The 110,873-nt window shown below is 34.5% G+C and overlaps 21 protein-coding genes and 3 non-coding genes across 48 annotated transcripts; 12 read left to right on the top strand and 12 right to left on the bottom strand.

The window, feature by feature from the left end:
• Nucleotides 1-985: 985 nt before the first annotated feature.
• LOC8269812 (calreticulin) lies at nt 986-4,165 on the top strand. Its single transcript, NM_001323723.1, is given in 15 exon segments — nt 986-1,079; nt 1,680-1,787; nt 1,889-2,081; nt 2,173-2,431; nt 2,516-2,572; nt 2,677-2,724; nt 2,814-2,900; nt 2,987-3,044; nt 3,140-3,207; nt 3,286-3,381; nt 3,464-3,511; nt 3,626-3,655; nt 3,733-3,828; nt 3,923-3,932; nt 3,935-4,165. Coding segments are annotated over 14 exon segments (1,246 nt in total). The 5' UTR covers nt 986-991; the 3' UTR covers nt 3,935-4,165.
• A 2,255-nt stretch (nt 4,166-6,420) lies between these two features.
• Nucleotides 6,421-11,102, bottom strand: LOC8269811 (histidine kinase CKI1). Its single transcript, XM_002512454.4, has 8 exons — nt 10,635-11,102; nt 10,430-10,530; nt 10,108-10,329; nt 9,364-10,023; nt 8,857-9,232; nt 8,191-8,756; nt 6,920-8,062; nt 6,421-6,809 (listed from the first exon to the last, which is right to left on the bottom strand). Exons 1-8 carry the CDS (start codon nt 10,660-10,662, stop codon nt 6,600-6,602), a joined length of 3,306 nt encoding a protein of 1,101 aa, XP_002512500.3. The 5' UTR covers nt 10,663-11,102; the 3' UTR covers nt 6,421-6,599.
• Nucleotides 11,103-11,789: 687 nt separating this feature from the next.
• On the bottom strand, nt 11,790-13,405 carry LOC8269810 (universal stress protein A-like protein). 2 transcript variants are annotated; one of them, XM_015714901.3, is made up of 4 exons: nt 13,072-13,405; nt 12,852-12,943; nt 12,635-12,753; nt 11,790-12,100 (listed from the first exon to the last, which is right to left on the bottom strand). In XM_015714901.3, exons 1-4 carry the CDS (start codon nt 13,256-13,258, stop codon nt 12,004-12,006), a joined length of 495 nt encoding a protein of 164 aa, XP_015570387.1. In that variant the 5' UTR covers nt 13,259-13,405; the 3' UTR covers nt 11,790-12,003. The 2 variants fall into 2 exon arrangements, with proteins under 2 accessions (XP_015570387.1, XP_002512499.1); XM_002512453.4 differs by having other exon boundaries at nt 12,852-12,970; nt 13,072-13,393.
• Nucleotides 13,406-16,703: 3,298 nt separating this feature from the next.
• LOC8269809 (GTP-binding protein SAR1B) lies at nt 16,704-18,512 on the top strand. The gene is made up of 3 exons (XM_002512452.4): nt 16,704-16,951; nt 17,257-17,388; nt 18,034-18,512. Exons 1-3 carry the CDS (start codon nt 16,823-16,825, stop codon nt 18,352-18,354), a joined length of 582 nt encoding a protein of 193 aa, XP_002512498.1. The 5' UTR covers nt 16,704-16,822; the 3' UTR covers nt 18,355-18,512.
• LOC112533770 lies at nt 17,621-17,737 on the top strand. The gene has a single exon (XR_003078133.1). It is a non-coding gene; the product is annotated as a small nucleolar RNA snoR83 (small nucleolar RNA).
• Nucleotides 18,513-18,665: 153 nt separating the features above from the next.
• Nucleotides 18,666-20,350, top strand: LOC125371309. Of its 2 annotated transcripts, XM_048379981.1 has the most exons (4): nt 18,666-19,429; nt 19,527-19,588; nt 19,696-19,921; nt 20,014-20,350. In XM_048379981.1, the coding sequence occupies exons 2-4, from the start codon at nt 19,553-19,555 to the stop codon at nt 20,130-20,132; spliced, it is 381 nt and encodes a 126-aa protein (XP_048235938.1). In that variant the 5' UTR covers nt 18,666-19,429; nt 19,527-19,552; the 3' UTR covers nt 20,133-20,350. The 2 variants fall into 2 exon arrangements, with proteins under 2 accessions (XP_048235938.1, XP_048235939.1); XM_048379982.1 differs by having other exon boundaries at nt 18,666-19,588.
• LOC8269808 (pentatricopeptide repeat-containing protein At1g09190) lies at nt 20,085-22,498 on the bottom strand. Its single transcript, XM_048379980.1, has one exon. It carries the CDS (start codon nt 22,359-22,361, stop codon nt 20,907-20,909), a length of 1,455 nt encoding a protein of 484 aa, XP_048235937.1. The 5' UTR covers nt 22,362-22,498; the 3' UTR covers nt 20,085-20,906.
• Nucleotides 22,499-24,743: 2,245 nt separating this feature from the next.
• On the bottom strand, nt 24,744-28,318 carry LOC8280235 (zinc finger matrin-type protein 2). The gene is made up of 10 exons (XM_002512450.4): nt 28,096-28,318; nt 27,936-28,016; nt 27,815-27,842; nt 27,624-27,706; nt 26,831-26,863; nt 26,106-26,184; nt 25,971-26,023; nt 25,440-25,500; nt 25,235-25,317; nt 24,744-25,023 (listed from the first exon to the last, which is right to left on the bottom strand). Exons 1-10 carry the CDS (start codon nt 28,108-28,110, stop codon nt 24,931-24,933), a joined length of 609 nt encoding a protein of 202 aa, XP_002512496.1. The 5' UTR covers nt 28,111-28,318; the 3' UTR covers nt 24,744-24,930.
• Nucleotides 28,319-28,335: 17 nt separating this feature from the next.
• Nucleotides 28,336-28,407, top strand: TRNAP-CGG. Its single transcript has one exon. It is a non-coding gene; the product is annotated as a tRNA-Pro (tRNA).
• Nucleotides 28,408-28,472: 65 nt separating this feature from the next.
• On the top strand, nt 28,473-33,725 carry LOC8269806 (probable protein disulfide-isomerase A6). The gene is made up of 11 exons (XM_002512449.4): nt 28,473-28,735; nt 29,421-29,505; nt 29,769-29,866; nt 30,024-30,079; nt 30,702-30,819; nt 31,416-31,443; nt 31,542-31,633; nt 31,768-31,924; nt 32,027-32,151; nt 32,516-32,615; nt 33,303-33,725. The coding sequence occupies exons 1-11, from the start codon at nt 28,572-28,574 to the stop codon at nt 33,366-33,368; spliced, it is 1,089 nt and encodes a 362-aa protein (XP_002512495.1). The 5' UTR covers nt 28,473-28,571; the 3' UTR covers nt 33,369-33,725.
• A 4,094-nt stretch (nt 33,726-37,819) lies between these two features.
• Nucleotides 37,820-39,697, bottom strand: LOC8269804. The gene has a single exon (XM_015715054.3). It carries the CDS (start codon nt 39,408-39,410, stop codon nt 38,106-38,108), a length of 1,305 nt encoding a protein of 434 aa, XP_015570540.3. The 5' UTR covers nt 39,411-39,697; the 3' UTR covers nt 37,820-38,105.
• Nucleotides 39,698-42,620: 2,923 nt separating this feature from the next.
• On the bottom strand, nt 42,621-48,276 carry LOC8269803. 10 transcript variants are annotated; one of them, XM_048379974.1, is made up of 8 exons: nt 47,637-48,276; nt 47,430-47,511; nt 47,208-47,304; nt 46,815-46,925; nt 46,640-46,722; nt 44,797-46,539; nt 43,810-43,942; nt 42,621-43,428 (listed from the first exon to the last, which is right to left on the bottom strand). In XM_048379974.1, the coding sequence occupies exons 3-8, from the start codon at nt 47,218-47,220 to the stop codon at nt 42,782-42,784; spliced, it is 2,730 nt and encodes a 909-aa protein (XP_048235931.1). In that variant the 5' UTR covers nt 47,221-47,304; nt 47,430-47,511; nt 47,637-48,276; the 3' UTR covers nt 42,621-42,781. The 10 variants fall into 10 exon arrangements, with proteins under 10 accessions (XP_048235931.1, XP_015570537.1, XP_015570538.1 ...); XM_015715051.3 differs by having other exon boundaries at nt 47,212-47,304; nt 47,430-48,276; XM_015715052.3 differs by having other exon boundaries at nt 46,640-46,698; nt 47,430-48,275.
• A 2,170-nt stretch (nt 48,277-50,446) lies between these two features.
• On the bottom strand, nt 50,447-56,730 carry LOC8269802 (ATP-dependent DNA helicase Q-like 1). Of its 3 annotated transcripts, none has more exons than XM_015729172.3 (12): nt 56,594-56,730; nt 55,212-55,336; nt 54,743-55,128; nt 54,174-54,434; nt 53,310-53,473; nt 52,985-53,081; nt 52,861-52,904; nt 52,151-52,265; nt 51,705-52,058; nt 51,187-51,411; nt 51,026-51,062; nt 50,447-50,927 (listed from the first exon to the last, which is right to left on the bottom strand). In XM_015729172.3, exons 1-12 carry the CDS (start codon nt 56,596-56,598, stop codon nt 50,845-50,847), a joined length of 1,896 nt encoding a protein of 631 aa, XP_015584658.2. In that variant the 5' UTR covers nt 56,599-56,730; the 3' UTR covers nt 50,447-50,844. The 3 variants fall into 3 exon arrangements, with proteins under 3 accessions (XP_015584658.2, XP_015584660.2, XP_015584659.2); XM_015729174.3 differs by having other exon boundaries at nt 50,447-50,819; XM_015729173.3 differs by having other exon boundaries at nt 50,447-51,062.
• Nucleotides 56,731-56,982: 252 nt separating this feature from the next.
• On the bottom strand, nt 56,983-63,771 carry LOC8269800 (exonuclease mut-7). 5 transcript variants are annotated; one of them, XR_007214463.1, is made up of 12 exons: nt 63,620-63,771; nt 62,850-63,016; nt 61,967-62,648; nt 61,734-61,851; nt 60,515-60,602; nt 59,519-59,700; nt 59,238-59,370; nt 58,754-58,890; nt 58,520-58,594; nt 58,137-58,256; nt 57,879-58,002; nt 56,983-57,292 (listed from the first exon to the last, which is right to left on the bottom strand). XR_007214463.1 is itself a non-coding variant. In XM_048370290.1 (12 exons), the coding sequence occupies exons 3-12, from the start codon at nt 62,986-62,988 to the stop codon at nt 57,931-57,933; spliced, it is 1,746 nt and encodes a 581-aa protein (XP_048226247.1). In that variant the 5' UTR covers nt 62,989-63,016; nt 63,209-63,289; nt 63,620-63,706; the 3' UTR covers nt 57,692-57,930. The 5 variants fall into 5 exon arrangements, 4 of the variants coding, with proteins under 4 accessions (XP_048226247.1, XP_048226245.1, XP_015570544.2 ...); XM_048370290.1 differs by lacking the exon at nt 56,983-57,292 and adding an exon at nt 63,209-63,289 and having other exon boundaries at nt 57,692-58,002; nt 63,620-63,706; XM_048370288.1 differs by lacking the exon at nt 56,983-57,292 and having other exon boundaries at nt 57,692-58,002.
• A 441-nt stretch (nt 63,772-64,212) lies between these two features.
• Nucleotides 64,213-68,636, bottom strand: LOC8269799 (exopolyphosphatase). Of its 2 annotated transcripts, XM_015715059.3 has the most exons (9): nt 67,452-68,636; nt 66,926-67,099; nt 66,638-66,679; nt 66,471-66,551; nt 66,259-66,378; nt 65,568-65,657; nt 65,295-65,470; nt 65,016-65,131; nt 64,213-64,715 (listed from the first exon to the last, which is right to left on the bottom strand). In XM_015715059.3, exons 1-7 carry the CDS (start codon nt 68,631-68,633, stop codon nt 65,408-65,410), a joined length of 1,752 nt encoding a protein of 583 aa, XP_015570545.2. In that variant the 5' UTR covers nt 68,634-68,636; the 3' UTR covers nt 64,213-64,715; nt 65,016-65,131; nt 65,295-65,407. The 2 variants fall into 2 exon arrangements, with proteins under 2 accessions (XP_015570545.2, XP_048226244.1); XM_048370287.1 differs by having other exon boundaries at nt 65,016-65,174; nt 65,295-65,657.
• Nucleotides 68,637-72,136: 3,500 nt separating this feature from the next.
• On the top strand, nt 72,137-75,499 carry LOC8269798 (calmodulin-binding protein 60 B). Its single transcript, XM_015714948.3, has 8 exons — nt 72,137-72,459; nt 72,570-72,645; nt 73,020-73,072; nt 73,250-73,755; nt 73,869-74,029; nt 74,132-74,335; nt 74,445-74,616; nt 74,723-75,499. Exons 1-8 carry the CDS (start codon nt 72,377-72,379, stop codon nt 75,175-75,177), a joined length of 1,710 nt encoding a protein of 569 aa, XP_015570434.1. The 5' UTR covers nt 72,137-72,376; the 3' UTR covers nt 75,178-75,499.
• A 468-nt stretch (nt 75,500-75,967) lies between these two features.
• Nucleotides 75,968-78,004, top strand: LOC8269797 (dnaJ homolog subfamily C member 21). Its single transcript, XM_002512440.4, has 6 exons — nt 75,968-76,371; nt 76,543-76,630; nt 76,778-76,848; nt 77,131-77,187; nt 77,275-77,395; nt 77,700-78,004. Exons 1-6 carry the CDS (start codon nt 76,261-76,263, stop codon nt 77,747-77,749), a joined length of 498 nt encoding a protein of 165 aa, XP_002512486.1. The 5' UTR covers nt 75,968-76,260; the 3' UTR covers nt 77,750-78,004.
• Nucleotides 78,005-79,600: 1,596 nt separating this feature from the next.
• On the top strand, nt 79,601-84,608 carry LOC8269796 (importin subunit alpha-1a). Of its 2 annotated transcripts, XM_002512439.4 has the most exons (11): nt 79,602-79,988; nt 81,011-81,107; nt 81,198-81,289; nt 81,375-81,506; nt 81,688-81,873; nt 82,090-82,253; nt 82,365-82,443; nt 83,072-83,200; nt 83,295-83,422; nt 83,532-83,912; nt 84,026-84,608. In XM_002512439.4, the coding sequence occupies exons 1-10, from the start codon at nt 79,779-79,781 to the stop codon at nt 83,908-83,910; spliced, it is 1,596 nt and encodes a 531-aa protein (XP_002512485.1). In that variant the 5' UTR covers nt 79,602-79,778; the 3' UTR covers nt 83,911-83,912; nt 84,026-84,608. The 2 variants fall into 2 exon arrangements, with proteins under 2 accessions (XP_048225567.1, XP_002512485.1); XM_048369610.1 differs by lacking the exon at nt 81,198-81,289 and having other exon boundaries at nt 79,601-79,988.
• A 1,217-nt stretch (nt 84,609-85,825) lies between these two features.
• On the top strand, nt 85,826-87,194 carry LOC8269795 (GATA transcription factor 15). Its single transcript, XM_002512438.4, has 3 exons — nt 85,826-86,168; nt 86,316-86,426; nt 86,608-87,194. The coding sequence occupies exons 1-3, from the start codon at nt 86,151-86,153 to the stop codon at nt 86,932-86,934; spliced, it is 456 nt and encodes a 151-aa protein (XP_002512484.2). The 5' UTR covers nt 85,826-86,150; the 3' UTR covers nt 86,935-87,194.
• Nucleotides 87,195-88,108: 914 nt separating this feature from the next.
• On the top strand, nt 88,109-92,012 carry LOC8280237 (exonuclease DPD1, chloroplastic/mitochondrial). 4 transcript variants are annotated; one of them, XM_048369612.1, is made up of 4 exons: nt 88,109-88,131; nt 89,440-90,099; nt 91,309-91,514; nt 91,618-92,012. In XM_048369612.1, the coding sequence occupies exons 2-4, from the start codon at nt 89,510-89,512 to the stop codon at nt 91,824-91,826; spliced, it is 1,005 nt and encodes a 334-aa protein (XP_048225569.1). In that variant the 5' UTR covers nt 88,109-88,131; nt 89,440-89,509; the 3' UTR covers nt 91,827-92,012. The 4 variants fall into 4 exon arrangements, with proteins under 4 accessions (XP_048225569.1, XP_015570492.2, XP_015570491.2 ...); XM_015715006.3 differs by lacking the exon at nt 88,109-88,131 and adding an exon at nt 88,141-88,415; XM_015715005.3 differs by lacking the exon at nt 88,109-88,131 and adding an exon at nt 88,141-88,564.
• A 107-nt stretch (nt 92,013-92,119) lies between these two features.
• TRNAT-AGU lies at nt 92,120-92,193 on the bottom strand. Its single transcript has one exon. It is a non-coding gene; the product is annotated as a tRNA-Thr (tRNA).
• Nucleotides 92,194-92,273: 80 nt separating this feature from the next.
• LOC8269793 (pleiotropic drug resistance protein 3) lies at nt 92,274-99,445 on the bottom strand. Of its 2 annotated transcripts, none has more exons than XM_048369609.1 (24): nt 99,041-99,445; nt 98,699-98,822; nt 98,505-98,587; nt 98,335-98,419; nt 98,096-98,255; nt 97,859-97,935; nt 97,679-97,732; nt 97,496-97,586; nt 97,079-97,380; nt 96,718-96,999; nt 96,319-96,632; nt 95,986-96,146; nt 95,804-95,907; nt 95,390-95,546; nt 95,159-95,296; nt 94,928-95,001; nt 94,522-94,854; nt 94,136-94,426; nt 93,983-94,066; nt 93,742-93,875; nt 93,363-93,590; nt 93,068-93,239; nt 92,694-92,948; nt 92,274-92,618 (listed from the first exon to the last, which is right to left on the bottom strand). In XM_048369609.1, exons 1-24 carry the CDS (start codon nt 99,397-99,399, stop codon nt 92,352-92,354), a joined length of 4,329 nt encoding a protein of 1,442 aa, XP_048225566.1. In that variant the 5' UTR covers nt 99,400-99,445; the 3' UTR covers nt 92,274-92,351. The 2 variants fall into 2 exon arrangements, with proteins under 2 accessions (XP_048225566.1, XP_015570494.2); XM_015715008.3 differs by having other exon boundaries at nt 95,390-95,543; nt 99,041-99,444.
• Nucleotides 99,446-100,385: 940 nt separating this feature from the next.
• Nucleotides 100,386-104,790, bottom strand: LOC8287137 (syntaxin-43). 2 transcript variants are annotated; one of them, XM_048370147.1, is made up of 9 exons: nt 104,710-104,790; nt 104,214-104,598; nt 102,744-103,020; nt 101,992-102,081; nt 101,614-101,691; nt 101,349-101,426; nt 101,176-101,241; nt 101,013-101,093; nt 100,386-100,911 (listed from the first exon to the last, which is right to left on the bottom strand). In XM_048370147.1, the coding sequence occupies exons 2-9, from the start codon at nt 104,405-104,407 to the stop codon at nt 100,804-100,806; spliced, it is 972 nt and encodes a 323-aa protein (XP_048226104.1). In that variant the 5' UTR covers nt 104,408-104,598; nt 104,710-104,790; the 3' UTR covers nt 100,386-100,803. The 2 variants fall into 2 exon arrangements, with proteins under 2 accessions (XP_048226104.1, XP_002512481.1); XM_002512435.4 differs by lacking the exon at nt 104,710-104,790 and having other exon boundaries at nt 104,214-104,646.
• A 1,461-nt stretch (nt 104,791-106,251) lies between these two features.
• On the top strand, nt 106,252-110,279 carry LOC8287136 (protein DEHYDRATION-INDUCED 19 homolog 3). The gene is made up of 5 exons (XM_002512434.3): nt 106,252-106,637; nt 107,486-107,628; nt 108,315-108,392; nt 108,636-108,892; nt 109,907-110,279. Exons 1-5 carry the CDS (start codon nt 106,562-106,564, stop codon nt 110,013-110,015), a joined length of 663 nt encoding a protein of 220 aa, XP_002512480.1. The 5' UTR covers nt 106,252-106,561; the 3' UTR covers nt 110,016-110,279.
• The last annotated feature ends 594 nt before the right edge of the window (nt 110,280-110,873 follow it).

The raw sequence follows: 110,873 nt of genomic DNA, 5'->3' as shown, positions 1-110,873 counted from the left end.
TGTACAACAACAAGGCCTACTGAAAATCATCACTTGTGGTGGACTTTAGTACCTTGTTTAAGCATACTCATTTGTTATTATACCCATAACAAGAACCCTATCCCTAATTGCATAGATTCTTATTTATTTAAGGGAATGAAATGTCATGAACTGAATTCTTAATTATTTCCTTTTTTCTTTTTGCTTAACATATTTGAATTATACCACAAAGGGTAATTTTTAATTTTTTAGATAGTTAGATTATCTTTAAAGGTTGTATTATAAAAATAATAAATTTCCATTAATATCAACTGGTGGTATATAAGAAAACACTTTGAAATTCTTGTAATTTTCACAGATATTTAGTTTTTTTTTTAAAAAAAAAATTTGTTTTAGATAAAACATAATTAATCTTACTTTTTCAAAAATAATCTATTAGAAAATTTTTAAATCTGTTTCTTCCTTTTTAATACTCAACAATAATTTTAAACATTAACGCCACTAGTGTATTGCTTTTTACCTTAATAGATGATTCTAGAGAATTAATTTCTAATTCTTAATTAAACATATAGCCAAATCCGGAACCCTATTAAAACCCTTCTAATTTTATTATTATCTATATGAGGAAATCACAAGCAACCTTTTCATCAGGCTGGGTCCACAATTACCAATCACCCCTCATAGCACGCCACGTGTCACTCAATTTTCAGTAACAGAATAAACACATAAAAGGCCATTCTTAATCCAAATACGATATTACCACGTGTAAAATACTACTTGCCCTCTACAATTCGTGGAATCTCCCAATCGTATTATGCCATGTCATACTAATGACACTTCAATCCGAGTTGCCGATATACTATTAGTCCACGTAACTGGATGTTGTCCAGCTAGGATGTTTACCCATAGTAAAATACATATTTTAACTAACCGGTAATACCGAAGAAGAAGATCTGCTATAAATAACGCTCTCACTCTCTTACTCTACAGCTCCAAAATTCTCTCTCTAGAAATGGCGAACCCTAAATCTCTCTCACTCTTTCTTCTCTCGCTTTTAGCGATCGCTTCTGCAGAAGTCTTCTTCGAGGAGCGTTTCGAAGGTATCTATCCATCTTACTTTAACACTGTCCATACGTCGTCTTTATGATTACTTTCTTCTTGTGTTTTTATTCCGTGGATCTATTTGCTTTTAACTGTTTCTTTGCTTATCGCGTAATTAAGGATAGAACTGTAATTAGTTTTGATAGATCTGTTAATAATGTTTGGTTTTGCTTTCGGCAATGATGATTGATCAGAAATTAGAAATGGAACTCCTGGTTTGTGTTTGCTTGTTGAGAAAAGAATGCGATCAGGTGTTAATGTACTGGATTGATCGAGCATTTGTTTAGATCTGTTTGGATAATGTGTTTTTGTGATAATTCGTGAGAAATGGTCGTGTTTGATTATATGAAATTTAAATTTTGGAAAATTAGTAATTACACGTGCATATTTTCATTATCCGGAATTGGTCAAAGTTTGACTCTCTATTTGTTTTCAGCGTTAGCCTTTTCTAACTAAAAAGCACATTTGATTGTACCTTTCTTGAAATTTTACCGTTTATATTTCAGTTTGCATAACTTTGCTTAGTGAAACTGAACAGTAAAATTAAGTATGCATAATCCAACAATTGCTAATTACATTTCTGTTTTACTGGTTTGCAGATGGATGGGAAAATAGGTGGGTTAAATCTGATTGGAAGAAAGATGAGAATACAGCTGGTGAATGGAATTATACCTCTGGAAAGTGGAATGGAGACCCTAATGACAAAGGTATGATTGTTTGCTCAACAAATACTAACTATTTGAGAGTTTCCAAATAAAATTTCTTTTAGCTGTTGTACGATTTTAATGATTTTAACATCTTGATGCAGGTATTCAAACAAGTGAAGATTATAGGTTCTATGCTATTTCAGCTGAATTCCCTGAATTCAGTAATAAAGATAAGACTCTAGTCTTCCAATTTTCTGTCAAGCATGAACAGAAGCTTGACTGTGGTGGTGGTTACATGAAGTTGCTCAGTAGTGGCACTGACCAGAAGAAATTTGGTGGTGACACTCCATACAGGTGAGGACAGTTTACAGTTTTAATTTTGTGTTTTTTCTTTTTAGTTCTTCTAATGAAATACTAACTGGTTATCTTTTTTGATTGACTTCAGTATCATGTTTGGACCCGATATATGTGGCTACAGCACCAAAAAAGTTCATGCTATCCTTAACTACAATGATACAAACCACTTGATCAAAAAGGAAGTTCCATGTGAAACCGACCAGTTAACTCATGTTTACACATTGGTCATCCGTCCAGATGCTACTTATAGCATTCTTATCGACAATGTGGAGAAGCAAACTGGTAGTTTGTACACTGACTGGGATCTTCTTCCACCTAAGAAAATCAAGGACCCTGAGGCCAAGAAAGTAATCACTTTGCACTTTAATTCTTCTAACATTGTACTGGCATTTGAGTTTTGGTGGTTACTCAACTTTTAAACTTGATGGCAGCCAGAAGATTGGGATGAGAAGGAGTATATTCCTGACCCTGAGGATAAGAAACCAGAGGTAATGACATGTCAAATCACCTAGTCTGCCTGGTTCATGCCATATTTTCTAGTGACAACAAAAATGTATATCTGAAGCTAATGTTTTTCTTCTGTTTCTTTTAGGGTTATGATGACATTCCAAAGGAGATTCCAGATCCCGATGCCAAGAAGGTAGATATATTGAAATTCTTGTGTTTGTTTCTACTGCACCTTTATTTGGTAGAAAAGTAGATTCTGATGAAGGTGGCTTACAATTGTAGCCTGAGGATTGGGATGATGAGGAAGATGGTGAATGGACTGCCCCAACCATTGCCAACCCTGAGTACAAGGGTCCATGGAAACCCAAGGTCTGTGGTTTATGATCAAGTTGCAGCCTCTGCTATCCAATGTGTAATTTGGAGCCATAACTTATGCGATTTTGTTCTTTTTGCAGAAAATTAAGAACCCCAACTACAAGGGCAAGTGGAAAGCACCAATGATCGACAACCCAGGTTTGTTTCTTGAGTTGTGTGGTTGAGAATCCTCCCAAAAATTTTAAGTTCTATATGACATTCATTAATGAACAAACAAACAAAAACTTGGACAGACTTCAAGGATGACCCAGAAATCTATGTTTACCCCAACTTGAAGTATGTTGGTATTGAATTGTGGCAGGTAATTTTCTTTCCATATTTTATCTAGTTGTTTGAATTTGCCCGGTGACTAACAAAACAAATCCCACTATTGTGTCAGGTGAAATCTGGAACCTTGTTTGACAATGTCTTGATTTGCAATGACACTGAGTATGCTAAGCAGCTGGCTGAAGAGACATGGGGAAAGAACAAAGATGTATGTGGCCTTTGCATATTTAAATTATAATCTTCAAAAAAGACTCTTGTCTCGATACTTTACTGAGATTGTCAAATTTCAGGCTGAGAAGGCAGCATTTGAAGAGGCAGAGAAGAAGAAAGAAGAGGAGGTACTTCCTTTCTCATAAATTGCAGTTTGAATTTGAATGGCTTTTCTTGAATGGAATTAGCTAGAGAGGTTCTGATGCTGCAAATAGCTAACTCATAGGTTTAAATTTTTTCAGGAATCAAAGGATGATCCAGCTGATTCTGATGTAAGCCTGCGAACTGTTTCCTGAAACAAATTTAGTTTGTTTCTGTGACTTTTACCTAATTGAACCATTTTTTTCAGGCTGACGAGGACGATGATGATGCTGATGACACTGAAGGAGAAGATGATGGTGAAAGCAAATCAGATGCAGCAGAAGACAGTGCTGAGGACGTACATGTAAATTCTCTAACTTTTATGATTGTGGTAACTGGTAAAGAAGCATTTAATTTGTGTGCACTGATAAAATTTGTCAATTGTGTTGTGTTGGCAGGATGAACTGTAGTTGCTGACAAGCGATGGAGATGAGCGGGGGCATATAGTAGTACTCCCAAAATTTTTCTATTTTCTTTTGATTCGTAGCTGTAGGAGCTCTTGTAGGGAAAGAAAAATAGAGAAAGTTGCACTGCAGAACTGCTTGGCTGATTGTTTTAGTCCCCATTTAAAACCTGTCTGAGCCTTTAGAACAAAGAAGATGTCCTTTTATAATCAAATTTATGATTTGAATGTTCTACAATTTTTGAATGGGCTAACTACAGATTCTCCTCTCTCTCTCTCGGTTGCCGCTTTAACTTTAATAATAAAAAAGTTCTGAACTTTTGCTTAATGGTGAAAGAACCTGCTAGCTTTATAATTGTGGTAACTGGTAGTTAAGAACTTGGTAACGTCCTCTCTCTTGGTTGCCGCATATCACATGGTTAAATACGAAAAGGAGATTGAGATTGAGATTGAGATTGAGATTGATATAAAACGTTGTAGGACTTCCCCTTTTGGGTTGCGTATTCAGGTTGTCTGTATGTGTTTTACTCCTGTTTTTCTCATACTGTCCGATTCAGGCCATTCACTTCCCAAGTGGTGGTCATGTGTTCCAAGTAATGAACTACAAGAATAAAAAGTGCTTCCTGGATCCACAAGGAATTGTTTCTGTATTTTACAGCAAATATTGTCCAATTACTGGTGTTTGTGATGCATGGAAGACGATTTAAGTGTCAATTTGCCCCTCAACTTTTTAGTCAAGTCGAATTTATCTTAAATTAACTTTATTTCCCATTAACAAAAATGGCCAATTATCCTGAAAAATTAGAGATTCTGTTGCACTCTCATGTAAAAGCAAGCGCAGTGCAATTAAAAATATGAAATTATCATTTTAATTTATTTTTTCTAATCTTTTTCTTTTCTTTTTTTTTTCTTTTTTCAAACACTATTAAACTCAACTAACCGCGCATGCCATTATTATTATTTTAATTATAAAATTAAATTTATAAATATAAAATAATAATTTTACAAATAACAACAAACTAACTTTTTTAAATATTTTAAATATTTTTATATTTTATTTATATTATTACATTAATAAAATATTTATTTATTAATATTATTTTTAAATTAATATTATTAATAAATTATTTTTAAAATATTTATTTATTAACTCTAGTATTATATAAATTAATACTATTAATATAATTGATATATTTTTAAGATTAAAAATGATTATATATTAAAAATTAACTTATCAATGAATATAATATTTAAAAATATTATTTTTTATAGTTAAAATTATTATTTAATTATAAAACTAATTATTAAGATATAAATAATATGATATTTTTTAGAATAATTATTATTTAATTAAAAAATTAATAACTAATTTAATAATATATTATTATTATTTAGAATTAAAATGAATGTTAAACGAGGAATGTAACTGATTAATTAATAAATTAATATAAAAATTATAAATTTATATATAAATTAAATTTTATATATTAAAAATATTACCTATATCAAAATAAAATAGTACATAAGAATCTAATAATAGATATAAATTTCGGTTAAATTCAGTCTCCGCCATTTTCCATCTTCACTGTTCACCATCACAATCAACATTACTGAGCTTTTATAAATCGAAACAAAACCCAATAAAATAAATTAGAAATTTTAACCCGTAACAAAAAAATAAAGGTCGTTGCAGATTAAAACAGATTAGAACTCTCCCTCTCTCTCAAGTCTCTGGCAATGGTTGTAACAGTCGAAGCTAATGGCAACAATGATACTAATGGCGACAGCGTCGACGACAACTGCAGGTGATAGCAACAGCAATGGCTGGTGGTGGCAGCAACAATAGCAATGGCAACAATGAAAATTGAATTCTTATGAAAGAGAAAACATTAAAATTAAAATGTGTAACTGCTGCTATTCCTCTTCTTTGTATTTTTATTTTTTCATCTGGTAATTTCTATATAATTTTTTATACTTCAACTGAAACTTTTATATTTTCATTAGCGTCTCTCTCACGCATAAAATTGAGTGCTGATTAAGAGGTAAGTTTGGCCATTTTTGTAAATGTATCGGGTGAAATGACCAAGAAAGTTAGTTTGGGATGACTTAGACTTGGCTGACAAGTTAAGAGAGGCCAAATTGACACTTAAACCTAAAGAAGAGAAATGAAAGAAAGAATCATTTGCAGATTCCAACTTATTCAAATACTAACAGCTTTTTCTGGTCTTTATGAACACAAAAGTGAAACGATTCACAGTAAAGTTTGGACTTGAAAACCAGCTTAAAACTCTTTGACCAGGCAGATTTTTTAACCTATCAAAAAGATTTGAATTCTGTATCACTTTTCTGCGTCATTATCTTACAAATACAGTGTCATCCGGCAGATTACTGAAAACTATTTTGCGATTCTCATGTGATTTTTGAGATGTATGATATGTAGAGACATAAACTAAGGCCTAGTTTGACATTTTTAGTTTTAGAATTTCAAAGAAATTAGAAAAAGAATAATCATAATCTTTATTTAGAAAAGCTGTACCAAATAGAATGAATTTAAGTAAATGCCCCCTAGGAAAATGGACAATATCTACCTACCCAAAGACAGCCTTATAACATCATATTTGATAAAGGAATGAAATTAAAGAAAATAAAACCTAAACTGAAGTTGGAATTCTTCACTGATTACCAATTGATTGGATTACACCCAACAGTTTATCAACTTGCAAAGGTTTATTCAAATGGAAATCCATTCCGGCATCAATGCTCTTGCTTGCTTCCTCCGGCATTGCGTGGGCTGTTAATGCAATGATTGGAATATGAACATCATGTTTTCTCTCCTCTATCCTTATCAATCTTGTTGCTTCATATCCATTCATTACTGGCATCTGCACAACCAAAGAAGCAGGAACGAAAACATGTTACAAAATTACAGTTGGTGTGCAAATGACATTATCTGATATATACATATAATCATCTAGTTTGTGGATATTTTTACCTCGCAGTCCATGAAAATATAATCATAAGGTATAGATTTTGAGTCTCCTTCCTTCTTTTGATCGCTCAAAGCTTTGCAGACTTGAGTTAAAGCCTCTTCTCCATTTGTGCACGCTTCAACATTTGCTCCAAGTTTACCCAGCGTAGTTGTAACTATACGTCGAAGCAACTCGGCATCTTCAACAACTAGAACTTTCTTCCCGTTCAGAGGTTTGTCTTTGTGTTTTTCATCGGGTTTATTCATCACTACCTGCTGGAATGAGCTGCGATGATACGAGGAAGTGATGTCTATCTCGAATGTGGAGGAGCTCGAAACATTTGAAAGGTTCAAATCTACAGAAGTGCGGAGTTCTTGAATTGATAATCCTGTCGTAGACTTTGGCAAGTTGCATTGGAGATTACCCTTTCTTTCAGGAAGCAATGATAGGACTTGAGTTAAACGTGAACCATGAAAAGGTTTGTATGTAACATAATCGCCTTCTGAAATCCGCCTATCTTGCTCTTGAGATCCTGCTTGACGTGAGATTTGATCGTCTAGCCACACAACTTTACATGAGGATTTTATAATATCTTTCCTGAAGCTGACTAAAGTGTGTTCAAATTCACGGTAGCTGCTAACAGCATCGGAATCAATCACAAATAGTATGATCCCAGATGAACTTTTGGAGTTGGTCTTCTTAAATTGCGGCAGACCAGAGTCAGCTCCGTCCTTAATGCTGAGACGCTTACTGTTTGCTTCTGGATCTGAATGACTGGATGTAGATGCACTCAAGTAGTCAACCGAACTGGAATCTGTTTTTCCTGAAGCGAAATAAGAAAGGTCCAATCTACGCTTTATTTTCTCCAGCTCAGAACGAAAGTATCTTCCATGCTTAATGATGGTCACCTTTATGTTCAAGCTCTCAATGTACCTCTTTAAAACTCTCCTCCTCTCATCGCCTTTGATAAATAATATCATATGAGATCCTTCCGATTTAGGTGACATGAACTGAAAATGCTGATGAAATCTACTGGAGGGTCGACTTTCTTCAGTACTAAAAGATTCAGATTCACACGTGGAAAGAAAAACATTAAATCTGAAGCAAGTACCTCTTTCTCCAGGCTCTTTCTCAATAATTGTTAATTCTCCTTTCATTACACGTACCTAGAGCACATAATCGACAGAATTAGTGACAGGGTCTTACCAACCTCCTTGTTGCTAGCACCAATGAAAACCACCTAAACTCACTTTTCAATTAAAAACTGGACTAGAATTAAATCCAATTCACTTACCAAAGATTGAACAATGCCAAGTCCCAAACCACAGCCTTCTTGTCCAATAGCTGTTTCCTTCACTTGAACATAGTCTTCAAAGATAGATGTTTGCTTATCTTTGGGAATTCCCTGGCCTGTATCATCCACCTCAAACTCGAATTCCATTTCATTTGGATTTTCTTTGACAGTATGAAAGGCATCAAGATCAGTACAAGCATCCTTATTCCTGCGACGCATCCATGATAAAAACTTCAAAGCAGTCGTGCTAGAAGCAATAATCTCTTTTTCAATATTCTTTTTCTTGACCACAGCACGGACCGAAACATGACCCGCTGATGTAAATTTTATGGCATTACTGAGCAGGTTGCACAAGATCTGTTTAAGTTTTATCCGATCGCCCCTGACGTCAGGTAGTTTAGAGGCATCACAAGGATCTAGCACAATGTCTACACATTTCTTCATACCCAAAGGATAATACATACCAACTACATCTTCAAGCAGTTGAGCCAGGTTGAATTCTTCTATTTCAAGTGATGTTTTCCCAGCTTCAATTTTACTCATATCCAGAACTGAGTTCAATATTTCTTAACATGTTTTCATCACAGAGAAGAAGAAGAAAAATTGTCAATATTACTTGGATATAACCATTAGATATATGCAAGGAAAAAGATATAGCCAACTGACCTAGGAGATCCCTCGTACAATTTTGCATTTGATCCAAGTTTGTTGCTAACTCGGAGCCTGATTTAACATCATCTTGACAAAGCTCTATCAAACCTGTAATGGCCGCCAAAGAGGCACGCACATCATGGTTTGCACCAGCGTAGGCCTTAGTTTTATTCATACTCTTGCGCTCTGCTTGTTGAGTTGCTTCTGTTTGCTTTATTAGGGCAGCACATAAAAACATTTCTCTCTTTGTTGCTCTTACAGTCATGACCATGTAGATTAAAAAAGAGGTAAAAATGAAAACAAACACTAATGCTAGTAGTATTGTTGATAGCTTGATGTTTCTCTGCACAAGATTCACCAACCCATCTCTGGGATATGCCAGTACATACACCTGAACAAGAAAAAAAATAATAAAAACACAAAAACTGATTCGAATTAGAAGACAGGAATGATCACATAAACTGATGTAAAGTCTCAACTCTTCATGTAATATTCATGCTATTCCACTAACAGTTGACATACCGATTGGACTCCAGCAATATAGAGGTTAGAGCAATAAAAAATATATCTGTTTCCCACAATCTTTCCATGAAGTGGTCTCAATTTTCCATCAACAGAGAAGCATGATAAATTGTCCTGACCCATTTTTCCACCATTTGGATTAAAAATTTGCACTGTGACGGAGCCGTTCAGCATATCTATTTGGGTGTCTGGGGGAATTGTCTGCATAATCACCTGTCCATCCACTGTGCCCAGGTGAAAATACCCTCCATGGAAATCGAGTGCCGAGAAATTATCAATGATTGCTTTTGTTGGAAAACCAAGTGATATAACACCTCTTCCATCCATAGCAGCAGTATTAAGAAATAAGCTATCCTGAGCCTTGTTCCATCCAGTACCTATAGAGGAGTACCCACTTGTGCTATTCTTGGCCTTCTCGAACCAGCTAGCATTTATTGTTAACATAGTTTCGCAGGCAACTGCATCTCCATATAACTGCCCGTTGTCGCGATTTACTGGTACTGTAAACCAGGATGAAGAATATGAACTAGTGTTGGAGTATACTGCAAGTGTTTGATCTTCGTCATTGTAAAATGAGAAAACCAGACCATCTAATCCAATATATGAAACTTGTGATAGTTGTGGAACTGCAGAAAGCGCTAAAAACAATGTGGGCGCAACCTGAAAACAAACAAAAACAACCTTAATTATTAATAACGTATGTATTATTATTACATACGAGATGTGGGGTTCTGTCACACTAACCTTTGATGCAATTTCACCGAATGACAGTTGAGTGCCGTTCAGAGACGAACTTAAAGCCCTGGCTAAATTTGATGCTGAAGAATTCAGATAATACAGCAGCCCTGCAGTCATCTCAATCTTCGCAAAAGATTTGTTGTGAGCTGTGTCTGATTCAAATATCACACGATCTTTGGTTTGTTTATTCATTGAGAATAATAATGCCATTATGAAAATGGAAAATGCCTGCCACAGGATTATTTCAGAATGTCAAGTGCAAGTTTATATCTTTAACAGATTGGAGAAAAGAAGAACCAAAACAACAAAAATAAGGTATGGAAATTACTAGAATGATGCAAAAGTAAGTGGTCCTCAAGACTGCTTTTAACTGGCCTAAAGTCCTGAAATTGAACTTCAACGCCATGGCTAAGATTCTGTAATGTCGACCTGCATATTTCGTATAAAATTTGAAAATCAGATGACGGTTAACAACAGCAACAAAAACAGGGGAACAAAAAAGAAAAAAACAACAACTTGATGCATGGTCCTACTCGATTGCTGCAGAAGCCAAGGAAACATTGAGGATGGAAAGTGAACTAAGGGATGTTCATTGATTATAAAAAGACCTGAGAAGATTCAAAGAAAGAATCATTATTTATATATAATTTGAAAAAATGAAAGAGATAGTGGAATGGCATTTAGATTTTAGTCTGAGAATCAAAAAACAAAATTCTTGATTATAGGAGTTTGAAAACATCATAGTAAGGTTACCATGGCAGAAGTTTAGAACTGAGTATCCATGCAAGATATTGTTTTAGTTGAAATCAAAGAGAGAAACTAGGAATTATAGAAAAACAAAATCTCCATCCACTTTTTATTTGATTAAATAAATAAAAACAAACGAATGAACTCTATAATCATTATCAAGTAGGCATAATTCAGTCTAAAATTATTTAATTAATATATAAATACAAATAAAAGAGAATTACATTTGGATTAATATTGGGTTTGACAACACTGAGCCCTTGTTTGGGAAAATAAACAAGGACCAGAAAGATATTAGAAGAAAAGGAAATTCTTTACATTGTTTTTCTTCTTCTTTGCATAGAATAACATTTTAAGGTTATTTTCTTCTTCCTTTATTTGTTGTCTCTCGTAGAGATATTTTAGGTGAAAATGTCCTCTCTCATTCTAAATGCATAACTTTCTCATTATCTTTTTATTAGTTTAGGCATTTATTAAACCTATTCTGCCCTTTTTCATATCAAATCATTTAACTTAAATAATATATATATTATATTTAAAATCTAACTCGCTATTTAAAGCGTATATATAAAATAGTGAAAATTTGTTTTCGAGTTTAAATATCATATATATTATTATATATTGCATTAAAAAAAAAAAATCTAATTGGCTATGGGATTGGCGGGCACTGCCTATACCGATTGAAGGGCACTTGTAGCAGCACAATTACAGCACCAAAGGGAGTAGTGAAGAAAAACAATTATTTCTATACAAAACGGGTTTGAATTTGGATAAATAAATTTGAAAAAAAGAAATTAAAATTTAAATAAGTTGATCCATTTAAGTGTTTTAAGTTTGAATTGATATTTTAATACATTAATTAAATGATAATATTCAGATTAATTATTTTAATTTTATATGCGTAAATACCATACCATTAGAAACGGCAGAACACAACGATATGAATAGCAATCCTCTGTACAAACAAGTAGAGAACATAATCTGAAATTTATGTACAACAATGTTTTAACAGAAACTGTAGAGCAAAGATACAATCAATACAAAGATGTTTCACACCTCACATGCAACTGCAAAGACAAAACAAAATTCGAAAAAAAAGAAGAAAAGGCAAAAGTGAAAATATAGCTTTACATAATCAAAATATATAAGCTTTTACTATTTGCTTCCAGCAGTTGATTTGGGTCTCTTCACAATCAACACCGGACACTTGACATTCTGTGCGCAGTGATTGCTCACACTTCCAAGAAATGCCCTAAAATTCCAAAAATACTCTGTTAGCAAACTTCTTATTTATGCACCATTTTTAACCATTATCAAGGTTTGAGATTTTGACATAACTCAACCTTGATAATTAATCACATCACATTATTTATGATTGCTTTTTGTATTACTTCATTAGTGTATCCTTTTTCGCCACATAATGAAATTTATAATTATAAAATGATTCCTAAGCTCTAGAGGATTGTTCATTTTACCAACCAAAAGAATATAAAGATTGGAACAAAATTAAGCCTTTCGTTTTTTTTATATTATTATTATTATTATTATTATACAAGAGAAGCCAATATGTTTTTTCTTTCAAAATTTTGAAGTGCAAATAATGCTAATAATTCCAAGTCCTAAAAACATATCAATCTAATTAATCAAATATGTGATCGAATGAGCTAATCCACTTAAACCTAATATTTTCGGGTGCCAAAAACGGATCCCAGCGCCGGTAACCGGCACCAGACCCGAATATAAATTCATTTAACTAACACGTCGGGTCAAGGTAAGTGGGGCTCACCTCTTGATGAGACCATAACCGTGACTTCCCATAACAAGCACATCAACGCGCAGCTTCTCTGCCATCTGGCAGATCACATCCCTTGGATCTCCATTCTCTACTCTCGTTTCCACCTTAACCTGTGCCAATCCAGAGTCAATTTTGTCGACGCATCCAAAGAATCGAAAAACAAAGCATCCATATCTATTTCCAACAAAAAAACCAAAGAAAAACTCACATCAGAAGCAGCTGCTGCTTGTTCTCTGCAAATCTTCTTGGCCTTCTCTATGATACAATCAGCGACATCTTTACTGTATTTCTCCATCGTCGCTACAATATCAGAAGAAAACAAATATCCTGATAAAAAGAATAAAATTAAGTAAATCAAATTCATCATTTTCATTAATCAAATAAGTGAATTTTGCGGAGGTTTTTATGCTAGTTGAATAATTGATTACCAGTGCCATCAAGAGCAGTATAAACAGCTCTAGGAGGTTTAGCATAGAGAAGAATAAGAGTATCTTTTGAATCCTGAGAAATGACGTTCTTGAGGCACCAGGAGAGCGCGTTCATGCTCTCTTCGCTTTCATCAACCGCCACCATGATCTTCCGCTGTTTCGCTGTTGCCGCCGCTGAGTCCGCCATTATTATTATTAAGCAAAGTTTATTTGTGATTCTCGAATTGTTTTGTATGGAAAAATAGAGGCAGTATTTATAGGGGCGGTTTGGGAAGTGGATTAAAAGAAAACAAAAAGGTGAAAATCCAACGGCGCTGCCTGTGGCGGTAAAGAATGGAGACGGTTTTCAAATGTTGGCAGTTTTATAAATACCGGATACCTACAAAATTAAGACAGTGGGTCTGTGCCTCCATGTGGTCTCAACAACGGTTTTAATAATTTGGTGAATATGATTAAACAAAAATTAAAATGAGCAGAAATTCTTAGTGTCTACCCGTATACAAATTTAATAAAAATGGAGGTTGTAGATTTTAAATATGGTTACGTCAATGGAGCTGCTGTAGCACAAACCGTTAACGACAACCTTTTTATACAGTGTCCTTTTAACACTTTACATGTATTTGATGAAGATCATATGCAAGTTTTGTTTTGTTTTTGTTTTTGTTTTTGTCTGATCTTCTGCGGCAGTACTCCAAATTGGTTGGAGGAGACAAATGTAATGCAACATAGATTGATGTTCAACAGTTCTCTTCCATAATTTCATTGAGCAGCTTCTAATGTATTACTCCTTGTTCTTAAAATGGTGATTCAAATGCTCTCTCTCTATTCATCAGCTTAGATGTTCACAGTGTGGCTTCGCTTAATGGACAAAATATAAATGATTATTTCTCTAACTGAAGGCCAAGAATCAGATTTTAGATAACTAAAGATTTGAGGAAGCTTCCGTTAACCACTTGGACTATCTCTTTATATCCTTTGTTCACTAGATTGTTTTTGAGGAATTTATGTTCTAGAATCTCTCTGCACACTTTTGGTTTTCATGTATTGTGCTTTGATAAAAATGGCATTCAAGATGGAATATTGAAAATAACATTGAATAAGTATAAGATTAAATTATCGAATTAATTGTATTTAAAAATTGAATAAGATATTGCATTAGCTATTATTATTAAATGGCGAACTTAAATAATTTAGAATTATAGAGAAGTTAAACTCGTAAAAATATATTACTTTTATAAAATTATTTTAGTTTTATAAAATATCTCTAATTCGTATGTATATTTATATTATTGATATTAAAAAATTTGAAACGAAGTTTTTTAAGATAGATGCATGGAAATATAGATCAAAATAAAGTAGAATATTGAAATTTAAGGTGAAAAGGATCTATTTCTACTTTCAGATATGCATTAATTTAGAATTTTATTTGACTATTCCGAGCACGATTTTACAAAAAAGAAAAGGAAATAGATGGAATTTAAAAAATGTCTGAAATTATAAAATTAAGTTTTGGAAACCAGAAAATAGAATGAATAAATAAATAAGTGAAAGAAAGCATAAATATTCTTTTGGTTGAAGGATTTGATAAGAAAGAGGATAAGATGTCATTTCTTTTGAATTTCTTAAATCTTGATAGCTATCTAAACTAATACGGACATTAAGAATTAGAATCTTTTGCTTTATCAAAATTAAGAACTCTAATCTCTGTTATGCATCATATTTTAATTACCATTTGTGTTGCTATTCTTTATGTCACTGAAAATCATATTAAAATATTAATGGAAGACGACATCCAAAACTTGTTGTCTCCCCCAATCAATCTCCCTTTATTCCACTAAGATCTATCCCTGCTAAATAATTATTTAATTGTAATTTCAATCATAATTTTTATTTAATTTATAGGAAACTAACAAGCGGTGAACTATATAATAGAGAAATAGTCATTATTTTATACTTATTATAAAAATAAAAATTCATAAGAAATAACTTGAACTCAAAATCTCTTACTCCCAAATACAAACATTCTTCTCACTTAAACAATTTAAATTATACTTAACACTTAAAATATAAGCATTTAACTCTTATTCGTTTATTCTTTTTATTGATTAAAATATAAATAGACCATATAACGTCTAATATTATTAGATATTATAAAGATAATTTTTTATTTAATTAAGTAAAAATATAAAATTAACACTTTTCTTGTTTTACATTTTGTGTTATAAATAATGAAAAGAAAATTAAATTTAAAACCCTTTATAGAGATCGCATCTACTCGTAATGATAGACTAAATTTATTTGTTAATATTTGTTGTGCTCGATTATTACACTTTCGACTTTAATGTAACTTCTATTTATATATATATATAAACTATAAAATATTTACAAATAAATTCTGTTATTTAATAAAATATTAATTAGATTTATGAAATCAATAAGTGTATTCCACATTATATATATGTAATTTTTTTTGTGTAATATTTAATCTCTTATCAAATTTATGAGAATCATAAAAGTACCGGATTCAGATTTTCTCATCATTGCTTATTAACATTACTAAAATTTATTATTTTTATAGTAAATTAAAATAACTAATCATCTCCAATTATATAACAACCAGTTATTAAGCTGCAATGAATTAGAAAGAAAAAAAAAAGAAAAAAAAAAGAAAAAAGAAAATCACTAATCAAACTTGACTTTGTTGTATGAGTTTAGATGGGCTAGAACGATCCAAGTCCATGAACATGTAACCTTAGTTTGTGCGAGTTTTGGGGCCCATTTAAGGTAAATCTTGCCACCGCTTTGCAGTCCACTGTGGGGTCAAAGAGCATGGTGAACGAAAACGACACCGTTTAAATTGACTGTCCCAGCTCAATAAATACCGCATAAACCAGGCCAATTAGTTACGACACCTTCCCACCGAGAACAGATAAAAAAGGTCAATTTGCCCGTTCCATTTATGTAAGACGGTTAAATATATTTTATTAAGATTTTATTAATAAATAATCTCTAAATTTATACTAAAATTAAATATATTCAATTTAGAAAAATTTCAATTTAAATTTATATTTAAATATCTAATACATTTAATTAAATTTTTTAAAAATAAAACAATATTAAATATTAAATCTTAATTAAATTATAAAAATTGAAAAAATATTTATTTTATTAATATACAATGACGTTTTATATAGAAATATGTTTAATTAAATTTAGAATTCACAAAATGATTAATGAAATAGATATTATTTTTAATTTTAATAATTTAATTAACATCTAAATATTAATATTATTTTATATTTTTAAATTTTTTATTAATACATAAATTTAAAAATTAATTATTAAAAATTTAAATCGAAATATATTCAATGCTTTTGCATAAGTTTAGAGGGAAGTTGAGCCTTTGTCCCACCAACAACCCACCTAAAATACGTACCATCCAATCTAGTCCGTCCATTTTTGAATCGACGGCAATCATTCACCCAATGACGCCAACAACTACAATCCTTGAATTATGATTGGCCAAAGCAACTCAAACCCGTGAACCGACCCATCAAAAACAAATTCTCCAATCAATTGTTGCCACCGCAAACACACAGTAAGTCTTGTAAAAAAATACCACATATAAAGACAAATTCAATTTTTTTAAAAGTGTGCAGCAGTGTAAACAACAAGTGCTTTCTCTCTCTAGGTTTTTGCTCTCCAATTTCTACTTTTCCCCTTTCTCTCTCTAGATATTTTTGACTAATCAATGTTTTTGCTTGATTGGTTCTATGGAGTGCTTGCTTCGCTCGGCTTATATCAGAAGGAAGCAAAGATCTTGTTTTTAGGGCTTGATAATGCTGGTAAAACGACGTTGCTTCATATGTTGAAAGACGAGGTGCCTTTTTTTTGAAAGAGATTTTTTTGGTCGGTTTGATTAAAATTTGCCTTTTGGGTTAGATTATATCATTGTTATTCTGTAATTGTAGAATGGAACTTTTCTATATATTTTAATGTTACTATGGCTTAACTTTGATGGTTTTATATGTTAATTTTAATTAAGAGAAATGGAAATGAATTGAGCTTTGTAGTTGTGGTTTTTGTCTTATGTGATGCTACCTTGAAATTGATGTTTCATTGATAGAGTGTTGTATTGGTTGGTTTTCTTCTATCTAAGAAGTCTTTTTCTTTTGTGGTTTGCAGAGATTAGTGCAACACCAGCCTACACAGTATCCAACATCAGAGGAGTTGAGTATTGGAAAAATTAAGTTTAAGGCTTTTGACTTGGGAGGCCATCAGATTGCTCGAAGAGTATGGAAGGACTATTATGCCAAGGTTTGTCTGTCACTTTTACTGTGTTGATTAATAGTTTATTGTAATTGCATTGTTCCTAGAACTTGTTATTGACACTTGCTATAATAAGTTGGTTCAAATCGTCATGATCAACTTAAGAAGTTAAATGTTCGTGGATGTGAATTTGGTGCAAGGGTTTCATAAATGTTGCAAAATTGTTCCTGGGGAGGTAACAGTGAACAATCCTGAATTACAGGGTGTTTGTGCCTCTATAATCCCAGATGATCTTGTTTTGTGATTATCTGATTCATGGGAGGCGAATAACAAATGGGAGTTCGCTGATGGCACTTTTATTCTTGGAAGTGTTTTAATAGTAGCTCACCATACATTTGATGTCACTGTGCCATTTTATTTGGGTTTACTTCATCTAGTGGATAAGGATGAAGTATTAACAAGCATAGAAAGCTCTAGTTTTGGTCAGTAGTTTTTGTAGATCTTTTTGGTGCCAATGGCCATCTGTTATGAGACATGTTTTATATTTCCGTGGGAGGTGAGATCATATGTAGGTTTCAGCATATTGATGAATGTGATGGTGAGCATGTTTGGCACTTCATTCATAGAAATATTATTGTTTTATACTTATATTGATTGACTGAATTTATTTCTCAAATTTTCTTAAATCTGAAGGTGGATGCAGTTGTTTACCTTGTAGATGCATATGACAAGGAGAGATTTGCCGAGTCAAAAAAGGAACTAGATGCTCTCCTTTCGGACGAGGCTTTGGCTAATGTTCCATTTCTTGTCTTGGGCAACAAAATCGATATACCGTATGCTGCATCAGAAGATGAACTTCGTTGCCACCTGGGCCTTGCGAACTTCACCACAGGCAAGGGGAAGGTGAATTTGGGAGATTCAAATGTCCGTCCCCTTGAGGTGTTCATGTGTAGCATTGTCCGAAAAATGGGTTATGGAGATGGTTTCAAGTGGCTTTCTCAGTATATTAACTAGAGAGGTATAGGAACATAATGTTTACTCAGTTCATAATCACAAGTGCTATGTCATACTAAATTGCTTTGAACATTTGTTCTAGAATCACAGTTGAAGGAACTTCTGTTGTTTTCATTTTAAATCTTAGTAAAATTACATGCACATGCCCTTTTTATGCACATGATGAGACGGGACTTCTGGAAAGATGTCTGTTGATTGCTTCCATGAGCTGCTTCTGTTGTACTTGAAATGATTTTGAATTGAATATTTCCCCAGTCACACGCGGGTAATTCAATGCACTGTTGGGAGTTACATTGGCGGTATACTTGGTAGCCTATACTGTCACGTCCTCGGACCAAACATAAAACCATCACCTGAAATCACACTAAGTAATAACGATGCCAATTGCGGGAAGGAAAATGGATAAATTCTAAATATTTAAGACAACTAAATGGGAAAAGTGAGAGCAATTGGTCTTTGGGTCTATTAGAGGATGGAGCTATCCTAGTGACCTCGGCTTAGGTTTCAATTTTTCTACTTTCCTATTGGATAGGCACTGCTTGAGCTTGCCTGTCACAAGTCTTTCAATTCAAACGCTGCCAACCAGATTAACGTCACAGAATTTAGAAGGTGGGGATGTAGATGAACAAACATTCTAGTTGTCGTGTTAACATCAACCCCATCTTCATAATGACAATAAGAAAGGGTTTCCAATATCAAAATTAGGGAAACGGGTGTTTGCACAAATCTGAAAGATGCCTGATATCCATTAAGCAGACGCCAAATCTCAGTTCTCAAATGATACTCAAATTAAAGCATTCAAAGCAGCTTCTAGTTGGTTGGCTTCTTCAACTACACTCTCCTTTTTGGTCCATTTGTGTTGTCCCCAGGTTGTTCTACTTTGATCTAACTGCCAACTACCTCTCCTACATAAAGTTTCTCCTGATTGAATATGTTGCCTCTCTTGATCAATCAAAATAAATTCTTCTTTTTCTGCTTTTTGAACTTCTTGTAATGGCGCTCTCATTTCTGCGGAAACAGAAATTCATAATCACCTTTACTCTAATTTCCATGGCTTGATTCTGCTTCTATTCAGGTCACTGTGTCATGAAACCCAATAAATTTTGCCTTGTAACTTTTCATCTCCTTATAGTTGACATTCTGTATTGTTGTTCGGATGTAATTCTGCGCAGGATATGCAGAGGATGTTCCAGGACAAATGATTGCAGATGCATTACCATGCTTAAACAATAAGGTTGTAACCTCGGAAAATATATAATTAACATTTTCAATGTCGTGCGAAAAATAGTCTTGAATTATCCTAGATTCTTTGTTTATGTATTCTGGAAATCTTATTACCAGATATACAGTGGGTGCGAGGCGGCATATAGACTAACCCAGAGTGGGAATCTTAATGTTCCACCAGAAGCAACTGATATTTTCTGCAATGGACCTTGCCTAACCGAGACAAGAGCAGTCCTTAGTTGCATTAACAACGTTTTATGTGATTTCCTTTTCTACCATAGAGCTACAGTAAGAGACATTAGATACGCCATTAGTGCTGGCTGCAGCAACACCAACCTAAGAGGTTTTCCCTTTTTGTTTCCTTGCTATGTAATATTATGCATATGTTAGGAGGAATAATTGTTTATTAACAGATAAATACCTGTCTCTGTGCAGGGAACTTCAATGTGGCAAGCTATATAGAAGGTGAAACTAGCAATGCATACATAGTGCCCAACTTGCCTGCCTTCTACATCTTAACTTTGACAACCGGGTTGTGTTTATTCATCTTGTAACTGCTCCAAATACAACAAATACAAGAATAGGGGCACGGATGTGCGAGATTTTGTTGCTTATACCAATGAGGCTTAATCTATTAGTATTATATAGAAGAACACAGAGCACGTGAATTCAGAATGTAGCTCCTTCAACAGCACCTCTTCCTTTCCATATTCTAATCCGCAAATTGAACTTGAAACAGAGAAGTCAACGAAGATTATATATATTAGGCCAATGGTGTTCTTGCTTCTTCTAATAGCAACTAGAGAACAATATTGCAAGTGGTTTTAGTTTCCATAACTACCTATTAAGGTTTTCAGAATGCTTTTAGATCCTGTAAAAGAATTTGAAGACACGTAAACTCAGAACCCTAAGGTTTCAGCACTCATAGGCACACTCTGACATCACTGGTTAAAATGCCAACTGCTCAAAGTATTTCAGTCCCCAGAATTTTCTGGGTTTTTTAAGTTGCTCAACTCTTAAGAGGTACAACTAATAGGATAACCTAACTCTTAGCACACACAAAAAAAAATCTATATTTAGGTATCCTTATGCTTTTTCTGGCATTGGCTCTCGATCTAATGGTCTTGTCATTAAACTTGCAACGATTTAGCCAACATCAAAATAGATGACTAGATGGATCAGGTTGTGAGCTCTAATTTGCTGCCACTCTTATCTCATTCATGTAGAAGAAAGATCCACCAGGCACTTTGCTGCTGCAATTGAGTCCCGCAGTAAATGGGTTGCAATAAAGACTCTGTAGGCCAATTAAATCAAAGCAGCACTGCAAACTATCCAACTGCACTCTGCCCCTGTACTTTCTTCACACTCCTCTCTCTCATCATTGCTCTAACCTCCTCAACTTTGTCCCATTTCTTTTCTTCTGCATACATATTGGATAACAACACATAATTACCAGAATTCCATGGCTCAAGATTAATAAGCTCATGAACAGCAAGTTGTGCAAGCTCCATGTCACCATGAGTACGACAAGCACTAAGCAAAGAACCCCATAAAGAAGCATTTGGAATCTTAATCATGGATTTAATCAAATCATAAGCCTCCTTCACACAACCACAACGTCCAAGTAGATCAACCATGCATCCATAATGCTCAAGTTTTGGCTCAATTTGGTGATTTGCAGTCATTGACGCAAACAAATTACTCCCTCTTTCTACTAACCCTGCATGAGAACAACATGATAATACCGCTACAAATGTTGCATCATTAGGCTTCATGCCTTTGTTTATCATCTCCTCGAACAAATCTACTCCAAGTTCACCTTTGCCATTGAAAGCCATAGCTGATATCATTGCATTCCAAGAAACCACACTCTTTTGGGGCATTTCAACAAATACCCTTCTAGCAGTCTCTAACATGCCACATTTACTGTAAAAATCCACTAATGCATTCCCCACAGAGACAAAATCTCCATAAAGCCCAGTTGACTCGGCATAAGACTGAATCCATTGCCCTACACTAACAGCTTCTAAACGAGCACAGATGGGCAAAACAGTGACTACAGTTGCCTCATCTGGCTTAAAACCCTCGTCCTGCATTTCATGGAAAAGCCTTAAAGCTTCACTATCACGCCCACTTTGCGCCAAGCAAGAAATCATGATATTCCATGAAACAACACTCCGTTCACTCATTTTCCTAAACAAATACAGACCCATATTAACATCTCCTCTTCTACAATACCCACGAATCATTAAATTCCAAACAATGGAATCCCTCTCACGCATTTCATCAAACACTTTCTTGGAGTCCTCCAATAATCCACAATTAGCGTACAGCTCAACAACCCCAATTTGTATCGAACAAAAACACTCAAACCCAATCATTATTACATCCTTATGAATGCACTGACCAAGTTTAAGATCATAGAGACTCGAACAAGCCTTAAGTAAAGGAGCAAAAGTGTACTCATCAGGCCAAATGCCTCGCCTTTTCATCGAGGAAAAGAAACTGAGAGACTCCTCAAAGGGTCCGCATAGGGAATACCCTTTAACCATTGCATTAAAGGGTAATATATTGGGGTTTACGGATTGGAGAAAAACGCGATTTGCGTAAGGCATTTTGTTTTCAGACCCACAAACGGAAATGAAATGGGCAAGGATATGGTTGAGTTGGTCAAGACCATGGCGAAGGAAATGGGCGTGGATTTGGCGGAGTTGTGTTCGGGTATTGTGTCCGTGAAGAAGCTTCAATATCTTGCGTTCAATCTCTTTGCAAGTTCTGCTCATTCTTGAGAGGATATTACATAATTTTTTACCATGGAGTTGGGTTGGCTGGAGTTAGAGATAACAGTATTATGTTTGATACATTCCAACTTTTATTTATTTCCAAGTCTATAATAGGCTTCCTTTTTAAGCGTTGGCATTTGAAATGAAAAAAAAGGATAAATAATACCACGAATAATAGTGTATCGGTCCTGTTTATTATTATTATTTTTTTTTTTTTACAATTATATCATAATTATGTAATGGTTTCTGATGACTCATAGCTTAAGAGTTATACATCAGATTCAGAAGCTGCATAAAAAGCCTTGTAAATTTCTGGTGAGGAGGTTCTCTATATAAAAGCATGTGAAAGATTTACCAAGAATCTCGCAAAATAAACCCCAACTTCACTAACATGCATGATTGTTTTCCGACTAAAGAGAGTCCCAAGCCTAAACTTAAGTCTGTCATCCATCGTATGCTAATTTGTTGATTGAATTATTTGACAATTAGAGATTACCAGGATTTAAATCCGAGTTTGCCGGCCATCAAAGAGGTTTGCACAAGAGAAACAGCTGCTAAACTTTGGATAACCCACAACTCTAATCTCACTGTATTCTAAGCACGAAGCCATTAACCATTGCACAACAAATATGATATGCAGCACACGCAGAGAACACACTTCCTTATTTTTTGCCAGAAGATAGAAAATTCGTTCCATAAAGAATTACATCATAAGCTTTCCTCGGAGCCAGACAATTATGCCAAAGGGGTAAGAACCAAAAAGATGCATTTCCAGAGGCCTTCTCTGGCGACAAAGTGGGTGCCCACTCTCGGCTAACAGGATTATATACTGAGCTTGATTAATTAAGAAGATACGCTGGCTGAGAAAAATTATCCTGAAGAGGAGTATAAACGGACAGATGATGAACGAAAAGAATGTTTATTTGCTTCTGTCACCTGCATGGCATGGCATCTCCTCAATAATCACATTCTGGAATCTGTTACCAATGGCATCTCCCAGGAAACACACTTGAAAATTGAAATATCGAGTGCTTGTAAGAGTGGTAGAATGTACATTTTGTATTTCTCATTGGAAAAAGAAGGTAAGTAGAGACGTTAATTACTATCTGAAACCTATATATACATCAAACATATATGTAAAGTAAAATTCAGAAACTCCTCTGGAGTTCGAAGTTTGAACTCTTGTAATCAAACAGGAAAATTATGTACACTATTCAAGAACGCTTTCATTCTTTCTAACATGTAATAGGTCGAGTGGACTTGTAAATCTGATCAATCGGTTTTAACCTCTTTATCCTTCGCTTCGGATAACCATCTTCGTCCTCTCCAAACATCTCTTCCAAGAAAGCACAAGAAGATGCATCATTTTCATTGCCTTCGATCATACCTTTCTTCCTCTGGTGGTGGTTGCAGAGCTTGCTTAGCTGGAGTAGCAGCTGAGCTACGTCCAGTTCCCAGTCCGAGAAAGAGATATTCTTCATTTTCTTCTTCTGGGTTATCTTGTGAGGAAGTTTTGCCTTTTTTTCTGAAATATCACTAGAAAGATCGAGACTGGATTTAATTGGGTCTCAAGTGATCTTATGATATTTATATGTACACAAAAGGAAGATAAAATATGGCGTGTCCGGAGAGGATTAGGAAATCCTTCTCCAGCAAGGATTCAAGTAAGTCGGTTATATATAAACTACAGAAAAATAAGCCATTATGGCGACGCTAGTTAAACTATATTTTAGCGACAGTAAGCAATGTCGGTAAGGTGTAAAAAAACTGGTGCGTCACGAATTGCTTTGAGAAAGGTGATGAAAGACACCAACAGTAATCCATGTCGTCGGTAAAACTAATTTATGTTAATTGACGGCACATAATTTATGTTGCTAGGGACGTAATTGCACCTTTAGTTTTTTTTCCTTCTTAATAAATAATTTTTATTTTTCTATATACCTTTCAAGCGAGGGTTTGATGTGATGTCAATAAAACGAGAAGGTATTATCAGTGATATTTAAACAAATTTCAGAAACTTTTAGTGACATACCATTCAAAGTAGCCTAAAAGCAAGTTTCAAATCCATTCAAGAATCTATTGTATTTATAAATTAATTCTAAATAAATTTCATTTTCAACCCATCAAAAAATTCATTTCATTGGCAATACATTTTTATATTTGATATATAAAATAACAATTATAAACTTCATTTCAAATAAAATAAATATTATGTTAAAAATAAATTACAATAAAAAATATTATAAAAGAAGAAGACGTAATAGGAAAATAAAATAAAATAAAATAATAAAATTAAAAAAGTACTTGAATTATATGAATAGTTGTACCTATTTTTGTTAAGAATTAGTTTAGTTATAACATTTGAAATGAATTATCATATCATTTCAACCAAACACAACATTCCTTTCATAAAACTTTCACTATCAATCTTGAAAATTTGGATAACATGAACTCTTTTACACAGAGAGAGGGCAGGTTGTGCTCTTGGGGAACTGTCAAATGTTCAAAATAAAGAGGCTCCAAGGTTACACTCTCATTTCCAGCAGGACTGGAAGACTAAACATTATGATTACTTTTTGGATGAACGGAAACCACCAAAACCCATCATGGCAGCAACATCAGGATCAATGTCGGCTTCCTCCTCTTCAGCTGCCTTCTCTTTCTGTCATCAGAAATGCATCAAAAACAGATAACAGTTATCATGGTGCAACCAGAAATCAGAACACCAAGTCACCAGTAGTTATCATGGTAAACATGGCACAGCATTATCTTAAAAGAATAAGCTTATTAGAGAAAAATAAAAAGATACAGCAAAATCTATTTTTTTGACATACAAATTAAAAGTAATTACATAGGAATTTAATGAAACTAACCTTTTTCTCTTTCTTTCTTTCCCGGCGCTGACGCTTTCTTTCTTCCTCTTCTTGCTGCTGTTTTAATATCCTTTCATCGAGATCTGAGAAAAACAAAAATTAAGAAAAAAAAAGCATTAAACTTTGGTTACTGACTACTACAACTAAATTGAGCACAAACACCCTGTGCAAGATTTTACATCTCATATCTGTTTCAAGGTTTTACCTTGCTCTGTAAAGCTACCGGGACTTTTCCGTTTCTTGAGACTTTCAAATCGCTCTTGGACCTGTATATAATTGAGAAAATAATAAATTTGATGTATACTATCCCATTATAAATAAGCAACGGCAAAAATGAAATACAAAGATGACTGTACAAAATATGGCATTGCATTTTTAAGATATAGCTAAAGGGAGGGATTAATATTTACGCCTTTAAGCTTCTATGCACATATTAAAACAGTTTTGCCTTGAAGAGCAAGACCGATTTTAATTGTTTAAAAAGAATATACAAGAAGGCGTCCAACTTCTCTAATCAATAATTTTCATTTATTTATTAATTATTTGCTTAGTGATAGTTTCCTCCAATTTCTTTAAAGGATTTGTTGGCCTTTATGTTGTATGCACTAATTTTTTCCTTGTGTATACATGTATCGGTGACAAAAAGTTCTAAATCTGAGGAAAATATCAGAGCTTGTATATCACCTGGTTAACTAAATTTACATTTGAAAAGGTAATAAATACTTAAAACATTTACCTGTTGAAGAGATGCCCGCTCTACCCGCATAGACATGCCCAGAGCTCTTTGATCTAAACAACAAAATTCAAAATGCCATTCAGCAAAAGCAAATAAAAAATAAAAACGTTAGTGAATCAGTAGAAAACCACTCACGTTTTTTTCCATTGATGTGATCCAAGTAGTTTGCAGAATCCTTCACTACACATTCACATACTGAACAATAGTATCCAGCCTACAAAGAACAGAAATCAGGAAGAAAAAACCGACAGAAATACAAAAACACCCAATACAAGCCATAATCTCTCCTTTTTGTGCAGAGGCAACAAGATATTAACATTTAACAGTGAACCAGAAAGTACACGCTTACCTCTATGGTAATTTGTTCTTAAAGTGGGAGATTTAAAGACGCCTATACTTGAATTTAGAAAGAAATTTGATTTAAGAAAACAATAATTGCGAGTCAAATTTGACGTTGTAGGCCAGCACTTACAGCAAAGTCTTGCATCATACAAGCCAACACTTAGGCTGATAATAAGGGATAACAAGAATCCACTTACAATTAATTAAAATCTTATTAAGTTGAATACGACACTGTGACTACTGACCAACGTAAACACACTATGTTATATGAGCTTTCCATTCTGCTTGTACCCATCACCACACCATCAACTTCTAGAAGTACAAAAACATAAGCCAGCAAGTAAGAACAAAAGAAAGAAACAAGAGATTCTTCAAGTAACTACAAGAAAAATAATCTAGCTACCTAAAACAGTCCGTTTCCAACTGCATTGCTTAAGGAAATCACATGATGACATGAATATTAAATGAGAACCAAAAACAAATTTATGAAGAAACCCTAGCAACAGTAAAAATCATACCTGTTGGCTTAAAGGTGCTATAGGAGTAACAACCTGCAAAAGCAACATATACATGAACAAGAGTAGATAAACTACATTAAAGAACAAAAGAAAACTCCACCAGAATCAATGTTCCAAACATCTCAAAGGTCAAAGCTCAACTTGCATTCAATCACAATAAACTGATCAAAATGGAATAGCAAATGCTGGAAAAAGCATTATTGAGTCACCGGAAGAATAGAAATATAGTATGCTATTATACGAGAATGAAAACTACAATACAATAATTTGTATGGAGACAGACCGTACATGGCATACAGGCCCATTACATTCTATGATACCAATGTAAATATAGCACAGAAATTGTCAGCTCAAGTATTAAAATGCATATGAGATATAAGTTACAATGTTAAACTCAAAATAGCTCTTTTAATCAACAATCGGCAGGTTATAGGTCACTTTGTACAACAAATTACATGCAACTGATTTCCACTTCCTCAAGTGAACCCTGTTCCGAAAAATTCTAAGACATGTTTTCTTCAGATGTGTGATTCCTTACTTCAGTGGCTCTATAACACCAACTGGTCACCTTCAAAAATGGTGAGACTTTAACAACAATAGTCTATACAACAGTTCAATGCCATCTTAAAGACACTATAAGTAACAGCAATATTCTGAATATAAAAACCAGGGAATTCATCGTTTCCCGCAAAATCTAATTTACTATATCAACCACTGCTCATTTCATAAGACAAGATCATAATTTAGCATTCGGCTTGCCTGATTCAATAATCAGAATTGGAGAGTGACTAACCTGAGTTTTGCCTAATCGAGAGTCGAGGTCTACTTGATAATCTCTATGCTTCAAGGGCTTCCTTTGCACAGGGGGACCTTTTGCTGCACAACAAGGAAAATTCATCATATTCACATGTAGTCATTAAATAATAAAGAAAAAAGAAAACATTTGAAAAACAAGAACAGCTTCTTCCAAGTAAACTGACTTACATTTTGATTTGAACCGGCCCTCAGCCTCCTAAATAAAAGCACAAGTTAAATTTGTTATCGAAAATATATTATATAATACAATTAAAGGATTGAAAAATTGGATAGAATCAAACAAACAAACCTCCTTTTCACGCTCACGAGCGCGTTCCAAATACTCTTCTTTATCAAATTTTCTTCTAAATGTGTTATCAACACCAACAGCCTACACATAACTTTTATTAGAAGAGATCGTTTTCAATACCCCAAAAAAATAAGGAAAAAAAAAACGAAATTAGGGTTACATTGTTATGCGCCATTTATGCAGATAATATCTTGACCTGGAAACAGAAACAGATAACACAAAAAGATGTATAGCATGTATCAAATTTAAGTTATGAATTTGAAAAGAGCAAAATATATAAACCCTAAAAACTGATTTTAGTATAATTTAAAAGTGATTGATTAACGCCATGAAAAAGCTCTTCCTGTGTCCTCAATAAAAGTCTACAAATAAAATTCTACGTATATCGTGACGGCGAAGTGGGCGTTTGGTCTAGTGGTATGATTCTCGCTTCGGGTGCGAGAGGTCGCGAGTTCGATTCTCGCAACGCCCCGTTTTACAATATATTTTATCGTTTATAATAAGTTTTGTTTGTTTAATTTTATTTATTTATTTTTAAATTCTGCCCATATAATCTTTCGAACTTAACAAGACACCAGACACCAGGAGAGAAAGTACAACTGAAAACATCAAAGATCAAACCCAAAGAAAAAGAAAATGTGGAGCTCAAAATTAATGTTTGAAATATCTATATCCCTAGCTGCTTTGTTGCTATTTGCATCATCAGTTTTGGCAGACGACGTCGTTGTGCTCACCGATGACAACTTCGAGAAAGAGGTCGGCAAAGATCGCGGCGCTCTTATCGAGTTCTACGCTCCTTGGTATTACAGTATCATCTCTCTCACTTTATCTAATTTAATTTTCGATTAATATTTGAAATTATTATTTTTTTGTTATAGTGTTATTAACTGTAACTGAAATTCTCTACTTAAAAGTCAGCTTAAATGCAACACCGTATGATCACAGCGTCTATTGATTAGTAAGTCAATATCTCTGTGGATTTAGCTCGACACATTTTAGTCCATATAGGTAGTTTGTTAACAGTTAAATGTAATGTGATTGCTTTGTTGATTATGATATGATCAATTATTTCTGTGTGCTGAAACCTCTTGTAGCTGCATGCAAAACGGTTATTCCTTCTATATTCTCTTTAAGAAAGTGATGATTGTATATAAGACATTATCATAGTATTTGGAAAGTCTAAAAATGAAATCAGTTAATTCTCATGTTAAAAAAAAAAAGGTATTCTGAAGAAATGAATTCATGTAAAATAACGATGTGATTTTGCAAGAATTCAATTAAATTGAAATCTTGTACATGATTTGTTCCTAGCAAGGCCTTATATGATTTTTGAAGCTTAGAGGTGTGACCTTGTTTTCTGTTTCTTTTTTCTTAAAAAGAAGGGTATTGTTACTCTTGTGTGATTGTGCTCTTTCATGGGATTGTTTTGTTGGTTATATGAAATGATCAGACCTAGAATAATGATTTTGTTTCATTATCCAACAGGTGTGGCCACTGTAAAAAGCTTGCTCCAGAATATGAGATTCTTGGCACAAGTTTCAGAAAGGCAAAGTCGGTTTTGATTGGGAAGGTCTGTTGGTTTTAGACCACAGTGTTGCTTCTCTTGATCATTTATTGGGTTTCCCATATTGTTATTGTCTCATGTTAATATTTTTATCGGTAGTTATAAAATACAACTGGACTACCAGACTCTCATGAACACAAATTGTCATTTATTTTGATTTTACGTTGGTTTTTGATACTGCCCATCCTTTCTCAACTTTGATATGATGAAGCTTTTTTCATGATCATTCGCAGAAATAAAATTATCATTCTTGATATTTCTTGGTGTAGGTGGACTGTGATGCACATAAGAGCCTCTGCAGCAAATATGATGTTTCTGGATACCCCACTATTAAATGGTTTCCCAGAGGGTCCTTGGAACCCAAAAAGTAAGTGCAATGCTCCCAAAATTGCTACCTTTTAACTTTTCATCATGATACAATTCTGTTAGACATTCCTGTTTATGAATGCCATGCAGTGTTTTCCTTAAAATCATTTTTTATACCAATAATAATTTAAGAATCCTGTGGGAATGACATTTTATAGGTATGAAGGTGCACGTACTGCAGAAGCCCTTGCTGAATTTGTGAATTCTGAAGGAGGTAAGTACTATTATGATCTCATGAATTTTCAAATGTGAATGTGCTGAAGATACCACTTGGTAGCATGGACTGATGTTTTTCTATTATTCAATATTTCCAAGATATACTGAGAGTCTGAATCTATTTGCTGGAATTCTAGGCAAGTCACCTTGGTCTTGGCAGATTGACAATGCCTTTAACTTTTCATCAACCATACCATGCCATTTCGCTTATTTTGAGAGTGCATTATAACCTTGTGTCTCCTATGATCAATCTAATTTCTGAGTATACATGAGTTCATGAATTTAAGATTAGGATTCTTTAATATGTGGATGAACTTCTTGTTAGATGAATTTTTATTTTCATCATATTGCTTTTGGTGTATAAATGGAACTTTATTGCATGGAAAAAAGGCTAGAATTAGAATGTTGGTCAAGGTTTCTGCAATTAGTTTAATGTTTTTTAATTTAGACTTTCTAGGTGCTTCATGTAGGTTATACATTTTTTTGCATGTTCGCCTTGAAATGGCAGCTCTGTCTGTTCTTTTATGGTTGGATGCTAATTCCTGTATGATGCTTTAATAATAGTTGTTTTTTACTTCAGTTTACATTATAAGTTTTTAATCTTCTTTCCTTCAATGTAGGAACCAATGTTAAGATAGCTGCTGTTCCGTCCAATGTACTTGTACTAACGCCAGACAATTTCAATCAAGTCGTCCTGGATGAAACAAAAGATGTTCTGGTCGAGTTCTATGCTCCATGGTTTGTATTTCTCTGATGTTGTTTGCATGTCCTATAGGGTTGTAATTAGACAGAGATGAGCCAAATACTAATCAGTTTGAGAGCTAGCTTGATGCAAAGCTAGTCATATGAGCTTGAGCTTGGTTGTTGTTTGGCAAGCCAATAAGCTGGCTTGGTTTTCATTTTGCCATGTCACAAGGTACAACAAGTTTTTACCATGTAGGTATCTAGGTTACAAGTGCCTAGATATTTAAAACTATCACTTACTAAAAAGCACTCTTTGTGAAGATGATCATGCAGGCCATGCTTAAAAGATGTAGAGACTATTAAATGTATGGCTTGATCATTTGCAGTTGTTGCTAATCAAGTTTATGACTTTATGCCAAAAGTGCCAAAAGGGATAGTATTAAAGGAGGAAGAGAAATCTTTTGCATTTTTCTGATTATTTATGTTGACTCTTGCATATTTAACATTACAAAGATATTGAAGAAACACTTTGCAGCTTTTATCAAACTTTGATTTTGATAAATTGCATGTCTCCGATAGTCCTTTTGAATCATTCGATAATGTTCACAATTAATATTTTTTATTATTTCTTCTCTAATATTTATTGGCAGGTGTGGCCATTGCAAACAACTTGCCCCAGTAAGTGTATAATCTGATTTTGTTAATTGCTATTTCCAATATTCATCTTTGTTTGAAGAACACTCATGCTAAGATTGTCGTCTGTTTATGTTTTCTAGACTTATGAAAAGGTTGCTGCGGCATTTAAATTGGAGGAAGATGTCGTTATTGCTAATGTTGATGCTGACAAATACAGAGAGTTAGCTGAAAAGTGAGTCCAATAAAATTACTTTTTTATATTTATTTTAATGGTTGTTTTCTATCCAAATTATGAATTTTATCATCTAAAAATAATGGCTCAAATATGAGGATAAAGACTGACATCTGATGGAACTGAAATTGCAGGTATGGTGTAAGTGGTTATCCTACTCTGAAATTCTTTCCGAAGAGCAACAAAGCTGGTGAAGACTATGGTGGTGGAAGGGATTTGAATGACTTTGTAACTTTCATCAATGACAGATGTGCTACTAGTCGTGATGAGAAAGGGAAACTTACTTCAAAGGCTAGTGAAATACTTTTTTAAGCGTATGATATTACATGATATTCCATTCTCCTATATATGATATTCGCACCTAAATGCATATTTTTTGTGTTGTTCATCTAGGCTGGTATAGTTGCTACTTTGGAGAACTTGGTGAAAGAGTTTATCAGTGCTGACAATGACAAAAAGAAAGAAATCCTTGCCCAGATGGAGGAAGAAGTTGAGAAGCTTAAGGGTACCATTGCAAGGTTAATATCCTAATTTTATTCTTGATGTTTCAAATATCTGAAGTACTATACTTATATTCTTTGAGTGTTATATTGCATAGCTGTCATATCATATTCATCTAATATACAAGAGCACTGGGCATATTTCACAAAACTAAATGTTACATTTATCACTGAACTGCTTTAGCTGGGAATGGACACTCCAAAGTTTGGAACCAATTTTCAGCTTCTTCATCAAAATAGAGTGAAGCAAGTTCAATCCATTGATGTACTGGAATGCTATACAACTGAAAACATCTAGCAAACTTCCTAGTCTAATTACGTATTGCACTCACTTTCGAAAGTCTATTAACTACTTTTTCTTTAATCTGTGCTTGGTTCTCAGATATGGCAAGATCTATCTGAAGGCTGCCAATAAATGTTTGGATAAAGGTGCAGATTACCCCAAAAATGAAATCCAGCGGCTTGAGCGTGTACTTGAAAAGGTAACGTATCTGATTTCAAATTTATCTTCTTTGGTGATATAACTTGAATGCAGTAACTCATCGAAATCAATAAGTGCTTGAAACACACAACTTAAATGCATTTCTCTAGTTTGCTACTTAGTACTTTAGTACTTCTATATTCTCCATCTCTTTTTCGCAACTATGTCGGGACAGTGATGGAAAAGTAATCCTTATACCACCGCATCTTTTTGGACTCAGTAAGTTTATAGTTCTAATGTCCCATTTGTGCATGAGTTTCTGTTAAGAGACCACAAGGTGGGAGCTACATAGACAATGTGCGGCTTCTTGATAAACATGATTTCAAAGTTTCTTTCACAATCTACTTTTATGAGGTGATATCTTACAATGAAGATGATAGAATACCATAACATAATGGGCAGCATGATTTAGCCACAAAGTTATATTCGACTTCTTGCTACAAATTTTTTTATGTCCTCTGGTAAGTCCAATAGTTGCTAGCAAGCTAATAAACATATTGGAGATTTCTGTGAATATCAGTCTGCTGCAAGTTATTCCTACATGGATTATTATTAAGCCACTTGTTAATGTTCTCATATTTTGGTAAAATAAAATTTGATATATAGCATGTGCAAATTCGCGGACACAACTTCCAAACTATTTGCCTAGTCTGAATATTTCTTCATGATTACTATTTTGTGTATACAGTCAATCAGTGACGTAAAGGCAGATGAGCTCACGCTCAAGAAGAACATCTTGTCAAACTTTGCTTGATCCATGGTACAGCCACAAGTGAAATCACATCCTTGTTTTTCTTGGACGCATTTGCAGCTTTTTACCTGGAGATTTCTAGTCCATCCATGTTTAGGTCTGAGAAAATGCTACTCTGGTGGAGTTCTGACTAGCTTGTTTCACTGCAGGTTTTGGCAACTGAAATTCTATAATTAGTAATAACATAACATTTTTCTTAGTGAAACTTGAAGAACTAGTGTGTGGCATGTTTACACGGGTAGGGATGATCTGAGGACCATTTATGACAAACCACTTAGATGCATAACTTCTGCTGTGCTAAAAATAGGTTCAGTGTTTCTATAAAGTTGGGCTTGTCTGAGCACAGGTTGGAGCCTTTTACTTGCTGCTTCTTTGCTGTTAACTATTTATCTTTTTCCTTATTGTTGTTTATCGAGTTCTGCTGCCCTGATCAATACTCTCTTTAATTACATACGTCCCGGACAATACCATGTGGCTTGTTGGACAATGTGGTGGGCAAAATTGACGCCAAGCCTTAAAGGTATCCTCCTTGAAACATTAGTTGGTTAGCAAGTCTTAGACAGTGTACTGAAAGGTTTGGCCATTTACAAAGGGGCGAAAAAAGCTGGGGTATTGACCTTGTAAATACCTGTTTCTGATGCCTATATTTGATCTTCAAAACTCTACTGTCCCCTTGAAATGACTTAGGAACCTAGGGCTTCGCATAGCTAATTATCAAAAATAAGGTCCGATGCAGGCTGGATGCTGTGGAAACAGAAGAATTTGCTGCTGATAAGCTAGATAGAATTCTCTCTGCAGAATTCTCAAATGTATTCTGCATTATTATCTGCTCTTTTTAACCGCATTCCAATTTGGTAAGCCCTCGAGTCATCCACTTGATGCACATGCTGTATGGTGCTATGTTTCATTAGACTTTAAAAGTAGGGTGTCCCTATGTGAACCGCAATACATCTAATCAGTAACAATACATTTGTATGAAAGGAAGTGTACTCTTTACTCTTATCTTTACCCCCTAAAGTGTTATATCTGACTGCAAGTAGATTTTGCAGTCTCTTTCCATAAAAAATTTAAGCTCTATGAAATCACATGATTGTACAAGTTTCCTCTTGAGGCTTAAATTGCATTAGTGTATCGTTTACTAACAGATAATAATAGAAGGTTTTGAAGTACTGGGTAAATTTCATCTGCAGCCCTATATCACAAATTTCCTTATATTTTTTTATTTTAATAATTAATTCTCTTTTAGCTTGATTCTCACAAAACTTTGACCAAATTGATACTAATATGAATTTGTTAAATTCATACATACGTTAGATTTATGTTAGCCATGATATTATATCTTAGCTTCACGGTGAACTTTTTAGAACCAAGCAAAAGGAATTTTACCGTCACTATATTAAAGTACAAGGAGTTTTATGATACATATTGAAACTTAAGGACCAGAGTAGAAAATATGCTTGAATTCAGGGATCGAGTGAAAGAAATTTACTCAAAATTACGATCCTCACCCACCAACACACAGTGATTAGCTGCTGGAAAAGGAAGCTTAGGCAGATGCTATGCCTATATATTGAATTGCTAGAATAACCATATTCTTCAAGCTCATGAAACATAATAGGAGTGCACACCAAAAATGGGAAAGCGACTAAGCTTAAAGCATCAGAATTCAGACCAAGCGCCCAAGCAGCAGCTCTCCAGGCATAGCCAATGTCACAGGAAGATGTAATTGAATGACGGAAGAACCTGAACGTACCAACCAAAGGGTATGGAGAAACAACTCTAGTCTTCATAATGCGTGTACTATGCAAGCCAATAAGCATACATAGTGGAGATCTCTTGTAAATATCAATCTGCTGTTGGTTATTCCTACAGGAATTATAGCTGAAGCACCCAGTAATTGGTCTGTGATGAATATAAGATTTGGTTCTGATATGCATGTGCAGTTCACTGACACGACTACCAAACTGTTTGGGCCAGTCTGAATATCTTTCCATGATTACTATTTTGTGTATACAGTCAATCAGTGAAGTAAGAAAAAAGTGGATGAGTTCACTATCTAGAAGAAAGAACATCTTGTCAAGTTTTGCTTTTGATACGCAGGTACAGAGCCACAAGTGAAGTCACATCCTTGCTTTCCTGGGATGCATTTGCAGCTTTTTACCTGGCGATTCGTGGTCCAATTCGTGTTTTAGGCCTGGGGAATTTGCTGTTGCGGTGGACTTATGGCTCACTTGTTTTACTGCAAGGTTTTGGCTACTGAGATCACAGTTGTAGTAGAGAAGAAAAAGATAAACCCTTTCTTTCGAACGTCAGTTTCCAATTTCCAATCAACAACAGGTAGATCTATAGGAAATACCCGAAATTACGCTAATAATTAGCTAGTAGAAAGAAACACAAACATTTTTCATGTTGAGATTCGTAGAAAAAACTGTGTCACATGTTGATGAACTTCAGGACCATTTTCCGTGCTAAAATAAGGTTCGCCATTTGTATAAAGTTGGGCTTGTCTGAGCACAGAGACGGAGCCATTCGCTTGCTGTTTCTTTGCTCTTAACTATTTATCGTTTTCCTTTTTGTTGTTTTAACTGTTTATCGTTTGTGTTTATGGAGGGGTGCGCTGCCCTGACCTGGGCTGTGGCACGTGACATGTTGGACAATCAATGTGGGGGCAATGTTGACGCCAAGCGCTATAAGCTAAACTAAACGTACCCTTGTTCAAACATTATATTATAGTGTAGAGAATAGGTTGGATCATTTATAAGGGCGAAGGAAGCTGGGGTTCCTCTCTGTCGAAAATGAACATGGGCCAGATGCTGTGGAAAGAAAGAAGAATACTGTTCCACATATAAGTTAATGATGGATTTGCAAAGTCTCACGTAAATTGACTATTCAGAATGCAGAAGGAAGAGTGAATTAAGTCTTATGTTTTCATACTATTTTTGGTAAGTCATCACGTTTTCCTCATAGTAAAGATTCTGATTACACAGCTAGCTGCTTAGCCACTCTATTATAACTTTCTAATTATTGCCCACCCTTGCTATTTGTTATTATAACTTTACCTCAAGCAGCTGCGAAATCTAAATTGTTGTATAAAGCTAACATTTTTGCAATACCAATATATGAAAGCAATAAGGTTTCAGAAAAGGAAAAGAAAAGAAAAAAAGCAAATGCAGAAAACAGCTGGAAGTTAAGGTAGATAGTGATTGAACAATATATGTGGAATTTGAAAAGAGACTTCTTTTTTTTTTTTTTTTTTTTTGGTCCGACCCATTATTTACCATAATGGTTATTTCAATAACACAGAAATATGAATAGCAGCCCATCAACAATGGACCAGAGGTAGGAGGAGGGCGGGACCCTGATTTTGTTTTGCTAGTATTCACAGGGCTAGAATTAAAAATATCCCCAGGTTTAATGGAGTTTGTTCTGATATATCTACATCAAAAGTATTTTATATCTAGCACCCACATTGCAAAAGATGCCTCAAAAGCAAATGAGAATGGGAGAGGTGACAAGAAACAAAAGAAAAAGGTTGCCCTTTGTAGTTCCCAAGCCAAGGATACTTGATTTCTTGAATATAAGTGCACAAGAAAAGACTTGTTGTTGTTACTTGAAAGAGTTCTTTATAGGAGAATAAAAAAAAGGGAATATGAATTATCTCAACTCAAAAAGTTTGATACTTGATGGTGAGATTGCTAGGGCAAAGATGATTCACAAGTATATTATTATAAGTGCTTATCTATCTTTTGTTTTCATCTCCTCAATGAATGATGATAGAAAAGGCCCCAAGAGAAAGAATCCAAAAAGAGATGCAACAATTGCTTAGGAGATTAGAATGACAACAATTATATCAACATCAACTCTGTCTCATCATCCCCTACTCCTTTTTTCATGTGTTTGTCTCATAATCTTTCTTTATGTCAATGTCTAGGAGACACCATACCCGCATAATTTAAAAATCTATTTCAGATTACAACACACCCAATTTGCAATTCCATAGCAGATCAATAGCCCAATTCATTGGTGCAAATTGATTAGGCTTTGCCTATATTAAGATAATAAAAGTAGACAAGAAGGTTCTAAGAGTCCTCCAGCTTATCAATGCTTAGGAAGCATACAAGTGTAACCAAAATAATCATCCAAAATCCCTCCCCAAATATCCTAACCACCATTTCATGCTAAAGATCATTTTTACTTATATGCTTACACATTACTAGGTTGGTCCTCCCACATTAAGTTTTCCATTGAAACTCTGGGTAAGATGGGACCTCCACTACCTAACATAACAGGGTTATGTCTCTGCGCCATGTGTAGTGTATTATTGGTTCAATAATCCATTTAAGGCACTGTTTCACAACGATGCAATTTAGGGAAAATAGACATATCCATAGATAGAGAACTTGTAATTATCTCAGCTAAATCTAATCTGGGTACTACCAGTAATACAAAATAAGTAATTTTTACTCTACCAGGGAGTAATATAGATTGGGCATATATATATATATATATATATTTTCTCTCATGGCTTACAGTTAAAACAACAACCCTTTGAGAAGATTACAAGATACATTAGGGCCAACTTCTCTTTTTCTTGAACAAAAAGAGAACATGACCCTAACAATAAATACATAAGAGATATTTCATCATAAAATTACACTAATAAGAAAAAAGTAAAAAATAATAATAAGATCTATACAATTTTCTATGACTGATGATGGATCAGAAAGACTTTTTTTTTTTTTACCTTGATGAAACTGGATTCAATGCTCTAGCAAATCCATTCATGGCTCCATAACCTTTAGAGCTGAACCCTAAGCAACCAAGCAGTCCTTGTCTATAAGGCAAGAAAGTTTTCTTCCTCATCTCTTCAGCCTGTGCTTTGCTTGCTTTATAATGTAACTCATGGGGGGATGTCGGTACTCTTCTTTTCCCTACTCCATTCATTGGTTTCTTACTTGAACCATGTCCATTTCCTTTAACTTTCTGACTCTCCATAGAGACATTGCTAACCTTGTCCTTGGAAGGAGCAGCTTGCACACTTGTTGTTGTGTTCATAGACTTGTTCTTTTCCTTAGCTGGTGAGAAAGAAATGTTAGACCAGAACTTGTTATTACTCCTCCCTTCACTTTTGCTTCTATAAAGAAAATCTTTCAAGAAAACCCATCTTTTTGAGTTTCTTCCAGCTGATGATGACCTAGAAGAAGAAGCAGAAACAGAAGGAGTCGTTGCTTCCTCGAGAATCTTGAAACCATCAGCAGCTTCTTCTAAACAAGAAATCTCACAACAGGTCTCATTATTACTACTAGTTGAGCCATAGATCTGCTGGTGGTTTTTGTTTTTGCTATCTACATCATCGTCGTAGTCGTCGTTATCAAACTCATGATAAGTACTTCTTAATGGAGACATAGATCTAGTTCTTCTCCTTAAAGACTTATCGCGCAATCTCAGATCTCTACCTCTAGAAACAAATCTTGCGCCATTCTTGATTGCCAAATCATTATCTTCCACCTCATCATTATTATCTTCATCTTCTTCTTCTTCTTCATTTTCAAGATCCAATAAAGGAGCAAGAACTTGAGGTCTTTCTAAGTGCGTAGAAAGCTTCATAGGACGGATCTGACCATTCAAGAAGAGCTCATCAGCAGAACTCATAGACCCAGTTGGAGCCAATCCACTAGACCCAAGTCTTGCGGAGAATTCAAACTCATACCCAATAGGCACATGACCATGATCAGGTGAAGAAACAGCAGAGACCGAGTAAGAAGCAGCAGTCGTAGTAATAGCAAAGTGCATTGGACTAGCTGGGCAACTATAAAAGAAACCACCATTAATGGGTCCATTATTACTACTACGGCCAGGGCTAGAAGGTGCACTAACATAAGGAGTAGAACAAGTACTGTCAAAATCATCACCTAGGAGTTGGGATTCTTGGGTACTGAGTGTATTATTGTTGCCATTTTTGGGGTTTTGAAAGTCTGGATTTGGGTCCGGAGTTGAAGTTTGGCCATTTTTTCTGTTGCTGCTGGGTTGATGAAGAAGCTCCATGATCTTCTTTCTTCTTTCTTGGTGTTTTGGGTAACTGGGTTCTTGTTCTTGATGCTGTGAGAGGGAGAGGGAGAGAGAGAGAGTGGATGGATGGTAATGAAGTGAGAGTGTAAAATAGATTGGGATTGGGCAGAGTTTAGAGTTGCCCTTAAAGCTGTCCTTATATATCGTTTAGTGCCATTGTCCGTAATTTACATCCATACCATAATTAAAACCTTTTTGGTTGTTTTTAATTTTAACAGCTTTTCTTTTGTTAATGTTCATAATTGACAATAGCCACAAACTTCTCCAATTAACCACAACTTTCTCCTTTGACATTTCAGAAATAATTTTGTCCATTTCTTTCTCTTTAAACACTTCTTTTTTAATATAATTGGTCTACTTCACTTATTACTTTTCTACCAAATAAATCATAATTATTATTACCTTACTAATTTTATACTGGTATGTTGTATTTTAGTTATAGATAATTAATAATTGATAAAACTAATTTACATTTAAGTGTTAAATATTATTAAAAGATATATCTTAAAATTATTAAAAAATATCATTCTTACTATGTAAATTTTTTTATTTTAAAAATATTATTTTTTTAAGAATATAATGTGATTTTTTTATAGTTTTTCTTTGGTTATTTTTAGTTTTTGTCAAAAAATAATCAAAAATAAAAAATAAAGATATTTTTATTATTTTTCTTATTAAAATAGTTCAATTAAGCTTTAAAAGTTTTTAGAAATAATTTAATCAAGTTTAAAAGCTCATCATTTATTTTCCTTATAGCATATGGATAATACATTTTAAAAATATATATATATATATAATTAGCTATCGATTTACATGTGACTATTTCATCTCATCATAGATTGAAAATTAATGCGCACTATTGATCTTCCTAATTTGTTGAAAAGTCACTTGTGGAAGGTACACTAAACGGAGACTTGAACAATCTGTAAAAATTGCAAATTACATAGTTTGACATTAAAAAAAAAAAAAACAAAAACAAAAACATTTTGGAAGAATTCAAATGAGATTTTTAAAGCATTAGATCCGTTAAGTGTAGTAAAGGGTAAATGCAGAGAACTAATCCATGCCAAGGAACAATAAGCAAGTAAAGGCATGAAAAGGTGCAGCCTTGAGAGAAGAGTAGGGATCCATGTAGGGAACTGGAAAAGTGGGTCTCCATCTAATGCCTAATTTCTCCCAAAACAAACAAACCAACAAAAAGAAAAGAAAAAAAATGTGAAAAGTCGAAGTGAATTAGCTTTAGGGCTAACCTGTGATGACACAACAACCCTACTTCCAAATTAAGAAGAAGAAGAAGAAGGCCATTTTGGGGTCACATGCCCTTCTCCCCAATCTGTCATCTTCTTTTGCACCTCAACCATCCGATTGCCTCGAGATTCTTAAACAGGGGTTTCATCAGACAGTGCAATCTGGCGAGTGGCGATTGTGTTTATAATCAAAGGGGCTAGAGCATGTCGGATTCGGATGGCCTTCAAAATTACCCATTTGTGTTCTTAACATCACTGATATGGTACAAAAATCTGGTGTTAAATAATTAAATAATATCATTTTATCCTACTATCATATAAATGATACAACTTTTTTCTATTTTCCTTAAAAGGGTAAAAGTTTGACAATGGAAGGCATTGAGAAATGATGATCCGAGGGAAAACCCAAATATAAGGTAAAGGTACATTTTTGGACTAATTCATAGGATCCTTATTTTGGGCAGTTGCTACGAGGTTGAGTTTTAGCATCTTTAGTAATCTAATTAATTAATTATTAACTCCACTCTGATTAATAATTAATCATTTATAACAATAATAAACTGCAAAGTGAGTGACTATGCTAATAAATAATTCATTGATCAGAATAAAAATAAGATTACTAATCTGTTGACATTTGCAGAGATACAGTGTCTCTTTTCAGTTATTTCTCTATCCAAGAAAGAAGAATATTGGTATCATACTTAATTCATCTTAGCCTATTATTTTGTGCATTTTCCCCACACTAAGCAAGTGGGTCCTTTTTCCTAAAAAAAATAAAATAGGAATATAAAATGACATTTGGTTTGTTATAATATTTAATTATTGCTGTTAATCTAAGCTAATGGTTCCAACTGACTTGACATTTGGGAAGAAAGGGGATATAAAATAAAGTTTTCAGATTTAGAATAAATCACATGATTTTGTTATTAAACTTTAAGCTTTTAGTGCACCATGTGAGATGTGTTGACAATTTGAGACACTCCTTGTGGATACCCATATGGCAAATGCAAGGCATACCATCAATATGAATGTTCACATACACTAATTAATTATAACCTCAAAATTTCATGTAAGTAGTTGAATGAATGCAATAAAATATGAAAACTAAGTTCAATAGGGTTTTTAGGCCATCCAGAATTGATTTTGAAGGAGCCATAATAGCAAATGGGAAATTCTTCCCACATTTTGACTCAGTTATAGACAAATCAATTATCTAATATTAAAATATAAAAATATCCGATTCACCTATTTATTATTGTGTGTGTATACTTAAGATAAGCAAAAATGTATAAGAGCTTCGGATTATCTATTATTGAATTATTATTTCATTTAATTTACTTATTGTTATATAGTACTAGGTGGGGGATTCATGTAGGAGAAGTGCCAATTAAATTATACACATGTGGACTAGACAGTCTATTAATTCTTCAAAGTCTGCATAGAAGGAAATGTGGGGCGACTGCTATGTTAGAAATTTATTTTTCTAAATCTGGGCATTGGCTTTCATTTCTTCAGAAACTAAATGTTTTATTTATGGAAGCATTGAAGCTTTAATCCAACTCGAGTTGATCTTCTTGTGCCCTTAAAAGAATGAGAGAAGCATGCAATTGCATTGAAGCGTGGTTGATGATGAATGTATAAAAGATGGAAGAAGGTTAACGAACAACTGAACAAGCCATTTCTGATGGCACTGATTTGCAGAAGGAGCATTCACCAGTCCAAAATCATTTGTGGCGATGACCTTGGCCTATACTTTCACTGCCAACTTCACAACCACTCAGCCATCCCGACACTACCATCCTCCAATACAAACTAACAGCCAACGGCACACTGGTGGAGTTGCACAAACCTAACTGTTTGATATGAGTTTTTTAATTAATCTTTGGACAGATAAACCTGTAGGGCACTAATGTTGCAGCAAGTGGTAGACACCCATAAATTATTGGACACTAATGGACAAGATAATTATGGATTTGGTAGATGATCATAATTCATACATCTTTCCTACATGAAAACAAAAGAATACAGGGTCAACAGCTTCCAGAGAAGCGAATGGTAAAATGAAAAGGAAGAAGAGAAGATGTTTTCTTTTAAAGGGCTTTACAAGATAAATAAATCAGAAACCAGTTCATCAACTAGACAAGTTAGAATATCTTTTTCAATCTCTATGCCTTGTTCGAAGGCCTCTATGTTAAAGTTGAGCCATCTCCCATACCCGGAGCTCATGTCCTTGTCTACAAGCTCGTCCACCATCAAGCTTCCCATGCATTTCCAACCCAATATCTCTTTGTACAATTCCTCTGCCAACCAACCCTTTCTTTGAAATAATGTCCCTGTTTTAGCCCACGACTTGTAGCTGCCAACAAAAGTCTGTCCACACATGAGCTCTATGCATTCACTAACACAATCAAACAAAACCTTTCGCTCAAGCTTGGACATCTCTTCATTTATTTTCCTTCCATTCTCTTGATCCTCTAACTGATGAAAAAGAAGTGGATTTATGACCCTCGGAATGTCCAATCTGAACTCTTTCAACATTAGCTCTGCATTGTCAAGTACATCCCTCACATAATCTAGTTCCCATTCACTTGATTCCTTAAACTGTGGCTTGGTGAACATTTTAGCTATGTGCTTTCTTCCCACTTCTACTGTAGATATTGATGATGCTGAGTCTGATAATTCTGTCTCTCCTTCCACTTCCAAGGACTCGTTTGTAAAGAAACCATTGAGTACATCGTCGGATTCAACTGATGAACAAGAAGAGTGCATTTTTTGTTCTTATTATCTTTACTAAAACATACAACTCATCCAAAAACAAGGAAAAGAAATATCACAAGTACTCTATGAGATTTACATACACTCAACAAAGCTCATTTCATGATGTCTTGCACCATATTGACGATTTCTGAAAACCTTAAGTGGTGCTCAATTCTATTTTAAATTATTCTTGACACTTATTTTCCATTATCATTAAATGCTTGCCGAATCACCTAACCACTTTTAGGCTATTAATATTTGGTAATTTTGCTCAGTTCTAGGATATCATACATGTGTTAAAATAAAAATCTAAAATCCTGATTGTATTTAGTAACATAAAGAAATTAGAGGGAAATCAGGCATGTCTTTACCATTGGTATTTGAGCAACTTCCACTCCCAAAAGAAGGTTCAAGGATTGAAACGGGACTAAGATGTTGACATCGGTCCTTTTCAGCTTCGCTGAAGTTGCTGCTGCTGCTGTACTCTTCTATTTCTTTTGATCCCTGGAACAGCTAAAACAAAATTAGTGAAGAAGATTATGATGTCAACATACACACAAACAAAATGCCATGTTACTAATTTATTTCAACCAAGATGCTACATATGCAAGAAATAACTCAAACGTATAAAGAAATTTGTGCCAAGCTCCAATTTCTGAAGCTCAGCCAAAATAAAAGAAAAAAAAAGGACTTGAGACGGCACTAACAAATTGTAAACAGCAATCTGCTCTATAGAACTTTAAACATTTAAAAACCAGCATATACTAGGTTATAGCATGTGTTATTGTTACTTCAGGCACCAACTCTTATCCATAACAGCAAAGCGCATGCAAGGTTTACCAGAATTAACAGCTAAATAACACAAAACTAGAAGAACCCAGTGTTTGTTTTGACAAAGTTGCAAAGATTGTGAAATTTAACACTAAGATAAAAAATTTAGTCCTAGTTCATCAGCTATGTCTACTTTACTATAGAAGCAAGAGTACAGTAGAAGCATAATCAACCCCATTGACAAACAGAAAGAATAACAACAGCACTACAGAAACATTAACAGAAGGAAGAAGTGCAACTGCCTCCAAACTAGTGATTATGAATCTTCTTGGCCCAGTGGGAAAGTCTATATAGTAAAGTTCATATTTCTACTATCAGCAGTATATAGAACTATTATTTTTCTCATTTGGGGAAAAACCTTTTTCTCAACCTTTAACTCCCAAGTCCTGGTTAAGGCTTTCAATGTACATTAAGAGTCGTTTTACAAATAAAGCATTTTGATATACCAAGAACAGAGAAATAAATAATAATTAGTAAATAACAAGAAAGAATGCTTTATAGTAGCTTCTCAAACATATAAGACGGACCTGCCACTTTAGGTTCTCATTAAGCCTTGAATCCTCAACAGTGAAGCAATCAAATTCATCTAGATAGTCTGACTTGTCATTTTCTATAAGTTGAGACCTCCTATCCTGCGCTGCAGGGATGGTGCTAATCACATGGCATATGGACATAGAATTCTGTAAAATGGATGTAGAACTAGCACATTTCTCGTCTCTGTTCGTGTTACTTTGGGATGACTCAACTTTATTTGCTAATTCGCGCAGCTTTTGTTCCAACAGAACACCCAAAGCATCACCACCAATTATATTTAACCCAGGAAAAGATGTGGACTTATTGAAGTAAGGATGACCATTACTGCCAAACAAATCAATCACAGAGCTCTTACTTTTTTCCATCACAGAGGGCTGTGGATCAGGTGTGGCCTTCTTAACAGGGGATGTGAATGTAAATGAAACTACATCCATACCATTTTTCCTGTTATCTACAGCCGTGTTCATGCATCCATCTACTGCCAGGTTGCATTTTATGGACCTCTCAACTCTATTAAGTGATTCATTATCAGAAACACCTCTCCCAATTTGAGGCTCACCATTGACAGGCCTCTTCTTCAAAGAGATGTTATTTGGTTTCTCCTTTTCAGTATCTGTCACCACTAAGTGCATCTTTCTGGACGTTTCAGGCTTTAAGACCACTTTATTTGTCGTCCTACTTTGCCCAACAGAGCTACTCATGGTTTGCACTCTTTTGCCTGCCTGGTTAGAAAAAGAATTCTTCAAATTTGTACTCTCTTTACCAGATGAAGAATTTTGCTTCTGGTTGTTCTGCCTAAGCACATTAGTAGTCCTGTTTTCAGAAGTTTTCTTGGTCTTTTGGCTACTAGACTGGCTCTTAGGAGACTGGTTAGATCTAATCTCCTTCTGCTCCTTCTGCTTCTTAATGTTGCTATTTCTTGATGTTACTCCCTCTCTTCTTTGAACATTGGACCTCACTTGTACTGAAGGTGACACTAATTTTCCCTTATTTCTTACACTTTCAGAAGTGTCTTTTTCAGAAAAAGTAGAAATCTTGCATGAGGAAATGCCTTCTGATCCTCTTGCACTCCTGTCACAAAGCTGTCCTTTAGTATTCTTGGCAGCAAAAAAGTCATTTGATCTCTGAGGCCTAGATGCTGTATGTGCTGCTTCCATTTTCCGTTTCAAATCCCGAATCCTTAAGGGAACTGAGGTGGACCCAATTGATGGCATTTTACCATTTACAGTTGCCTTAGGACTTGCCTCAATTATCTTCGCAGCTGCCTCCATTATGTAAGTTGCATTCTTTGTTGGGATAAATCCAGGATTTTTGATTGGAGACAACAGCTTATGGTGGGTAAGTGCAATTGATTTAGCTGATTTTGGAGGCAACATCTCAGTTTGAAATCTCTCAATTGGCCGGTTTTGCACCTTTTGTGACCTTGATTCCAAGGAATTCCGAGAATATCCCTCCAGGTTACTGGAAATATTAAGATACTCCATGGGCTTATACTCACTCCATAAATTAGGGGTACTCCTATCATATTGAGAAACCCTAAGCGAGGAGGCATTAAGTAATGGAGTAGAAGATGACTCAGCAGCATTTGATGTTGGCAAAGAATCCAAGCCCATAAGTCTAGCGACCACCCCAGGTGCTCTACTTCCATATCCTTCATCACTAGTTACTGATGAAGTACAACTAAAGTCACTACTAGCCTTGTTACTTGAATTTACTCTTCTATCATCCACCTCTAACTGGATATATAGCAAAAAGTTTACCATTTATTAAGGTTAAAAGATTACCCGATATTTAACTTAATAGAGAATAATATTACAACAGAGTGGAAACTCTCACCGCATGATGTTGTGATCTGGCTATACTTTCAACATTTTCTTGTCCTTGCGCTAATTCTGCTTTTCGAATTACAAGAATTGCAACTATACCCATTTAAAATTTTGCTTAATGTATAAGTCATACAAATTATAGAGTAATATGTGCATTTTCAAAATCTAGAAGAAAACCATTGTACCAGGTAATTCAGAGTTGTTCAGGAACAGCTTCTTACGAGACTTTCCATTCCAATCAAACAAGTGAAAAAAGCTTCCCTTTGAACGCTTTCTCTCACCCTCCATTATCTCATCTACAAAACCAAAACTACCAAAATGTCAAGTAAAACATCTCACAAAAGCCAGGTTATACTACTCAAATCATAAGCACGGAAAGATATTCAAAAAAAGTAGAATGAGGTTTTAAAAAAAAAAAAAAAGCATAAATATCCAATATCTCACCTATAATCTAATCTTAATCATCTGTACAGTCTTATAAAATTAGAGTCAAACAAAGTTTGAAAATTTCAAACTAGTCCAAATCTGAAAAAGCAATTAAGATGAAAGTTCTAAATCACAACCATGCCTAATATTACCTACATTGAACATTCAGCTCGGTAAATCAAATAATTCAATTCCAGTATTAACCAAATCTCAAGAATTGTGGAGGCACAGAAACGATTTTTTTTTTTCCTGAAAAGGGCAATTTTTCAAATTGAACCACCAAGGAGAAAAGACACAAGTTAAATATATATATTAAAAAAGAAAAAGAAGGAAAAACATTAAGAAAAAAAAAACCTTGAATCTCAGAAGCTTACCTGAAATCCTTCAAAATGTAGAAGACCACAAAAAGCTTGTTCTTTTTTCTTTCGTACAAAAAGAGAATCAAAGAAATCCCATCTGTTTAGACCCAGAAAGCATAATGGGAGTGTCCAGAAAAACAATTTACAGCAAATGGGTAATCTTTAAATGACCAAAAGACAAAAATTTTAAAACCATATAAATAAATCTCATCAGTCACTCACTCAGCATCCACATAATAAACAAAGCCCCATTCTTTAGCTTCAAGTATTAAACTATCTGTTTAATGGGTTTTTAATTTTTGGAACTTTCACAAGCAACAGATAAAGGAAAAGAAGAGGAGAGCTGAGGAATGTGTAAGATATGACATTAGGGTTCAAAAGAAAAATGCCAAAAAAGAACTCAAAAGGGCCAAAAGAATAAAAACTAAATAAAATAAAATAAAAAATGGCCGCTAATGGTCCAAAAAAAATTGCAGTAAAAGGATTAAGGCAGCTCTGAAACAGTAAAATGTGTCAGTAATGAAGAGAAGAAGAGAAAAATGGATGTTTGTGGTGAGAGCATTAAATATTGGAGAAGATGAGACACCGCAAAGATTTTAAGGCCTGAGAGAGGCTCAGACTCCAGTGCCACAGGGACCTGAGTTATGGCATCCTCACCTGTGAAATTTGTAAATTTTCCTCCACTGCCCACTGTGCCACTGTATGTATGTTTGTATGTCTGTAAAGGCCCTTTTTTCTTTTTTTTTCCACGTCCAACTTATTTCAGTGTACTTTTCACGTCATGCCACGTGGTCTCTTCTCTTATGGATTTTGAGATTGGTGTGATTGGTTCCCCTGTTAAGGGTTCAAATCTTCAAATTTGGAATGGAATTCTTAAAATTTATGTGTTATAAATTTTCATTTTTATAAATTTATTCCTTCTTTCTTATTTATTGGTTATGTTAGATTAATGGATTTTTAAAGGTATTAATATAATGAATAAAATTTAATATAATTCTTCAATTATTAAAATTATCAGTTTTATAAAAAATTCGCTTTGTATCTTCTTTTTTAAAATTTCTAAATGATAAATTTTATAAAATTTATGAATTTTTAATTTAACTAAAAAATAAATTTTTTAAAAAAATTCAGTATATATACATATCATGTGATCTAGGCTACATACATTATTAATCGTAATAAGAATTTAATGCACAAATAAATTTTTTCTTTCTCGAGCGGGTAAAATTTAAATTTTTAGTTGTCATTTTAAAATAATAAAGAAAAAAAATATTTGGTACAATTTGCGCTTAAAATACAATATGATGAACTTTACACCTAAAGCAAATTTAATTTAACATTGAGATGATTTAAAGATAATATTCATTTGGACTAATATATATGTAAATTTAGTCCGACAATAAATATACATTTCAAATTAAACATGTATCTCACTTTAAATTAGGGCAACTAAAACAACTTTCATTTGAAGTCATCTTAGTAAGAAGTTTTGGAAGGTCCATTCCATTGGCACTCTTGGAAATCAAAAGGTTTCTTTTTCTTTCTTATCAATTGGAAATTAAAAGGATTGGTGTTGGTGACATGTCTTTGAGATTTTCTCTTGGAAGGTGGTGCTTTTTCAGTTATTAGTTACCAAGTAATCAACAAGATTGAAAAAGTTTATCTTCAGCAGCTTGAATGTCGTTTCATATTAATTTATTAATTAATATAAATTATTAATTTATAGAACAATTACTAAGAAAATATTTTATGTATATAGAATTTCACTGTATACTTATAGATAATTAGAAAGTTCTCATTATATTGTTTTACTATTATATGTTTATTGTTTGTATATTACCAAATATTGGGACACATGCTTCCTGATAAAATGTAATTCCTTTAATATTTATTAATTATTAGATAGTAAAAATCTAAGGTATGTCTATAAAATGCAGTCAATATTAAAAATTTATTAAGTATCAAAGTTTATTAATTTAGAGAAGTATTATCATAAATAAAACTTGAGCAAAAAATAAATAAATATTGCTATCTCTTTTGTTAAGATTCTGCATCATCATCAAATCAAGGAATAGTCATTAATTTTTACGAGAAAGCACAAACCACCAAAAAAATCACACCTTAGATTTAGGAGAGGAAATTGCTATGAGCCTTTATACAACTCTCAAGTAAAAGAAAAATGGTTTGTTTTTATATACTTTACAGGGAGTGAGTGATAAAGAAAGATTTGGATGGAAGTAAAGGCTCACATATAAGAAAAAGAAATCATATATATATATATATATATGATGTTGGGTTGTTAATATGTCACAATCTGATTAAACACACCCAAGAAAAAAAAAATGATATAAATGTAATCTGAAACCAAAATGCAATGGTAGTTGCATGTGCTCTGCCAAAATATTCCTTGAAAGTCTTCCACTAGTTATTTGAAGATCTTAGATCTTAGATTTTATTTGTTGGCTAATTAACCAGCAACAGCAAATAAGAATGGTTGGTACAAGTGATAATTAGATTTTGCCTAAGATCAAATGTTTAACATGCTGCAGTATGTTCTATGGATTAAGAACAGCCAAGCCAATTATATGGGTGTTTTTGGCATAGCTATCGATTAGCATAATTGTTGGAATTGAAAACTTATCAAGTGCTTTCTAACGAATAAAACTCTATAAATTCAAAACATGTCTACTGTGTTTTACCAAAGTGTTTTATCATCATTTTCTAAAAATTGTTGGTAGCTATTACAACATACAACAGCTTTAAAAATTCCATTAAATCTTATTTATAAATTTAACTATTATTTATAATTAAAATAATAAGAATTATATAATGTGCGAGTAGACAATTAGTTTAAAATATTTAGCTATCATTTTTAAATGTATTAACCATTTTTTTAATATTTCTTCACACAACTTATCCTTGTACCACTAGGAGTTTCAAAAAGAAAAACTGTATAAAATCTTATCCAAATGTCCAGTTCAGATGAGTAAGAAAGAGCCATTTGGCCTAGGCCCTCAGAAAAAAAAAAACACTATAATGATCATCGATAGCTCATTGACGAAACTTTCAAGAGCCACCCAATCAAATTACTAATTCGTGCAGATATAATTTATATACAGGAAAGCGGTCTGTGGCACAAGGTTATGTTTTCAGCTATGCCTCTTGCCTCTTGCCTCCAACCCCAACCCCACTCTTAAACCCTCCATCACATGCACCCGCACAGAAACAAATGTGCAATAGTTACAACTGCTGCAAATGTTGCAAGAAAGTCCAAAATCAAGCAATGAGTTTGGTCTGAAGTACCTTTAACTGATAACGACCGTATAAGGCTTTGGTCCCTCTTTTGATTGAGATGCGGGTGAAACGCAAGATATGCATTTTCATCTTTCGAAAGCGTCATCTATGCTAAAAGAATTCACCAAGCAAGATGTCATGGTGCCAACGCATGTGGTTGTTCTCTCAAAAGAAGAAGAATGTGGCCACATACATTATTGAAATGGGACATTCTATCAGCTACAAACATAAACATGCATGTACTTATACGGAACTCTTGAGACAATTATCACATGGATTAGAACCGTATTTACAGTCTTTTGGATCAAAAGACTCACCAAAGTGTTCGAGTAAGGCTTGTCTTCGGCATTCAGCCTGGAAATTCAGACAGACAAGAAGATAAAGCAATTTTCGACTAAAGATTTTCTGAAATAAGTAGGATAGATGTTTTACATGGTCCATAAAAATAATAACTAGTTGGTAATGCGAGCATGCTTGCCTTGAGTTCGCAGTACTGTTGCATTTTCTGAGCTTGAGCCATTGCTGTCTTAAAGCTTTCCCTTTTATATCCTTGTCCACTTCGTAACATACATACAACCCGGCTGAAGTCTTTCTTCTGGTATAGAGCAATGCATGCAGCAGGGAGATTATCTCTTCCAGCCCTTCCAGATTCTTGATAGTAGCTTTCAATTGATTTGGACAATGTATTGTGGATGACAAAGCGCTGAGTGTATGAAAAATATAACTTTTAAAACTTTGTAATATGCAGTAAACAGAAATTTAAAACGGAAGAAAAGAAAGTCTGCTACACCGCAGACGAAACACAATTTAAAAGATAACAAATAATCATATCAGCAAGCTGAAGGAAGAAGTGTGCTATTGCTATAAACAAAATCTTGGACTGTTGCAACAGACTGCATCTTGTAGAGTGGTTAAATTGCAAAGACCATAGCCGAATTACAAAATTAGTATAGAAGAATTTAAGAAATCAAAGTAAAAATGTTAAACTGAACTTACAACATCTGGTTTATCTATTCCCATCCCAAATGCAATAGTTGCACATACAATGTGGGCTTCCCCCATATGCCATTTCCTCTGAACTTCAACTCTTTGGCGAGTTGCCAGACCAGCATGATAATATACTGTCTTAATCTTACATTTGTCGTTCAAAAAATTTGAAACCTCAATGCATTCATTTTTTGAAAGGCAGTATACTATTCCACATTGATTTTTGAAACGATCCTTCAGAAGCTGTCCAACCTGCTTTAGCGATTCCTTCGTCTTTCCAATCACTTCATACTTTAAATTGGGTCTATCAAAGCTGGTCTCAAGTACAAGAGCATTCGGAATTCTTAAAGCTTTTAATATGTCCTGCAAATAAATTTTTTTCAGATAATGAGAAAAACATTCTTTCTTCTAAGAAGGTACTCAGAGATAAGGGTGGCATCTTGCAAACTGATTACCTCACGAACCGAATGGGTTGCTGTTGCAGTCAAAGCTACCAGTGGAACATCTCGAAAATTCTGCTTAAGACATCCTAATCCTCTATAATCTGGGCGAAAATCGTGTCCCCACTGGCTGCAATGGTAGAAATGGATAAGTAACAGAAGTTCCATTTGTGTATCAAAATTCAAAAGACTAGTTGCTTTTAAGGAAAAATGAAAACATCAGTTCTGAAAATAAGTTCATAACTAGATCTATAATTTGGGGAGCCAGATCAGTGTTTATCCCCTCTATTCATATAAGTTAAAACTTAGTTTTCAAAAAAAATTTACTGCACTGCAGCAAAGAAATGGGATAGATGCAACCTGATGGCACCTGTATCTGATATCTATAAAGCATTATGTTTATAGAAACTCAAAAAGTGTTAATCTAGAAAAAGGCACATTTAATAAATTCATCTTTCAAGTCCCCATTTTTTGATTGTACATTGTTACCAAAAAGTATGGCCTGTAATAAGATCATTATTTCAAATGTTCTATAATTTCTAGTCCACATGAGAGGTGCAGAAACAACTCTGCCCTACAAGGATAGACCCCAATTGCATGCTAGAGAGAGAAGAGAAACAGTCCGATCGACTGGCTGTGTAAGAACTTAATTTCGTGACCTACTCGTAATCATCAATAGAAACCAAAGAAACTATTGTATAATATGCAAAAAAGAAAGGACCTACCTAACACAGTGTGCTTCATCAACTACGAAACCTGCTAGTTGTCCCTGTGATTTATCTGGAGTGTTAATTAGACAATGTGTTCCTTGGATAAAAAAAAAAAAAAAAATTCTGAAAGAAGAGCTACCTTCCAGTGCAGGCACTTCAGTATTTCAAGAAATCCTAGGTTTCCAGCAATCCTCTCAGGAGTCACGTACAAGAGTTTACATGATGGTTTTTCTTTCCTAGGAGAATGAAAAGCACAATATAAATGTCAAATAAATTTGTAAAAAAAAATGATGAAGCCATGAATAGAGTTGTAAGACCAAGTAATACGAATTATATAGCAAGTTGTATTAAACAATATTCAGCAATGGATTATAACACGGAAAAAAGAATATTTTCATGTATGAACTTTTACCAACAGTCAAAAAAGACTTCCTCGTAGATTCCAACATAATGAAAAACCTTACCTTAGCTCCTGAAGGACAGCTGCAGCTTGGGAAGCAGTTTGTTGAGAATTCAAAAAAGTTGCTGGTATTCCAAATTTGAGGTTGAGTGTAATAATCTGATCCTGAATGAGGGATAGTAAGGGAGATACAACCACCGTAACACCTGGCTTTAAAGTTGCTGGAAGCTGCACAAGATGCATAATAATAAAGGTCAGCCTTCTCTCAACCCACAACTTCCAATGCAAACAACTTAATGAGATTTTGCCCAAATAAGTTGTTAGCAACATGAAATCTATTCTGCTGACTACACATCGTGTGCCATCAGGTGTTTAGGCAAGGAGCAATATTAACTGGATAAATAACATAGATCAGCTCCATGTAACACTTACAACTATAGATCCGAGTTAGCTTGCAGGATCTGATTCATATAATAAGCAATCCCAATTCAGTTATTTCTGCTGCAGAATAATGTAATGCACCTTTTTGCTGCCTATGCTAGTCAAAACCTCATTAAATTTTAGGGAGGAAAAGCTGGATTAGGTTTACAAGTTTTGTGTGACATTATATTTTTAGAAAGAACTTGAAATATTTTTGAACACTGTCAATTTGTTTTCCATTTCTAAAGTACATAATATTACAACTCACAGAACCTTTGTTATTGAACTTATAGCATTAAAACGGGTATTTCTTCCCTCAATACACAGGGAGAGCATTGCAGCAATATTAATCAACATAAGTGGTATTTAAAGGCAAATTTGGTGTGGAAAAAGTCAGAAGTGATAAAGTAATTGGGTAAACAACACAACACGGAAAGAAAATGGAGCAAATTAACTTCAAGCCACAAAGAAAAAGGATAAAGTTCTGGTTAAACAAAAGAGACATCACCTGGTAACATAGACTTTTACCACCTCCAGTAGGCATGAGAACAAAACAATCTCTCTTTGCCACAGAAGCTTTACAAGCCTGATGTTGCAAAGGACGAAATGACATATTCCCAAATATTACAACATTTGCCAGTTCAAAATCATCCAAAGCCTGCAATTCTTCATAACTGAGCATCGGCCGTCCATCTTTTTGTATCCCAGGATGCTTCTTTTTGTTGCAAATCGATGAAGCAGAACCTTGAGTAACACTGCTCTTACAATCCTTCAATAAAATGATCAACAACATCAGCACCTAGGATTACTAAGAGCTTTTTCATTAATGAGAGTATAAAAGAAATTCAAGGTAAATACATGATGCATGCAAACTTGAGCGACTAAATTTATGACTAGCACATCATATGGCATCATAATCCCATTGCATAAATATCTCATCATAGGAGAATATAAGTACTGAAGCAAATTGCATCAAACCTAGACGGATTGTTCGGAATAAACTATGTACAAGAGTTCAATTGAATTGAATTCTTACACAATCATGTCGATCTTTGGCATTTAAAAGAAAAATCTTACCATAGATCTTGATAAAAGCTGACTGGAGGTAGCAGACAAAGAGCTCTTTCCTTCGGTGATACTAAACTCAGGATCTTCGGATTCTTCGCTGACACTAGAAGAATCCAAATCCATCCAAGTTTGTTTCTCTTTTGGTTCATCATCATCATCTGTAACATTTATATACCCTCTTGCATTCTCATTATTACCATTATCAACCATCGTACAATTACTGTTAATAGCATTTTCATCACTAAACATATAATTGGCTAAAGCACCACAAGCTTCAGATTCAATAGCTTGCAAATCATCATCCCAATCCTCACTATCTCGCATTGATTCAGCTAATGCAGCAAGAAAATCATCTCCACAGCACTCCACAGTTACAAAATCTTGACCATCGTCGCCTTCAAGAAAAAAAAAAAGAAGAAATTTAATTAAAAACATTTAGAGTTTTTAGGGTTTGAGTAAGGGATTGAGAAAAGAGTACCGTAAAGAGAAATTAGACGGTCTAAGCATTTGTTAGCTGACTCTTCATCGAAGCCACATTCCTGAGCTAAGCTTAAAAATCGAGCTTTCTCTAACTCCAGATCGTGACGAGCCATTTTCTTTTTGCTGCTCCGATTCAGCGTTTGTGTATAGCAATGATAATAAATAACAGATTGAAATTAAAACTCGAAAATTTTGACAAAAACTCCCGCGCTATTACTACGGTTTCTGGGAGAACTGTACTGGAAACGACGTCGTTTTGTATTGAAGGAAAATTTTCTGATATTAATTTTTTTTTTTTTTAAATTCTTTTGCCAATAAGCCTCTGAGACTTTTTTGAATTGAGACATTTTTCAAATGAAATCTTAGTTTAATCTTTCACTTTAAAGGGTTTTACTATGGGTTAGTTAATGTTAGATTATCGTACTTTTTCTCTCTTAATTTAACTTTTAAATTTCTGTTTTCATGATTCTAATCGTTAAAATAACTAATTTAGTAATTGAAGAGAAATATATTTTTCATGTGTTTATCTAATATCTAATTATTTTATTAAATTTTCCTATTTCATTTGTTTTAAACTCGTTTTTCAATATTTTTCTGAAATATTTCTTTACCTAACATTTAAAGTGTTCTCAAGTGTTACAATATAAATTTCATAACAAAAATATAATATTTTAAACTGATTTGTACATAAACAAAAATCTTAGTCGTTACCACAGCATATTAAAATAAATGATTTCATATCGAATAAACTATTTATTTTGACTTTCTTGTATTTTCCCACTAGTATTTATTTAATATGAAAAACATGTTACATTTTTTCCATGCATTAAAGATCTTCTTTAGACAAAAATATTAGTAATTTTAAGATAAAATGGAAAAAATCTGTGATTGGACATACATTTGTTCTTGTAGATTTGCTTGAATATGTGAAATTAGTCTAATAACTTTAGCTTGAATCGGCAGAAAGGTCCAGACTGAAATTATAATGGTTCTGAACTCCGCAGTAAACATTAGGAGACTCATTTTTGCACTTCCATGAAAGAAAGAACATGCAAATCATTTATGGAAACAGAAAAGAAAAAGGAGACACTGAGATTATGAACTCGCTCATTTTTTCAACAATTTTATTTGTGTTATTGCATACAAACAGAATGATTTTCAAACAGAAAAAAAAAAAAAAAAAAAAAAAAGAGAATAATTATCGGCTGGTGGAGCAAAAGGAAGAATAAACCTTTAATTCCTTCGGAAATTACATCTCCCCAGAAAAGAGGAGGGAAGAAGAAGAAGAAGAAGAAGAAGAAATATTGAGACAGTTATACAAAAAAGGAGAAAAAGATTGCTTCACATGAAATATATGCAATACGCAGTGATCAGCTTTACCTCATTAAATGGTTACGTTAATCTGTGGCCGTATCTGATATTCAAAAACCATGCACAATCCTAGAACATGTCTTCTTAAACCAACGAAACCCTTTCTTTATAGAGATTTTAACCTTCCCTTCGACGGCATAAAATTTATATTGAGCAACTCTCTTTTTCCTCTTCGTCTCAGGAGCATTCCACCACGAAGAATGCTTCGCACCGTGTTGCCTGGAAGGAATATCAAGAGACGGGGCAGACCGGCCTGTGTACAGTCTGTTTGGTTTCTTTCTTACAATTTCGCCTCCTCTAACACCGCCACTGTTCACATTCACAATCTCGCCGCCCATCTTGATTCCTCCCCTTTGGGTACCTATCTCTCTCTTCTGTCTGCAACTATGGAAAGGTTGATTCAGAGAGAGAGAGAGAGAGGTTGGAGATTTTGAGTCTGGCTTTGGTTTTTATGTCTGAAGCCTTTTATCACGGAGAAAAGAGAGGTGGAGAAGGGAAGGTTTTGTGTTTTGCTAGATGATAGGAATATTAAATTAAGAAAGGTTTTTGAGATTAAAAATTTTTGATTTGTTGGACAAGCAGCGGTGGTAACTTTCTTCTTTGACAGATAGCATTGTTGACAGCCTGAGTTCACCGTTGTCTTCTTTAATAACAATTCTAGATCCCTTGTCCACAAATTTAACCAAGCCCTCACATATTAACTTCAGCCTGTATGTAATATGTATTTTTTATAACTTTTGTTCACTTGTATCCAAATAAATAAAAATTATCAAATTATTGTATTTATTAAATTTTTATTCATTTATATCTTAAACAATTATTTTTAATTTTATTTAAAAAAAAAAAAAGGGAATATCAAAATAGATGTATCGAGGTGAGATTGATCAAAAACATAAATAAAGGTGCACCATAAGTTAACAAAATAACTTAAAGGCTTAAATTAGTATAATTTACAAGTGAAAAAGATATGTATATTAACTAACTATACATATACAAGTAAAAACATCTGGTAAGAATTGACTAAAAATATTAATTTACTATTAACTAACTATACATATACATATACATATACATATACATATACATATACATAATCAGAAATATTAATTTAAATAAACTATAAATAGATATTTACCTCCAGGCCCAGGATCATGAGCATGGACTCGTTGGTTCAAATCAAAATATCCCTAACTAATAGACTTCATTAGTTTAGAAAAACTATTTTTATTTTCCTCATATCAATCTCTGGAAAATTCATTTTTGAGCTATTGTGCGTAATATGTACAGCGCATACCATCTATTGAATGAGCAAGAAAAATATGTCAGTCGCTAAACTTGCTGGATCTTTACTCCTGATGCCTCTTTAAGTTAAGTTTGAGTCCCTTCTTTCCTTTTTGGGGATTATCCATATGAGAAACCTGCATGTGAAACCAAGAGTTTGTACATAGAACAGCATGAAGATTAAAAAAGTAGAAGACCAATTGCATTCGAAAAGCCTAATCAGATATCTCCACACAAACTGACACGGTATTAGTATTACCAGCACACTTACAATATAAGATTTCCACTTGATCTTCTCATGCCCCCCCGAGATATCAGCAGGTTCAGAATGATTACGGATATGGTGGAATATTTGAATAAGTACAACAGCATCAAGAGCAGCATACTCCAGCTGTAAAATATATTGATTTAGTTCACTCGAGTTTCATCAGAATTTAGTTATCTCAGCTGCTAAATTAATGGTATCAATACTAGGATCAATCCTCACTAATATAGTTCATAGTTGGTAGAAGCAGATAAATGCATGTTCGTAGGGAGCATCTAGCTCTATTGAACAACTGGGTAGTCTTCCATAAGACCTTGATTTGTTTCCCAAGGCTTTTGCAGAGTATTAGGATATAGAATTATCATTTAAACAAGAGAAAAGAATCGTACCTGGTGCTGACTCAAAGGCCGCTGTTCCCAATTGCTATTCCGTCGAGTTTTGTTCAAACCTGCTCCTAATAATTTCTGATTTGAGGCAATGCAGACAACAATATATAAGAGAACAGATGCAAATAACAATGTTCATAAGCAAGTTAGAGAATGATGCAGGCATGAGTTCAGATAGAATACGGACTGCATAACAGTGACAGAAACTATTGGTGGTATTCTAATGTTTTTCAATACCTTTGCAAGACCTGACAGACCACCTCGGGGTTCTCTGCAGACGTTCTGAATGTCCAGTAACATTTCATAGTGCTTGAAGCACTTTAACTCTCCATAAGACTGAGCTAACTGTTTTGTATCACATTGAAAGTTATAACCTGCAAATCCACCAAGCTTATTAGCACCTTTCTTCATTTTCTAATTTTTCAGATAAGATACTTCATCAAGGATCAATAAAATATTCAAGAGAAAGTTTGTTGATATTTAAAGCTCCTGTTGGTAGGTACTAGCCAATGATTAATCCTCATTTCGATTAAAAAAATTAAGCATAAAAAGGTCCTAAAATCTAAGAGTTCAAAATACCCATAAAAAGCAAAGAAAACAAAGAGACCTCCTCATCTCCAAAATAGATCGAGATTTCAATCTTAAAAAGGCTTAAAATTTGCATGATGATGAATGATGAAAGGTAGTTCTCCTCCAAAGAATGTGTTTAGATATGCCATACCAAGTTTTAGAATTCTGGGAGACTGCAAAATCCGAGTTAGGCAGTTGTCTAAAGTATCCGGTACATCTTCAAATAACTTTATCAAGTCAAAGATGAAAACCATCTTATCAGAAGCAATTTGCATGATAGAAACCTGAAACATAAGACAACCATTTTCACTATAGATATATTTGAAATAAGACAGAGCACAACAAAGAAAAACCATTTTTAAATACTTTATATGTAACAGGTTAACAGCCACAAGGACCCTCCGAAGAAAATAACAGGCAATCAGTCATCACCTTGTTCGGTTTGCTGCCTTTCTCAAAATTGGGTTTCCATTCACAATCAAGACCCACAACTTTACATCCCTCAATGTGACCCGTTGCACCACATAAACCATCAACTTCATCAACCCAGACAATATCTTCAACAGCAAACTCATTAAGTTGCAGGAATCTACCATGTGGAAGACTTTCAAGTTCTAAACACCAAGTAGCACAAGTATAAGTGTCTTTCCATGACAAGTTGGATACTACTACATAATAACCACGTAAAATCATTCATTTCTATACAATTTATGATCGTAGCTATCCATTTCCCAGCAATGTTAAACAAATTACACATACACTAATTACTCGCCCACCACAACCATTTCTTGCATGACTCACCCCATCATAGCAGCAAGACATAATTATTACCAATCCTTGTCAATCTAAAGGGCACTTTCACATAGGGGCTCAACCAGCTTTTCTAACATAGGGTCCATTGCCCAACACATAAAATTTCAAGCAGCAAGCAGAGTTAGTTTCACCAAAAATCTGAAAGAATCAATCTAGAACAAAGAATGTACACTTCTTCGAGAGTCCAAAAGTCTATGAAATAACATAAAACGAATGTCCATTTTCCAAGACATTACAATATGCTAGTTACAAGTTAAATTTAAGAAATTAAAAATAAAAACTAGCAAAAAGAATAACAATATCTGATTTTCATCACGAAACCATCAGCACCTCTGACCATCTCTTGAATGAATGTAACATACAAGTGCTGCAATGACACTAAAAAGTTGTCATTGTACACAAATTGGTGTTGCTTTCCAAAATGAAGACTAGGAGGTCCGAAGTGCAATTTTGTATTGCAAACAATAAATCTAGCAAATATTCAAGAAAAAAATCAGGCCCAAGTTAATTAGTTGCCAATCCCTTCACAAGCATGATAAAGACAGAATAGTATGCCTGTCAAGCTAGAACGTGATGTCCAAGGATGCATACAGATACACAATGCACAAAGAGTACCTTTGCCTTTCAGAAAACCTTCAAGGGAGTAACGATCACAAAGTTCATCAACCTTCTCTGAGTAACCAGCCTCCATCGCCAAGTAAACCTATTAAAAACTTTTATAGCATTAGATTATATAATTTAAAGGTTAGTCAAAAGAATTTAATATAAAATCAGCAGAGCATGCATGCACTTGCCATTATTTCTCCAAATGATATGTAAAGCAAATAGAAACACAGTCCACTTAATTCTCAATGGAATTATAAAACACGTGAAAATTATTACTCTTGTCATAATTTACAAGCGTATTCTGCCTTGTTTTCATTTTTCTATCTGATTTTTGACACTGGTTTCCTACTATCAAGCACAAAAATGCAATAACATTAAAGGAAGGAATTAAAGCTAATTAACTATAGGGAAACAATGATGAGCTGGGTAATGGGGTTTATCAGAGGCCTTTATCACAGGCCCCATCTTAATCATCTACAAACATGCCAATAAATCCAGCTCATCAAAGTAGCCAAGTCAAACATGCAGACTACACTCATTATGTGCCCATATGAACATAGATGTTAAAATAACAGTTAAAAGTGGCAATAGACAATATAAGTTGCCAACGATTCAAACATGCTGAAATCATCTCTGCTCAAAAAACCAGATCTTGACCACCCTGCCCCATCAGATATAGCAAGACAGATTCCTGACCATCTCATTGCCAGTATTACCCAACACTTGGAGCTAAACATCCATCAGGACAACACCATTGATCTTTTTAAATACAGTTCGCCTACAAGGCATAAGACCCCAACTCAATGAACCAATGTCATAACCACTAATGAGGAATTTAAATGTTTCCTTCACCTTCACCAATCCTTATTGCTACATAGAACTGAAAGAGGAGAGAGAGAGTGCATGAATGCAACATAAGCAAAAACAATAATTGCAGAGTTATTTATGCAAAGATCAAATAATAGATACATGCAGAGCACGTTACATATTTGCATTTTCTATGAACAATGGATAAAAACCAGGAACCTACATTTTTATAACTATGAAAAAGGAAAAAAAAAAACACATTATTTCCTTATAACAAGGAGACACCGTTTCTTTATACCAAGGAACCAAAAAGAGCCAAATATGCCTTAGTGTATAAAACTGAAGACATATAACAAACCAATTGTGTCACATAGAGTAATACAAATACAGTATAACAACAACATGGCAAAAAACTACGAACCAAATATTCAACAAGTTGCCTATCACCATGTGTCTTTGCCTCAGCAAGATCCCATAGTGCCTTCTTTGCTAACTTCTTCAACAAGCTGCAAGTCAGTGAGATGTTTTTCTTATGCTCACTTGATTTAAACAGGAGATGGATCAAGGGCATAAGAACCCTATGAAAGAAAAGCTGAAAGAAAAGCTGAAAGAAAAGCAGCATAAATTATGGGAAATACAAGTAAATAAAAATACCTTTCTTTGCATTTATGGTATATATCAGGAAATTCTTCCTTCAAATTGTTTTTCTTTATTGTCTCATAAGCATGCTTTAGCATGTTCCTATCAACATATTCCTGAACAAGTAAACATAACATTGGCTTTCCCATAAACGTTGCCCATTTTTCAGCTGCTTGAGATTGTTTATTGTCCATCATTTTGAGAAGGAAAGACTGCCCAGACTGGCGTATAGAGAAGTGCTCTAATAGAGTGACTGCCGTCATATAGGACTGAGATTCTACCAACTTAAAAATATATTGTTCAACGAATTTTTTTGCAGTGTCAAACCTATTATCATTCCGGGCCTTTAACCGTTGAATTGCTGCCTCAATGTTTGTCAACTTGACATCAAAAGCTTCAACTATCTTGATAAGCAACCTTTCATCATGATCAACTAAGCCTCCCACAATATCTAAAAATAATTGAGCTGCTAGACCTTTTGCTTGCAAGGTGTCTTCTGAGGTGGGTGATAGTTTTAGAAAACGACGAAGAGCAGATACAATCAAGTGACTGAACCCTTCGGAATACAATCCAAAAATCGGCAGGACATGCAGGCAATGAATAACGAAAGTGGCAGGTCCAGGTTTGGGAGAATTATCTAATACCTGATGAACTTGTTGCTGAAGAGCTCTGAACTTCTTTGTTGCCTTACATGAGCCTGTGAAATGTGATCAGAGAGAATCATGAAACAAGAAAGACTAGAAAAGTACAAAAATGGTTCATGATTTAGGTTTTAATGCATACCACATATTCGGATTTACAAACAGATATAACAGTCCTCAAAAGGTCCAGAAAGTTAAAACGGTAAAGTCAGGGCTTGTCAAAGGAAAACTTTCAGAATGGAGCAAAAGGAACCTACCATGAATATAGCATTCTTTGAGGAGGTATAAGAATACCACAGGAGAAACATAAGTTAAGTCAGAAAAGGCATGTAAACAAATGGTCAATGTTTGGTTAGCTTTGTCTTTCTTGATGTCAATTGTCTCCTCCAAACCCATGCCAACCAAAAAATAAGCAGCAGCAATTCTATTAAACAAGATTAAAAAAAAAAAAAATTATTCAATGCCAGAAATTGATAGGAAAATGGCACTTTATTTCTATTGAAAAATTCAAAGCTCTGCAACAACCGTAAAAAAAAAAAAAAAAAAAAAAAAAACTATCACTCTACAGAAAATGCAGCCAATCTCTTGAAAGAACAACTATCTCAACGAGACATACATAATAGAGAAAATGTCGTTAGTTTATAAAACTAAGATTTGACTTCTATGTTGCTCTTTGCTCTCTGCTCTCATTTCAGTTCTGGGCAACCAAAAAACACAAATCTATCGTTTATATAAAAAAATAATAATAATAATTACCAGTAAAGCCAGTAAATAACATCAGAATAGCAGTAAAATAAACACACAGCTATGCCACTGCCAATCGCATTATTCATATGCGTGTTTGGCTTCCGAGAGAAGAAAATAGAGGAGGGCGAAAAAGTTCTTCTAGGAAAAGAAAAAAGGGAAGGAAAATTCGGTCTATAACATTAAGAGATAAAAATTTCCTCTCCCTCTTTTTCTTTTTTCTCGGCAACCAAACAAACAGTGCAACGAAGTAGAAAAAAAGATAAAGAAAGAAAGAACTTACCGAAGGCGAAATGGCTATGCGAGTCTCTCGAAAATTGTAACTGTAAAATGCGTGCTGCTCGGTGTGGGGTGGAGTGTATGTAAATATGTATATGACTTGACATAACAAACGGCGGCCAAAAGGAAAATAAGCTACTAATATAGAATTATAAATAAATAAATATAAAGCAGCATTGATTCAGTGGTTGCTGGTGCACTGAATATTGCGTGTGCTGCGCTTCCTGTTACTTGAAAATGGATATGGGAAACCAAATATAGAAAATGATATCTTTTGGGCTTTTCGACTTTTTACTTATCCCTCTCTGTGTTTTAACAGATTTGAAAGCTCAGTTTCAGCAGAAAACTGACAATTCTATGCTATCCTTTTTTTTTTACTTTTAAAAATAAATAATTAAAAGAATTAATTAATTATTGAATCGCTTTCCAAGTTTAGGATTAGGAGGACCCACTAATTAACTTTCTGACACATCAGCTACACGTACTGCGATTATCCTAAAAATTGATATACTTGTTATTAAATATTTGTAAGTTTGATTTTGATGTTGTTTTTGTTGCTGTGCCACCTTAGTTTATTTAAATAATATAAAAGCAAGATAAGATGGTGAATTCTTTAACAATGTCATCAATCAAATACCAAAAACAAGAGCAATAAGTAGTCACCGGATACCCCACTTTGCTCACATGGCTACTGGCTGCCATTGAATACATATATCAATCACATGCCTCCATTAATATTTTCACATACATGAAAGGTCTTTTCCATTGATGTCATTGCAAATCCCCTTTTCTTTTTTCTTTTTTCTTTTTTCTTTTTTCTTTTAACAGTGTTTTCTAATGGAAATATCATCACTTCTAGCCCTTTACCAGGCTCCTCACTCCCACTTCATGCATTTGGATGTCATGAAGTTAGCATCAAGCTCTCTCTCTGTCATACTTTGACCCCGTTTTGGTCTATCAAGGTTAGCAGTATCTGTTGGGTAAGCGCCTAATGCTTGTATTGTAATTTTGCTACTCCAAGGGCCATTCACTTCTGGTATTGACCGTTTTGCATTTTCTGCTGCTACCGCTTGGCACATTCCCCTCTTTAACTGCATAGGCTATGGATATCAATAAGACCCAGTACAGAAATGAAAGCCTAGATTCGTCGATATCAAGGCACACAATATGAGGAGCTGTTCCCCTACTATTCTAAGAAAATCCATAATCAAATGTCATCATATTACAGTAAACAATAAAAATACTTAGTATCAAACTATTGACTTGTTTTATCGAGTTCAATGACATATTTTTCCACTAACAATGGGATTCTTAAATCTCCCTCTAGTAAAATCAGCAACAAGGATGGCATGAATTGACAACACATATAAGAATATATGAAAATGTAAATTATGACATACCAGAGTGGCTGAAGCTGAAAGCCAAAGACTACTATAGTCCTCATCTCTCTATGTCATCTTAGCAAGCTCCAACCAAGTCACTAAGGGAATGGTCTGTGTTCAGCAGCACATCTAGACTGCCATGAGAGAGAGGGCGAGAGAAGGGAAACATATCTTTAACTGTTCTTGTTAAGAAATAAAAGAAAAAGATATTTATATACTCTTACAAATATTCATGATCAATGTGACAAGTAATGCAGATTTGCAATTAAATTTTAAATAAGGACGATGCAGACATACCAGGTAGTAGTTTGTTCTCAAGGTAATCAGCATGGATCAATTAATGTAATCCAGTTCACGAGCTTTATAGGTTTTTATAACAAACTGAGGCTGACAATTGTGCAAGTAATATTTCATCTTTTTGATGATTCTGAAGTGCATGGCAACACCTCAACCAACAACTGTTCCTGGAAAAGCTGAATACAAACAAAAATGGTAGTCGAAAGGAAAATATTGCAATCTTAACCATATTGATCTGCTGAAGAATAATTAGTAGTGGACGAAAAAACATACAGTTTTGAACTGTTCTAACTCCTTTTTCAGTTTTTTCTCCATGTCCTTTCCTGCAAACAAAGCAGTTGGGCCCCTGGTCTCCCTGAATACCTACAGAAAACCCTTAGGTCAACTTCTATAAAAGTTATTGAGCAAGGCAGCACATGAGAGCTGACCAGGTGATATATGGTGATGGAATGAAGCTTCAATATCAAAGAAGGAAAACAAGGAATGTGCTCCGTGATGCTAAACACAATAACTAACAAACTACAATAGCAAAAGTAATATGTGAATGTTCGCAAGCATTGCACAAGGTTTTTATTTCCTCTGTTATCCATATAATTTTGTATTTGCCTTACATACATAATATTTTTTTCCATGATATTAAATTTTAATTCTTACTATTGCTCTCAACTAATATCATGCCAAAATTGAGTACCATGTTGAAAATAGATGAAGACAGCTTGTACATTAGCTACAAACTATCCACATTTCTGATTCCTGCAAAAACTTAATGCAGTACTCACATCACACACTCAATGTCAGTTGCATTGAGTAATCATCTCCATACACACATGTATTAAGACAACAAGTCTGCATTCGCAAAAAATAAATTACTATGACAGTGAAAACAGAAGAAACTACCCTCAAGCTGCACCTTATATATTCCTAGCATACAAGCATCTGTACAAAATACTAGAACAAAACATACCAGTTTGAATCCTTCATCAGAGTGTAAAAATTCCAAATCTTGGAAGTTCAAACAGTTAGTTTTCTGTAAAATAACAGATATCCGTATGATGATACAAAGAATTCTGAATCTCCTCTTTGACTGAAACAATACAAACATTGATTTAAAAGTGAGCACCTTTCTTCTCAGCTATGAAACAAATGAAGGATGTTTATAAGAAAAAGTACAAAGACCTCTTTAGAAATCCCAACCAAAGTGGAATGATCAGACTCTGGGAATTTTTTCCTGTGATGCCTTGTGAGCAGAGCTATTAACTGCGAAAAGTTTATTACCATAGAGAGCATTCTAGGAATATGAATATTGAGAACAGAGAATGGATATCATAATGTATAAAATGTACCTCGACCTCTTCAGTACTATATCCATGAAGACAATTGCCATTCTGCACAATAAGATAAAATTCATCAGGTATGCAGATCATCTATAAAAGTTGCAGAACTCCCTAGGCATCTCCATGCATAGAGAGCATTACAGTTCATATAAATAATCTGCCACTCAAGAAAATATATATATATATATCTTCATTAGACTCGGTAAAATAGATATATCGCATACATGCACAGTCATAGAGAGCATTGTTTAGGGTCAGAGCTGACCCTTATGTGCCTGAGAAGAACATTACACATACCATGATAATCCGATAAGTCTGCTTATGGTGACCCTTTTTACCAAGACAGAGCCCTATGTTGTGAAGTAAACAGGCAGCTTCTAGACACTGAAGACTCTTTTCATCCAAGCTCAGGTTAAACTTAACTTGATTGTCAGCAACCTCTAGCCATTTTCTCAAGCCCACAAAAATCTCCTGCAGCAATCACCAAGTCATTGGATATCTTAAACATAAAATTCTAATTGGCACTAACAGTAACATTGAACTTATATCTGTCGCAGAGTAATATTACTATGATCCATGAGCTTATCTTTACTCTACGAAAATGCAATCAAAGCAACTTCCATACCATTTTTTGATGAAAAATATGCCTCAATTCCTTGAACAACTTTTCCTAAAATAAACAACAAAAAAATGCCAAAAGGTCTTCCTTCTAGTTTTGCAAATTTAAGATATGATAAAGTAATTGGAGAGAGTGGAAAATCAAAATATGAAACAAAACCTAAAGCCAATAAGAAATTAAATAAAGCTAGAGAGTTGAGATTACACTAGCAATGGTAGCACATTGTGCTGCAGACTTGATTCTCTTCTTCTCACTGAACCTTGTTGCAAGTCTTACAACAGAACGCCACCTCGCATTAGCATTCAAATCATAACCTTCAAAAACTCTAGCCAAGGCTTCAGCAATAACACCTTCTCCCAAAGCATATCCAGAGACCTCCATCTCTTTAATTCCAAGCAACTCAAATATCTCCTCCAGTAACACTGAACCAGCAATAATGAACTCTGATCTTCTCTTAAAAAACTCATCTCTTTTACTCTTCTCACTCTCTCCTTCATTACAGAACCTCTCAACTAAGCACTTCAATTCTCCATCACCAAACTTCCAATCCCTCTTACAATCACTATACAAAACCTCATTATCATAACCTAAATTTTGTCCAAAACCATAAAAAACAGCCTTTTCAATGGACCTAATAGTCCCTGAAGTCCCAACAGCAACCTCAAAACCAAAGTCCTTAATTTTCTCAACTAACCCGCTTTCCTTTATAACTAACTTAACAAACTCTTTAATATCCGAAATCTTATCAAACTTCTGAGTCAAACCCACATGACCTAACTTTAAAGAAACAGCAAAAATAACAATCCCTCTCTCTCCTATAACAAACTCAGTAGACCCACCTCCAATATCAATAACCAAAACTCTTCTATCAAAAAAGTTCAAAAATTGAAGCATACCCAGATAAATAAAGCTTGCCTCCTCCTCACCAGTCAAAACAACAACCTCTAATCCTGTACTTTGAAAAATTGCTTTGCAAAGGTCAATTGAGTTATTTGCTTCACGCATTGCTGCAGTGGCGACACAGCGGGTTTGATGAGGAGAGATGTTGTGGGATTTGAGAATGTGATTGAATTCTTGGAGGCAACTGAGAGCGCGAGAATGGGATTCTGGTGAGATTGAAGTGGAGAGGTCGCGGCCTAAGCATAGTGGGTTTTTGTGGCGATCAATTGTGAGGAATTTGCCTGAAGATGGGTCTGCTTGGATTATTAGCATTTTGAATGAGTTTGTGCCCATGTCTATTGATGCAAAGAGATTACTCGATGATGCAGTCATGGCTTTTGGAGGGTTTTGTTTGTTAATTATGGATACGAAAGGGAGCTTCTTCATCAGCGGAAAGACGAATACAGACGGTGGCCTCCAACGACTTTTTTTTTTTACGGATATCATATGTATTTTATTGTATTAATTTTTGCATTTTATATTTAATATTTAAACTTAAAATATTTTCAATATATTATATATATATATATATATATTAAATTTTTATTTTAAAAATTAACAGTATAAAATATCACTTCAATATAATATTTTACCCTTTAAATATAGAATTAAAAATTATTTTATATATCAAATTTCACTCTCTATCTTATATTCAATAATTGTATTTCAAGGTTTTATAGATTTAATTTAATTAGTATTTATTATTTTTATTTCTCAATTTATAAAAACAACAAAAAAACTAAAATTATTACTATAAAAATAAAAGACAGATAAAAATAAAATATAAAAAATATTAAATTTAAATAAAATATTTTATTTTTTATATATAATTTATTTTTAAGATATTTTTATTTATAAAAAATTATTTTTTAAAAATAAAAAATATTATTAGGACATTCTTAGTATATATTATATATTAAAAATATTAATATAAATTAAACTATTGTGATTTTTTACCTAAACTGAATACTTACTAGAGTTATATATATATATATATAAAATGTTTTTGTTGCTAATTTTTCTACAAAATCACTTGTATTGGTAAAACTATCATCGGGACTAAATGCAAACGGCGAACCGGGGAATAGGGGTGGCCATGGCCCCCTAGCTTTCAAAATCTTTTTCTTAAATTTATGTAATTCTTTTTACGTTTTCTTCAGCTCCTATAAAATTATTAGATTCTTTTTATACTTATTTTTTACATTTATTATAATAGATATGACATTTTTTTTTTATTTTAAATAAATTTTTAATTTCATCCCTGACCGGATGATGGTGTTTTTTTATAATTAGTATTGTATATTAAAATAATTTTAAATTCATTTAGCCTTGCCATAGAAAATAATAATTATATAAATTCATTTTTTAAATAAAATAAATATTATATTTAATAAATAAAATTGCAGAATAATATCCATGAAAAATAAAAAATATATATTAAAATTGAAATAGACATTATCATCTATTATTTGAGCAATTTTTTTAAAAAAAAAATTATTAAAAATAATTAATAAATATAACTTTTGATAGATAAATAAATACAACTATATTCAATAAATATATAATAATCTTGTTATAAATATGACTTTTTCCTTTAAACTTCAATAATCTTGTTAACGAAACAATTATATACAGTATTTTAGCTGCGTTTGGCGCAGCGGCAATAAACACATTTCATTCGGTGACTATATTGAGCTACAAATCAACTTCATTGTCATTTGACGAGTCTTTAAAAAAATCTAATTCTTTGAATACTATAATTAAACTCATCCTAGCTTCCATAATAAAAGAAAAGACAAACACCCATAAAAGAAAGACGAAACAAAATATTTATAATATTTAATTAATAAAATTAATAAACAACAAAAAAAATAAATATAAAATAAAATCCTAAACGAACTTTTACCCGAATTTACTACTAAAGAAACATAAGAAATTTTTGCAATCAAAATCTATAAGCTCTGACCATTTATACAAATAAGATGGAAATATGATTTAATTATTTTATTGTAATTGAAAAAATTAATAGGAAAAAAGAAAATAAAAAGTGTACCTTCCATGGCAAGAAAACTACCGACCGTAATAGAACAAAATGAAAAAATAACTCTTGTAGCTATGATTATTTCTCCTCCTTTTGATTAACCTTTCAAATTTGGGCAATTTAAATCCTCCAAAACTATGTAAAAGAAAAAGAAAACTGTCAGTGGAATCTAAACAAAAAGATCCCATTAGTCAAGGAGAGGCACTTGCTTACATATATCTATAAAAACCGAATATTATTATACAAAAGGAGAAAAGTAATAATAAAAATAGTTGGTTAGTTCCAAGAATTTTCTCTGATCAAAGTAATTTTCCGAGAAAATGCATCTTATAAAAAGTGGGCGAGGCCTACATGGAAATTTAAATCAGGGTCGCCGGAAGAAGTTGCATGTGATTTCTCCTCTTCGACGACTTGACTAATAAATTAACCTCAAAAAGAGTTGGACTAACTGCAACTCTCCAGCAGCAGCACTTGCGGATTTGCAACAGAGTCAGTGTTTCTCAAGAATGACTCTTTTTTTTTTTTTTAATTTTTTTTTCTTTTGTTGCAGTTATTAATTTACACGTATCCGACATTGATAATGACAGAGTAAGCTTAGTGGAACTATACTAATACATCTGCTCTCTCTTACCTTTCAAAAACTTTTAATGGGGGCATCAATTTATTAATGTTTATTCTTACCAAACGCGTGAAATTTGTACTCAGTTGTGTTTTCAGAAAATTTCAATATAATCCCATTAACACCTTTATAGCTAATACTTTCTTCTAATTATATGATTTTCCTAATTGGAATGAAAGTTAACCACAGACCGTCCCTTATTTGAGAAACGTCATCTTCTTGTTGATCTTTCACCATAAGAAAAGAATCGCAAGGGCCGGATCGGGTCACGGCTAGCTTCAACTTGATTATCTATTTTCATTTGTGGAGTTGGAATCGCTAGTTCAAAAACGCGTAGATTTGAATTTAAATTTGTAATACATCAATTTATTAAAATTTGCAAGAGATTCGTAAGTTAGTGAGATGGAGTTGTGGTGGAATCCGATTAATTAGCCAAAAGAAGTAAAATATGTAGATAAATTGAACTCCACTGGAGTAGGAATTGCGATTCGAGTTGCTTGTCAATTCACGGTGATGGGTTAAAAGAGAGTATAGCGTATGATTTCAGAAAGCAAAATTTTGTTTTATGGGAATAGAAGCCTGAACATTAGCTAGCTAGCTGCTGTATGGCTACTTTCATCAGGCCATATACAAAAACAAAATTCAGTTTCAGTTGAGCTATGATGTACGTGCGAAGAGTACGTACTAATAACAGAAGAAAAGGTGGAATTCAATTGAAATTCAGATTTGCTTCGAGTTTGTTTCATTCTTGCTTTACATCTGGTTTTTCTTTAAAGAAAAAAATTAAAATTGTGGGTCTATTCTCAAAAACGCGGTAACCCAGAAATTTTATCTGCAATTTCCCGACGACTTTCTATTCTCCATCTACTACTCGCTTTAACGCGTCAGTCACCGGTTTAATTTTGTGTTTATTTTTCTCCAATCTCTCGTTATCATTACAAAAAATGATCATTTCTTTAAAAGCTGCATTTATCATTTGATTTATACAGGTGATGTACTTTTCAAGCATCACGCGGTTAGTTCGTTACCTAGAATTTCAAGATTTTCAAGGTCTTTTTTTATTATTATCATTATAAATAGATCCAAACTCTTATTTGTCCTTTCACTTAATGCCAGTTTGATTAGTAGTTAAGTACTAGGTTCTTGATACTTTGGAGTATCCAAATATATAAATGTTTTACAATTTGCAAGAAAAAAGATAATATATATATATATATATATATGCCCTTTTTAGAGTTTTCTTGTTTCTTGTTCATCAGCTTTTGAAAACTTTCTTGGAATATGATTCTTGACTTTTATGTGATGTATCATTGTTTCTAAAGCGTGTCTTTTTTCTAGGAGAGTTAGGATTCAATCGAAACTTCTATGTACCTTCTTCCCTTTCATTAAGTCAAATCTTAAAAATCTTTGCTTATTTATACACGTATAAGGTTGTTTGGTGTTGGTAACTCTTTGTTCTTTATATCAAAATCTGAAGTTGAGGTTTCTTTTCAAGGACATTATTGTTTCTTTGTTTTTGAGTTCTGTCTGATGGTGACAAAGAGGTATCTTTATGGTGATGCTGAGAGTGGAACTGAAGAAGCTTCAGCTCACGACTCTAAGCGGTTTAAGAAGTAGGTCCTTAATTCTTTAAGCTTTAAGTGTATGTTTTCCATGTTATGCTTCTGTTTTTTCAGCTGTTATATTCAGGTTTTGATGTGGGTTTTTCTTCTTGTGTTGGCAGTGTCATTAGAGACGTGCTAGGTATGCTTTCAGTTGAGGATATGGCGGCAAAGATGGAACCTTTTCTTAGAAGAGTGGTAACATATGATTATTCCATGTTCCTTTTCTTTATTTCATTTCAGCTCAGGCATATGCTGATTAGCTTTGTATTTATAGTAACTTCAATAAAGCAGAGCTTGTTTTTATTCCTTTTTATGTCCAACGGCGACTTCACAATAAAAAATGGCCAACTTAGATGATTTTTCAAAGTCAATGAATTAGCTGATTGCCTTCTTCTTTTAGTCTTTATTAGTTGATGTACCAATGGGAATAATTTGCATCTCTTGTTCTTTGAGCATATCAGAAACATAATTTGATTGAAACAGCTCAAATTCTTGATTTCAATCACTTTTACTAGCACTTATGCTTTTAATTATCTAACGGAAGTGCTTCTGCTTGTCTTGTTCATTAGGTGCGAGATGAGGTGGAAAGAACTGTTTGTCGCATTCTTCATCCATCCTTCAGGTTAGTCCATGTATATCAATTGTCTCTAATTTTGCTCATCTGTTATCAGGATTTTGGTTCCCTAGAAAGTTGAACATGAAAAATGAAGCAGTCGAATAGAGTTTTATTGGATTAAGACATTATGTGACAGGACTAACCGAATTATACATATGATTTGCTTGTATTTCTTTGTTGTAGACCTCCATTCAATCAGAATGAAACAACAGGAGGAAGAGGCTTCCTGCTGCGCTTCGTCAACAAACCGCCTTCTACCATTTTTACTAATAGCAGAATAGAAGCGGAGGATGGTAGTCCCATCAGGATAGAATTGTGGGATGCTAACCGCAAGACCCTTGTCACTTCTGGTCCTCTATCTTGTATGAAGATTGAAATTCTTGTCCTTAATGGTGATTTTGGCTTGGATGACCTAGAAGACTGGAGTGAGACTGAATTCAATGCCAGTGTTATCCGTGAAAGAGAGGGTAGAAGGCCACTGGTGACTGGAGGAGATCTGAATGTTACGCTAAGAGGTGGAGTTGTTTCGATAAGTGATGTTGCTTTTACAGATAATTCAAGTTGGCAGAGGAGTCGAAAATTTCGTTTGGGAGCTAAACCTGTGTCCAAAATTAGCGGTGAAAGTGGTGAAGCTAGGATAAGAGAAGCAAGAAGTGAAGCTTTCGTGGTCAAGGATCATCGCGGAGAGTGTAAGTTCAACACTTAAAACTTCAGCTGTTTCCTGATGTTTATTAATGAGATATCAGCTTTTTTGCAAGATCTGTAACTAAAAAGACTTAAAACCTAATCTGTTAATTTTCAGTGTATAAGAAACATTACCCTCCGCAATTGGATGATGAAGTATGGCGTCTGGAAAGAATAGCAAAAGACGGCTCATCCCACAAGAAGCTGGCTGAGTTGGGAATTCGCACTGTGAGGGACTTTCTTCAACGTTATGCAGTTAATCCCCCTGAACTCCGCAGAGTAAGAGAGTCTCCTCTGCTTAACCCTTCCGGTTGTTTTCAGAGTCGGATGAATATTTCTCTTTATGATTCCATTGAAACTGATAACTCAATCTGATCACAGGTGCTTGGAGGTGGAATCTCAAACAAGATATGGGATACAATTATAGAGCATGCAAATACTTGTGTTCTTGATGAAAAATTGTATGCTTACTTTGAACCTGAACAAAGTGTTGGGCTGATTTTCGATTCCGTATACAAGATCATAAAAGTAACATTTGATGGTCAGACCTACGAGCCTCTGGATAAACTTACTCCTCCTCACAAGGTAAGTACTTAAAGGCCATTACAATGTTCAGTTTCATTCAAAAATTCGTTCATTAGGGATGTGTCTGCAGTTTATCTGATTGTTCAACATTTGTGTTCAATATTGGCAGGCTTTGGTGGAGAACTTAAAGCGACAAGCTTATAACAATGTGAAAGAGTTCATCTTGATTGATGCTCATGCTATTTCAGGCCCTTCAAGGACTTTGACATGTCCTGGATCTGATTCATATCATGATCAAAATCTCGGTCTGCAGCAACCTGATCTCCCAGTGGCACGAAAAGGTATATGACTTCAATTAATTGTTGGATTCTATTTATATAGTTTCTATTATGTTTAATAACTTTGGTTCGTGTATGAAAACTAAACCGGCGGTTACTTTGTGTTCAGATGAACCAGAAATGCTGATTGATTTCAACACCGCTGGGAGTGCGAATCACTTGTTTCAATCACCACTAAGGAACAGTTTCAAATTGGGGGATTTGTTTTTACCCTGCACAGGAGAAAGCACTTGGCAAACAAGTGTTTCACAGTGGCATATCCCGACTAATCAATTGACACCTGAGGAAATTTTGCAACCTCAAACATCAAACTGGTCTGCTGGTAACTCGCCGGGCTGCAGCTGGGGACAAGGGGATACTTTTATATTCAGTTCAGGAAACGAAGAACTAGGTTTTATTTCTGCTCATCCAAGATTTAGTGTACATATGTCGAGAATTAGAAAACCAAAAGCAGGGTGGTGTAAGCTACGAGCTGCTATCATGAAGTGGGGATCGGTTAGGCGAGACATTGCTGCTAAAAGAATGTGGCAAAGCTTCTGTCATGTAGATTACCAAACTTGTTAGTAAATCAAGCATCTCAAGGTTTATAGGAGAGATAAGCTCTCTCCTAAGGTCAATCAGAGGTGGTCATTTTAGATTTTTAGTTTTTCCTGTATTTCTTGGAATTTGCTTTGCTTTCTTGTAAAAAGGTGCAGAGTGTTAGCTTAGTTTTGTAGCTTATTTATGTATCTCCTTTTACTCTGTTTTTTTTATTTTTTTTCCTTTTTCCCTAAAGCCTTCTTGTAAGAAAAGAAAGTGCAGAAGAAGGGTTCTTGTACAAATTGTCGATGATCAAAAGAAGTGATCAGTTTTTTCAATGTTAAGCTTAACTTTTCACTGTGCTTTAGATTAATTGAACATTAACTTTTGAAATGTTCTTTATTGGCAACGTTCTGTCGGAGTAAGTTGCAGAAATTTTAAGTATTAATTAGATTAAATTACAGATTAAAAATTTTAAATTAATAAAATAGTATGAATTTAGAAGGATAAATATGTATTTAACTAATCAAATTACACATTGACACCAGTCGATTAGAAGGAGGAGGAGGAGGAGGAGGAGGAGGAAAACAAGCAACTTCTTGTTCTTGATTATTGCGTTTTAAATAAATCTTGTTTTATTAAAAGAGGAAAAGCAAATCAGGATTAAACAATAATTCCGCCAACGGACGTAAACAGGCAGCGATAAGTGTAAAAGTAACGCTAACATTGATGGCAAAACCAGTAATTATATAATATTAGAGTGGCTATTATCAAAATCGCAAAGAAAATATCTTCATCTCTCAAAGACTAACAATCAGACAGAAATCTCTCGAACTTTCCCCTTGCATAAATACATGGCCTCTTAAAAAATAAAGTCTCGGAAGATATTTTATTTTCGCTCTCACTGTCTCTTTCTCTCTCCTGCCCTTAAAACCACCACCACCACCACCACCACCACAACCACCATCAGCAAACACAAACAGACAACAATAAGAAGCTATGTGTGTTTTTGGTAATAAAGGTACGGAGATCAACAGCTCGGTTTAGTAATTGGAGTGCTGGATTTTAAAGCTTACTGCTGGTGTTAAAAGGATTCTGGCTTTTGCTCTGGTGGTAAGTTGAGAGATTATGGATCGAGAAGGAGGATCCAACGGCGGATCTTGCTATTACTCTGTTCTTGGGATTCGTCGCGATGCCTCCTTCTCTGATATCCGTACTGCTTATCGCAAACTCGCCATGGTATTAATCACGACAACGCCGTTTCCTTTGCTCTCTGTTCTTTTTTTTTTTTTTTTTGGGTCAAACTGTTCTATTTTTTCTGTCACTGCAAATGTAATGTTGCCGGTTATTGTGATTAAATTAAAAAGAAAAGTACATTGAAACTGTGATTTTTTTTTCCTGTAACTGAAGAAATGGCACCCGGACAAGTGGGCTGGGAATACCGCGGTGGCCGGAGAAGTGAAACGACGGTTTCAGCAAATCCAGGAAGCGTATTCCGGTAAATTCATATTAATAATCATAATATTTCTTCTCATAAAAATATCTTAACGCCGCAATTTTTCCGTTTATTTACTTTTTCACGCGCATGCTAACTGCCGGTAACTGTTCGTTTATTTATTTATTATTATTATTTTTTTTTTTACAGTTTTATCTGACCAGGCTAAAAGATCGATTTACGATGCTGGGCTTTACGATCCTCTGGAAGAGGAAGACGACGTACGTATAAAAATCTCTTCTCCTTTCAGGCCAAGGCTAAAACGATGTCGTTTCTGTACCGCTAATCACTAAACTAAACGACATCGTTGAAACGATCGCCTTGGTTTACTTTGCTTTTTTTTTTTTTATTTTTTTTTTACTGTTGCGTATTTCATCCCTTCAAGACATGGTTCTCTGCCCAAATGATTGCTTTGCAAAATTTGCAATTTTAGCCTTTTTTTTTTAATAAAAAAACAATTGTCTAGATGACCCATGAACTTCTGTAAAATTTTAAAATAACAGGACTTTTGTGACTTTATGCAAGAGATGATCTCCATGATGAACAATGTCAAAGACGAGGTACAGACTGTATTTCCCTTTAGTGCCCCTAATAATTTGATCAAATAGTAATTATAATCTCAGCTCGTTGGGTGTTTGATTGAATAGGGAGATAGCTTTGAAGATCTTCAAAGGATGTTCGTAGAAATGGTGGGTGGAGATGGCGTGGGGGTTGGGATTAATGAAGATCAAACGGATATAAAGAGGGCACGCGTTAATCCATCCAAAGGTAATACGGTGAAGCGCAACACCTCTCGCTGTTGATGCACATGCCATTTTGACCCCTCTCTGTGTACTGTAATCTGAATCTAATATCTGCCATTTTAATTTAATCTAAGAGAAGCCTAACTCTGGGATGGTTGGTTGGGGGGGAAAGAATTGGGTGCCTTTTATTGGATAGTTAGCTCAGATAAGTTAGTTTGGTTTCTTAATGTTTTATTATATAATATTTGTGACTACTTTATTAGAAAAGCTTTAGTGCTTCCATGGAATAAAATTTCTAAGTTTTCCCCTTTTATTTATTCACATTTCAGATGTATGCTATATGCTCTTGTTGACTGGAAATGATGGAGTAGAGCTCTAGGTCTAATTTGCCTAATGCATGACTTGAGGTTCATATGGGTCCTTCCCTTGGCTCAAAATAATGGACAGACATCTCAGGAAAAGATCGACATTTGTTTCGCATGCTAAATTGTGTTTTATATATATGTATTTAAAATTTTTTGGATGGGTTTGTGAATCCGAATCCAAAGCCAATTCAAAACGCATACCATTCTCGAGGCGTCAGTGCTGTGGTTTCTTTCGTTAAGAACGTAATGTTATATGTTTTTAAAATTCATATTCCTTTTAACAGTTTTAGGTAAATTAAAAATTGTAACATTCATCTTTTTTAACTTGGCAATAAATTTTAATACAATTCATGAAATTTTTTAAATTCCAGACAAAAAAATTACCTTCATCTTTACACGTGGACTGCAAAAGGAGAAGCCTAAACTTCTCCAGGATTCAAATGGAAATGGAAGTACATTTCATTTACATTTACTTTGTTTTTTGTTTACCGTTGAATGGCAAAAATATTGAGGTCTCAAATAGTTGGAAGACGGAGCCAAAAAGGCTGCAAGGGGTTCAGAATTTCATATGATTAAATCATGCAGATACTTAATGGTGGTTCTGATGTACTAGCAGTATCTTTCTATTAAATGAATCTTGATCTTTGGCAAATAATAATAATAATAATAACAATGTTAGTGGTTCACGTTGATGGATACTAGGTGCAATTGTCGTTTACTCAGGTCCGTTTGTTTGTAGTGTGTCAGTGCCTGGTGGAGCCTCCTACTTCCTGCAACTGGCACCTTCCTTTTCAGCTTATAACTGCTCGGCCTGTCTCTCCTTCGGTCTGTCTGACATCATTATTTTAAGCTAATATATAACAGGAACTCAGTCCCTTCTGTCTTGCCTTGCCTTTTCTTCTTTTTTCTTTGCCATCTTATTTTCTTCACGAATAATACTGTCTGTTTGGGTCTGGTATTCTGCTCGGCCTTTTGGTCCATCAGTGGAAGAAAGAGAGCTTATTGAAAAGAATTGCTAACTCTCCCAGTTCTTTTGTCCAAAATTTGCTAGTTACTTGGGCGGTTTGTGATGGACTAAATTAAGCACACTTATAAAATTCATTCCTGAAAATTGATCTTTTTTCACACTGATAATGCTTGATCGAATTCAAATTAGATGTTACTAATTAAAGATGCCATCCCAAAACATTATACCTAACTTTTCTCAACAGGCTGCGGTCATATGCTGGAGCAGCCTGTGTCTCTCTGATAACAAAGCGTAACTCAGGAGACCCAATGCATTTAAAAAAAAAAAAAACACCAGAATCCATCTGCTAGCTGCTAAAACCCACCAAGTTGGGCTACGGTTTCCTCCTGTGGACCCTGTTTTCAGTTTGGATAGGCCGATGATGTAGCTGAAGCCTACAGCAGTCTATAAATTATTTTTTATATATTTGCAAATAACAGATGAAAATTAAAGCGCGTATTAAGAGAAAAAGAAAGAAGAAGAAATAGGATAAATATGAAGTCGGTCTACTGAGTTTGTTTTCTTAGTCTAATTGGAATAAAATACTATGCTGTCTTTTATTTAATTCACATATTACTACACTCGACTCGACGGATAATATATTTTTCTTTATTTTATTGTTCTTCCCAATTGATGAGGCCACGAAACCTTCGTCACAGATTAAAACGACGCCGTTAGACTCCCGGTAAAACTGTCACAGTAGGTCCCACCATTTCAGAAGAAAAAGGTCCCTTTTTTTCCCTCATATTCAAATTCAAACTCAAACTCGATGGCGCATCGAGTAAATAACACCCGATCCGTGTCCACATACATCACAAGCCCTACCCTCCATTAGTACATCCTATATATACATGCACAAAACCCCCTTTCTTTCTCTCCCTTCTCTCTCCTTTCAACATCAAAACCCTTAAAAACCTCTCTGAAAGAAAAGTTTTGATTTCTCTCTCTCCATTTCTTTTGAGATCGTTCTATCAATCATTCCAACAATACTTTTTGAATCCATTTAAAATAACAAAGTAATTTAAAAGTAAGATAAGATGTCGTTGAGGCCGAGCGCTAGAACCGAGGTTCGAAGGAACAGATACAAAGTGGCGGTGGATGCGGAGGAAGGTCGCCGTAGGCGAGAAGATAACATGGTCGAGATCCGTAAAAATCGGCGTGAGGAGAGTTTACAGAAGAAGAGACGTGAAGGACTTCAAGCTCAGCCTATGCCAGCTTCTCTTCACTCCTCGGCCGTCGAGAAGAAGGTTAGTTCTGTAATCTAGTATTCTTTTTTTTTCTTCTGAAATATAAGATTGCGCGAATTCAATTGTGCTTTTCTTTTCGTTGTTAGAGGATCTAATCGTTGTAATTTTTTGACTAAAAGTTAGGGTTTTCTTATTGAATATAATTGTTTTGTGTTCGATGGTGGTTATCGCATAAAGCTTAGTTCATAATTAGGGTCTTATTAGCTCTGTTTACTGACTGGGCAGTGAATCTTGTTGTTGCTCAATGCAATGCTCGGCTTTTAGTAACTTGATTTTATCTGCTGCTTGTTGCGATTGATTGTGGATTGTTTTGATTGCTTGCTGTGATAGTTTTTCACTTACTAATTATGGAGCCTTTCGAGTTCTGCTGGTTTAGATGAACTTGTTTGATGTAGTGGACTCTCCTGAGGGGCTTTGTTGAAATTTGTTTCCAGATGAGGACACCGTAAAATTTCTTAAGTTGTGAAAAAGGGGTCTGGCATCATGAATTTTATGGTTTGGGTTTTGATTGCAAAACCTTGGCCTTTTCTTTTTGGAGCTTTTTATTAAGGGATAATAAGTTGATTTTCTTGGTTGATGCTGCAGCCCTATTGTGCTTTTGGCTGTGCAAACTTTGTGCTCTTATTCGAAGCAAGTGCATTTAACTTTTGAGATATTAATATAGTTCTGATAATTCTAGGTGAATTAAGGATTCCTAACCAAAAAATATAAACAACAGAAAAGGGAGAATTTAAAAAAAATATATATTTTACATGATGGAACTGTTTCTAATTGTTTTATATAATGGTTTGGACCTTCCTTTCTCTATGCTATGTGATGAGTTATTTATTTTATATGGAGTGGTGGCTTTTAGATTGATAACTGCAACCCTATTGAAATTGCGCTGTGTTGAATTTTGTTATATTGACTAAATCACTGCTCATTGAGGGATATTTTATTGAAAATTCGGAGTATTTTTGGCGACTCAGAAAGAGTAAGTTGGTTTAAATTTCTCTTCATGTTTTTTAATTGCTCGACTGCAGTTGGAGCATCTACCATCTATGGTTGCCGGTGTTTGGTCTGATGATAGTAACCTGCAGCTTGAGGCAACCACTCAATTTAGAAAATTGCTTTCAATCGGTGAGAAACTAGTTTCCGTACTACTTATCTTGTATTTTTTGGAATTCGTTTCACTTGTATATCGTGTCAAATTTTCTGGTTGATTACCAGAGCGCAGCCCTCCAATTGAGGAAGTCATACAAGCTGGTGTTGTTCCTCGCTTTGTTGAGTTTCTTATGAGGGAGGACTTTCCGCAGCTTCAGGTCTGCTGGATGCCTTCAACCACCCTTTAATCATCAATCTTTCTTTGTTATACCTCGAGATTCTTATTGGGTTAAATTTATGTAGTTTGAAGCAGCTTGGGCTCTGACAAACATTGCCTCTGGGACATCTGAGAATACGAGGGTGGTAATTGATCATGGAGCTGTCCCTATATTTGTAAAGCTTCTTGCTTCTCCAAGTGATGATGTTCGTGAACAGGTATGCCGGAGAAAATTTGAAATGTGTATATCTTATACCACTGCACTAGTTCTGCCCTTTGAACTTGTTCTTTGCGATGCTGCTAGGTGCAAATGGATTGAGTTTGCGCTGAATTAAAACTGCTAATAAATATTTCACATGCTAATTTTGACTAATTTGTTTGTGTGTTGTGTACTTTCAGGCTGTTTGGGCACTGGGAAATGTTGCTGGTGATTCTCCTAAATGTCGTGATCTGGTCCTTGGCAATGGAGCATTGCTTCCTTTACTGGCACAGTTGAATGAGCATGCTAAACTTTCTATGCTGAGGAATGCTACATGGACACTCTCAAACTTTTGCCGAGGCAAGCCACAACCATTTTTTGAGCAGGTTTGTCAATTCACTAATGTTTGAGTCGAGTTTCTTGTTTTCAAACTTAAGTTATTTACAGATTATGTCGGTGTATCATGACTCATGACATTTTTACTTTTGCAAGCATTATGAGTTTTTGAATAGTATGGTGTTTAATGTGCCTATCATCTTCTCGTTGAAGACATTCTGTTACTGCCTGATAACATTTTGTTTTTGTTGCATCTTATTCAATAGGTTAAGCCTGCACTTCCAGCCCTTGCACGTCTAATTCATTCTAATGATGAAGAAGTTTTGACTGATGCATGTTGGGCGCTCTCGTATCTTTCTGATGGCACCAATGACAAAATTCAAGCTGTTATTGAAGCAGGAGTGTGCCCTCGGCTAGTTGAACTTTTACTGTGAGTTGTACATTTATTTGCTCTAAGCTTGTTTTGTTCTTGTTTGTTGGAATTATGGATTTTATTGCTACTTGTGTTTTCAAAATATGAAGTTTTTGCAACATGTCTCAGGCACCCATCTCCATCAGTTCTCATTCCTGCCCTTCGCACTGTTGGGAATATTGTCACTGGCGATGATATGCAGACACAGGTACTGCTGGCTATATGAATACAGCTTTCTCTCTGTCTTTGTATATTTTCTCAATTCACTATTCCACAACGTTGGAAATAGTTTATATTTCACAAGGCTATTGATGAACTAGGTCTTATACATGCAGTTTACATCTTGACTATTCTCGTTTTGCCCATATACATGTGTTGTGTCAAATGGAATCTCATTAGAATTTATTGGATGTTGCTATTGATATTCGATGGCAGTGCAGCCATGCTTGAGGAATGAATATTCTGTAGTCAGTTCTATCCTTCAGTTCCGTTTCACATTATTTGTGGGTGGGCTGGTACTGGGGCTATTGATTTGGGATTCATTGTATTTAACACCACATCTAGCATCATTCTCATTGTTTTTAGTTGGTTTGCTTGTGAACTGGACTTGCTCTAAAGCAGAAGTACAATTTGGTAGACAGCTAAATATCTTCTATGTTCCCTGTATGCTCTTTGATGACCAAAGTGTCAGAGTTATTTTTCTTATCCTCCTCCCATGCAACATGCTCTTTCATTGATTTAGCTAATCACTGTGAAGTTTTTGTTGTATGGTGCATGCCATATAAAGTGCACTTTTTTTGTTTTCTCTAATGTTATGTGGTATGCTGCCTTTCCAGTGTATTATCAATCATCAAGCACTGCCCTGCCTTCTGAATTTGTTGACAAATAACTATAAAAAGAGTATCAAGAAGGAAGCTTGTTGGACCATCTCTAATATAACAGCTGGCAACAAGGAGCAGATTCAGGTACAAGTTCATGCTTATTGTATTGATTTTATGGCGTTGCATCGATTCCCACTGTTGGATGATATATGATGATATATTTATGGAATTGTTGCAGGCTGTAATTGAGGCAAATATTATTGGTCCATTGGTTCATTTGCTTGAAAATGCTGAATTCGACATTAAGAAAGAGGCTGCTTGGGCGATCTCAAATGCTACATCTGGTGGTACTCATGATCAAATCAAGTATGAATAAGTGCTCTTGTTTCTTATATATGTTCAAAATGTGTAGGTTGAAGTTGGACGTATATCAAATATAATTAAGCTGCTAATTCTTTGTATTCGTGGCTTACAGATATCTTGTTAGCCAAGGGTGCATCAAGCCCTTGTGTGACCTTCTCATCTGCCCTGATCCAAGGATTGTGACTGTCTGCTTAGAAGGTCTGGAAAACATATTGAAGGTAGGGGAAGCTGACAAGAATTTGGGCAACAATGATGGTGGTGTAAATCTATACGCGCAAATGATTGATGATGCTGAGGGGTTGGAGAAAATTGAGAATCTACAGTCACATGACAATATAGAAATTTATGAGAAGGCTGTGAAGATTCTTGAGACATATTGGTTGGAAGAGGAGGATGAGACCATGCCTCCAGGAGATGCTTCACAATCTGGGTTCCAATTTGGAGGGAGTGATATGCCTACTATTCCCTCTGGTGGATTTAATTTCAGCTAAATGTATGCGTTATTTCTGTTTTAGTTTTTCTGTCCTGTGTTACATATTAGTATTTTTCGTCCGACAATTTTATTGTCATCGGCATGGTTTACATGTTGTAATTCATTACTTGCAGGGGTTTACAGGTTCAATATGGAGGTCCTTGTGCAACGTGGCAGACAGTTTTCAACTTCAGGTCAGGTGTCTTGTTGTCATGTTTGGGTCTTACCAGGTTCAGTCTAGAGTTCGGTTGAGAGGCAGCTGGCCTGGTTTGGGTTTTTGCTATGGCGGGTTGATATGGTATGGAGAGACGATGGATGGGTCACATTAGCTACTATAATCTGAGAAACCCACGATGATGCTGGTTTGTCAGGGTGGTTGTTCTTGGAGGTTGGGATCTCATAAAAGAACAGACGTGGAATGGAGTATTTTTGAATGTGGTAGTGGGTCTTAGTAGCGTCTCTGCATTGCCTTCTCCAGAGTTTTGTCAGATTTTGGCACTCCCAAAATCCTTATAGTGGTGTGCTTGTACTTATTAGGTATATTGAAATTATATTTATATATATATTATATATATATTGAATGTATCGAGTCGGGTGCAATGATTTTCTGTCTACAGTCGACATTCTACTAGAACATGTAAGTTGTTTTTGCACGGTATATACAGTGTAAGGGTTTCTCATGTGAAAGGGAAAAGTAGAGATGTTACTATTTTTGCATTCGTCTGGCTTATGGCCCTTCCTTTTTTAGGTATAGAATGCTTTGAATTTTCACTGCGCGACGGGATGTGCGCACGGATGCATTACCCATTAACTCCGATACTGGTTATCTGTGCAGAATGAGCATGGGATGGGGGTGGGGTTCGTATTAAAGATTTTTGTAAATGTTTTATATTTGGATATTAATCAATGTTCGATTGAAACATGAATGGCCATTGTGGTAGGTTAATCGCGTCTCTAATATATGGGTTATTCTTTTAATATCAAAAAAATAAAATTTAATACTCTTCACTCTTTATATCTTTTTGTAAAATATATTAAAACTTATGCACTTGATAGATTAATTTAATATTCGTTTATTTTCTACACTTGATAGATTGAACATTTTTTCTTATTTTAAATTTGATGTATAATGCTTCCTCGATTGATATTCTTAGTTTTCTTCTCTATTACCAGAAACTATAAAAAAGAAATCATTAAATAGAAACAAAATAGACAAAATATTGGTGACCTTTTTTCAACTTTTACAAATAGAAAAGAATAAATAATAATTAGTAAACTTTTCTATTTTATATGTAAAAATAAAAAATAAAAAAAATTATTTAATAAATAATAATTGACTGCTAATTTTTAGTAAAAATTATTATATAATTATTGAATTAATTTATCAGTTGATTAAAATATTATTCTAAGCAAATTAAGTAAACTTTATGGTAAGTAGGAAGGCTACAAAAAGAAACATATTTTTGACATGATTTCATGTTATCGAGGATGCAGTTTTTACAATAGAGAGAGAGCATTTTTTGACATGACATGATTTCATGTTATCGAGGATGCAGTTTCTACAATAGAAGAGAGAGAGAGAGCTGAAGGCCCAGCTTTTGATGAACACTAAAATGGTCTGAAAGCATGGGGAAGCGAAAAGCCTACCAAATGACCCATTTATTCACACACACTCAATCTCACTTATGTTCTTTTCTCGCAGTTTATCATTTATTCACTTTCAAATTTTACTAACTTCTTCCACAAATAAAATATTTATCAAAGTAAATTATAATTTAGTTGTTAATGGTTATAATTTGTTTCATTTAATTTAGTTGTTAATGTTTATAATTTGTTTCAATAAATGATAAATCTTCATATATAGTAAGTAAAAACATAAAAATTATAAAGACAGATATATGGATTTTGTTACAGTACAATCGAAGTATTTTATCATTGTAAAATTTATTTTTTAATTATAGATAACTACAATCGGTATTTAATTGTATAATTCAGACGTTTAAATTGGAGCTGGTATTCACTTGCGATGTTGTAGGTGTAATTAAATCACTGCTGCATATCCATTCTTAACAGACACCACGCCCGTCATTTTTCATTTTCTGCTGTTTTTCTTTCCTTTCTTACTCTCTCGGTCGCTTCTTTTCTCTCTCCTTCTTTCTGTTTTCTTTTCCATTTCAAGAAACGATCACCTTACTCTTCTCTTTCTAAACACGAAACCATAAGAACAGAAAACCGAAGAAACGACTGTTTGATGGTCCAATGGATCTTGACGAAAGAGTGAGTCGAAGTGAATGATTGTTATGTAGTTTTAAATTTTTCTCTTTTTATGGGTCTCTCTTTTTTGTTTTCTTTGGTGTTCTTTAAAATATATATTGGTTTTTGTACTTTCTCACTGTATTTCTTTGATTCTTTCTTGCTGCAAAGAAATCATCGTGTGGAGATGATGACAAGAGTAAAAACGACTCCAAGAAAAGTTGTACTGATTGCAAGACTACCAAGACACCTTTATGGAGAGCTGGCCCTGCTGGCCCCAAGGTTTCCTTTCTTTCTTGCTTCCGTATTTGGGTTTTTGGTTACTTTCTCCCTTTTTCTGGTGCATCACTTGATATCCGTTTGATGTTTAACTTAGTTCCTCTCCTTTGAGTTTATGATGATATGTCGATTCTTTTGATCTGGGTTTGTGATTTTAACTGGTATTTGTTTCTTTTCTTAACAGTCGCTCTGCAATGCTTGTGGAATCAGATACAGAAAGACAAAAAGAGATATTTTGAGCTTTCACAAGAGTCCATTTAAGAGAAGAAAAAGACCGAATATCACCGCCGCCACCCCATCTAGCACCAGCACTGCCACTACCTCAGCCACGACCAATGAAGTGAGGAATTCATTGAAGATGAGACTAATTGTGGTGGACCAGAGCATGCTGTTTCAAAGATCAAAAATAGTGAGGAAACAGAGGTGCCAAAGGAGAAGGAAGCTAGGGCAGGAGGAACAACAAGCTGCTTTTTCTTTAATGGCTTTGTCCTGTGGCTCAGTATTTGCATGAAATAGGAAACAGCAGAAATGACACAGAATAGGGAGGGATAAAAGTTGAACAAACCCTTACCCACTTACCTTTTTGTTTTGTCCTTTTTGAAGGAATGAGATATGCCCTATCCATCATGTTTGGGCCTGTTTTTTTCCTTTCTTCTTTTCTCTATTTTATAAAGGAAGAAATGAAGTAAAAGGGATCGACATTCCTGTTATTAATATTATATAATATTAATATATACAGTGGAGACAGTATAAGGAAGTTCAGTTTTATTACTTGGGAGTTTCTCTATTTCTTGTTTGCTTTCCTTTAGCCACAGGGTATGACATCTCTTCTTTATCAATTCCTGTAGGAAAATGAGTGAGCATAGATTATTGGATTAATGACAGTTCTTTGAGTCATAGCCTTAAATTTTACCATTGTTTTTTTTTTTTTTGTTTGGTAATATTAAAATGAATTTATTTATTTCTTATGATGAACAAACCGAATGACTATTGATGGGTGGGTAGTATCTGTCGATTTGCGCCAGTTTGAGCTAAAGCTCGTGGGTGGAGTAAGAAGTCGGCTTATTTTTTGTTTCTGGTAGGCAAAAACAGTGAGAATACAAAGATAAAACTTGAGCTTATTAAAAGGATTTTTTTTTTTTTGGCTAATCGAGAAGTTTTAATTTATATACTAAATTCAATGTTAAAACCAATTTATTTGTTAATTAATTTTAAATATATTAAGTATATACTATTTATTTACTGATGATATATGCTGCTTTTATTTATTATATTTTTTTCAAGACTAAAGTTTTTGAACAATCGATTCGACAGAACAATTCAAAAGATAAAGATAAAGAAGTATCGTTAATTTCTTCACGTTCATTCCAAGTAAAAATGTGAGCATTATTATTAATAATTAAAATTTAATTAATAAAAATATAATAAGTTATACACCATCCAATCACGTTCTAACAATTTATATTTATTTATGAGTTTATCTAAGCATTTATATTTATTTGTGGAGTAACTAATGCGCAGCCGCATTCAGCAAATTTATGTGGCAAGTCATCATTTTTAGAACCCAAGAAGGAGGAAGGTCCTATCCCTGTTACTAAGGTCCATGGACTTCTCTTGCGTCCGAATCCGAACAAAATGGAAATATGCCCATCAAACTAAACCCACACGCGGCAGCATCGGCACGTTCCACTGCCCACAGTTGTAATTCGTAAGCAATTCTCAATCCAATGGCGTTGAACAATTTATGCATTCTGGAAAAGCAAAAGAAAAAGGATAATTTAAAAATAGAAGAAGCGAAAGACGTGGATCGGATACTCAGATTCAAAAAACTTGCTATATGATTCAGACATTAAGTGTCTCTCCTCTCTGTTTTCTTTCTTTTATCTCCCCCGCCACTCTCTCCTGCTCCTCAACTGCTTCCATAAAATTAAACGTCTCTTCCATTTCTTAAGTTATATGCTCTTTTTTCCCCATTTCTTATATAACTTCCAGGTTCCTCTCTCTCTGTTGTTTTCTACGTATACGAACTTGGAGCTTTGTTTGTTTGTTTACTTTCCTAGAAAGACTAGTCTTTGAACTAGCTGGTTTCATTTGTTTCAAATGTTCTCAAATTGATGATGGGCCCTTGCTTTAGTTATTTGGTAAATGGATTGTTTTCTTTTCTTGCTATTGCCCTTCGTTTAAGGTATTTCTTTTATGGTCTGGGTAAAGTGGAGATCTTGATGTTTGGGGCTATGTATTGCATTATGGATTAGGGTGGGGTTATATAGTATGCAGTGTTTTCCTGGATTCTTATGTTAATATAATTGAAGATGAAAGGTTCTTCTCTTGATTATTAATTTATGCTTAGTTTTGTTATTTGGGTTCACTCTGAGTTTAATGATTGTGCTCAAAGGAGACTGTGATCCGCCTTTTCGTCTCATGTGTTCTTTAGTTGAGATTACCTTGAGATTTTTGTAGAGAAAACGAGACATTTATTTGTCTAAGTTTGGTTTCACATCAAGTATACATCTTAACTGAGGCAATTTAGAAGTCTTCAATTTAGTTAACTTTTTTTTGGTTATATTTTTACAGAATTTGAAATCCAGTAAATGAAATGTTCTCTGTTGAGGTAGAAAGCAAGCAGTTAAGACTAGGGCCTTCCTTGGTATTGTAGGATAATAAGGAAAAGACAATGAAATTACCAAAAACACTCGCACAAGCACATTCTTAGAACTATGGAGGTTTACACAGAAACATTCCCTCTACTTGGAGCTTTTTGGACATGAATCACAATAATGCTTAGAAATTAACCAATGTTCATAGTGACGATTGTGTATTTTTCCTAAACAAGCCAACCATACCAAATCCAATTAATTTAAGATCAATACTTTAGGTATGATATTCCATCTGCCTACATGTGTCGCGTATATTACTCACCCTCCTATTTTGTGTTTTTATACTAGATGTCACAACAATTGGTTGTTCAGAATGATGGTTCTCTGATTCCCTTAATCTATTCTTTATTCATTCTCAGGTTTAAGCAAATTGATCATGTGATGCAAGTTACATGTCTGGCAGTCTTGCTCTGTTATAGCTTGGGTTAGATGAGGATAATTCCTATGTGCTTCTCAATCTTGCAAGTTCCTAGATGCAGACTGCACACCATAGCTAATTTTTGGCAGGAAAGCTTCCACAGCTCGGCCAGGAAATGTGGAAACAAATCTAGCTTTAGGCTGCTTGCTTCCAAATCCGATGGGCTTGAAGGAGGATACAGTAGACGTTGGATTAGAAGACCTGTAAGTACAAAAACAGAAGGAACAAATAAAATCACCCAATATGATAGTAAATCAACCAATATCAGGCATGAAATTTTGGATGAAACAGTTTCAACTAGTGCCACCCTGAGTATAAGCAAAACTGAAATAAGTGAATACCAAAATATTCGATACTGTGATATCCGACGAGAGATTCTTGAGAATAATGACCTGGCCAAACTTGTGACAGTTATTGTCTTTGATCTTGAGACTACTGGATTTAGCAGAGAGTATGAGCGAATTATTGAGATTGCGCTACAAGATCTCCATGGAGGTGAAAACAGCACTTTTCAGACACTAATAAATCCTGGACGCATTGTTCCTAACTCACATATTCACGGCATCACGACCCATATGGTCTGCAAACCCCATGTTCCAAGGTACTCTTATTTAACTTCTAATTGTTTTCTTGGGCTTCCTTCCATGATTAACTACTGGTCTATGAATTGAAAGATAGCATTTTACTTCTCAGGTCATATATCTTCTTTCTTCTTTTCTTTTCTTTTCTTTTGGGAGGGGGTATTAACTGGTAAGGGTGTTGGCAGCTACCTCATTGCTGTCTATATCCTGCATCATTGCTGCCTAATGAAGTATTCCCTGTTCCAATCAGCTATCAGCACATGGATAGCTGAATATGAGAGTCAACGTGTTCCGATATTTGGAATTCTATATAAGTTGGGCCAATTTTCCAGAATCAGAATGACATCTGATTTCTGGTCAAACAAGTCTGTTGATGCTTTCTGAGTTTGTTAGAAGAGGGTGATGTTTCGTACAATGGTGAATTGCTCTGCTATAACCTAGAATTTCAAACCAAGAAAACAGCATCACATTAGCAAGGGGGAGGCTTAAACATTTAGCCTTCCAAAGCCTGTTATGTGAGATATCCTGTGTGCTAACACACCCTATATTTAAGTATTGTAGAGAGTGATAAGAATGGAGTTACAACAATTAGTTCTGTGGATGGGATGTCACAAGTATTCCTCGGACTATTTACTGTGAGATCATTGCCCAAGTAATTTCAGCCTCCCCAATCTTTGATGCCTAGTTCTGCTCCTGTCCTATCATTAGCTCTTACTAAGTCCATTTTCTTGGAGTTGAGGTTCTCTAGTGGATTACAATCCTATTATTGGAGAAACAACAAAACTAGAGCAAATGATGCACATTTAATCATTTGGTGAACAATCAGAGTTCATTGTTTTGAGTTACACAATGTCTTTATGTCTCAAAATCTCCTCGCTTGTACCTTGCCCCTTTTCCTGTGTCTCAGGATTAGGATTCTCAACTTCAAGGATATGCATATGTATGAACTTATTTAAAAAGCTGAATTACCACGGAAAATCGACATATACCTCTAGTTTTCTATTAGTTATTTTCCACTTTCGTGCCATATTGGCATTTGCTGTCTCTTTTATTTAACATGACTGAAATTGTTTTCTTCTTACCTTGCTGAGCGACACTTATGGTCTTTCATATCTGTCTTGCATGTGATATCAAAATCACCTGCTTCATTGGCATAACTGCACCTCAGTTTAAATCTGTTCGCATTATTTATCAGATGTATACTAATATTGGTCAAGGAATTTTTGTAGGATGGAAGACCTGATACCTATATTATTGCAGTACATCAGAAGCCGTCAAAAACCTGGTGGCTATGTACTTTTAGTAGCTCACAACGGTCGTTCTTTTGATGTACCCTTTTTGATTAATGAATTCAAACGTTCTGGTGTTGATGTTCCTTGTAATTGGCTATTTATGGACACACTTCCTCTTGCACGCAAATGGATGAAATCTAAAGGTCTTTCTTTCTCTATTTTGTATACCTCTGCAGAGATACTGAGAATTTGGTAGGCAATTTCCTTATTTTTACCTGAAAGTTTCATATTTGACTTTGTTAATAGGACTGAAGATTTCTTCAAGTCTGCAAGGTCTGCGTGAGGCTTTTGGAATTAAGTTGGAAGGATCAGCTCACAGAGCCATGTCAGATGTGAGATTATTGGCAAAACTGTTTCAGATGTTGACTTTCAATCTGAAAACAACACTTCCTAGCTTAGTTGCCGAGTCTTTCACAGTCTCCGAATTAATTAATGTAAAGAAGAAGAAGAATTGAATCTAATTTATAGTCCGGGATCTGTTCTTTTTAACTCTGCACTCATTATTGTCGAAGTAAACTTCAAAGTCATGTATTCTTAGTGCATCCCATATTTTGTCTGGGAAGGCACAGAAAATGAAAATGTATCATTTGATCAAAACCAAAAGGTTATCATTGAGCAAAATAAAGTTTGGATTTTGTTTAGCTCTCTGCTCTCATTTTATATTTGCTTGCGCCAGAAATAGCGGAGATGGATGTGAAAGCAGTCCAATAAATGAGGATCTTTTTCAGAAAAAGAAAAGAAGATAACATGCTTTCGTTGAGAGTCGAACTCAAGACCTCCCGCTTACTAAACGGGTGCTCTAACCAACTGAGCTACGAAAGCTAGCTATTCAGTGACTTAGTTAATATATTACTGTAAAGAGAAATACTTGCAGGTACTGATAACAGAATGAGTTGCAGGGATCCTTGAAAATATACCCAAATTCATAAAATGCTAAACCAGATTGCACTATCTAATATGTCGATATGTGATTACAAAATTTACCTTCTCTGAAAGTTGAGTTTGCCTATGAAATATGCAAAAAGAGAAGCAAAGACAAAAGGGAAGATGACGAGTACAGCACCAACAACGCCCAAAAAGTTGTGGTGAAAACCAAAGTAATCTTCTAAAAAAGCTGATACAGTTTTGGTCTCGCCGAATACTGATATTTCCTTGTCTATATCCCCAAACTGTGAGGTGAGCATACCATTTAGGACCCAAGATGTAGGACACATATAATACAGCCATATCCACCATTTTGGAATACGCTGCAACAAAGTTCAAAACACAATTACAGCAATAATCGTCACATAAATTTGAAGCTTGATGATGAGAAAACTTACTGGTCTTGGTACAATGAAGCCGGTGAACAGAATGAGCATTGTGTATGTGGAGGATGCTAGAATTGAAGCCACTTGAATATTTGGTGTCAGAGATACCAGAAGCATCCCCATGTAGTTGAAACTTAGCAATGTACAGAACAAGGAATAAAATGCCCAGAATATCTTGTAAGCAGACATGGAATAGCCAACCATAGGATAAGTGATGACCACATATATAATTGCTATAATGAACGAGTATGGCAACTCCACCAGCACCTACAGAAACCAAAATTCATGCCCTATCAACAGCTAATTTCAGGTTATTACTGGAGAAGCTTGCACTACAAACGTGTCAGGAATGAGATAAAACCTGGACCAGTGTATGAGATACGAACCTGTGCAAGTGAATATGCCCATGGAGAATACATTCCTGCAAATCTTTCCCGATACAGAACAGTCCGTTCTGTAGCAATATAGGGTAAGACTGATGAGCAGTTGTTTATACCAAAGAAGATTACTGCAGTGTACATCGAACCAAACATAATGAACAGGTCTTGCTGGTTATTTCTGCAAGAATTGTAACAGCAGTAGTTATTGTTAGAAGAAACATGATTTTTCATTATGACTACAATTTCATGGTCTTTTAAAAGCCAGAAGAAATAAGAAATAAATAAGAATGTATGGGCTAACATTTCCTTTCCACGCTGCCAGAACAGCGCACCGAACAGGAAAGACGCAGCGACCATATAAACAAGGCGAGTCAGATTGTATGAAGGACTTCTCCAATACGACATGTGATGTTTCCAAAAGCAAGCTTTAAATTGCTCCCAACCATTTTGTGGGAAACGGGTAGAAAAATGCAATTCCTTTGAACCAGGCATCGGTGAACTCAGTTGCTTTACCAATTCTTTGTTCTCTCTGCAGTCAAAGAGCAATTAGAGTTTCCATCACTAATGAGCTTTTGAGGAACCCTATATAGAAATACAGGCATAAATTCTTAATACATAAAACACCACCTTATGCTTCCAATGTTGAATAAACAAAGAGCATCACAGTCTTTTTCACTTACTTATACAAGGTGGACTCTTCATAAATTTGTCCAAAATCTACTCCAAGCTCAGCCTCTGCAGATTTGGAGGTAACCTCTAACATCCATGTCGCTGGATTATAGTTGTCCTCAATCTTTTTCACCCCAGGAACATTCTTTGCAAGAAACAGAGAATTTTAATCAAGACTGAATTATAAGATTTCCGTCAGCAGGCAGAAATATAGCATCTCCATGACAATAATGTAAGATAAGCAAGACCAACCTCAAAATATTCAATGACCCTGCTAGAATGTCGGCCCAGTGGCCCAGAATAGATAATGCGCCCTCCAATTTTCAGTAGAATCAACTGCGCGAGAATCAGATGGATTAATAGGTTGTACATTTAGGAATAGCCAGAGGGAATCAGGGCGCATACCTCATCAAATGCCTCAAAGATGTCAATACTTGGCTGGTGGATGGTGCAAACAACTGTTCTTCCTGTTTCAACTACATTCTTCACTGCTCTCATAACAATTGCAGCTGCTCTTGCATCTAAACCTGTAGTGGGTTCATCCATGAATATGATAGACGGATTGGACACAAGCTCCACAGCTATAGTCAGCCTTTTACGCTGCTCAGTAGATAAGCCACTAATCCCTGGCAAGCCTACTAGAGAATCTTTGATTCCGTCAAGCTCAATAGTTTCAAGGACTTCATTCACAAACTCCTGAGAGAAGAGTTACAAAAAATGTCAGGGCGATTTAGTGTTATTAATTAGGTCCAGGAAATAATTACTATTTCAGCTTTGGAAAGATATCTTACAGACTTAGTTTTTGGATCAATCTCAGACGGGAGCCTTAGCCATGCAGAATATATCAGAGATTCTTCTACAGTTATTTGTGGGGAATGTATGTCGGTTTGCTCTACATAACCTGATATTCTAGCAAATAAATGCTGGACCTTTGGGTATCCGCCAATTCTTATATCTCCTTTGATAGTACCACCAGTTTTCCTTCCACTAAGAACATCCATAAGAGTTGTTTTTCCAGCCCCACTAACACCCATCAATGCTGTAAGAATACCAGGTCTGAATGTACCAGTAATGTCAGTAAGAAGCTGGAGATTCTTCTGTGCAAAACCTCGTTTTCTCATTTCCTAAGACAGAAAGGATGGCACTTTCAATTACTTCTTCCTATTAAACAGATTAAAATAAATATATCATAGTTACCAAAGGTGCATCAACATAGTACTGCAGATCCTGAAATGTTATAGTAAGGGGCTCAAAAGGTAAAACCATCCTTCCTGCAAATTTAAGAATGGCGCCACTTAAGAAAAAGGCATGTGACAAACTTATATTTACCAAAACAATTATACCAAAAATAGACTTAAAAACATCACCTGCTGTGCTAATGTTCTCTAATTAATAATTTTTTTACCAGATTATGAAAAGAATGCCTACCCGTTTCAGTTATTGTATCAGGCATAAAATAAGCATCAGCGAGTCTGTTGTTTTTGTCAACGTGATTATTATCATCTACTTTTTCTTGCAGTTGATTGTACTTTTCATAAGAAATAATAGCATGAGTTCTTCCAGGAGCTGCATGAGTACCGATGGCTTCACTTAGCACGAACACATTACATTATGCATTGCTGTTTAGAAATGGCTAATTAGCAGTGGAAGAACACTTACGTTTCAAGTAGGTCAATGCCAAGGTAAAACCAATGTTGAATAGCACAGTGAATCCTAGCAGGGCACCAACTGATATCCAGTAAAAGTAACCATCATAGTGCAGTCCACGACTTTCTAGTGTTTGTTGTCCAATGGTTGTGTTAGCAGACATAATCTGCTAATAGAATGAAAAGGAAATTAATTGTAGAGCATATAATCACTTAACTATTCACTCTTGCAAGGGGACATCATATTCCTAGTTGCAGAAGATTTTCCTTTAGAAACTCAGTTTTTTTTCCATTAAAGAAACACCAATTTTCCTGTGCCAAATGGATGGGTGGCATAACTCTGATCTTTTGCTGTTATCCTAAGCTGAAGCAATGGCATCATTCTTGCCATCGTGCCGTGTGGATTGGTTCAAAAATGAAACTTTACCTTTTGCCACCGAGGGGCAAGAAACTCATTCACACACATTCCTATCTCTCCATATGTCAATGGGTTAATCCAAAATCCCCAGTCCAACCAAGGAGGCATAGAAGCTGAAACCGGAGAAACAGGTAAGCAAAATTGTCATTTAAGAAATCTGTTGGAAGGAGAAGAAATATAAATATACTTACGTTTTGGGATTATGAAACCACCAAAGAGTAAACTAGTCAATATAAAGAGGCTGCCAAAGGTTGTTGAAGCAACCGTGGTTTGGCAGATTGAGGCAATAAAGCGAAACATTGATATTGATGTCAGATGTATCACAAAGAGTAGAAGCAACTGCCGGAAGAATCTAAAGAAACACAGCAAAAATTGGGTATTAGAAGCTACTTGTGATTATCCAATAAGCATATGGTTAAAGAAAATCAGGTTTCAATTCCTGGCAGGTCCTAAATGTGGCAGCAGCCACTATCCTCTTTCATTTTAAGAACAATTCACTTTTTAACTTCGCAACCTGGACTCACCTTCCAGCCTCAGGGCTGAAACCAATAACATAGTAAGTGAGAGATGTCCAAACAACAGCTTCTAGCAATGAAAGTGGAATTTTAAGAAGAGTAGCAGGAACCACATAAGCCCAAGCAGGGTAAAAGCACAGCTCTTTCTGTTTATGGAAAACTGCAAGTCTTGAGACAGTCATCTGCAACTCTGGAAATCCATCTACTAATAATAGAAGGATTGAATAGAATATAGCACCCATGTAATCATTTGCATGGAGCACATCAACACCCAATCTAGTGCGTAGCAGAACTGTCATTGTTATTGCCGCAATGATCACTAGCTGCAAAAGAGAGAGTGGTGCGCCATGTCTAAGCTGATTGTTTATGAGTTGAGTATCATAGCTTTTCAAACATAAAGGAAGCTACCTGTACAGTTTTGAACACATATATAAAAGAATTTCTCTTCATTAGTAGAAATTCCCTCCTGCTGCAAGCTTTAAACATTTCCAGTTTCGGTAATGAGTATTGTTTGAAGGATAAAGCACTCTTGTGGCTTTCAGACTTATCAAATGGCTTTGAGAGCTCCTCAGTTAGCTTCTGGCCGAGCTGAGATTCTCTGAATTTCTTAACAAACTGATCTACAGAAACATAATTGTAGGGTTGGTCTGTCCGGCACCAATATTGTGCTTGATCTTTTCTGGAGATAACCTGGAGAAAAATAAAAGGTTCATGTAGCTTCTATTTTGGTAGTTAAATCTGAAGGGATGTGAAACTTCAAAAAGCCCACCTCTTGAAGGAAGTCGGCAACACCTTTTCTTTGAGGACACCTGAATCCACACTCCTCAAAGAAGCTACAAATACTAGGGCGTGGGCCATGATACACAATCTTCCCTTCTGCCATCAGAATGACATCATCAAATAGATCAAAGGTCTCTGGTGCTGGCTGAAGGAGTGAAATCAATGCTGTAGCATCAGTAATATGCACCAAATGCTGCAGACAAGATACAATCTGGAAAGTGGTGGAGCTGTCTAAGCCGTTCGATACTTCATCCATGAATAGTGTTTTTGCAGGTCCCACAATCATCTCCCCTGCAGGAAATAATTCATGGAAGAAAATTGGCAATCATGGAGATTTGTACTCAGCATAACATCAACAAGAATATACACAAATTAAACTGAAGGATTTTTCTCACACATAAACAACCTGTAGTCAATCTTTTCTTCTGACCTCCGGAGATACCCCTTCTCATGGCATCTCCAACCATTGTATCAGCACATATGTCAAGTCCAAGAATCTGAGACAAACAGGTATAGCAACTAAGTTTCCAGAAAAATCCATGCTTCAACAAAAATTCGAGGATAGTTAATTTCAAACCTAGTAAACTACCTTCAAAATATAGTCTGTCTGAATGTTACTTTTCAGTCCTTCAATTGATACTGCCTGTCATGAAAAGAGAGAGACATAAGATAAGCATGGAAACTATAACGGTATATTCATAAGTTCTCACTTCAGTTCAGTTTCAAATAGATTTTTCTTTTTTTGGTTAAGACATGGCTAAATGGGTACCTTCATGTAAGCATCCACATCAGTATCTGGAACTATCCCTGCCTGCTTCTCCCTTCTACTGACTTCCGTCACGATCTCTTTCATGCAAGGACAACCAAGTTAATAAAGGAAATAGAAATAAGCCCCAACAATTTCAAATAAATCTCACTATAAAGCCACCAACTTCTAATTGAAACCTGCATCTTCCATCTGTCCACTTCTCTCACTGACTGAAAATTCTAATATAAAATTGCTTACCAGCTCGGCTTCCAATGCCCTGACATTGAGCAGAGAAATCGATTGCTTCCCTGACCGTCATCTCTGGAATATGCAGATCATATTGGCTGATATAAGCCGAGGTCTTCTGAGGAACGAACTCTTCCAATCTGTATCCGTTGTAAGATATTTCTCCTCTAACCTGTTGAATAACATATTCTAGCTTTAGTTTCTTCCAGTAAATTTTTTTCCCTTCAATCGTGTTTAAAACTTAAAGCAACCTTAAGAGAATGGCTCAATTCTCCAGAGAGGGCTAACAACAATGTGGTTTTGCCACAGCCTGGAGGACCAAGCAATAAAGTCATCCTGCAAACAGTGTGCTGTAATTTTAGCATGCAATTAAAAAAGAAGAAAATTCAACTCACTGTACTTATCGCAGATACAAAGTTACCTTCTTGGCTTGATAATGCCATTAACATCTTTCAGGATGCTAATCTTGGCTTCTTGTTTTGACCAAGGTAGAGTGATAAACTCCTGTGAGAAGCAGATAGCTCAAATGGAATTAGCACTTGTGGGTTTGATTTATTTAACTTCTATTGTTAGATTTAGATGCCAGTCACTTCGATGTAGAATTTCGTTACTTACAGAAAGCATACTATTAGCAGTGTTCCAAAGCGTTGGGAGAGGCCTTCCATGAACCAGCTTGCACTCTGCTTCGACAAACAGATTTCTGAATCTCACTTCCACAGTGGGCAACTGCACACCGACCCTGTGAAACGTAAAGAAAGCAATTATACTGAGAGTAAAATATTCCTACTGATCAAATGCAGCAAAGTTCTCTAGCCCAAGTGTAGAGCAGACACCTGTCCGCAGTTCATATTCCTGGCAATTTGTTCATAAACAAACTAAAACGATGGGATGGACGATACGTATTGTATGCATCGAAATTTCAGTTAATATTTAGAAAGGGATAAAAAGGAAGATTACTTGTCAATTCTTTTCCTAAGTTTCTTCAATAATCGGAGATTATCATGGTCAATGTGCTTGATGAGTTTGTCTATGAACATTTGGCGCTCTTGAACTCCAAGTCTGGCAACATCAACGATTCTTTTCCCTTCACCATCTGTTTCCCGGAAAAGAGCAGTATTAATCCGTCTAAAGGTGGGTAATCTTTCAACAGCAGCCCATTGCAACTGAATTTCTTCTTCATCTTCATCTTCAGCCACAGATGAAATACTGCGAAAACTTGAAACACGACTTCTGAATGATGATCTTATGCTTCTTCCTATCTCTGCTAACTCAATCCTGAGTGACTCTATTTCATCAGGACCTACTAGCTGAGCCATTTGTCGGCCAAGCTCAAGGAATTACATGATTGACTGCAAAGCCGCTCCTTATATTACATTGAACGCTCAGGTTGATGAGGCAATGACATGCGTCATGCCATACCTTATTTTGTTGTAGCAAGTAATCAAATGGCCGCTGTCAGCAGTAATAAAAGAATCAATGAAATTGAATACACTCATTAAAATAATGCATTGGCTAGTGTAGAAAAATAGATTAAGTATCATTGACTTTCTCCCGTACAACACATCTCCAAGATGTTACCATCATCCTACTACCAATAATTATAAGTTTTGGGAACAAATATATGGATGACTAAGGCACTAATTGCTGATAACTATTCTTCTTTTTCAAAAACAATCTAACATTTAATTATATATGACATCCATCCATGGAACTGAACGTAGAAAATTATATTGCGAGTAAAAATGTGTCTATAAGTTAGTCATAGTTTAGAAAAGTTCAGAGGGCTACGGGTGTATTAAGCCACTATTAATTAATTAGTTCTCATGTCATGCATTATGTATTATGTATGAATAGAAACAAACTCTTTAACCCATCAAGAGCAACTTTTGGGTCAGAAAAACTCTGATAACAGTTTTCCAAGTCAGAGGAGATTTTTATATTCTATAATGAAAGTGTAGGATTCTTTTGCACGACAAAGCAAAAGATCTTAATTATTTGTTGTTTTTCTTGTTATTTGTTACGGAAGTAAGAAGCAATAAAATCAGAGTGGTATGGATTGATATATTACTACACTAGAACGGTCCGCTTCTATTTAAGGGATACAGGCTCCTGCAAGACTGCCTGACTCTTTACTTTACATTAAACATGCAGCAACGATATTTGCACTTGCAGTGCTAAGTCACAAATTGAACCATCGGTTGCGGGCAAACAGCAAAGTGTCCATGGAAAAATATGCAAATTATTAACTTTTCATTTATTTAGTTATTCCAAGAATAGATAGAATGAAACTTGAAACAGAATCTAATGAAACTATAGTTGATTGATACATTCTTTCTTTTCTTTTTTTCTATTTTTGATTGAAAGTCGATACAGACAGTCAAAAAAAAAAAAAGCCTCATCTCCTTTTAAGTGGAAGCATTGCTGGAACCAAGCCACCCACCTCCCCGAGAAAAATCATCAGAATCAATTACAGGTACGTGACAAAAGTTCTATACATTTTCCAGGGCATTCATTCTCTAGTAAAGACCACCCTCTTAAGAAATTTTGAACAAAAAGAAAAGAAACAGCAGGGAATGAATCTGATTGTGAAAGGGCAATTGCGAGCTCTACAATTCCTCTGTTGCACAAGACATGTCTGCATCTATAAGCGTGTGATAGTTGTAGGGGAGGGCACAATGATGAGAATGACTGAATCTTTGGAAGTCATATGCGCTGACAAATCACAAGAATATCTCTTTGAGGATTAGCAGGGCCAACATGATAAAGCACATGATAACAAGCACTGTTGCACACATCACCATCCCTCCTTGTTTTTGTGTTCTCTCAGCCTGTAGGACGAGATCCATTTAAACAAAAATTTCCATAGAAAACAAGATGTTGGATTCATAAAAAGAATATCACTAATGAGGATAAGAATCGTGAAGGGTACTTTCTGCAACTGTTTAAGCCCCTCCTCAACTGTAGTTGCAACATTTTGAATGTTATAATCTATCCGATCAACAATAGTTCCCTGCTTGCAGAAACAGATTCAGTTACTGGCATGTGAAATGAAAATAGGTTTGTATAATACGAGAGGACAGGCAGCTCCTAACCTGATCTATAACAAGTACAGACAAGTCTTTCATAATCTGAGCAAGTTCATTTACCGACTCCACAACCTATAAAGGGATAAATAAATAAAGAAAAGCAAATGGCTTCAGTTAATAAAGAAGACCTCAACAGCTTAGTGTTAATTTTGAAAATGAAAAAAGGACTGATCACTAGCCTGCTGGATCTCTCTTTCCCTTTCCACTGTGAATGCTTCACTCTTTTTTAGCTTGGCCATCTGATGCTCACTGAACACCTAATGTATCATTTATGTACAATATTCTAAGCACCAGACGATTATTGGAGGAAAATGAGTATAAAAGTTTAGCCATTACAAATAAAATTGATCCTATAACATTAACTGGAAAGTGTTAATAAAGCTAACAGACAAGTGATAAGTTTAACAGTGAAATTAAGCAGCAGAGAATCAGAAACCAGTCTACCATATCATCCAAATCGTCATCATCTATTCTGGATTTACTGCCATTTAGATTCATCTCTAGATCAACTCCATCTTGACCCTGCATGAACAAACAAACAGCGATATAAGAAAATGCTAAACTCATATGATAGCTGCAAGATATCAGTTCCTTATATGTTTACATAAATGAAGCAGAACTGAAACATCCAGTTTTCCTAAGTATAATAAAACTCATGCCAAAAAACAATTCCAAGCACCAATAAGTAAAATAACAGAGATAATACAATATAGATGTTCAGCTGCTAAATAGATTTCCTCTCATCCCTTCCTCTCTCTTTCTCTTGGAATAGTCAATTTTCTACCATTTAGTAGTTAAAAAGGATTTGAGTTCTCTCCAAACCTCTTTTTGTTGCCTGAGACGCTTCAAGTATGTTGATTGTTTCTTACGAAGTTCCATTGAAAGATTCTGAAGGTCTGTGGCAAGAGAGCGCTGCGAAAGAATTATGGTAATATAAGCATTATTCATAATCATAAGAGTAAACCACCATTCACAGGCACAAGTTTATATGCACTCTCAAATTACGCAAACTTTGAAATTACTAAGTTCATAAAGGACCACATTGGTAGCAGACATTACTTTCAGCTATCAAGTGCAGCTGAAGGGTTTGAGGAAGAAGTAATCTAATGTCTCTAAATTCATTAAATGAGAGAAGAAGGAAAAGGAGAGGCACAGAGGCCCATGTATCTCAACAGTATGAAGCTGGAAATATACAATTCAAGAAAGAAGGCATATGTACACTTATCTAACCAGAATAACCAGGCAACTAGAATAGGATATTTGAATATGTATTCTGCAAAAGAGTGTTAAATGAAAATATAAAAGAAAACCTTATCAGCCTTGAAGGCACCACATTTCGAAATAGCCGTGAAAATTAGGTCTTGTCTAACATAAAAGTTATCAGTTAAATGTTATCAATCCTATTCGAGTACAAATCCTCCAACTTCTAAAGTGAGTCAGATTAACAATAATGTTAAGAGTCAGAGCAACCTCATCAGTGATAAAGTAATTAAATCAACTGATCATGCTCTTGCATATAGAAAAGAGAAAACAGCAGAATACAAGGCTGAAATCCAACATCCATTAAAACATACCTGTACATTTTTTCTCACATTTGAATCCTCAGAAGGCCCAGCTGCCGAAAGTCTTCGTAATTTCTTCTCTGATTTCCTTATAAGATCAGTTATCTCATGAGTAAGAACCTCAATCATGCGTTGATCTTCCTTACCATCTCCAAACGAAGGCATCAAAGCTTTAGCATGAGCCTTAGCTAATTCGGTCATTTTTATACGTGCACGCTGCACATTTGTAGCTATTTCTTCTGATACATCCACCCAAGCTGGTGGGAGACCAACTGTAAGTGCACCTTTACTGCAGGAAGAAAACAACGTATGATATTCCTTGTCTGACATTTTATGCCACCCAAGTTGGTTCGTGCATTAACAGCATAGTCAAACAGTAATAAGAAGCTAAAATTTTCAAAATTTCCAGACAGTGATTAGTGTTTGTACTTCGTTCTACCAAAAAATTGAAATGCCCTGCATTTTATCACCACCATCAGTTATATGTTGAGTTTGCAGCTCATACTCAAAGAGGAAAGAGTACTAACTAATTCCTAGCTAGAATTTTAATAACAAAAGCATCTGGCAAACATCTCTATCAAAACCAATCTAACATTTGAGAGTTGTGCGCACCACATAAAACATCTCAAATAACTTAAGCCAATCACCATTACAAAGACCAAGAATTTCCTCGCCGCTATCAAACTCTTGTACCACCTCCAAGAGAAATTTTAAATTTTCAGTCCATGAGAATCGATAATCTTCATTTCATAAAGCCAATAAACTGCTATTTCCAGACACGCTTCAACTTTCAATCCAGTGAAGCAATCTATAGCTAAGACACTCAAATCTAAGCTCTCTCCAATACTTCTATAATGCAATGCCTCCTGGTTAGGTCTTAGGTCAAGAACTTCATTATAAGACAAATTTTGGCTACAGCTCAAACTCTAAGGTCTACTCCAAATTAATTCTACAAGGGTTCATTCAGTACCCCTTAGAAATGGATGTCTAAGTCCATGAGGTAATCCTATTCCAAAAATTATTTTGAGATCACCAAATAAAGTTTAGAGGTCTTCCAACAAATTGTACATAAAATTAGACGTTATTTTTACTAAAACTCGACCATTTTCAATTATATATATATATATTTATGTATGTGTAGCAACGAAAAACTTAAATAGGATCCAATTCTGAATTCCGAAGTTTACCAAATGTAATCATAAACTCAATATTGAGGCATCAACTTCTTCACCCATCACCTATTAAACTAATGCTACTTGTTCAAGCCACATTCTTCTGGTCTTTCCTCAAATTCAGATATCAGAAAACTGAGATTCAATTATATAATACAAACATTAAACATTATTTTATAAATTAACTTAAACTTAGCTATTACACAATTACATTACAGATCTTAAACTTAGAAAGAGTAAATCAAAGCATAAATTCACTTTCTTTAATTTTAATTTCTTTTCTTTAAATAAAGAGTGAAGTCGAAGTTACCTGGAATTACCGGGATCCTCAGCACTGAGTGGAGCATAAGAGCGGTTCTGTAGAAGCGAAGTGCTAACTAACTCGATCACCGGACCACTGACGGAGCTTGTAGACGTCGTCGTCGATTGAGTTGACGGAACTCTGACGCTTTTTAAAGCATCTCTATATTTCCTAAATAAAAACGTTCTATTTCTCGACGCCATAACCAAACACCTCTTTAAATATTTGTTCTTCTTAGATTAAAGAAAGAAGAAAAACGCAAGTAGTTACTTATAGATCTGAATCAACTGAGACATCTTGTGTCATGATTAATCAATAAATTATTTTGAGAAGCTGAGTCGTCGGAGATCGGAGGATTGAACTGGTCCGGGGAAGGTGGAATATGTTGAGTGGCCTGACAATAAATGGGTCGGGGGGTGAAGATTAGTTAAGGAAAAAAAACGAAAATATTAACAAGAATAATAAATAAAATAATAATAAAAAGAGACATCTCCGATAAGTTTACCTTTGCAAAAATGAATACAATTTGTTTGTGTTTTCGTATCAACCGGATTTTCTTCAATTTCCCTCTGTTTTAAACAAAAATACTTTCACTCTCAATTTATATACGTAAATTAAATATTATTTGATTTTTATCATTACTTGTGTAAAATATTCTTATTAACCTTTTCATAGAAGCTATAATTCTAGAACAAAATTTAAATATTAATTATATATAATAATATTTTATTAATTAATATTAATATTTAATCATTAAAAAATAAAATTTGATATTTAAAATTGACTAGAATTAGAAAAAGTACACTATCTTCTAATGACAAAAATTATATATATATATATATATATTGTTATCAAATATTTAATTACTATTCACATTTATTGAATTTAAATAAATTTTAAATTTAAGTATAACTAATTTAATATATGCATTTTTGGTAGAATAAAATTAGATATTTAATTAGTATATTAAATATATTTATTTATGAATTAGCTTTATATTCAAATTTTATAGTTAAATTTATTATTCTTTATATAATAACTATACCAGTCAATTTTTATTTTTATTAATAAAATATATATGTTAAATATTTTTATTGATATTAGTTTATATATTAAATATAAAAATAATAATTATCATAGCATATATAAAAATAATATTTAAAATTAGTTCAGCGTCAATTAAGTTAAATTTAAGTTCGAATTACTTAAATAGATTGATGAGTCAAATTTTACAATACTTGATTCGAATTATTTAAAAACTAATTGAATTGTAATTATTTTTTATTTATATATTAATCGAATTATAATCAGTTACATTTAAAATTAAAAATAAAATTAATTGAATTTAAAATTTTATTAATTAATAGTTTTACTTATTCAAATAGCAATTAAAACAAAGTAATTGAACTAAATTTAAATATTTCAAATACATACTCGAACTTGAAATTAAAAAGAAAGTTGTTACCTCCCTTTTATATGTGCAATATATTGGTGCAAGAATAACAATTTTTTTTAAAAAAAAAGAAGTATTTTCATTTCATTGATGAGTCTAATAGTGCTGCATAGTACTTAGTAAGAATTGTATTTGTAATTGTTGTTACACTTTAAATATCAATCCAAGTTTAGCCAATGAAAAGTATTATTAAGAAATGATTAATATGAATGGTTTTAATCATAATACACTCCAATATAGATATTATTAAATTACTGATAATCACATGAGTTGTAAGAAAATATTATATCATCACAATTAAGAATAGCCCAAAATAAAAAATATATTATAAAAACAAATTATTGTCAAAGCAATTTCTAGTAGCATCATAATAAAACATAATAAAAAAAATCAAAAAATAAAAAAATTAAAAAGAGAAATTATTTCCAAGACCAACAAAAATAATATTACACCTATCTAAATATCCAAGTCATGCAGCCAATTTAATATTTTAATTTATCAAACAAATAATTAGATTTTCTAAAAAAGACAAACAAATATAAAACAAAACAGAAAAATTATAAAAGAAACAGCAAAACACAGATAATACTTCTTTTCCTCTTTCCACAAGAAGAAGAGAGAGGAGGAAAACACACGCACAAAAAAAAAAAAAAAAAAAAGGCCTTCTTCTCCTCATTATCTCACTCCTTCAGAGCCTGCACCTCCCAAACTAAATATATATTATTATATATCATCATTTTCCCCTTGCCCTGATAAGTTTAAGATCACTGCTTCCAGAATCCATCCATTTCTTTACTGGGTACTGTGTTCGGTTTCTATAAAAGATCGCTTCTTTTTTTGGGAGGAGTCTGGAGCTTGTTTATCTTTTAGTCAATTAATTTAAGAAAAATAAAAAGGGAAAGCTATGGATGCTGATTCATGGAGCGCTCGTCTCTCTTCAGCTTCTAAGCGATACCAATCAGTGCTTCAATCTCGATCTGGTGAGCTTTTCTGATAAAAGACGGTTTATTTATTGATGTTGTTTTCTATCTGGTTACTGAGAAAATCATATGAATCAAAGTTTTCTTAAGCCTTATGTAAGTTTTTGTATTAGTTTGAGCTTGGATATGTGAAACCCATTTGTTATTTCCTTCTTGTGCTTCAAAAGTTTTCCTTTTAATGATTTTTGATTTTGGTTTTGGATTTTGATGGGTTGCTTGAGATTTTGATAATATGTAGGAGGAAATTTGACTTTTGTTAAGCTTTTCTTTTTTTTTGGTTTAATTGTGACTCATAGTTCCACCACAAAGGCAAAATTGTTGTGCCGCTTCACTTTACTTGATCGTAGTTGTGCACTGGAAAGTAGAAACTTCAAGGTTTTGCTTTTGGTTTCTGAGAAATGATAAAGATGATAGATAGGTAATTTTTGCCAAGGCATTGAAGCTTTCTAAAGCTAAGCACTCATATAGACGAGATTAGTTAGATGATTTTTGTTATAGAAGTAAAGGACTAAGATTTAGAATCTATACATGAAAGATTGAAACAGAACCTCAAATAGATATCTAGCTACTAGTTTCTTTTATAATTTTGGTTCTTTTGGATAGTGAAAGAATAACATTGTGAAGGCTTTGACGTTTGAATGATATGTTTCAGATGGTAAAGCTTTATTGAGAGTTTAATATGCCATTAAGGAAAAAAAAAACTATCCAGTGAGCTTTCAGTATCAATTTTATTCTCTTTGATATTAATTTTAATGTGTTTTCCCTGCTTAACTATCTATCAATATGAGGCTTAGCACCTTTGAGGGTGACTGAACTTGAACTAATTGTAATTGTTCTTGCAACTGCAGATGTGTTTATGGGGTTTGAAGAAATTGATGGAGATGATGATATAAGGGAAGAGTTTCCATGCCCGTTCTGTTCAGAATATTTTGATATTGTTGGGTTGTGCTGCCATATTGATGATGAGCATCCCATGGAGGCAAAGAATGGGGTAATTCTTATGACATCTTTTCAGTAGATAATAGCTGCAATATTATTAGTTATGCGAATTCAAAATTCCATATATTCTGTAAGATATCTGCAGGACTTGTGCATGGTTCAATGCTACTCAATGGTTACAATTTCAAATTTATGTATGCTGTAAAAAGTAAATATTACATGTTCTTCCAGTGTCATTTAAAAGTTCGTATGGGCATAGACAAATAATTTAGGTAGCTTGGATCCTCACTGGTTGGGTGAAGTTGAGGAGCAAAGGGGTAAGCATACAGTACTTCCCTTGAAGTTTCTTTGGAGTTGTGCTTGCCTCAAGGCAAACAAATGTGCCTAATTTCCAGTTACCATTCATAATAGGTTTCAGCTAGCCTGTTATTTCTCATGTTTCATGATAGGGGAATTTTCCTGATTATGTTCTGTTTAGCTTTGTCAATCTCTTCAAGGACATGAGTATCATTGTTAGTTACAAGACAGGAAACTTGACTTTGCTGACTTTAAATTAAGTTGAGTTATACTTTGGAGAACTCCTACAATTTTTACAAGTTTCATTTAATGAACTTTGTAAATTTTGGAACTTTTTTTGGTTATATAAAGATGATACTTATATGCTTATTTTATTCCTAATGATAAGAAGATTTCTTTTAAAAGGCTAAATTTGCTTATGATGGTGCTCTTTTATCACAGGTTTGTCCAGTTTGTGCCATGAGGGTGGGCGTTGATATGGTTGCACACATTACCTTACAACATGGAAATATTTTCAAGATATCCTTTTCTGTAGATTTGATGCTGGCTTTGATTGTAGCAATTTCTTTAGAGTATCATGAGTATCTAAAATTTTGTTTAGTTAATTGAAGTTATCTTACTGTTTCCGATAACTTTAGGTTATTTCACTCGGCAAGAGACTTTTCTTAGCTCTTACTGCAAAGTTTAGTTTTGAAATGCTGTTGGTTTGAAGTATAATCCTACAATGGCTTGCCTACCTTGAGTTCCTTAACAAGTGCTTACATGCAGCGTAAGAGGAAATCACGTAAAAGCGGACATCATTCAACGCTAACTTTATTGAGGAAAGAGCTCCGAGAAGGAAATCTACAGTCTCTTTTTGGGGGGTCTTCCTGTATAATTACTTCATCTAATGCAGCACCTGATCCATTGTTATCTTCATTCATTTTGCCTATGGCTGATGATTTTACAAGTGCTCAGCCTTCATTTTCAAAAGAAACATGCTCAAGCAAGAAAAGCTCAAATGAGAATGAATCAGAACGGTATGCTCTGTATTCTCTTGTCTCCTTGTTTGCAGAATATTGCTTAGCAATGCTAGAATATCATATATAAATACAGTAGTTCCTGAAAAAGCTATCTTAGTTAGTGCAATGTCATAGACAATAAGTATTCCCCATAATGGTTTTCACCAATTTAAAGAAAGGGCATCTCTAATGGTAATGTTCCTTTCTAATAGATGATAACCTAATAAGAATGTCATAATCCACTTCTTGTGCTATCTAACTCACCAAAATACAAACTTCGGTTCTTTTTTGAATATGCAATCTTTTTATTGGCTTTGAGGGGGAAGACTGGGGGAATTTATGCTGGATTATGAATCCTGCATGTACCAGACTGTAATATGGACGTTGAGTAAATAAGACTCTGAACATTTGATCTCGTAGATGTCAATATACCCTCTGATAATGAAGCCACACCTCATTAGCAAACCATTTTGGTGCATACACATAAAGTTTTTCTATTTTCTCTCGACGACACAAATTTCTGAGTTTTTCTTTATCAAGTTAGATGTGTGATTACCTATTTTCTGGAGAAGAACCATATTTATGATGGGCATTTTCTCATGTTAAAGTTTTCATTAAATAAACTAAATGTTGATATGAAAATCTTTGAGAAATAGGATATAAAGGAATGCATGTCTAAAAGCAAGATGAGATCTGCTGCTGATAGGCATGTTCTCCTGTGGTGATTTTGGATTCAGGGGAGAGTGAAAGGCCAAGGGTAACGGAAGGCAAGGAACTGTTTGGAGAAGAGGAATGTTAATCCTACTGGGGAGTTGGGGAAATTATGGGTTATAATGGTCCTGCGGAAAGAAGAATAATTTGTAATTTGTCTAGCAATTCCTTGGTCCTTAATTTATAGGTTTCTTTGGGATGGATGAAATTCTATGTTTATTGGATATTATGATTCTGCTTGCAGAGAAATTCAGATGATAAACAACCATTTTCATTTTCTGAATTTGGCATCAACATTTAATATTTTGGTTTCTTTGACAGAAAATTGAAGTCATCACCACTATCAATTAAGGATCAGGAAGAGAAGGCCAAGAGGAGTGAGTTTGTTCAAGGGCTGTTGTTGTCTGCAATTGATGATGACATCTTATGAAGTGGACACATGCTGCTGTTGCAATGTAGAACTCCAATTTAGAACTAAGAGCCCTGCAAGCTATGGTTTGTCTGTAGTGAATATGCCTAATTGCCAATGTATTAAAGGCAGAGTGTTGAATAAGGTGTAGGAACGAGTGTAAGCTATGTTGCATGTGAACTTTAGCTGTTGGACCTGAATAGACCTTTAACTTTCAGGTCATCCACTAAATGAAAAGCCCAAAAAGAATATATATATATATATATATATATAATCTTTCTTAAAGTGTCTCCTATTCTCCCAATTCTAAACTAATGGCTCTGCTTTCCTGATGTATACCACAGCAGCATCTTCCTTTTCTATATTAAGCTTGTCCAATCAGTTGCCAGTATGAATGAAAAGGTAGCTTGCCAATTTAAATGCGACTCCTCGTGGTGTACTTTTCAACTGTCAACGATCAAATCTAAGCAGAAATAGCAGCTCGCATAGAATAGTATAAACTGGGCAAGTGTAGTTATTAGCAGTAGTTCCTTCTCGGTCACAAAACTGGTCTTTCATGCCTTTTCGATAAGCAAACTACATGCATATGAATTTTGAATGTTTGGTTTAAATTGCCCACGGCTAAACTTTTATACTATTTCTATCTCATCTTTCTGCCCGTATTGTTGACCTGTAGCTCAAGAGATAATGGGAACAAAAAGAAAGGTGGTGGTGGTGGTGGTGGTGGTACTAAGTAAAGTGTACTATATATTAGAAGCAGATGTCAAATAAGTGGGTAAATAAGGAATGGAAAATTCTCCCTTTACATTCTGCGTAACATAACAGAAAACAACAGCCTTTACATGTCTGCGACTTTCTGAACCTTGGCCAATTGAAATT

Source organism: Ricinus communis, chromosome 10 (genome assembly GCF_019578655.1).
Source record: "Ricinus communis isolate WT05 ecotype wild-type chromosome 10, ASM1957865v1, whole genome shotgun sequence".
NCBI lineage: Eukaryota > Viridiplantae > Streptophyta > Magnoliopsida > Malpighiales > Euphorbiaceae > Ricinus > Ricinus communis.
This window is presented reverse-complemented; position numbering and strand designations above follow the sequence as displayed.

Coding starts and splice junctions, on each gene's coding strand:
- LOC8269811 (XM_002512454.4), bottom strand. CDS start 10,662: ATGTTTCCTTGGCTTCTGCAGCAATCGA. Junction 9,233..9,363: donor ATATTGCTGGAGTCCAATCG/GTATGTCAACTG, acceptor TTTCTTGTTCAG/GTGTATGTACTGGCATATCC. Junction 8,757..8,856: donor TTGTACGAGGGATCTCCTAG/GTCAGTTGGCTA, acceptor AAACATGTTAAG/AAATATTGAACTCAGTTCTG.
- LOC8269810 (XM_002512453.4), bottom strand. CDS start 13,258: ATGGCGGACTCAGCGGCGGCAACAGCGAAACAGCGGAAGATCATGGTG. Junction 12,754..12,851: donor AAGCAGCAGCTGCTTCTGAT/GTGAGTTTTTCT, acceptor GGATTGGCACAG/GTTAAGGTGGAAACGAGAGT. Junction 12,101..12,634: donor GGTTATGGTCTCATCAAGAG/GTGAGCCCCACT, acceptor TTGGAATTTTAG/GGCATTTCTTGGAAGTGTGA.
- LOC8269809 (XM_002512452.4), top strand. CDS start 16,823: ATGTTTTTGCTTGATTGGTTCTATGGAGTGCTTGCTTCGCTCGGCTTA. Junction 16,952..17,256: donor TTCATATGTTGAAAGACGAG/GTGCCTTTTTTT, acceptor TGTGGTTTGCAG/AGATTAGTGCAACACCAGCC. Junction 17,389..18,033: donor GGAAGGACTATTATGCCAAG/GTTTGTCTGTCA, acceptor TTAAATCTGAAG/GTGGATGCAGTTGTTTACCT.
- LOC125371309 (XM_048379981.1), top strand. CDS start 19,553: ATGATTGCAGATGCATTACCATGCTTAAACAATAAG. Junction 19,589..19,695: donor TACCATGCTTAAACAATAAG/GTTGTAACCTCG, acceptor TCTTATTACCAG/ATATACAGTGGGTGCGAGGC. Junction 19,922..20,013: donor CAGCAACACCAACCTAAGAG/GTTTTCCCTTTT, acceptor GTCTCTGTGCAG/GGAACTTCAATGTGGCAAGC.
- LOC8269808 (XM_048379980.1), bottom strand. CDS start 22,361: ATGAGCAGAACTTGCAAAGAGATTGAACGCAAGATATTGAAGCTTCTT.
- LOC8280235 (XM_002512450.4), bottom strand. Junction 27,843..27,935: donor CTCGTGAGCGTGAAAAGGAG/GTTTGTTTGTTT, acceptor GCTTTTATTTAG/GAGGCTGAGGGCCGGTTCAA. Junction 27,707..27,814: donor GGGCCGGTTCAAATCAAAAT/GTAAGTCAGTTT, acceptor CTTGTTGTGCAG/CAAAAGGTCCCCCTGTGCAA.
- LOC8269806 (XM_002512449.4), top strand. CDS start 28,572: ATGTGGAGCTCAAAATTAATGTTTGAAATATCTATATCCCTAGCTGCT. Junction 29,506..29,768: donor AGTCGGTTTTGATTGGGAAG/GTCTGTTGGTTT, acceptor TTCTTGGTGTAG/GTGGACTGTGATGCACATAA. Junction 32,616..33,302: donor TTGAGCGTGTACTTGAAAAG/GTAACGTATCTG, acceptor TTGTGTATACAG/TCAATCAGTGACGTAAAGGC.
- LOC8269804 (XM_015715054.3), bottom strand. CDS start 39,410: ATGGAGCTTCTTCATCAACCCAGCAGCAACAGAAAAAATGGCCAAACT.
- LOC8269803 (XM_048379974.1), bottom strand. Junction 46,723..46,814: donor GAACAACTCTGAATTACCTG/GTACAATGGTTT, acceptor AAATGGGTATAG/TTGCAATTCTTGTAATTCGA. Junction 43,429..43,809: donor AAGTTGCTCAAATACCAATG/GTAAAGACATGC, acceptor CTTGTTCATCAG/TTGAATCCGACGATGTACTC.
- LOC8269802 (XM_015729172.3), bottom strand. Junction 54,435..54,742: donor AGCTTTTATCAAGATCTATG/GTAAGATTTTTC, acceptor ATTTTATTGAAG/GATTGTAAGAGCAGTGTTAC. Junction 52,059..52,150: donor CAACCCATTCGGTTCGTGAG/GTAATCAGTTTG, acceptor ATTTATTTGCAG/GACATATTAAAAGCTTTAAG.
- LOC8269800 (XM_048370288.1), bottom strand. CDS start 62,988: ATGGGTTTGGAGGAGACAATTGACATCAAGAAAGACAAAGCTAACCAA. Junction 60,603..61,733: donor GGCAACTTGTTGAATATTTG/GTTCGTAGTTTT, acceptor AGTTTTTAATAG/GTTTACTTGGCGATGGAGGC. Junction 58,595..58,753: donor GTCTGTCAGGTCTTGCAAAG/GTATTGAAAAAC, acceptor GCCTCAAATCAG/AAATTATTAGGAGCAGGTTT.
- LOC8269799 (XM_015715059.3), bottom strand. CDS start 68,633: ATGATATCCGTAAAAAAAAAAAGTCGTTGGAGGCCACCGTCTGTATTC. Junction 66,552..66,637: donor ATAGTACTGAAGAGGTCGAG/GTACATTTTATA, acceptor AACTTTTCGCAG/TTAATAGCTCTGCTCACAAG. Junction 65,658..66,258: donor CTGATGAAGGATTCAAACTG/GTATGTTTTGTT, acceptor GGTTTTCTGTAG/GTATTCAGGGAGACCAGGGG.
- LOC8269798 (XM_015714948.3), top strand. CDS start 72,377: ATGGTGACAAAGAGGTATCTTTATGGTGATGCTGAGAGTGGAACTGAA. Junction 72,460..72,569: donor GACTCTAAGCGGTTTAAGAA/GTAGGTCCTTAA, acceptor TTGTGTTGGCAG/TGTCATTAGAGACGTGCTAG. Junction 74,336..74,444: donor AACTTACTCCTCCTCACAAG/GTAAGTACTTAA, acceptor CAATATTGGCAG/GCTTTGGTGGAGAACTTAAA.
- LOC8269797 (XM_002512440.4), top strand. CDS start 76,261: ATGGATCGAGAAGGAGGATCCAACGGCGGATCTTGCTATTACTCTGTT. Junction 76,372..76,542: donor CTTATCGCAAACTCGCCATG/GTATTAATCACG, acceptor CTGTAACTGAAG/AAATGGCACCCGGACAAGTG. Junction 77,188..77,274: donor TGAACAATGTCAAAGACGAG/GTACAGACTGTA, acceptor TTGATTGAATAG/GGAGATAGCTTTGAAGATCT.
- LOC8269796 (XM_002512439.4), top strand. CDS start 79,779: ATGTCGTTGAGGCCGAGCGCTAGAACCGAGGTTCGAAGGAACAGATAC. Junction 79,989..81,010: donor CCTCGGCCGTCGAGAAGAAG/GTTAGTTCTGTA, acceptor GCTCGACTGCAG/TTGGAGCATCTACCATCTAT. Junction 81,507..81,687: donor GTGATGATGTTCGTGAACAG/GTATGCCGGAGA, acceptor GTGTACTTTCAG/GCTGTTTGGGCACTGGGAAA.
- LOC8269795 (XM_002512438.4), top strand. Junction 86,427..86,607: donor CTGGCCCTGCTGGCCCCAAG/GTTTCCTTTCTT, acceptor TTTTCTTAACAG/TCGCTCTGCAATGCTTGTGG.
- LOC8280237 (XM_048369612.1), top strand. CDS start 89,510: ATGAGGATAATTCCTATGTGCTTCTCAATCTTGCAAGTTCCTAGATGC. Junction 90,100..91,308: donor TGCAAACCCCATGTTCCAAG/GTACTCTTATTT, acceptor GAATTTTTGTAG/GATGGAAGACCTGATACCTA. Junction 91,515..91,617: donor CAAATGGATGAAATCTAAAG/GTCTTTCTTTCT, acceptor CTTTGTTAATAG/GACTGAAGATTTCTTCAAGT.
- LOC8269793 (XM_048369609.1), bottom strand. CDS start 99,399: ATGGCTCAGCTAGTAGGTCCTGATGAAATAGAGTCACTCAGGATTGAG. Junction 98,420..98,504: donor GGCATTATCAAGCCAAGAAG/GTAACTTTGTAT, acceptor CACTGTTTGCAG/GATGACTTTATTGCTTGGTC. Junction 92,619..92,693: donor GCTTCATTGTACCAAGACCA/GTAAGTTTTCTC, acceptor ACTTTGTTGCAG/CGTATTCCAAAATGGTGGAT.
- LOC8287137 (XM_048370147.1), bottom strand. CDS start 104,407: ATGGCGTCGAGAAATAGAACGTTTTTATTTAGGAAATATAGAGATGCT. Junction 103,021..104,213: donor GAGGATCCCGGTAATTCCAG/GTAACTTCGACT, acceptor TTCTTCCTGCAG/TAAAGGTGCACTTACAGTTG. Junction 101,094..101,175: donor CTGTACTTGTTATAGATCAG/GTTAGGAGCTGC, acceptor TTCTGCAAGCAG/GGAACTATTGTTGATCGGAT.
- LOC8287136 (XM_002512434.3), top strand. CDS start 106,562: ATGGATGCTGATTCATGGAGCGCTCGTCTCTCTTCAGCTTCTAAGCGA. Junction 108,393..108,635: donor AACATGGAAATATTTTCAAG/ATATCCTTTTCT, acceptor ACAAGTGCTTAC/ATGCAGCGTAAGAGGAAATC. Junction 108,893..109,906: donor AATGAGAATGAATCAGAACG/GTATGCTCTGTA, acceptor TTTCTTTGACAG/AAAATTGAAGTCATCACCAC.